Here is a 141,686-nt window from a genome sequence, read left to right on the forward strand (position 1 = left end):
AAAGGAAGCACACTCTTCTCACAAAGGGCCTGAGTCGGAGTACCCGTCGTGGCACAGTGGTTAACAAATCCGACTAGGAACCATGAGGTTGCGGGTTCGATCCCTGCCCTTGCTCAATGGTTAACGATCCGGCATTGCCGTGAGCTGTGGTGTAGGTCGCAGACTTGGCTCAGATCCCGCGTTGCTGTGGCTCTGGCGTAGGCTGGCAGCTACAGCTCTGATTGGACCCCTAGCCTGGGAATCTCCATATGCCGAGGGAGCGGCCCAAGAAATGGCAAAAAGACAAAAAAAAAAAAAAAAATTGGCCTGAGTGATGCCATACAATTGGAAGCATCCCAGCAGGTCCAGCACAGTATGAACATTTAACTTTTTTTTTGCAGATTTTATTATTATTATTTTTTTAAATAGTAATTTCCCCAATACAATTTTTTTCTACTGCACAGCATGGTGAGCCAGTTTCACATACATGTACACACTCTATTTTCGCACATTATCATGCTCCATCATAAGTGACTAGATAGAGTTCCCAGTGCTACACAGCAGGATCTCATTGCTCATCCATTCCAAAGGCAATAGTTTGTATCTGAACACTTAACTTGCAAACTTAATTCATGAATAGGTAATACATTTAGATATATTTACACAGTTCAACGCTTTAAGGGTATAAAAACACATGGAGTGGACATGCCCTCTGGTAATCTTGAACCCAACTCTTTCTCTTCCTACGAGGCAAGCCAAGTTACCATTTTCTAATGGATCCCTCCAGAAATATTCCAAATAAAGAAAGACCTATGCAGATTTTTTTCTCCCCATTCTATTGCTTTTTTCAAAAGGGGAGCCTCTGGGTACTTAAAGAAGATCCTTAATTGTTTTTATGGCTCTGATTTTGGTGCACCGAAATGTACTTGTCCAGTTTCCTATGAATGAACATTTAGGTTGTTTTCGATCTCTCCCAGGGCTGCAATGAAGAGCCTTGTAAATAAGCATGCAGACATACGGTCCCACTGCTCCTTGTAGGTATCCCTCAGGAATTCTTAATCAGGGGTGGGGGGACCCCTTAGAAGTCAGCAGTCAGGGGGACAAACTCCGGGACCCTAGAAAGTTGGAAGGGAAAAAAGTCTCCTTCTTCATGTGCACTAACATCTAACTGAAATTTAACTTTTCTTTCCATTATGAATGTGGGCAATGAACTCACGGTATTTAGCATATCTGTGACTTTCTCATCTTAGATGATTGCGGGTATTTTGAAATATTGATACTCATCCTTCCTTTGTAAGCATAGTAGTAAAGGAAAACTGTTCCTTGGGAGTTCCTGATGTGGCTCAACGAGTTAAGAACCCAGCTGGTATCCAGGAGGACTTAAGTTCAATCCCTGGCCTCACTCAATGGGTTAAGGATCCAGTGTTGCCGCAAGCTTTGGCATAGTTCAAAGATGCGACTTGGATCTAGCATTGCTGTGGCTGTGGTGTAGGCCCTCGGCTATAGCTCTGACTTGACCCCTAGTCTGGGAACTTTCATATGCCGCAAATATGGCCCTAAAAAGACCAGGAACAAGAGAATGGCATGGGGAAAATCTAAGCGGCAAGAGGAAAAAAGAAGATGATGGTGGCTATGTTATTTTCAATTGCAAATAAAAGAGGACGAAATCAGCATGCCCAAAGAGAATGTGGACATCAGCTAAATTATTGTACTTCCACTTGAGAGAATATTATGCTGCCATTAAAAATTATAAGTACAAAGATTTTTATAGCAACATGGAAATACTTATGACTTTATGTTAAATAAAAAATAAGATGCAGAATTTTATTCATATTTTGCTTATGAACAATATAAATATATGTGGACATATATATGCAGGTTGAAATAAAACCTTAAAGCCATAGTTTAAAAAAAAATAAAAAAATAAAAAGACCAGAAACAAAGACAAAAGCAAACAAACAAACAAACAAAACCCTGTTTCTTTACTTATTACACTCCTGACACCAAATATGTGGGGATTTCTCACACATCAATCAATTTTCCAACTCTCCGGACACCAATTGGGTGTCTGATAATTTTATTCAGTTCTGAGACTATCTACCTGGAGTTGTTACAAGACTCCAAAGCCTTAAGAGCCTAGTCCCACAAAACTGCCTTCAGTTCAGATTCCAGTCACAGTCATGGGTTCCCATGGTGCCCACACTTCTCTTTGACTTGGCTACAAAATTAGGGGGTTCCCACTTGTCCTCCATCAGATTCAATAATTTGTTACAATGGCTCTCCAGACTAGGAAACATTTACTTACGCTTACCAGTTTATCACAAAAGATATTATTTTTTATTATTATTTTATATTTATATTCTTCTGATTTATTTATTATAGTATTATATTAAATTTCAGTTAGACGTTCGTATAAAGGAATAGGGAGGTTTTTTTCCCTTCCAACTTTCTAGGGTCTCTTTGTCTCCCTGACTGCTGACAGAAAGGACAGAGATAAACAGCCAGATGAAGAGGCGGAGTCTGGAAGGGTTGAACCTGGGAGCGTCTGTCCCTGGGGAGCTGGTGTGTACAACCCTCTCATCACATGGATATATTCCCAATCTGGAAGATCTCTTCCAGAACCCTATAGTTTAGAGATTTTTATGAAGGCTTCCTCATGATTATTAACTCAATCTCCAGCCCCTCTCCCCTCCCTGGAAGATGGGGTGTGGGACTGAATGTTCCAAGCATCTAATCATGGTTTGGTCTTTCTGGCGACCAGCCCCCATCCTGAAGCTATCCCGCAGCTCACCAAGAGTTGCCTCATTAGAACGAAAGATGCTCCTGTCACCCAGGAAATTGCAAGGTACTTAGAAACTCAGTGTCAGGAACTGGGGGCAGAGACCTTATATATATATATATATATATACTTTTGTTTTTAGGGCCACACCCATGGCAACCTATGCCACACATAGGTGGCGACACCAGATCCTTAACCCACATAGGTGGCAACACCAGATCCTTAACCCACTGAACGAAGCCAGGGATCGAAGCTGCACCCACATAGATACTAGTCAAGTTCTTTTTTTTTTTTTTTTTTTTTTTTTTTTGGCCTCACCCATGGCACATGGGTTCCAATCGGAGCTGTAGCTGCTGGCCACAGCAACACAGGATTTGAGCTGCGCACCTACACCACAGCTCACGGCAATGCCAGGTCCTTAACCCACTGAGCAAAGCCAGGGATTGAACCTGTGTCCTCATGGATACTAGTCAGATTCGTTTCTGCTGAGCCGCGACGGGCACTCTAGTCAGATTCTTAACATACTGAGCCACAATGGGAACGCCTATATATTTCTTATTATGTCACTCTTAGGTAGTCATCAGACTTTCTGTTAGATCTGGTTATGTGTTAATAAAGAAGTGTATATATTATTATACTGCACAGTTTTCTAAAAAATATTTTGATGTCTATATTTCAATATAATTACTTTGTAATCTTATGCATTTTTTAGTCATGATAAATTATACATAACACAAAATTTACCATTTTAAACCATTTTTTTTTCTTTCTATGGCCTCACCTGCAGCATATGGAAGTTCCCTGGCTAGGGATCAAATCGGAGCCACAGGCCTATGCCCCAGCCACAGCAACACCGGATCTGAGCAGCATCTGTGACCTATGCTGCAACTTGTGGCAACTTGGGATCCTTAACCCCCAGATCAAGGCCAGGGATGAAACCCACATCCTCAGATACAGTGTCAAGTTCTTAACCTGCTGAGCCACTATGGGAACTCCCATTTTAACCATTTTAAGTGTACAGAAGAGTGGCATTAAATGCATTCACAGTGTTGTGTAACCATCACTACCATCCATCTCCAGAACGTTTTTAGACCCAAACTAAAGCTTTGTACCCATTAGACAATAACTCCCTATCACCAGCTGTCCCTCCCCTACCCCAACCATGATTCTACTTTCAGGCTCTATGAATTTGACTACCTCAGAGGAGTGGAATCATACAATATTTGTCCTTTTGTGCCTGGCTTATTTCATTTAGCCCAATGTCTTCAAGGTACATCCATGCCATAGCATGTGTCAGAATTTTATGTCTTTTTTAAACCAAATAATATTCTGTTGTCTGTATACACCATTTTGTTTATCCATTCAGCTGCAGATGGACATTTGAGTTGTTTCCACCTTTTGACTATTGTGAATAAGTCTGCTATGAACAAGTGTGCAAATATCTCTTTGAATCCCTGATTTTAATATTTTGGGGTATAGACCCAGGAGTGGAATATCTCGATAATACGCTAATTCTATGTTTAATTTTTTGAGGAATATATATTTCTTTTTATGCATGAAAACTAAGACAAACATACCAAACACCCATTACACATACTTTATTTTTGCATGCCTTTCTCTGCCATTAGGTGGGGGACTTCTTGACAAAGACTGCCCAGCTCCTTGTGACCCCTCAGTTCTTCAGAGATGTAGTAAATGCATTCCGCCTTCGTAAGATAACTCAACAGAGAGGGAGAGTTGGGCTTGAGGATGACTAATCAAAAGCTCCCCAGTTCCTACCAGTGCCGCTTCCTAGATGTATAACCTGAGGCAAAGTAACCTTCTTTCCCCATCCATAAAATTTTCTACATCATCGGATTAATTTCCATCGCGAACCTACAGCCTAGCCTTTAGCACAGTGCCTGGCACACGTCAGGCGCTCAACAATTTTGTCCCTCTATCTGCGATAGCAAGAGAAAGCCCTGGGCAATCTGCCTGGACGCTTCTAACCCCAGATTGATGGGGAGGGGTCGGACGGCCCTCCCAGGCTCTGGACAGCTCTCTAGGCTGGCGCGGGAGTGCATAGGAAGCGGCCGGGAGCTACCTCCCGAGCTCCGGTACTAGCCGCGTCCCTGAACTTCAAGACGGTCTGGCCCCCCCCTCCCCCCCCGCCACACACACACACACACACACACACACACACACACACACGGTGCGGGGGCGGTTGCAGCGACGACTGTCCGGTCTAGGCAGCCTCCGGAGCCTTGAGGTCCCCTGGCGCACGCCACTAGCGACAGCAGCTGTTGACCCTCCGCGCCGGGGGGCGGCGCTCGTCCAGTCCCGGCCGGGAGCGGCGCTCAAGCCGGGCTGCTCTCGGCGGCGGCGGCGCACGGCGATCCGCTGGGCGGGGACGCGGCAGCGGTGGCGGCGGCTCCGTGTCGCCGGAGCCGGAGCGCGCAGGCCCGTCCCGGCGGTCGGGGGGCAGGCGGGGGCGCCATGTGGTTCATGTACGTGCTGAGCTGGCTGTCGCTCTTCATCCAGGTGGCCTTCATCACGCTGGCGGTCGGTGAGAGTGCGCGACCCCGGCCCGCGCGGGCTTCCGCCCCGGCATCTGTGCTCGCCGGGGGTCGCATCGCGAGGGCACCGGAGCGCCTCGGGAGACCGCTGCCCGGTCCTCCCAGCCTTCGCTCCTGTCCCTCCTGGCCCTGCCCCCTCCTGATCCCAGCATCCTAGTCTGACCGCGGGTCCTTCCAGGAGTCACAAAGTCCGCCCCAGCGGTGCCCGGGAGAGGCTGACTCAAGTGCCCCTTGGCCGCGCACCGCCAACCGCTGACGCGTCCACCCTCTCAGGGGCAGACCGCACCGAACTTTCCCCTGACGCCTACCGCCACCCTTTCGCCTGGGGGCCGTTCGTGCTTCCTATTCTCACTTTGACACTCTTTCTTTCCCCTTGTGGCTAGTTCCTACTCTTGATCACAGCTGAGATCTCACCTCCTTCGGGAAGTCCTCTGTCTGGGGTTTGATGATCCAGCAGTGCCCTGTGCTTTCCCTACAGGGATCCCTACTGGGATCGTCTGACACCCCCCCCCAACCCCCTCACCCCTCAGCCTGGCACCTGACGCATACTAAGTGTCAACAGATGTTTATTGAATGAGTGAATGAAATTCCCCTTTGTGGGCCAGAGTTTCCGTTTGTGCCTAGGCATCAAATGCAGGTTTCCATTCACTTTTAGAAAATCTCTCTTAGTGGCCCTGACAAAGTGTTAGTTCAGACTGAGAGAGTAGCACATGGGTTGTTTGGTTTGTTCCTTACCTGGTAGAGTCCTTGAAAGATTGATGGGGACCCAGCTGCAGAGAGAGGGGTGACCAGGATGGTGGGAGTGACCCTGGCTAATGTGCTCCCTGCTTGCCCTTTTCCCCAGCGGCTGGACTCTACTACCTGGCAGAACTGATAGAAGAATACACAGTGGCCACCAGCAGGATCATAAAATACATGATCTGGGTAAGTGGTAGCTTTCCCCAGGATTCCCCCCTCTTTTGTGGGGCTTCAAAAAGAGGAAGTGGGAAAAGTTTGGCCTGGATGATAAGACCTCTGTCCTTGGTGTTTCCTGAGGGTTCCACCCCCACCTTCCTGCCCTGTACCTTGTCTCCTGGTCCTGCTCTCCTGGGCCCAGGTCTTCCCTGGCTTCCTTCCCCAAGTGGCATCGCTTCACTGCAGGCCTTGTTCTTGGTTCCTTGTGGTGAGAGCTGAGTGCCCATTCTCTGTTGGCAGGACTGTGGCATTCTTTACCCTTGGTTAGTGGCCTCAGTGTTCTTAGCCCCTTGCTCTGCTCACAGCATTCGGAATTGAGAGGAACCTTAAGGACAGGTTTTCTTTTTTTTTTTTTTTTCTGTTTTTGTTTTTGGTCTTTCTAGGGCCGCACCCGCAGCATATGGAGGTTCTCAGGTCAAGGGTCAAATCGGAGCTACAGCTGCTGGCCTACACCAAAGCCACAGCAACGTTGGGTCTCAGCCATGTTTGCCGCTGACACAGCTCACAGCAACACCGGATCCCTGATCCACTGAGCGAGGCCAGGGATCGAATTGGAGTCCTCATGGATATTACTCGGGTTTGTTACTGCCACAATGGGAACTCCTCAGGACAGTTTTGAGTACTTGTTCACTGCCCTCTTGTTTATTGGGTCAAGTAACTTGTTCTAAGAGGGAGACCCCTTCCCTGGCCAGGCCCTGCGTCCCCTGCTCAGGCCTCTTCCTGAAGACACCATCCTTGCCATTGATGGCAAAGCCACAGGAGTGACTGCTGGTGGATAGATTTCTGCAGCTGTAGGAGAGGCTGGGAGGGGCAGGCGGCACACTTGGACAGGAATCCAGTGCTTCTCACGTCCCTCGGTGTCATGGCACGCTGGGCATGGCCTGGGGAGGATGCTGGTGGTGGAGGCCAAACCTCTTTGCTCTTGGTTCAGGGGCCCAGTTCATGGATGTTGGTAGGAATTATCTCCATTCAACCAACTGCCTGCCATTCATTAAGCATTGACAACTGTAAGTCCTTCAGAACAATGTTTTTCAAACTGGTATGATTCACTTTTGGGTTGTGCAGCCAATTTGATAGGTCATTATCAGCATTTTAAAAGGGGAGGGGGGAGTTCCCATTGTGGCTCAGTGGAAACGAACCTGACTAGGAATCTTGAGGATACAGGCTCAATCTCTGGCCTTGCTCAGTGGGTTAAGGATTTGGCGTTGCCATGAGCTGTGGTGTAGGTTGCAGATGTGGCTCGGATCCTGCGTTGCTGTGGTTGTGGCGTAGGCTGGCAGCTGCAGCTCCCATTCAAACCCTAGTCTGGGAACTGCCATATGTTGTAGATGTGGCCCTTAAAAAAAAAAAAAGGAATGTAAAAGACTAGAATTGAAATCTGAGCTTTGATTATATAAACAAATGTGTATGTTGGGGGCACAGTGTAAACTGTTCCCCTTCGTGGGTTGCTGTCAAACCAGCTTTGAGAATGGCATTAAAAGATGCTGCCCTCTGGCACCTGAGAGCCTTGTTGGGGAGGTCAGGATGGTGACTTTGAAACAGGGAGAGACAGAAGTTCATCAGATGAACAAGGTCTGACTAACCCGGGAACGAGCTGGGGGTTAGTGAGTCCAGGAAGGCTGCCTGGCAGAGGCTCCCTCCCCGCTGTGGTGCTGGTTGTTCCCGTTCACAGTGTGCTCTGGTCGTTTCAGTTCTCCACAGCCGTGCTGATCGGCCTCTACGTTTTTGAGCACTTCCCGACCAGCATGATTGGCGTGGGCCTCTTCACCAACCTTGTCTACTTTGGCCTCCTCCAGACCTTCCCCTTCATCATGCTGACCTCGCCTAACTTCATCCTGTCGTGCGGTGAGAGGGGACAGGGTTGGGGAGGCGGCTGAGGTGGTTGGATGTGCGCAGCTCAGTCTAGAGCACTGAGGGCCGTGAGAGGAAAAGAGGCAAACCACTGAGGTCCTCCAGGAGGCCGGAGAATGGGCTTCTCACACGTGCGGACCCTAGAGCCCACCCTGGCTCTAGAGACTAGAATTTGGGGGCCGGGGATTCTCAGAGGGAGGGCTTTCCCAGGCTTTGAGAAGGAAAGAGAGGTGGGTTGGCTGTCGGTAAGCCCCTAAGAAACCACTTGGCCAGGAAGAGCCCAAATCCCTTGCCTGGCCTGCAAGCAGCTGCCCATCCAGTCCTCCTCTGGCCCAAAGTCGAGAATAAACGGAGCCTCACGGGCTTGGGGCTCCCTGCAGACAGTTGCCTTGGGGTTGACAAGCGTGTTTGGAGGACCCCACCTTCCTGCCTTTGCTCTGCCACCAGTTTCTGACCCCGGGGAGCCATTTCCCCTTCTCAGCCTTAGCGTCTTCCTCTGTCTGTGATGTTTTGGAGACTCATTTGGCACCCTAGGTGCTTATAGATATTTATAGTTTTTCCTGGAAACGGCTCTAGACAGTGTCTAGTTACCAGGATGGCCTTCTTTTCCGTTAATCGTTACTGGTCCTCTTAGCCTTTGATCAGGCTGTCAGATGGAATTGGGGTTTCCTAGAGCTGCTTTTCTATTTCTGTGAGAGAACCTGGAAAGAGACCGTTATTCACAAGGATGGCACGGTGTTAATACCAGGACTTCATGCCTTGGTGTGATTCCACCAGAGGATTTGTTCAGTGGGGGTTGGTGGGAGGAGGCCTTCCCTGGAGACCAGGCCCCTTTGGCGTCTTCCCCCGGTGGGGCAGGGTGCTCCCCGCCCCCACCCCTTCTAGCAGCCGGCTCCCCTGGCTTCCCTTTGTCCCTCCCTGACCTGCCCTCTGGATGCCTGAGAGAGTTGTCCTGAGGATGTCTTCCAGGATGCTCTGGCCCAGAGCGTGGCTGGGCATCGCAGCAGCCTCTGCCTTAGAAGGGGAGAGGCAAGGAGGAGCAAAGACGAAGGAGACGAGGCAGCTGGCTGGGAGGCGTCTCTGAGGGGGCCTGGGTGTGAGGGGAAGCCTCTCTGTGCAGTGGGTCCCCAGGAGGTGTGTGGGGATCCAGAACTTACCAGTTCAGACCAGTGAACTTTACTCTGGGGCAGGATGAGGAAGGACTGTCTCCCCAAGAACTTTGAGGAACCCTAAGGCTACACCCTAGAGCATCTAGCAAACTGGGCAGCCCTTTTATTCCCGAGGAGTGAGAGCCTCCGTGTGTGTGGAGGCCTCCTCCCCGTTGCCCTCAGAGCCGGCACGCTGCACGCCCGTGACTTCTTCCCCCACTGCCTGGAGAGCGCTCTTCAGGGCTCACGGTCACACAGGCCCGGCCACTTGGCCTTGTGCTTTGGACTCTGTAGCACTCGCATGTAGTCTCATTTCTATGACATTCAAAGAGCTTTTTAAGGAGTTCCTGTTGTGGCTCAGGGGAAATGAATCTGACTAGTATCTTTGAGGATGCCCATTCAATCTCAGGCCTCACTCATTGGGTTAAGGATCTGGCGTTGCTGTGAGCTGTGGTGTAGGTCACAGATGTGGCTCGGATTCTGCGTTGCTATGGCTGTGATGTAGGCTGGCAGCTGTAGCTCAGATTCGACCCCTGGCCTGGGAACCTCCTCCATATGCTGCTGGTACGGCCCTAAAAAGACCAAAGAAAGAATTTCTTAACCTACTCCTAATTAGACTCAAAAACATCCTCTGCAGTGGGCAGCTGGGGGCTAATCCTTCCCTCCCCTCCCCTCCCTCCCTTCCCCTCGTCCTGGAGAGGAGTGTGCCTGGCCCCAAGCTATACGCTGAATGGGGAGTAAAGTCAGGACTCAGACTCGGGGCCTTGTGAAGGTTGAAAGTCCAGCCTCCTGTTATCCCCCAAACGAACTGACTCTTCATTCCCTCAACAGGGCTAGTGGTGGTGAATCATTACCTGGCCTTTCAGTTTTTTGCAGAGGAATATTATCCTTTCTCAGAGGTAAGGAGTATCCAGTACATCAGACTACTCGCAGGGATAGAGGGAGTCAAGGGGACTTGCCTGATTTGCGAACCTGGCTGTGAGTGGAAACTGAGTCTATTCAGGGATAACACATTTTCACAAACAGAGCCTAGATGACTTTAGAAAGCCATGAGGATGGGGAGCAGGGATCCCTTTGGCCGAAGTGGGGCTGATGCTGCTCTCTGCCAGTGAGTCCTTTGGGCCCCTCAGGATCCCAGTCTAACATCCTGGGGTCAGAAGAGTCATGGGGTGGCCTGGTCTGACGCAGACCTCACAGGGCAGGGGTGGCCGCAGCCCTGAACCCGGCTGCTCCAGATGGAAGCTCTGGGAAGAACAAGGTCACTTCTTTAGGGAACAAGGCTCAGTCAAGGTTTGGCCCTCCGGATCCGCCTCCTTCTGGTCTGAGGAGTTGCTTGTCCTGGTGACTGAGATTTGGGGATTGTGGTCATCTTTGGCCTCCCCCTTTCCCTACTGGGTTTTCTCCCTATCTGGGGATGGCCTGTCTCTGCTTCCTGGGCCCTGGGTCCCTCCAGACATCCAGTGTGGGTCCTTGGTGCACGCCTGAACCCGAGCTATGCGGCAGCCACTCCCGGCCCACCCTTGGCACCTCCGGGGGCACCCTCTTCTCAGTGTCTCTGTTGCCAGGTCCTGGCCTATTTCACTTTCTGTCTGTGGATAATCCCGTTTGCCTTCTTTGTGTCCCTGTCGGCTGGGGAGAACGTCCTGCCCTCCACCATGCAGCCAGGAGGTGAGAAGGGGTTCATGAGGGGTCCGGGTGGGAGGACGCCAGCAAGGCCTGAGTGGCCAGAGCCCCGCCCTGTGAGGGAGGTGCTTGGACTCTGCGTGGCAGAGCCATGTTCCTGTTCAGACACACTCTCGTCTCCCTGCCCGTGTCTCCACAGATGATGTGGTCTCCAATTACTTCACCAAAGGCAAGCGGGGCAAGCGCTTAGGGATCCTGGTTGTCTTCTCCTTCATCAAAGAGGCCATTCTACCCAGTCGGCAGAAGATATACTGACCCCCTGGGGAGGGGATGCTGGGCGGGATCAGGAGGGTCAGGCCCCCGGGCCTCTGCACTAGGTGGCGGCCGGGAGCCGGAAGGCACGTCCCCCCAACCCTGGCCCCCCTTCCCTCGACACCCCCAGAAGCCCCTGACCCCACCCTCCTGGGGAGGCTCAGCTTGGCACAGATATGATGCCGCCAGAGGCCGAGACCTCAGAGGGCGCCGGGGGAGGGGAGGTGTGGTGCCTGCTTTGCAGGAGGCCGAGTCCACCTGGGGGTGCAGAAGCTGAGCTCCAGTGGCCCTCCTGCCCCTTCCTGGACTGGGAGTTCCGGCTTGGCCAGGGCATGCAGGGCCGGGGCCATGACGCTGGAGAGCAGACAGTGCTGGGTTCTCTGGGCAGATGGCCGTGGGGAGGGGCCACAGCTTGGCCCTTGCAAGAGAAAGTTTTTGCTGTTGAACTGTGATTTCTGCCCAAGTGCTGATTCCCATTTGAATAAAGATTCTAGGTGGCACTGTTTGCCTTAATACCCTGAAAGTTCATCTTCCTTTCTGCCTGCTGACCTTCCACCTTGGACAGACTTTTCTGCGCCAGGGACTCCTTTTCTGGGTTTGAGTCTTGCCCTTCAAGGGACTGTTCCTGTGGCCCTTAGTGGAAGGAGGCAGAGATGAGGAGCTGGGCCTGCTCAGGGGGTGGGGAGTGTTGGGCCCCCCTTCTTCCATCTTTTCTTCCCCCGAGGCTCTGTGACTGGCAGGCTGGGGACAGAGAGGGGACAGGGTGGGACTGGGTTAGATTTTCAGAGGAGAATCTACAATATCCTATTTATAAGTCTTCCCCTAGAGAAGAGTGGTTTCTGGCTGAGTTCTGTCTCAGGCTCAAGGAGAAACAGGATTAAAAATAGGCTTTCAGACAGCCTGGGCTACAGCTTGTTTTGTAAGAAATGGGACTGGTGGGAGAAGCTGTTTGTCACTCTAAGAGCACACATGGGCCAGCCCTCTTCTGAGTGCTCCTGGCTCCTGGGGAGGTGACCTCCGTCTTCTAAGAAGGCAGGCCAGTCCTGGGCACGGACCAGCATTGGTTGACCTTGTACTCCAACTACAGTGCCTTGCAAGTACTCAGCAGTGTATATGGGAATGAACTCCCCACAAGAGCCATTACTGGCCACGTCCTATACCTCACAGCAAGGCTGGCAGGTGCAGAGATGGACTGCACACATGTGGTACCTTTAAACCACTGGAAAAATCTCTGTGCTTGGAAATCTTTACCACCTGCCTCGGGTCCCACCATAGCCCTTCATTTCCTTGGCTTTTGCACTCCTAGTCTCTTAAAAACACCAGCCTTCCCCTTTCCCTGGGAGGAGAAGCACCTTTTGGCCCTGTCTCGGTGGCACTGAGATTGCCAGCTCTTCTGTCCTGTGCAGATAAGGATGGACAAGGTAGAGGACACTGGTGGGCTGGGGTCCTCCTGGCCGCTGGGCCAGCAGCTGGCCTTGCTGTCCGTGTCTTTATTTCTCTCCCCAGTGGTGTGCCAGTGGCCTTGTGCTAAATGCAGCCCCTCTTCATATCTCCTCTTGCTGGATCTCTGCAGCATCTGGCAGGCTGATGGCGCCCAGTTCCTGGCTGGCGCTTCCTTAACACTCTGCAGTTCCCGGCAGGTCCTGTGCTGGCTCCTCCACTCACCCCATGCACAGTGCGGTTTCTCAGGGTTCTGTCGTGGGTTCCCTGGAGGAGCCCATCCATGGCTATGGCTTCAAGTATTTGAGAGCTGACCTCCAGCCCCAGCATCCCTCTCGGTCTTCTGAAGCACAGTGTGCTGCCTTTGTGCACACAGACAATTCTCGTGGCTCAGAAAGCACTTGTCCTCCACGAACCTGCCTCGTGTGGGTCCCTGCCTTGGCCCCAAGATCACTCAGGAGCCCGACCAGAAGCCTGCTTTCTCTTTCTGCCCCCACATCCAATCTCTAACAACTGTCAAGTTTACCATCTGAACATCTCTTGTTAGGAGCCGCTCCCACTGTCACTGGCTTTCCCCTGGATTATTGTGACAGCCTCCTGCTTCTCTGTCCCCCAGCCAGAGTAGTCTTTCTCATGCAGAGCTGACCCAGTCACTCCCTGGCCTACAACCTTCCATGGCTCCGCACTGCCCTCAGGTAAAACCCAGACTCTTGAGCATGGCTTCTGAGACTCACGGTGTCATGGTTCTCGCCCGCCTCTCTGGCCTCATCAATTGCCCCTCGCACTCTGATCCTCAGCCTCCTGTATCCAGAGAAGCCACTTTGATTCCCCTTTCTCCTATCCTCTCACTCTCCTTCTCTGTCAATTCTCAGCTTAGATTTCACTTCTTCCAGGAAGGCTGAATGCCCCTTCTCCCTCCAGCACCCACACATCACTCTGGGCTTACTTGCCTGCTTCCTGGTCTCTCTCCCTCACTAGACTGTAAGCTCCTTGAGGGCAGGGATTGGCCTTCAATTTTTGTATCAACAGTGCCTAGCTTGGCGCCTGGCACATAGAAAGTACTTAATAAACGTTTGATTAATGAATGATTTGTAATGCTATGTATCAGGGGGTGGCAGGGGATCCAGGATAGCTTCCTGGAGGAAGTACAGGTGCTTCCTTAGTTTCTACCTGAAGCCAAAGGTCCTCCCTCCTGCCTCCAGAGAGGCTGCCTGTGCCCTCCCTGAACCGCAGAAACCCCAGTGGCAGCGGGGAATGAAGGATGGCAGCCTGTGGTGACTGGGAAGCCCATGCCCTGGTGACCTCTTAGCTGTTTTCTTCCCCGTTCTGGCTCTGAGATGCAGTGAGGCTTAGCACCTGCAGCAGGAAGGACTTAATATGAACAAGAGCCAGAATTTCCCAGTGGTCTCTTATCCTGGAATCTATGTCCCTGGTGAGCTGTTGGGGGTGGGGGTGGGAATGGGGACACTGAGGTGTCACTTTTACAGTGCTAGGGCCCAGGATAGAGAGGGATCCCACTCTGAGCCTTGGGCTACTGTCCTAACTTGGATCTCCTGGGGGGACTAAGAGGTTCCTTCTGGGAGAGAAGGGAGACCTGGGATCTGGGATTTGTGGAGGAGGGGGCTCCGATTCTTGAACTTGGGGGTGGGCAGCCTGTGGCCACTCCCCCTTCTCCCCCATCCACATAGAATCACACCTCAGCTGTCACTGGGTGGCCTCTGGTGGAGAGGCTACCAAAATATGTTTAAGGGGGGGATGCTTTGGGGGAGGACAGAGCAGGGAGCCCTTGATGGGCTCGCACAGCTGCCAGGAAGGCTTCGTCAAATGTCTCTCTCAGGTTCATGTTCAGAGTGTCTGTCCAGAAGATGCTGTCACCCAGGTGCCGCTTCCGGGGCACATGGCTCATGGTGACAGAGTAAAAGCCCTGGGGCACCTTCATCCTGTACGGCCTCTCCGAAGGATACAGCTCACGGATTATTACCTCAAAAGGCAGCCGGGGCACAGGTGCCACCTGTTTGCCGGCCACCGTGCACAGACGTGCGCCACCATGCCCGTCAGGCCTGACCTCGAGGAAGCAGCGGAAGTCGTGTTCCAGCTTGGAGTCGGGATGCACGCCCAGGCGGATGCCCTGCGGGTAGCCGATCTGGGCAGTGGGGGACCTGGCAGGGTTGTTGCTAAGATTCCACACCTTGGGCCGCCTGAGCCTGGGCTGCTTGTAGGTGGGACTACGCATCACCAGAGGCAGCTTGGGCTCCAGTGTCTGTTGCAGGCGTGCTTCCGGGGAGGGGTGCAAGCTCTTGGGAGGCCAGAGTCCTCGCTGCTTAGGAGTCTTGGAGATGGCGGTGGCCTGGGGCTCTTGCTGAGTGCTGTGGATCAGGGATTGGCCTCGGGGCAGCAGCTTGCGATGGAGCCACTTCTTGACCTCAGCATCTCTCAGAATTTGGTGCTTTCTCTGCAATAGCAGAAGACACAAGATAGCTCTGGAGGGCTGCTCTCCCTGTGCTCCTGTGGAAGGAGGCCCTGTGGCTGTCGCCCCGGAAACCCCAGGTCTGACTGATTAGATACCTTCCTGCCCACAGAGGAGCTGCGCTCTAATAAGAGAAACCCCTGCCTTGGGGGAGCCCTTGTTCTGATGGGGGGCCTGGGTTCGTGGGACAGACAGAGCCTCTCCCATAGGGGACACTTCCAATCTGATGGACACACAGCCTCTGTGCTAGGTGAGGTCTCCAACTTGAGGGAGGGAGGCACAGTCCCTGCTTATGGAAAACCTTGAGCCTTAATAAGGGAGTCCAGCCTCCACCCCCCAGCAGGATTTCTCAGTCTGATGGTGGAGACATGTCCTGCCTTAAGATTCTGTTTGATGGGGGGAAAGGCGAATGAGAGGTGCAAACTTAGCCTTAACCATAGAAGGAGAAAGCAAGAAAAGTCTGGAAGGCCAGGAACTGGGTGGAAGTAATCTGGGCAGGCTTCTTGGAAGTGGAGGGTCTTGTGAGACACAGTTGGCTGGCTCTCTGGTTTGGGTGGTGATGCTCTCTGTCCCTGCCACCACTACTAGAGCTGAACCTTCAACTGGTCACAGATGCACCCCCTCCCTCCCTATCTCAGTGCTTCACTTCCCAGACTGTCGCTAAGCAGTCAGGTGGTTTGCAGATTGACGCAGCTCCAGGGGTAGGCTCTGATTAGGCTAAGCCCATCATGATAATTCCATCAGCCTTGCCCCAGACCTAAGTCAGTCAGCACATGGCTTTCCTTGAGCTCTAGGGAGTGGAACAAGAACGGACACCTGATCCAAGAGGCCAATAGGAGATAACGGGAGAGCTGCAAGGGGCTTCTGGGAAATTTTAGAGCCAAAGGAACAGATGGATACAACAGAGGGTAGGACAGGGAAAACTGGAGAGGAATGCAGCTGGAACAGCTGGAGTACCAGATTTTGCCAGCTCCGAAGCCCTCCCCACTCCTGAATCCACTTAGGAGTACCAGCATTTTCTTTGGGAGTTTTCTAGTTCTTGCATCCTGAATCTGCATTTCTTGGCATAGCACCATGCTCTTGTGTGCTCCTGTGCCTCTCAGCAGGGCTGTCTGTTCCTTCCACTTGGTCAGCCCTTCCCTGCTTCTTTACATGGCCAACTGCTGCCCAACTTCAAAGACTCCCCTTTTTTTTTTTTTTTTTTTTTTTTTGGTCTTTTTGCTATTTCTTGGGCCGCTCCCGCGGCATATGGAGATTCCCAGGCTAGGGGTCTAATCGGAGCTGTAGCCACCGGCCTACACCAGAGCCACAGCAACGCGGGATCCGAGCCGCGTCTGCAACCTACACCACAGCTCACGGCAACGCCGGATCCTTAACCCACTGAGCAAGGGCAGGGACCGAACCTGCAACCTTATGGTTCCTAGTTGGATTCGTTAACCACCGCGCCACGACGGGAACTCCCAAAGACTCCCTTTTAACCATTATCCTTCTGACATCCTCCTAGACCCCCCCTCCTTCCTAGAGGAGCAGGCGAGGTTGGGCTCTTTCTGGGTGGGACCACTTCTAGCTGCTCCTCTAACTACACGCGTGAGCCACTGACTCCTCTGCTCACACCCTGGAACCTCGGTGGCAGCTGATACCCAGCACCCCTGCCCACCCTCCCCTTACTTGATACTCAGTCAGGTGGTCCTGCTCCATGAGGGCCAGCTGGTCCTTAAGCCTCTTCAGATTCCTCATCTCACAGGCAAAGTCCTTCTTGTCCTGTTTCCACATGGCATCCTTCAAGAACCTGGCACCAGGGTGGGGGCTTGTCATCCCCCAGTGACAGACCCTCGCCCTGGCCAGGGGAGACTGGCATTCCTGAGGTCCTGCGTGCGGGTGAGCGGAGCTGCCAGATGTGAGATGAGCAAGATGACCCGGCCCTGCTGCCTGAGGCCCCTCTGGCTAACTACTCGGTGGTGAGACAGGAAAGTGCTTGGTTGGATCACCAGCCTCCAGCTGAGGAGCCATGGGCCTCAGAGCAATGCTAACCTCCAGGCTGAGGCCCTGTGGAGAACCCTGGGAATAGCATCCTGGGGAGGGGCCCCTTCACGGACTCATCTGCAGAGCCTGCTCTGATATGCTCAGCCCTGCGTGAGGGCCCTGGGGGAGGGGGCAGGCAGGGGTGGTTCTCCCACCCTCACCGGGCACAGATGCGGTGGTTCCATATTTTGCAGTAGTCGATGGGCTTACAGCCCATGGCATCTTGGGCATGGACGTTGGCACCATTCTGCACCAGGGCCTTCACACAGCTCAGCAGACCCTCTCGGGCTGCCAGGTGCAGGGGTGTGGAGCCGTTGCATGTCTGGCTATAGAGGGCCGGGGAGAGAGAGGGGGGAAGTAAGGCAAACGGCATCTTGCCACCAGCCCACTAGGTGACCCTGGCATGTCCCTTCTCTCTCCACCTCAGTTTCTTCGACTGTGGAAGGAGGGTTCGGACTAAGTGAACAGTAAAGGTCTCATTACGGGAGATGTGCTGGAGCGCAGAGACCCCTAACCTCGTCTCCTCCTCAGCCACCCAGCCCTGCTGCCCCTTCCCCACGCCTGGCCATGGCCCACAAGGCCTGCCCCCTGCCCCCTGGGCCCTGCTTCTGCTCAACTTCATCCTCTGACTTTGCCCCACTCTCTCCAACACACAGCCTTTTCACCTCTGCCAGGAACCTTTTCCCTGGCTCTTTGCCTGACTAGCTCACTCTCAGTCCTCTCCTTGGGGGCGGGTGGTAACTGCCTCTTCCAAAACAGATCCTCTCCCTACCTGCTATTTTTTTTCCCCCTAGGGCTACACCCATGGCATATGGAAGTTCCCAGGCTAGGGGCTGAATCGGAGCTACAGCTGCCAGCCTACACACAGCCACAGCAATGCAGATCCTTAACCCACTGAGCAAGGCCAGGGATCAAACATGCATCTTCATGGATACTAGAAGGTTTCTTAAGCTGCTGAACCACCATGGGAACTCCGGAAGTGAGGTTCTTATCTGCCCAGCCTCCAAGCCACTCTCCCCACACAGGCTGGACTCACGTGTTGAGGGCCGCCCCTTGCTGAATCAAATAGCGAATGCAGGGGAGGGCCATGGTCTTGTTGTCACTGTGGATGACAAGGTGCAGGGGTGTCTGGCCATTTTTGGTGGGCAGGTTCACAGGAAAATTGTACTCCTCTACCAAGACCTGCAGGCATGCCAGCTTGCCTCTCTGGGCTGCAAAGTGGATGGCGGTGAAACCCTGTGGGGGCCAGAGGAGGCAGGAAGAGGCTGAGCAGGACCAGTGCTCCAAGGTCCACAACCTAACCTAGAAAGCAATTCCTCCGGTTACCCTTCCCCTCTTCTCTGTGCCCCAAGCCCGGAATCACACACACCTCTTTCCCACTCCCATACCTGCTCACCTTCCACACTCCCCCAAACAGCCTTCCAGCAGTCACAAGGTGAGTTAGGACCCTCTCCCCAGAAAAGGGTATCTCCCAATGCCCCTTGATCAGCTCTGGCCAAGCAACCACGATGTGCGGAGCTATTCGTGGAGTGGAGAGGACCTCGGTTCTAGCTCTTGCCCTCCAAGTCCTTACCTTGTCATCAGCCGGGATTACCTCACCGTGCCGATCTAGACAGAACCGCAACCATTCCAGGTTGCCCAACGAGGCGGCGAACAGCTCATAGTAGTTCCCGATCGCCTTCTGGTTCCACTTCTCTTCTAGGTTGTTCACTAAGCTGGAGGTGGCGCGGGGAGGAAGGCGGGAGTCAGAGGCGGCGGCGGCCTGCCGGGGCAGCGCCGGCGAGGCCCACACGGGCGGCAAGGCTTTTTTGGAGGCCGAGCCAGGGCGAGCTGGTCAGCAGGGTCCTGGGGAAGCGATCACCGTCGAGGGCCGGGCACCGGCCGCATCCCCGCACCCTCGCCCCGCCCGCTCCAGGGCCGGGCCCTCCCGGAGGGCCGAGAGGTTTCGCGCGGCCCGACCCCCGCGTACCCGCTCCCCGGCGCACCTGGGCCGCTCGGCAGCCGAGTCGCTGCAGGTGGCCCTCAGAGAGACTTTCTCCGCCAGCTGCATGCGGACGTCCCCAGAGAGGCGCCGCCGCCCCCAGGGTCCTCGCCGCTGAAGTTCCAACCCTCTCTCCAGGGCACCTGGCGGGCGCTCGAAGGCGAGGGGCTCGGCGCCCGCCTCCCTCGAGGGGCGGAGCCCGCGCGCTTCCAAGGCTCCTGCCGCCGCCGCCGATCTGCCACCCGACCTCCGGGGGCCGCTAGTCCTGGAGACTCAGCATCGCATATACCCCACACTGAAGGACGCGTAGCTTTTGTTTCTGACTATAAAATTAGCAAAAGCTGATTGTAAGCAAACAGAGAAAGGGACAACGAAGATAGTAAGAACCACAATCCCACCACCCAGAGAAACCACCGGCTATTACCATATATACTTTTGTGTCTCTTTTCATTCATCGTTATGTTATGTGCTAGCTTCCATTGTCAGCCCACATACTAAAGGGATATTATGATGCAGCCATAGCCAGCATCACAATGGATGCCCTGTCATTTCGCATGCACTGCAGAAAACAAAATGGCTCATTTCTGGTTGTTTTCCCAGGACAGATTCTTGCAAGTAGAATTACTAGGTGAAAAGGAATGCCCAGCTGCCCTCCCTTCCACTTCCCCCTGGCACTGGCTTTGGACAAGTAGCCAAGCAATGAAATGTTGCTTGCATCAGTGTTGAGTGTTATTCAATCATCCACATTCTCACCCTTTCTTAGGGGAAATAGACCCCAAGCTTAGCAGAGGGCTCCTGAGGTCCCAGGGTCAATGCTAGGCATACCTGACCACACCGCCCACTTCTCTCTGCCCCCGACTTTCCAGGTATTTCCCTTGGGAAAGTCTATGAATGGGAGGAGGGGTCTCCTGAGACAATGACCTTCCCAGAGAGACAAAAATGCAGGTTCTCCACCCAGAAGCACCTCTCCCCTTTTCCAGGGAAACTTCCTTTGGGGGCCTTCTTGCCTTCCAATCCTATTGGTCAGGAGTTAGTACCCCTCCTGAGCACTGTAAAAACCAGCAAATCTGACTGGATATTTGCCCCAGGTGGGACCTTAGCAACTGCCTTCAAATCAAGATAAGGTGACAATGTTGTGAAGGGACAAGTTTTGAAGACTTCCTGGAAGTCGAGGGATTCTTTGGGCTGTCGCTTCTGGGGTATTTGGATCCTAACAATGGCAGCAAGACCCTATGTCTCTGTTGATGTTGGAGGGTGTATCTGAGGATCTCTTCAAGTAAACACGTTATCTTCACCTGGGGCACCTTGCAGTTTCTACAGCAGTTGTTGCAACTCTGGCTGTACATTAGAATGACCTGAGGGAGAGGTTCCCTTCCTCGCACAGTGGGTTAAGCATTGCCACAGCTGTGGCTCAGATTCAATCCCTGGCCGAGGAACTTCCATTTAAAAAAAAAAAAAAAAAAAGGAGTTCCCGTCGTGGCGCAGTGGTTAACGAATCCGACTAGGAACCATAAGGTTGCGGGTTCGGTCCCTGCCCTTGCTCAGTGGGTTAACGGTCCGGCGTTGCCGTGAGCTGTGGTGTAGCTCGCAGACGCGGCTCGGATCCCTCGTTGCTGTGGGTCTGGCGTAGGCCGGTGGCTACAGCTCCGATTCGACCCCTAGCCTGGGAACCTCCATATGCCTTGGGAGCGGCCCAAGAAATAGCAAAAAAAAAAAAGACAAAAAAAAAAAATTGCCTGAGAGAAAAATACCAGTGAAGGGACTTAGGACTATGGATTCAAATGACAAGGCTTTTTTGTTTATTTGTTTTTGTTTTTGTTTTCGTCTTTTTGCCTTTTCTAGGGCCGCTTCCTTCGGCATATGGAGGTTCCCAGGCTAGAGGTTGAATCGGAGATGCAGCTGCCGGCCTACTCCAGAGCCGAAGCAACGCGGAATCCGAACCTCATCTGCAACCCACACCAGAGCAATGCTGGATCCTTAACCTGCTGAGCGAGGCCAGGGATCGAACCTGCAGCCTCATGGTTCCTAGTCATATTCATTAACCACTGCGCCATGACGGGAGCTCCTCAGTGACAAATTGACCCTTGAACAGTGCGAGTTTGAACAGAGCAGATTCACTTACACGGACATATTTTTCAATAATAAGTACTACTTACTACATGGCCCTTGGTTGGTTGAATCCCGCAATGTGGAGGAACTGGGTGTGCAGAGCGCTGACTATGAATAGCATGAAGATTGTCCCCTGCGTTGTTCAAGGGTCAACTGATTGATTTGGTTTAGGGCCTGAGCAGTTGCTCTTTTGTAAAGTTCTTTAGGTGATGGTCATGTGCAGCCAGGGTTGAGAATGACTTGGAGGCACTTCTGCCTCAGTCCTCTTCCTGGGGAAGCAAGAGGTGACAGGTGACCCTAAGGAGGGAACTTTCAAAGAGGGAAGCCAAGGAGGTGGGAGGAGAAGAGCCTTTCCCGCTAAAGACCCCTTGGTTAGAGCTAGAGCCAGGTGGGCTGGGCAGACAGTGCCTAGTGGAACAACAGAAGCCAGACCCTGGGGCAGCTGGATAGCAGAAAATGCCCAGAGACTGTTGATTTCCTCTCTGGAAAGGGATGATAAGAGTATGGCCAAGGAGTTCCCTTTGTGGCGCAGTGGTTAACGAATCTGACTAGGAACCATGAGGTTGCAGGTTTGATCCCTGGCCTTGCTCAGCGGGTGAAGGATCCGGCATTACCATGAGCTGTGGTGTGGGTCACAGATGAGGCTTGGATTCCGCGTTGCTGTGGCTCTGGTGTAGGCCGGCAGCTGCATCTTTGATTAGACCCCTAGCTTGGGACCCTCCATATGCCGCGGGTGCAGCCCTAGAAAAGGCAAAAAAAAAAAAAAAAAAAAAGGAGTGTGGCCAATATATACAGTGGTATTGTTGGTCCTAGAACATGGAGAATTATATTCACAATAACAACACAGAAGGAGGTGGATGGGAGCAAAGCTGTATGGAGTAAGGAAATAACGCCAGATTTTAACTTGAATCCACAGGAACAAACGAAGAGAAAACCAGAAATAGTAAATTAGAAGATTAGTATAGCAAGTATAACAAAATCTGTAAATACATACTGTTCTTCCTAGCTTCTTTAAAGGGCATAAGATTACATAAAGCAATACTTGGAACAATGTACTTTTGCATATGTAATATATATACAGATTGTAATACGTATACTAATATCACAAAAATGGAAGAGAAAATAGATATATGAGACATACAGGCTATATGGGATATTTGTATCTCCTCGGAATTAGGTTCATATAAGTCTAAAATAGTCTACTAAGGTGAGATGTATATCCCTAAGCCCTAGAGAAAACACTAATAAAATAAATAAAAATGAGAGTGAAAAACATTATTAACAGAATTAGGACAAAAACTCATGATCATCTCAATAGACACGGAAAGAGTGTTTAACAAAATTCTATTCTATATCCTGGATAAAGCACTCAGCAAACTTGGAATAGAAGGAAGTTCCTCAACCTGATAAAACTGTTTATGTAAAATCCCCAGCTAACATCATACTTAATGGTGAAAGACTGAATAATTTCCCTTTAAATCAGGAACATGACAATAATGTCCACTTTTGCCACTTTTTTTTTTCTTCTTCTTTTTAGGGCTGCACTTGGGGCATATGGAGGTTCCTAGGCTAGGGGTCAAATCAGAGCTGCAGCTACTGGCCTACACCACAGCCACAGCAACTCTGGGCCTAGCTGCATCTGTGGCCTATGCTGCATCTTGTGGCAACATGGGATCATTAACCCATGGAGCGAGGTCAGGGATTGAACCCGCTTCCTCATGGATACTAGTCGGGCTCTTAACCCACTGAGCCACAGCAGGAACTCCCACTCTCACCACTTCTATTTGGGGAAATGAGGCAAGAAAGTGAAATGAAAGGCATCCGCATTAGCAAGAAAAGAAGTAAAACTATCTCTACAGAAGATATGATCTTGTAGATTGAAATTTTTAAGGAACCCAGGACTGACACAAGGCTAGACTGTAGATCCATGGGATAGATTTGGAATCCAGGGGACAAAACCCTCACTTAATGGTGAACTGATTTTTGACAAGAGATCAAAGATAATTCAATAGGTGTAAGTACTAGGAATTCCCGCTGTGGTGCAATGGGATCAGCAGCATCTTGGGAGCCCTGGGATGTGGGTTCAATCCCCGGCCTGGCACAGTGGGTTAAAGATCTGACATTGCCACAGCTGCATCTTAGTTTGAGGCTGTGATCTGATCCCTGGCCTGGGAACTCCATATGCCACGGGGTGGCAAAAAAAAAAAAAAAAAAAAAAAAAGAAAATAGGGGCAAGACTAGTCTTTTCAACCTGTGGTGCCAGGACAACTGAATAGCCACATGCAAAAGAGTGAAGCTGGATTCCACTTTGTACCATGACAAAAATTAACTCAAGGAAGTTCCCTGATGGTACAGTGGTTAGGATTCAGTGCTTTCACCGATGCAGGCCAGGTTCAATCCCTGGTCCAGAAACTGAGATCCCACTTCAAGTTGCTTCATGCTGCACTCAAAAAACCAACCAAACAACCACACTCACACACACACACACACACACACACACACCTCTCAAAATGAAGGAAGATCTATATGTAAGAGCTAAAACCATAAAACACTTAGAAACAACCATAAATTTAAAGCTTTGTGACCTTAGATCAGGCAATAATTCTTAGGTATGACATCAAAAGAAACAAGCTGGATATTTTCAAAATTAAAATCCTTTGTATGAGAAAAGATGCTATCAAAAAAGTGAAAAGACAGCCGACAGAATGAGTGGAAATATTTACGGATTATTAAGGACTTGTGTCTAGAAAATATTAAGAACTCCTACTATTTAACAATTAAAAAATACCCTAATTTTAAAATGGCCAATGATCTGTACAGGTCCCTCTCCAAAGAAGATATATAAATGGCCAATAGGCATAGGAAAAGATGAGATTCTCAGGATCATTTGTCATCAGGGAAATGTCAATCAAAACCATGGCGAGGGAATTCCCGTTGTGGCTCAGTGTGTTAAGAACCTGAAGTTGTCTCCCTAAGGATGCGGGTTCCACCCCTGGCATTGCTCAGTGGGTTAAGCATTTGGTGTTGCCTCCAGCTTGGACATGGGTCGCACATGCAGCTCAGATCCAGTGTTGCTGTGGCATAGTCCAGTATCTTTCATATGCCGCAGGAGCAGCCCTAAAAAGAAAAAAGAAAAAAAACCCACAATAAGCTATCTACCATTTCACTATAATTTCACCACTAGGATGGCTATTAATCAAAAAGACACAATAGGAGTTCCCATTGTGGATCAGCAGTAACAAACCCAACAAGTATCCATGAGGACTTGGGTTTGATTCCTGGCCCCACTCGGTGGGTTAAGGATCCAGCATTGCCATGAGCTGTGGTGCAGGTTGAAGATGCGGCTCGGCTCTGGTGTTCTGTGGGTGTGATGTAGGCTGGCAGCTACAGCTACAATTTGACCCCTAGCCTGGGAACCTCCATTTGCCGTGGGTACGGCCCTAAAAAGGGGGGGGGGAGCATCCACATATCCATAAATTGATGAACAAAAGATGTTGTATCCATACTCTGAAGTATTATTTAGCACTTAAAGAGAATGAAGTACTGACACAGGCTACAACATGGATGAACACAAAAATATGCTAAATGAAAGAAACCAGACACAAAAGACCACACACTGTATGATTCCATTTATATGAGTTGATCAGCATAAGCAAAGCTACAGAGATAGAAAGGTTAATGATTGCCTCAGGCTGGGGAAGGGGCAGAAGAGGGGTTTGAGGGGTAATAACTTGGGGTGCAAGTTTCTTTTTAAGATAATGAAAATGTTCTAAAATCGATTGTGGTGATGGTTGCACAACTCTGTGAATATACTAAAAGTTGTTGAATTGTAAATTATAAATAGGTAAATTGTATGGTATATGAATTATATCTTGGTAAAGCTGTTATTAAGTGGAAACAACCCTATGTCCTGTGGGCACCCAGAAGCTTTCCCTAGGGAGTTCCCATTGTGGCTTGGTAGTAACGAACCCAGCCAGTATCCATGAGGACAAAAGTTCAATCCCTGGCATCACTTAGTGGGTCAAGGATCAGGCATTGCTCTGAGCTGTGGTGTAGGTTGAAGATGCGGCCCCAATTTGGTGCTGCTGTAGCTGTGGTGTAGCAGGCAGCTACAGCTCTGATTCTGCCCCTAGCCTGGGAACATCCATATATGGGTTCCGCCCTAAAAGGAAAAGAAAAAGAAAAAAAAAAGCTTTCCCTACAGTGGCTGTAAATTGTCTTAGGAATGGAAATTTTATTCTCAGGACCTCCTTTGGTGTCAGCTGTCGATCTAAGAATTCTGGCCCGGTTCCACAACACGGACAGAGAAATTGAACACAGTCTTTTGCTGAAGTTCTATCTCCCAACCTGCCCTGCCTCTTAGGAAGCACTGAAGCACTGGCGACTTCAATGTAGTTGGGGCAGAGAGAGCAGGCAGCTTTCAAAGGAACATCAGGTGTCCTGCTTGTTAGGATGCCCTTTACCCTCCGCCTTGCACACACAGCCCCCATGTTCCCCAGGCTTTCTCCCCAGCAACTCCCCTTGCTGCTCCCTGTCCGAAGCAAACCAAATTCCTTCCTAGCATCTCCTAGGCAGAGCTGTTTAAAGTCAGACATGTCTTTTGTGGCCTTGAGATTGTCCTTTCTGTGGCCCCTGAGCTCACATTCCACTCAGGAAATGTATCAAGATATTTTTAAAGCAAAGATAAATATCCTCCTAAGAAGAATTCTCTTGTCAGCTGCTCAGACACTATTGTGGCTCTTTTTTTTCCCCCAAGGTGGAGAGAATATTTTAATGGACCTCATGTATCCATCACCCTCAGCTCCAACAAATGTCAGTGTTTTGCCAATTCAGTCTTCACCTAAGATAAATTCTGATTGGGGGGTGGGGGTGGATGGTTAAAAGTCAAATTTTCCTAACAGAACATGACAGAGAATACAGGCTTAACCGTCTGTTTCCCAGTTCAGGGAATCCAGGGAGAGGACAGGAGCGTGGGAGCACCCCCCCCCATAGCCGGCGGGGGGCTAAGAGTGGGCACAGAGCGATTGATTAAGGGGTGTGGATCACGAGAATAGCGCAAGGAGTGTGGAGAAGGGAGCACGCCAAGGGCGGTCCCAGGACTGTGCTCCTGGGCCAGGATGCCCGCCGCGCTAAAGCGCAGTGTCGGGCTCCGGCTCGGGGTCCTGGGGCGCCCCCTCGCGGGAGTAGAATTCGTCAATCATGCTCTGCGGGATGCGCTTCAGCATCTCCTTGGGGAAGATGCGCAACAGCTTCCAGCCCAGGTCCAAAGACTCGAACACCGAGCGTTTTTCATAGGGACCTAGGGACAGAGCAGGAGCGTTAAGGGTGTGTGTGTGTGTGTGTGTGTGTGTGTGTGTGTGTGTGTGTAAGGGGGTTATTGCTTGAACTCCCCCAGACACATCTCACCCTGGTTGATGAAGTTCCTCTCAAACTTCTGCAGGAATTCCAGGTAGAGCAGGTCCTCGGAAGTAAGCGCCTCCTCCCCGACCACTGCCTTCATGGCCTGCACGTCCTTCCCGATGGCGTAGCAGGCGTACTGAGTGAGGCGGGGAGCGGGCCGGCGGTCACGGCAGGCTTATCACAGGAGTCCCGCGTTCCCCCATCTGACTGTGCTGGGACCCCCAAAGGGGAGGGATTTTTGCCAAGAGAAAGGCTTGGGGTCCAGATAGGGCTCCAACCCCCAGCTTCGGAAACTAGCTTCCCCACCAGCCCTTGGGCTCTCTCCTTCTTACCAGCTGGTTGGAGACATCTCCGTGGTCCTTTCTGGTCATGCCCTCCCCAATGGCAGACTTCATCAGCCGCGACAGAGAAGGGAGCACGTTGATGGGGGGGTAGATCTGAGGGTGGGGGGAGCCGAAGAAGGAAGTGGCAGAAGGCAGGGTCCAAACTTTTCCTTCCTTCTCATCTCCTCTTGCCTTCCCTCCCCCTGTGGTTCTCAGGAGACGGGTCCTTATTCATCCGGCATAAAATTTGGCTGGTTACACCGCACCCTCTTTCATCCCTCAAATTCTAGGGCTTAAGTATGCAGATGTCTACATGTGTGCGCCCAGACCGGGGCGGGGCGGGGCGGGAAGAATGACATCAATTAATCAAAGGCTGGCTATTTCAAAACTTTTGGTTATTTCGACAAAAATCCGGTTGAAGTTTAATAGTTCACAGCTGCAAAGAAAGAAGCTGTCAAGCAAAGAGGCAAACGTCATATGGGACCAAAGTGTTTTTTAATCCTCTGGCACATTATTCACCACCTGCTTTTGTCAGTCGCCTATTGTTTTTGTTCACCGAGGCAAATTACTGGAACGCACAGAGAAAAGGTATTTATTTAGCATCTAGAATCTGCTAGATGCTGTCTACAGCTAACTTATTGTGTTCTCCATAATTCAATGGTATGATAAGTACTACTGCGACCATCGTGTAGATGAGAAAACCTAGGATCAGAGAGATGAAATGATTTTCTCAAGGTCCCACAGCCAGCTCGGCTGGATTCCACCCAGACTTGTCTTCTGTCTGTGAAACGAACAGTCTTCTTGGGGGGTTATCTCTTGTTGAGGGTTAACCAGGTCCGGCCCCTCCTAATTCCCAGGGAGAGGAAGCACAGGAGGTGGCGGGAGGTCTGTTAGTGTCTTTGGGGAGGGTGGGGAGAGCAGCAAGTGGGCAGGGAGGGAACCGTACCTGTCTGTTATGAAGCTGTCGGTCCACGTAGATCTGTCCCTCTGTGATGAAGCCTGTCAGGTCTGGGATGGGGTGGGTGATATCTACAAGGACGTGAGCGGGGGTCAAGGTAGCTGGCGCCCAGGTCTCCGCCCACTCACGGCCGTGTAGGTTCTGTTCCCTCCCCAGAGTGGGAGATGAGGGGGGAAGCGAGGGAAGGACATTATCTGCCCGGATGGAGGAAGAGAGCTACCGCACATCTATGTGCAAAAGCACAGGCCCCTTTAAGTGTCGGGGCGGGGAGTTCCCGTCGTGGCACAGTGGTTAACGAATCCGACTAGGAACCATGAGGTTGCGGGTTCGGTCCCTGCCCTTGCTCAGTGGGTTAACGATCCAGCGTTGCCGTGAGCTGTGGTGTAGGTCGCAGACGCGGCTCGGATCCCGCGTTGCTGTGGCTCTGGCGTAGGCCGGTGACTACAGCTCCGATTGGACCCCTAGCCTGGGAACCTCCATATGCCGCGGGAGCGGCCCAAGAAATAGCAAAAGACAAAAAAAAAAAAAAAAGTGTCGGGGCGGAACGGGGGCTGCGGAGAGCAATGGGCGGTGAGGCGGCTCACCGTCGTTGGGCATGGTGAGGATGGGGATCTGAGTGATGGACCCGCCCCGGCCCTCCACTCGGCCTGCCCGCTCGTAGATGGTGGCCAGGTCTGTGTACATGTACCCGGGGAAGCCTCTGCGCCCGGGCACCTCCTCTCTGGCAGCTGAGACCTGCAATATCCGTGGGGCATTGGGAGTAAGAATCGGGCCAAGAGGCTGATTCCGGGAAGGGGGAACGGCGGGTTCGGGGTCTTGGAGGAGGGGGCTGGGGACCGGCCTGGGCGGGGCCAGCTCTAGGGGGAGGCGGGGCTGAACCCGACACCCCTCCCCCGCCTCACCTCCCGCAGGGCCTCTGCGTAGGAGCTCATGTCTGTCAGTATGACCAGCACGTGCTTCTCACACTGGTAGGCGAGGAATTCAGCCGTGGTTAGTGCCAGGCGCGGGGTGATGATCCGCTCGATCCTGGAGGTGCGGCCCCTGTTTAGAGAGGCTGGAGGCCCAGGCCTGGGCTCCTTTAGCCTCAGTGCTGAGTGGAGAGCGAACTGGGAAGCTGGCACAGGGCACAGCAGCAGAGGAGTGGGTACAGGGAGCCCAGCCCGAGCCCCAGGTCAGGGCAGTGGTTCCTAGAGGGGGGCCCTCAGCCACATCCTGCCACTCAAGGTGGGAACAGGGACTGAGGCTGGGGCAGGCAAGGAGTCAGGTGAGAGAGGGACAGGCAGGGCCAGGAGTATTTGATGAGGATGAGAGTGGCCCTGTCTCCATGGCAAAGGGCAGGTCAGAGCTGCATGGGGTTGGCGCTCTGCTGGTGCCTCCTTCCCCCCCACCCAGGGCACCCACACTCTCTGAGCCCTTAGGGGTCTTTCCTTACTGTTCCCCCCTCACTCCCCCTGAGCACATTTGCTGGGCACCAGCCATGTGCTGGCTGCCCTGGCAACCCCTTTCCCTGATGCCCTCTTGGGTCTCTTCTGTCTCTCTGTGAGCTGCCCCTACCTCTTACCCAGCTTCAGTTTCCCCATCTGCACAAGGGGCTGTCCTCTCAGTTCTGGCTTATGGCTGTAGTTCTGGGCTACCTGAGACCTGGTGCTCTGGGTCTGGGGGAGGGGGGGGGCTGCTGCCCAAGGGCAGTATAGATGGCTCGGGAAACTGCTCACGTGGGGTCGTTGGCCAAATTCAGGAAGAGGCAGACATTGCCCATGGTACCGTTCTCCTCGAAGTCGGACTTGAAGAACCTGGCTGTCTCCATATTCACCTGGACACACAGTAGAGAGGGCTGGAGGTGGTCTAGCCACCTGAGGACAGGGGTCCATGCCCCTCGCATCTCTTCTCAGTAGCTCCTGACCAGCTCACAGTCCCTGGGGTGAGCCTGGGGCTGGAGAGCGTAGGGTCTCAACAGACCCCCAGGGAGGTTCAGACTCCCGGCTGAGCTCTGCTCAGTGCCAACCCTGCCCCTCACCTGACCAGCTGCTTCACTGCTAAACTCCTCATTCCCATTTTGGGTGCTAAACCCCCAGCATCCCCTCCCTGAAGCTGTCTTGTCTCCCCATAGTCCCTCCTCTCCCAGCTGCCCTGGGCTCATCTCAGAGCTGTCTTGACTCTGGATTGCCCTGAGCGACACGGCCAGGCCCTCCGCTCACGTTCTTGCCACCCCCACCAGACAGGCCCCAACTCTGATGGCTTGTCGAGGAGAAGGAGAAGGGTGTTCCAGGGGCCAAGGGGCCAAGGGGCCAAGCCTGCCTCCCCACTTGCGAATGGGCCCAGCCCTCTTACCCCCATGGCTGCAAAGACGATGGCAAAGTTGTCATCATCATAGTCCAGCACAGCCTTGGACTTCTTCACCAGCCCAGCCTGGCGGCAGATCTGGGCGGCGATCTGGGGATGGGAGGAAGGACATGAGAGCCAGAGTCCAAGGCTGCCCCTCTGAGCAGCCCTGAGAGCGTGGATGGGGCTATTCCCAGTCCAGCCTGCTGCCGAGGTCTTCGGTGGGAGATGGCAGGGCTGCCCCGGCTCCTAATGCTGTTCTTGGGGGAGGGGCTGCCCTATTTGGTGGCACCTGAGGGCCCAGGGTGCCTGTCACAAGGAGCAGGCAGAAAAAATAGTTCCAAAGAGTAACTTCCCACCCTGGCTTTGGGGCAACTTGGCCCTTCAGACCCCCCTGGGCCCCTCAGCCTGCTGGGGGTTTATCTGGGGTTTGCTGCAGGCTTGCAGGGTGTGGATAGAGTTACCAGTCACCACATCCAGACCCAGGGTGTGTGTGTGTGTGTGTGTGTGTGTGAAGGTGGAGATGCTGATGCTGTCTAGTCATTCAGACCATTTTGAGGGCCACATCCAGGAGCAGTTGGGTGGTGGGTGGTCCGGGGGTGGGGGGAGCATCTAGAGAGTTTGTCACATCAGTGCTCTGAAAAGAACTGGGCTGTTCACGCTTGGTGGGTAGGGGGGGCTGGGGAGGAGGGCTTAGGAACCTGCACAGATAGGCTCCAGACCACCGCCTGCAGGGTGGGGTGGGGTGGGGTGGGGGAGGGGAGCGCTCAGTGCAGGGAGTAAAGACGATTCATTACAAGGACCCATGGGTAGAGCTGTCAGCTGAGCAGGCTTTCAACATGGGCTACCCATGGGCTCTCTTGTGAGCCAGGGAATGCCCCACTCGCTCAGGGAAGAGGCTTGGAGATTTGCTTGGGGACACAGAGGAGGTCTTGCGCACCCTGAATTCCTGAGGGGCCAGAAGACAGCTGCCAGTCCGGATGCCGGTGGCCCCAGCGCGGCTAGCCCCTCCCTGCTGGCCTACCACCCAGCCTCTGCTCTATCCCTCCCCCTTGGTCTTGCCCAGCAGGGCCCCGCAGTCCTCACCTCGTTGTGGGGCAGCCCAGCTGCTGAGAAGATGGGGATCTTCTGACCACGGGCGATGCTGTTCATGACGTCGATGGGCGAGATGCCCGTCTGAATCATCTCCTCTGGGTAGATGCGGTCGTGGGGGTTGATGGGCTGGCCTGGGAGAGGGTGATCATGGACCCTGCTCAAGGGCTCAGGTTTGTCCCCACCCTTCCCCAACCCTGCCCTAGACTCTGGAGCAGCACCGTTGAACAGACTTTTCTTTGATGATGAGATGGGCTCTCACTGCCCAGCCCTGGCCACATGTGGCCACTGAGCATGTGCAATGTGGTTTCAAAATGCAATTTTCACTTGAATTAACCTGCATTTAAGTAGCCACAGTTGGGAGCTCTCTAGGACAGCATGGCCCTGGCACATTGGAAGCAGCAAGTGGGAGTGGCAGCCACAAGGCTGGAGAGTGAGGGACCCGGGCACTTGGGGGAGATTTGCACAATGATGGTGGCATTTTACACAAACAGGACCTAAAGTGCTGCTGACCCCAGACAGAGGGGGCTTTACTGCTCTCATGTCTCACTTGATCTGACCAACCCTGGTGGTAAGCACTGGGCAATGGCCCTAGCTTGTGTCTGGGGTGGGGAAGGTGGTTGGGGGGCTGGCTCCCAAGAGCTGTCCAGAGCCTCGGGTCACTCACCATTGATGTCCAGGAAGTCCTCCGCCATGACCACTGGCCCGTTGTCAATGGGTTTGCCTGAGCCATTGAAGACCCGGCCTTCGGGAGAGAGGGGGTTGGGGGATGCTCAGGACCCATCCTGGGTCTCTCACTGCCGCTCAGCCTCCACAACACCAGCAGCTCTCACCCACCCCTCGCTTCCCAATTGCCACATCCCCCTCCATCCCCTCATTCCTCAGTCACCCCCAGAGAGCTAGTACAGTGACTGTCTCCTTAAGGGTCTTCCCTCTCCTCCTGAAAACCTTTACAGTCAAGACCTTGGCTGGGGACAGTGACTCTAATGGGGAGCTTTGGGGCTGGAAGGAGGACAGGGCTGGGTAGGGCAGATCTTGGGAGAAAATGAGGGGCTGTGCAGTCCAAAGAGGTGGCTACCTACTGTGCCTCTGGCTGATTGAACTTGCCTTCCTCGAGTATTGAACACCTGCTGTATGTCAGGCCCTGAGCTGGGGTTGGGGGTCAAAGAGAAGACACACCCTCTGACCATAAAGGGCTCACAGGGAGGCAGAGAGGTGAAGAGGCAGTGGCAGTGCGGTCTGCCAAGCACTTGGTCCAGGAAGCTGGGCTGGCAGGAGAGAGGGGCGACCCCACCCTGCCCACCCCCACCCCTCACCCAGCATGTCCTCTGACACTGGAGTCCGTAGGATGTCCCCTGTGAATTCGCAGGTGGTCTTCTGGGCATCGATCCCAGAAGTCCCTTCAAACACCTATGGGAAGACATGGAAGCAGCCTAAATGTCCATCAACAGAGGATTAGATAAAGAAGATGTGGTACATATACCTAATGGAATATTACTTGGTCATAAAAAAAGAATGAAACAATACCATTTGCAGCAACATGGATTGACCTAGAGATTATCGTACTAAGTGAAGTGGATCAGAGAAAGCCACACATCATATGAGATCACTAATATGTGGAACCTAATTAAAAAATGATACCAAAAACATAGTCACAAAACAGAAAAAGACTCAAAGATTTGAAAACCAAATTTACGGTTACCAAAGGGGAGATGTTGGGAGGAGGGATGGATTGAGAGGTTGGGATTGGCAATATACACACCACTATATACAAAATTGATAGACAACAAGGACCTACTGTGTAGCTTGGGAAAATCTACTCAGTACTTTGTGATGGCCTATATGGAGAAAGAATCTGAAAAAGAATATATGTGTGTGTATATATATATATATACATATATATGTATATATATGGCTGATTCACTTTGCTGTACACCTGAAACTAACACAACACTGTGAATCACCTATACTCCAATAAAATTTATTTTATGAAAAACCCAAAATAAAAAACACCTATGGGATCAGCTTCCCATTCTGGACTCTCTCTGAGCCCAGCTCTGGGCAAGGCAGTCTTGGGGGGCAGGGTGAGAGGGACACTTTCTGCCTTTGGAGCTTATAAGATGGTGTGGAAACTTCGTGGACTCGTTCATTTATTCAACCAGCCAACATCTTACAGACACCACTTACCTGAACAATGGCTTTGGTCCCAGACACCTCAAGCACCTGCCCGCTCCTCTGAGTCCCATTGGGGAGGGTGAAGTTAACAATCTCAGCGTACTGGGCAAACTGGCAGGAGGGGAGAGCAGCTCAGAGTGACAATGAGACCAGAAGTGAAGTCCCTGTCTCCTCCCCAGCCATGCTTGACCCAGTCTCACGTTCCCATCTCCCTTCTGTGCTCAGATACTCTCAGAAGTGAGCTTGGGGGACTGGTGAGGGACAAGTGTGAATTCTCTTTGGGAAGCGGTACCGGGGTGGGTAGGAGCACTGACTTTAGAGTTGGAAGACCAGGCTTAGAATTGAAGCTCTGACACTTAGAAGCTGTGTGACCTTGGGGAAGTTACTTAATGTCTCTGAGCTTTACTTTCCTCATCTTTAAGATGGGAATAAGAGAATTCCCACTATAGCGCAATAGGTGAAGAATCTGACAGTAGAGGCGTGGGTTCAATCCCCAGCCTGGTATAGTAGGTTAAAGGACCCAGCACTGCTACGGTGGTGGTGTAGGTCGCAGCTGTGTCTGGGATTCAATCCCTGGCCTGGGAACCTCCATATGCCTCCAGTGCAGTCATTAAAAAAATAGAATAAAATAAAATTGGAGTAATACTAACACCCAGGGCTGCTGTGGGGAGGAAATATATGTAAAGTCATTAGCTGGTGCCAGGACCTTGTAACAGTGTAGCCACTATTATGGCTGTTGAGGTCTCCTGGGCGGCATAGTTGTTTCTGCCCCTGTGGACTAATGGTGAACAGAGTGCGAAGTGCTGCCCTCGGCTCCCAGGGAGTGATCCTTCCCTAGTGGGCCTGGGATCAATTCCTGTGTAGTCCTCACGGGCTTCAGGAATAAAAAGAAGCCAGGAATTCCTTCTCTTCTGGCTAGGATCAAGTGTAGTTTTCCTTCTTAATAGTATGAAAAGCACCAGGCAACTATCTGGATTATATAAAGAAATCTTACAGCAGTGCCCATTGTGGCTCAGCAGTAAAGAGACAACTAGTATCCACAAGGATTCGGATTTGATCCCTGGCCTCACTCAGTGGGCTAAGGATCTGGTGTTGCCATGAACTATGGTGTAGTTCGCAGATACAGCTTGGTTCCTGGCTGTGGCTGTAGCTGGCAGCTGTAGCTCCGATTCAGCCCCTAGCCTGGGAACTTCCATATGCTGCAGGTGTGGCCCTAAAAAATTTTTTTTGAAAATAAAAATAAAAAAGAAAGCTTACAACTCAACAATCAAAAGAAATACCCTAATTGAAAAATGGCAAAGGGTCTAAAGAAACATTTCTCTAAGGAAGAGATACACATGCCCCAGAAGCACATAGATGCTCGACTCATTAGTCATTAATGAAATGCAAATCAAAACCACAATGAGCTAGCACTTCACACTCATTAATATGGCTATAATGGAAAAGACAGGTAATGACAACTGCTAAGGTTGTGGAGAAATTAGAACCCTCAGATACTGACGGTGGGATCAGAAAATGTGTGGCCACTTTGGAAAAGTCTGGCAGTTTCTCAAAAGGTTAAACACAGTTACAATATGACCCAGCAATTCCATGCCCAGGTATACCACCAAGAGAAGTGGAAACACATGTCCACATAAAAACTTGCAGGGGTCCCCTTGTGGCTCAGTGGGTTAAGTATCTGGCCACATCACTGCAGCAGCTCAGGTCACTGCTATGGCATGGGTTTGATCCCTGGCCCAGGAAATTTCATATGCCACAGGCACAGCCAAAAAGACCACAAAACATTGGAACAACCACTCTGGAAAACAGTATGGAGGTTCCTCAGAAGACTAAATACAGAATAACAGCCATATGATTCAGCAGTCCCACTCCTGCATATATACCTGGACAAAACTACTTTTCTAAAAGATACATGAGGAGTTCCCATCGTAGCTCAGCAGATGAGACTAGCACCAGTGAGGATGCAGGCTTGATCCCTGGCCTTGCTCAGTGGGTTAAGGATCTGGCATTGCTGTGAGCTGTGGTATATGCTGTAGATGCAGCTCAGATCCCACATTGCTGTGGCTGTGGTATAGGCCAGCAGCTACAGCTCCTGTTCGGCCCTAGTTTGGGAACCTCCGTATGCCGTGGATATAGCCCTAAAAAGACAAAAACATAAACAAAGAGACACAGGCAACCTATATGTTCATAGCAGCACTATTCACAATAGTCAAGACATGGAAACAACTTAAATGTCCATTGACAGATGAATAGATTAAGAAGATGTGGTACATATACACAATAGAATACTACTCAGCCATAAAAAAGAACAAAATAATGTCATTTGCAGCAACATGGTTGCAACTAGGGATTCTCATACTAGTGAAGTAAGTCAGAAAGAGAAATACAAATACTATATGATATCATTTATATGTGGAATCTAAAATATGGCACAAATGGGGAGTTCCCGTCGTGGTGCAGTGGTTAATGAATCCGACTAGGAACCACGAGGTTTTGGGTTTGATCCCTGCCCTTGCTCAGTGGGTTAACGATCTGGCGTTGCCGTGAGCTGTGGTGTAGGTTGCAGACGTGGCTTGGCTCCCGCGTCGCTGTGGCTCTGGTGTAGGCTGGCAGCTACAGCTCCGATTGGACCCCTAGCCTGGGAACCTCCATATGCCGCGGGAGCAGCCCAAGAAATGGCAAAAAGACAAAAAATAAATAAATACATGAAATAAAATATGGCACAAATGAACCTATCTACAGAATAGAAACAGACTTGCAGACATGGAAAACAGACTCGTGGTTACCAAGGGGAAGGGAGGAAGGAGTGGAATGGACTGGGAAGCTGGGGGAATTTGGGGTTAGTAGATGCAAACTATTATATTTAGAAAGGATGAGCATTAAGGTCCTACTGTGTAGCACAGGGAACTATATCCAATCTCTTGTGTTAGACCATGATGGAAGATAATATGAGAAAAACTATATATAAGTGTGACTAGTTCACTTTGTTGTATAGCAGAAATTGACAAAACATTGTAAATCAACTACATTTTAATAAAAGATTTACCCCCTTCAACAAAACAAAAAACAAACCTTGCATATGAACGTTCATAGCAGCATTATTCATAATAGGCAAAAAGTGGAAACAACACAAATGTCCACAAATGTGACAAACAGATGAACAAGAAGTGGCATGTCCAGACAGTGGAATATTAGTCAGCTTCGAAAAGGAATGAAGTAGTGACACCTGTTACAACACAGATGACTGAAAACATGACGCTCAGTGAAAGCAGCCAGACACAACAGATCACATAGTATATGATTCCTTTGATGGGAAACATCCAGAATAGTCAAACCCATAAAACAAAAAGATCAGTGGTTGCAGGGGACTAGAGGAGGGAGGACTGGTGACAACTAACAGGTACAAACTTTCTTTTTGAGGTGACCGAAATGTTCTCGAATCAAGTAGTGGCAGTGGTTGCACAACTCTTATATAGACTAAAACCACCAAATTGTATACTTTAGAAGAATAAAGTTTAGGAGTTCCTGCTGTAGTGCAATGGGATCAGCTCTCTGCAGTGACAGGGCACAGGTTCGATCCTGGTCCGGAACAATGGGTTAAAGGATCCGGTGTTGCTGCAGCTGCGGCATAGGAGGTTAACGGCAGCTTGGATCAGAGCCCTGGCTCAGGAACTCCATGTGTCATAGGGCAGCCGAAAAAGAAAAAAAAAAAAAGTAAAAATTATAGTATAGGAATTATAACTTAATTCTAAAAAACCAACAAGCTGTCCCTCCAGGACCACAGCAGGTGGGCAGGTGGAGGTCTGTCTCAAGGGAATCCCCACGCTTTGCCATCAGTGTGTGCTCTGGGAACCAGGTTCTAGAGGAGGCTGTGAGCTGAGCCAAAGAAGCCAGGCTGAGAGAGCAGTGCCTCCCCTCTGACACTGGTGCTCAGCACTGGCCAGAGCCAGGAAGGCTACATCCTATTCCTGTCCCTCTGCCCAGGGGAGGTGATGGAGAGAACACAGAGCATCCCCCAGGCCTCTCACCCTGCTGCCCATCCATCTTGCTTTCTTGATTCACTTTAGGGAGTAAGTCATAATCTTAATCCAATAAAAACAAATAGCAAAAACAAAACAAAACAACACAAAACTGCACCTCTCCCTGCAATGTTCCTAATACTTTAGGAAATTAAATACTCCTCTAGGAGTTCCTATCGTGGCTCAGTAGTAATGAACCCGATTGTATCCATTGGGATGCAGGTTTGATCCCCGGCCTCACTCAGTGAGTTAAGGATCCAGTGTTGCCATGAGCAGTGGTGTAGGTCCCAGACACGGCTTGAATCTGGTGTTGCTGTGGCTGTAGTGTAGACCAGCAGCTGCATCTTCAATTTGACCCCCAGCCCTGGAAGCTCCATATGCTGTGGGTATGGCCCTAAAAAAACAAAACAAAACAAACAAACAAACAAACAAACAAAAACTCCTCTAAATTACTCCTTGGGATTAGAGGAAATCAAAACTGAAATGACAGATGAAATAGAAGATAATGAAAAGGATACCACTTCATGCCATGACTTGTAGAACACATCAAGCTGTACAATGCTTTCTGACCATAACCAAAGTTAGAAATCAGTAACAAAAAAACTAGAAAAACTGAATGCATTTGGAGATTTTGAAACATTCTAAATACAGAAGAACTTATTTTCAGATAAGAAAACATTTGGCACTAAACAATAATGAAAAACTATTTTCAACATATGTGTGATGCATTTAAAGTTTTAAATGCTCATACAGAAAAGAAAAACAATTAGAGTGGTTTAAAATTATGCAACATGAAAAAAGAAAACAAGTTAGGAAAGAGAACAGAATTATCATTGTACAACTACAAATGTAATAAATTCATTGAGTAACTAAAAAAAAGAACAGAATTAAAATTCCAAATAAAATAGAAGACATAATAAAAGGGCAGAAATCACTAAAACAGAAAAATGTATAACAGAGAAGATCAACAAAGCCAAACTGGTTCTTTGAAAAGCCTAATAAAATACAGAACCTCTGGCAACACTGATTAAGAAAAAAGATATGAATAAATAATTACTGGAATAATAAATCAAAACTAGCTATACTCATAATATTAAAAATAATTTAAAATTATGAATAACGTTATACAACATAATTCAGAACTTAGATGAAATGAATTAAGTTCTAGCAGAATAAAACTCAAACCAAAACCAATTAAAAACAAAATAGAAAACCAGGAGAGCCTTATAAAAATTGGATAAATAACAAAATTGTTCAATGAAGAAAACACCAGTCCCAGACAGTGACTTCTAACAATCGAGGAACACGTAACATGATACTTAAGCTCTCCAAAAGATTGGAAGAAAAATTCCAGTCTGAATTCATTTTATCAGGCAAGGATAACTTTGATATAAAATGAGGTAATAATGGGAAAATTATACACAATCCCAATCATGAACGCATAGATGCAAAAATACTAAACATATATCATTAAACTAAATCCAGCAATGTGCCAAAAAAAGACCAAGTTCAAAAAGATCAAATAATCAAAGAAAAAAATTTTAAATAAAGATAAACACACTCACATACATAAATACAAATTAAAAAGACCAAGTTGGAACTATTCCAGGAATTCAAGGTTAGTCTAATATTAGAAAATCTGTTCATATCATTTACCTTATTGGTGAATTAAAGGATTTACAAACCTGTTATGTAAAACATTTTAGAAAAAGGGAAAAAACCTAAGATTGAAAACAACAACAACAATGAAAAGAACGAAGCTCTTTGCTGAAAACAGAATAAAAGGGAAATTGCTTAACTCCAAAAAGTAACCTCAAGAAACCTACAGAAAATATTTTCAATGATATAATGTGTAAAAATTCTCTTTAAAATTAGGAGCAAGAACGACAATCCCCTTAGCATCAGTCCCAGCATTGTGCTGGAGGAATTAGCCAAAGTAATAAGATGAACCAAAAATCGAGATTAAAAGGAAACAACACTATAAAGTGGAAAAGCCCCAAACCCCAAATCTAATAAAGATCGTAGCCCCTAAAAAACTACAGACCAGTTTCTCTTATAAATATAGACAAAGAAATTACAAATAAACTATTAGCCAATCAAATCAAGTATTATATTAAATGAATAAGCAAGTATGACCAAAGAGGGTTTATTTCAAGAATGCAAGCTTAGATCAATCAGCATTGTAATTAGTCAACATTGGACAACATAATTCATGATAATAAGGAGTTTGTGAACATAAAAGCAAAACCCCACAGGCTTATGTAAATAGAAAACAAAAAGGCTTTTGATAAAATTCAGCAGCTGTTTCTAATACAATTCTATGTAAAACAAGAATGGAAGGTAACCCCTTGTGCTCTAGACTATTTACCAAAACCAACATCAATAACCTTCTAGATGGTAAAATGTTAAACTCGTTTTCATTTCCAATAAAATCAGTAACGCACACAGAGAGTTGCCTGTGTCACTGTTACTTAATATTGTTTTAGAAATTTTACTTTACATAATAACAATAGAAAAAAAAATTGAAAAGTATATCAATAAACACAGAGGATGTTCTATTTTTTAAAAAGGTAGTGAGAGAAGATTGTATTCTTCAGAAATGTGAAAGAAAGACAGTGGAAATATTCCAGATTATAGAGGCTAAGCAGACATGGTGATAACCGGCCCTGGGCTGGATCCTGTACGGAAGAGGGAAAATGCTATAAAAGACTTATGTGATCAGCTGATAAATTGGACTATAGAATGTAGATTAGATAAAAGCATCCATGTAAATTTCTAAAGTTGATACTACTCTGGTTATGTCAGAAAATAGCCTTATTCTTTGGAAATGAACAGTAGAGTTTGGGGCACAAATTACTTTTCAAAAGATCAAAAAAAAATTATGCACATAGACATGCATATACACTCAGAGAAAATGATAGAAAAAAAGGGTATATGGGTGTTCCTTGTACTATTGTTATTTTTGCAAATTTTTTTGTCTCACCAGTGGCATATGAAAGTTCCTGGGCCAGGGATAGAATATGAGCCACAGATGCAGCACTGCTAGATTCTTAATATGCCTTGCTACAGTGGGAACTCCTATTTTTGCAAATTTTTATAAACTAAAAAGTAAAATTAACAAAATGAAAAGACAACCCACAGAATGGGAGAAAATCTTTGCAAGTGAATTGACTGACAAGGGATTCATCTCCAAAATTTACAACTTCTGCAGCTCCATACCAAAAAAACAAACAACCCCATCAAAAAATGGGTAGAAGATCTAAACAGACCATTCTCCAAAGAAGACATACAGATGGCCGAGAAACACATGAAAAGATGTTCATCATTCATTATTAGAGAAATGCAAATCAAAACCACTATGAGGTACCACCTTACACCAGCCAGAATGGCCATCATCCAAAAGTCTACAAATAAGCGCAGGAGAGGGTGTGGAGAAAAAGGAACCCTAGTACACTGTTGGTGGGATTTTATATGGGTGCAACCACTGTGGAAAGCAGTATGGAGATTCCTCAGAAAACTAAAAATAGAACTACCATTTGATCCAGCAATCCTACTCCCGAGTATCTATCCAGAGAAAAACCACGACTTGCAAAGACATATGTACTCCAATGTTCATTGCAGCACTATTTACAATAGCCAAAACATGGAAACAACCTAAATGTCCATTGACAGAGGAGTGGATCAAGAAGATGTGGTACATATACACAATGGACTATTACTCAGCCATTAAAAAGAACGAAATATTGGCATTCTTAGCAACATGGATGGACCTAGAAATTATCATGCTAAGTGAAGTCAGCCACATAATGAGACACCAACATCAAATGCTTTCACTGACATGTGGAATCTGAAAACAGGACAGACTGAACTTTTTGCAGAACAGATGCTGACTCACAGACATTGAAAAACTTATGGTCTGTGGAGGAGACAGTTTGGGGGGTGGGGGGATGTGCTTGGGCTGTGGGATGGAAATCCTGTGAAATCAGATTGTTATGATCATTATACAACTACAGATGTGATAAATTCATTTGAGTAATAAAAAAAATAAAGTAAAAAAATAAAGTAAAAAAAAAAGTAAAATTGAAATATGCCAATGGAAAAAGAGACACAATTCCATTAATTTGCAGATCATATTGTATATCTTTAAAAAAAAAAACCAAGAGAATCTAGTGAAAAACAGAAACAAATAAAAACAAAACACCCCTCAGGATTAGTAAGAGAATTTGGCTGTATACAAGATGAATATATAAAAATCAATCTGAGGTTATTTTCCAATATAGGTTATTATAAGAAGTTGAATATAATTCCCTCTCTTATTAGGTAAATCCTTTTTGCTCATCTATTTATCTGTAAGTGGTTTGTATCAGTCTCATACTCCTAATTTATCCCATATCTGAAAAAATATATATATAACTGAATCAGTTCACACTTGAAACTAATTCAATATTGTAAATCATTATACTTCAATAACAAAAGTGTGTTCTCAATAAAAATTCATAGAGTAATTAAAAAAAAAGTGTGTTCCCCCAAAAGAATCACAGAATGCTAAAAGGGGTCATTAAATACAATTTATGCAGAAGTGAAAAAAAAATCAGTTTCTCTCTCTTTTTTTTTCCTATTCTAGCCAAAGATGAAGTGGAGAAAATCATTTCATTCACAATATGGCCAAAACCCATAAAATGTCTGTCAATAAATTTAACAAGAAAGGTTCAAGAAAATAATAAAATCTTACTGAATAATAAAAACAAGCCCTAAAGAAATGGAGCGCAATAGTGGTAGTGTTTTCTAAGACAGAATGACCTACTATCATAAAAATATAAATCCTTTTCAAAAATATATAAATTCAATGCATACCCCAATGGATTGTTTGTCCTGGAATTTAATAAAATGATCTTAAAATGTATATAAATGTCTAAGAATATCCAAAAACTGTTATGGAAAAGATCGAGAGTGGAGAACTTGCCTTGTCAGATTTTAAAACGTGCTCTAGAAAAAGAATGGATATATGTATATGTATAACTGAATCACTTAGCTGTACACCTGAAACTAATACAACATTGTAAGCACCTAGACTCCAATATAAAATGAAAATTAAATTAAAAAAGTAAAGGAGTTCCTGTTGTGGTGCAGTGGAAATGTATCCTAAGAAGTGGAGTTCCCGTCGTGGCTCAGTGGTTAACGAATCCGACTAGGAATCATGAGGTTGCGGATTCGATCCCTGGCCTCACTCAGTGGATTAATGATCCGGCGTTGCCGTGAGCTGTGGTGTAGGTTGCAGACACGGCTCGGATCCCGCGTGCTGTGGCTGTGGCGTAGGCCAGCGGCTACAGCTCCAATTAGACCCCTAGCCTGGGAACTTCCATATGCCGCAGGTGCCGCCCTAAAAAGCAATAGACAAACAAACAAATAAATAAATAAAACATGCGTTAAAGCTACTGAGGTCAAGTGGCCAGTGCTGGTGCGATACAGATGGGCACATGGGAAGGCTGGTGTCCAAAGACACCCCAGAGTTTAGGAGACTATTTGAGAACAAATGAGGCATATTAGTTCACAGGAAAAAAGAATCTATTGAACCAACGGTGCTAATATGACTGGGTACCTACCCACATCATTAACACAAACACATTCCAGGCATTTAAAAATGTTAAATACAAAACTAAAACAAAATACTGGAAGAGATGGTCTTCTTTCTCTTCTTATGGAATAATCCAGTTAAAAGCTGGATAAAAGAGACGTCTTTAAGCAAGATAAGAAAACCAGAAGCCACAGAGTTCCCGTCGTGGCGCAGTGGTTAATGAATCCGACTAGGAACCATGAGGTTGCGGTTTTGGTCCCTGCCCTTGCTCAGTGGGTTAACGATCCGGCGTTGCCGTGAGCTGTGGTGTAGGTTGCAGACGCGGCTCGGATCCCGTGTTGCTGTGGCTCTGGCGTAGGCCGGGGGGCTACAGCTCCGATTGGACCCCTAGCCTGGGAACCTCCATATGCCGCGGGAGTGGCCCAAAGAAAAGCAAAAAGACCAAAAAAACCCAAAAAAAACCAAAAAAAAAAGCAAACAAAAACAAAACAAAACAAAAAAACAGAAGCCATAAGCAAAAATACAGAAATCTTCGATACTATAAACATTTGAAATTTCTCTCTGGCAAAGATACAAACAAATGTGAACCATAAACAAGGCAAAATGCACGACTCAACATGTAGGAAGATTTCACAGAGGAAGAAGCAAGAGCTCAACAGGTAAGAGGATAACTCCCTCCACCATCTGGGAAAGGCAAAGAAAAGCAAGACCCGACTAATCTTCACTGATAGGCAAACGTACAGGAGAGCACATATTCAGGGCTCACAAGGACGCTGGGCAGTAGGTCCTCTCATGCATGGTCGGTCAGGATGTGAATTACCAGAACCATACAGGGCAAGCAATTTTGCGCCTAATCATCAATATCTATTGAAAAATAAACATGCCCTTTGAACCAGCAATTCCATTTGGAAGGAATCTATCCTGTGGCAACAAAGGCACCAGCATAAAAACGATATATATTGTTCTACTATTTGTAATAGCTATACCTGGGAACACGCTGGACATTCATCAATAATAGAATAAATCACAGGACATCCATACCCTAGCCTACTGTGTTGCTACCAAAAAGAGTGAGTAAAATGTGTTATCTGCTGATGTGGAGGAAATCCACCACATGTTTTAAGAGACTAACATCAGTGTAAACATCTAACATGCTTAGGTTTGTGCACACACAGCAGGATCTTTAGATTGCTTATCCTAAGGGGTTGGGAATAGAGGCTGGGGGCAAATAGTTAATTTAGTGTCTTTTGTTTCAGTAGTTACAAAAAGCATAGTGTGTGCATGTGCAATTACAATGTAATAACATTCCGGGACATGTTCAGGGACAGCGAAGTGGTTATCATTAGCATTACTATCACCATATCCTCTGCTGTCCCAAAACCAGGGACCTTAGGGGTCAGAGAGGGGGAGGGGTGGCTCAGTTCCCCAAAGTGTATGAATAGGACGGGGTCGTCTCCCCCAGGGCGCCCCTGTTGGGATTGCACCTGAGACAGGATTCACAGTCCAAGCTCTGATTTGGGCCTCTCCTCGTTCTGTGAAGATGCCAGGAGGCAATCTTCTTCTCCCCTAAACCATTCCTGCAGAGTGGGGACCCTAGGGGAGGGGGCTCTTCCCAAGAGGAATGCTCTGCAGTCCACGGAGCCCCTGATGCCCGGCCGTCTTTTTGCTTCACAACCACAAGAGGGAGCCCTAGAGCAAGGACTGCGAGGCCTTGGGAAACAAGCTAAGTAAGTCCTGCCAACATCTCTTCTGCTCTCTGTGGACCTGAGTCTACCTGAAATGGCCCCGGCCTCATTGTCTGTGGTGCTGATGGTGGGCTGCCAACCTCAGAAGGAATATTGCTGGATAGAGCACAGGCCAGAGTGGGCCCCAAAGCAATCAGGCAGTGGGGCCCAATAAAAAAACCGGCAGGAGTTCCCGTGGTGGTGCAGTGGAAAGAAATCCAACTAGGAACCAGGAGGTTGCGGGTTCCATCCCTGGCCTTGTTCAGTGGGATAAGGATCCCGTGTTTCTGTGACCTGTGGTGTAGATTGCAGATGACTCTTGGATCTGGTGTTGCTGTGGCTGTGGTGTAGGCCAGCAGCTGTAGCTCCAATTCGACTCCTAGCCTGGGAGCCTCCATGTGCCACAGGTGCAGCCCTAAAAAGACAAAACAAAGAAACAAACAAAAAAAACAGGCAGCAGTTTGATAAAAAGCGATCGTGTTTTATGTGGATTTATGGTGGTGAGGGAGAGTGGAGAGGAGGTGGCACTGTGTGTCCCTGAAAGATGGGACATCAGAGGAAATGAACTTCAGAGAGCAGAGAGGTTACAGTCAGACAGGAGGAAGAACTGTCAGAACCCTGGCACTAACATGGATGGAGGGTGATGTCTGGAATCCTTTAGGAAGAGATGCCAGATTTTGTTTTTGTTTTTGCTTTTTAGGGCCACGCCTGCAGCATGTGGAGATTTCCAGCCTAGCGGTGGAATCAGAGCTGCAGCTGCCAGCCTGCACCACAACTCACTGCAATGCCGGATCCTTAACACACTGAGTGGGGCCAGAGATCACACACGCATCCTCATGAATACTAGTTGGGTTTGTTACCGCTGAGCCACAACGGGAACTCCAACACCAGTTATTTTTGTGGGGGAGGGGTGAGCACAGCCAGTTAGAGCCCTGTGGGCAGGGGCAGAATTCCAATGTGGAGCAATGAGCTTATATTTACACCCTGTTTCCAGGCACAGACCTGATTCTCTCTGCTTTCACTGTTGGTGACTACGAGGATGGCAGGAAGCGTGGATGGTTCAGTGCAACCCATCTCCCTGGCTGGAGATTAAGCTGAGTTGTTAACCAGCAAGGGGGCAGGCACCTGGGAGCTGCTGCAGACTCTCAGGGGCCTGGGAGTTTCTTAGCAAGCCTGACAGGGCTTGTACAGGGCATCCTGCCTCCAAGGCCGCTGGCTCTGACAATGCCCAGGGTGGTTTGGGAACTCCTCTCTGAAAATGGCTCTCAGAGCCGATACATACACTTTGGAAAGCCTTTTTTCCCTGAAGAGTTTTCGAGCAGCCATAGACATTGCAAACCAATGTGGATAAGGTGAGTCTCCAATAAGGGTGGGTGTGGGTCACAGAGCATAGGTGTCGGAAGACCCTCTAGAGCAGTGGTTCTAAGTGTGGTCTGTCCCACATCGGTAGCAACTGGGAACTTGTCAGGAATGCACATTCTCGGGCCTCAATCCAGGCGGCTAACTCGGAACTTCCGACTGGGGCCCAAATATCCCTCCAGAGGATTCTGAGGCATGCTCCAGTTTGAAAACCACCTCTTGAGTGAAATCTCCCTAGAGTATCCTTAGCAGGTAGATGTCAGATACCCAGATTCCTCTTTAATGCCCGTACAACCTGTGTGATTGTGTGTGAGTGTCCCTGAGTGTGCAGGCGTATGAGTGTACTTTTGTGAGATCAGGTTTTGAGATGTGGATATGTAATGATCTAGGAGGGTCAATTTTACACCTGACAAATCAGGCTGTAGCCTTTTCTGGGTCAGACTCTAGAAAATCAGATTAAAACTGTGGAAACTACCCGCCCCCCAGAAAAATGCACAGGCACATGAATAATACCTTAAAATATTTCCCTATACTTTCGAGATCCTTATGACCTAGCTAAGAACTTCCGACCTATACAAAACTCCCCCCCCACCAGTGTCTTTCCATTTGAGAAGGATGGAAGCAGGAAGCGTAATTGCCTGTGTGATTCAATTTGGGCAGAAGGTGGCGCTGTAGAGACAGAATTGTGGAAGTTTGCACAAGCAACTCTGGAAAAGGGGGTGTGGGGTGGTGGAGAGGGGGATATAAAAGTGCCTTCTCCATCTCCTGCACCTATGAGACTATCACCTACTGGCTCCTTTCCTTCTCTCTGCCAGCCTAGGGTTCTCTGGGTGTCTCCATCATCCAGTAATTCTGCTCTGCGAGAGTTCCCATAATCACAGAGAACCATAGCCCCGGAAACTCTCTCCAGTTTCCTAGTCCAGCCCCACTTTACAACTGAAAAATGGATATCTGCATAGGTACTGGCTCTCTGTACCTTGTGAGGTCCTATATAGACTGACCGGTAAGGAGTGCAGTGGAGGTGGGCAAGGGGCAAGAGATTCTCCATTTGTTTAATCAGGCAGATTAGCACTTCTGGTTTCCAGGCAGAGGTATGGGAGCTGTTCTCCAGGAGGACCCTCACAACAACCCTGAGATCATTTAATGGGTGAGGAAGAGGGTTTACAATCCTAAATAGAGGGTTCTCAAACCTCGGGGAACATCAGGTCACCTGAGGGCTGGGAGAACAGACACCCCTCCACCTGCCCGCAGAGTTTCGATTCTTTCAGTCTGGGGTAGAGGCCAAGAATTTGGGTTTTTGTTTTTTGGGTTTTTTTTTGCTTTCTTTTTTGGTTTTTTAAGGACACACCCATGCATGTGGTAATTCCCAGGCTGGGGGCAAATAGGAGCTACAGCTGCTGGCATAAGCCACAGCCACAGCCATAGCAATGCAGCATCCGAGCTGTGTCTGCAATGAGGCCAGGGATCAAACCCGCATCATCTTGGATCCTAGTCGAGTTCCTTACTGCTGAGCCACAGCAGGAACTCCAAGAATCTGTCTAACAGGATGCCAGGTGGTGCTGATGCTGCTGATCTAGGCTTGACAGGTGGCTAGTAGAAAGGGCGGGATGGATCTGGGATTAAAATTCACTACGTCTGAGTTGGATAGTCCAACTCCAGTGCTCATATGCAGAAATTCCCCGCCACTGATTTCCAAGGGCCTCCCTGACACTAATGCATCCAATGTGATGTCCATACCTTATGAGCTCGGAATCCGTTTTCCAGAAATGACTGGGTCTGATTTCTTTAATATAGTTGGCTCAGCTCTTGACAGATCCATACGCTGGCACTTATTCATTCATTTACTCACCCTTCCTTTGAACAAACTGAGCACCGTATGGGCTGGGTGTTCAGTTCAAGTGCAGTGTGGGGTTCAGGGAGCTTGGGATTAATAGACCCCATCACGTCAGAGAGGAGGGCACGGCATGTGGGGGAGGGGCAGGGAGAAGACACATGGCCAGGTGGTGACCAAATATCTTGATGGATGCTGCCAGGGAGACAGGACACAAAGCCAAGAGCAGAGACAGACTCACTGCCCAGGAGGCTGCGGGAGGCTTCCCGGAGAAGATGAGTTGGAAGAAGGGAATGAATGGGGAAAGGCAGTCGAGAAGGCAGCCGAGAAGGCAGCGTATGTGCAAAAGCCCGGAGACATAAATGGCAGCTCCACAGAGAAGCATCGCGGGTTCCTAAGTGGGGAGATGTGGAGAGGTAGGCAGGACCCATAGAGAACAAAGGGCCTGTAAGGTGAAGGCATGCGGAGCCCTAGAGTGGGGAGAGGAGGGGTCAGGGCTGCAGGTAGAGAGGTAGAGGATGGGGCCAAGGCCAACGCTGTGATGAGGGATTGCAGCTGTGGGTGAGAGATTGCTGACAGGACAGAACCACTGGCAGACTGGGGTCCAGGCAGGTTAGAGCCAGATTTCCAGTTTGGGGGTGGGCAGGGGTGGGCTGGGAGACAGGGTGGACCTAGTTAGTGAGGGGTGGGCAGCGATCTGGAGCCCTTTGTGCTTCAGGAATCCCCAACCCCGGGACTCAGAGTACAGCCCCGTGTCGTGTCTGGGGACACGAGGCAGCTCACATCCCGCCTCCTCAGCGAGGCCAGCTCATTTCCCACTCAAGCTGCCGGTTGCCAGGCTGAGATGGTCCAAAGTCCTCTGAAAACCTCAGCTCTGGGCAAAAGTTAGCGACACAGTGTTCATTCTACCAAGGAAGAGGCACAATAGCCGGATGCCCCAGTTCATCATTGGTGGCAGCAGGCCTCTTAAGGCGGGGGTGGGAGGGGGTTCTCTGAAAAGGCAGGAAGGGGAAACCTGGGGTGGCTAAGGAGGGTGAATGTTACGGGTGGATGACAACGGATTGAAAATGGGCTTGGCACAGGGAGGCCACTTAGGGGGAGGGCAATTTAGAAGAAATCCACGCAGGGGCTGGGAGGGCTGGGGTTTAGTCATGGGGCCTGGAGAGACAGAAGCCTTACCTTGACGTGGTCCAGCACCACCAGGGGCCCATTGACGCTGCACACGGTCCTGTAGGCTGAGGGAGGGGTGGGTGGGTGAGGGTCTCACACCAGTACACACGTACACACACACACACACACACACACACACACACACACACACACACACACAGAGGCATCCTCCGCCTTCTCTCCCTCTAAGCACCACCCCCATCCCCCTCCAGAGCCTGGGCCGTCAGGGTCATTAGCTGTGACAGGGCCAGCCACCATTGCTGTAAGGGTCATGCCCCTGCCCGCAGGGCCCCCGCTGCCTCGGACACCTGCAGGAGGCTGGGGGAGGGCCAGGGCAAGGGCAGAGGCCCCCGGAGTCCTCCCCTCCGCCCCCCCCCCCCCCCCCGCCAGCCACGCAGAGGCCTTTCTCATCCCTGAGGCCTCTTCCCCTCCGGCCTCAGCCCCCACTTCCCCACTCCCTCCTCCCCGGCCCACAACATTTTCCAAAAGCTGGAGATGCGATGAGGGCCGCCCTCCCTGCCCCTCACCTGGGCCACACTTCTCTCCATCACCCCACGCTGACTGGGCACTGTGTGTGCAGTGGGGTGTGTGTGGTGGGGTGCAGGCACCCGGGAGAAAAGCCAGCCAGGCCCTGCTCTGCCACCAGGCTGGGCTCCCTGGCCGCCTGTGGGGGAGGGGAGAGAGCAGTGCGACAAGAAAGCGGGAAGCAGATTGTCCCCGTCCTAGTGGCTGAAGGGACCCACAAATAGGGATGTGAGCTCAGTTCCCAGGGAGGGTTAGACCTCAGGAAATACTTGCCAGCCAGGGACTCCAGAGGAGAAGCATGGACATTCCGACAAGAAACCTACTTGGGTTCTGCCAGAGGCTAACTCAGCAGGTCCCTCCCTCACCCAAGACCCTGGGATGTGGTGGCCCTTCCCAGGGTCCTTGTGAAGAGACAATGGGGATGAAGGAAGCTAGCAGGGCAGGACAGTCAGGGCTGTCTGCAAGGTGTCACTCACAGGCTGGAAGGGCCTCCGATGGGTCCAACCTTCCTCTCAACAGGCCAGGAGAATGGGGCCCATGTGTGTGGAAAGCCGAGCAGGGGCTGGGGTGCCTTGTACTTCCCGACAGACCACGGGGGCTCCAGCCACCCACCCTCGTGCTTCTGGTCAGCCTGGTGCTAACACTCCCCCCACCCCCAACCTCCCATGGGAAGCGAACGAAATGCCCCAGCCTACACCCTCCATGGTCTAGGGCTGTGGTCAAGCCCTTCTTTTTGGCTGATCTAAGTTCCTTCCCCGGAGTCTTGGGTTAAGAAGACCAATTTGCATGGACGTTCGCCGGGGTCTTCTGAGCGGAAGGGCTGTTAGGAGAGCTTGAGAAAGCGAGGTTCTCCTTGGCCTTGGGCCCAGAGCCAAGGAACCCTCTCACCTTCCTGCCCTCAGACTACCAACCTGAGACTCCCTCATGTCTTTTTCCCATGGAGATGGGAGCCAGTATCCATCTTCATCTTAGCCAGACCCTGTCCCCATCCAGGCACCAGGAACCTGGTCCTGGAGGGGCTCTGTGCTGGGGTGACTGGATGATGTGCCAGCATTCCCACCACCCCCCCTCAGCCGCCCTGTGGATTTCCCATCAAGCTTTGATATCTACCATCTTTTTTTTTTTTTTTTTCTTTTTAGAGCCACACCTGTGGCATATGGATGTTCCCAGGCTAAGGGTCGAATCGGAACAGTAGCTGCCAGCCTATACCACAGCTCATGGCAATGCCGGATCCTTAACCCACTGAGTGAGGCCAGGGATGGAACCCCCAGCCTCATGGTTACTAGACTGGTTCGTTAACTGCTGAGCCACCACGGGATCTCTGATATCAACCACTTTAAAACTATGCTGTCTGCCCTAGTCTGTGTCCAGCGGTGGTGATCACAGCCCAGCCTCCCACAAACCCAGCCCCACTGCCTTCTCTCTCCTCCTGAGCCCGGCTGTGTCTCCCCTCTCCTAGGCCCCACCCTCTCCCGCACCCCTCTGGCTACTCCTCGGCCTATTTTCAGGACCTTTGGATGCTGGGGCCTCCAGGCGCAGGCCTGGCTCTGGACATCTCACTCCTGCCCTCCCAGCTCTGCTTCCCCTCCCTCTCTTCCCATCCCATCTTCAAGCCCATGCATCGGAGGCCTTCTCATCCCTGGGCTAGGCAAATTAAACATGAAGCCTACGATTTAAAAGGGGATAAAGATGAAATAATTGCAAATGTCTATGAAGGAAAGAGCAGGGAGGCCCTGCCCAAGAAGGGCCATTTGAGCGGAAGCTCTAAGGTCAAGTGGAACCAGCCAGCCAGCCCCCAGAGAGCTGGACAAAGGGCCTCTGGCAGAGGTGAGGAGGCCTGGGGATTCAGAGAAAGAACTCGTGGCCTTCGGGGAACAGAAAGAAGGGCAGTGTGGCCGGCATGTGCAGACTTACTTCCCCTGCGTTGGAGGACACATCAGCTCCATGGCACGTGAGGGCAGGGTGTCTGAGGAGCTCACTGCTGAATCCCTCCTCTCGAAAGAGTGTGAGTACAGGATGGCTGCTCCGTAAATATGTGTCAGAAGGGTCACCTGTTCCCCAAGCTCATTCCTGTATTTCCATGTCAGGACAGATGTCCCCTGCTCCCCCTGCCACACATACGCCTTCCCAGCCCCAAACCAAATGAGGGTTTGCTCTCCTGCCACTCCTGCGAAGACAGAATGGAAGGCCCGAGAAAGGGGATGCACTGGGCTAAGAGAGTGGTAGGCTCAGGGAGACCCCAGCCTCAAAGGGTTAAGGCAGAGGCTGGAGTATCGCCCTCTCCACCAAGAAGAAAAATCACTCATGCGCCCTTCCTGCCCATATGGCATTTTGAGCAAAGCCTCTGGATGACAAGGACCGTGTCAGGCAGAGCAGGTGAGGCCGGCAGTGGAGGATGGAGGACCGCCAGAGCAGGGGGGAGGACCCCAGCTAAGAGACCTTGCTTTTCAAAGAGCCCCCAGAAGAGCTGGCAAACTTCCTGGCCCTATAGAGAAAATGCCAGACCAGCCAGCTGGCTGAGGTGGCAGAACACGAAGAGTGGGTGGGCTGTGTAGGGAGGGAGAGGGGAGGGGGCCCAGGGAACCCCTTCCAGTTTCACCTGGGGAGGAAAGTCTCTCAGTTCCTCCCTTTGTTCACTGCTGGCTTCCCCATGTCACAGCTTCTGCCTCTGTTGACCCTGATGGCCAGCAACTCTACCTTGGGTGGGGGGCGCCTGCAGGGGAGGAGGAGGAGGCTTGTTATGGGCACAAAGAGGGGAGCATCTGGATGCAGGTGGCCCTTTGGGGGGAGCCTAGGGTCCGAGTGCTTGCTTACAGCAGAGCTGGGTCTTTGAGCTGCCAGTTTCTCAAGTCTATGCAGCATGAGGTCTCTAAGACCCCCTCTCATCACGCCAGCCTCATCCATAAGCCACCTTCCCAGGCTTCTGGAAGGCACAGTCCTTGGTTCTAACAGCTGGATGAAAACATCACCCCATAGCTTGAACCTTTTATTGCAGATAATCCACTTATGTGGCCATTTCGGTTCAGCATTTGGCTATTAGCATCCTAGCTCACTGGGTCCTTTCCCCTCTGAAGGCTCACAGCTTATACCCCAGAGGGTATCCTGTTTTCCAGCTTATCAGTTAATAAGACAGACAGTGTCTCTCCCCTCAGGCTGAAGTGTCTCATCTGTCCGACCGGATGGTATCTTTTCTTAGAGGTTGTCCGATTTGGACACAGCCAACAAAAGTGTCCTTTTTTTTCTTTCTCTTTTTAGGGTGGCATCTGCCACTTTTGTAAGTTCCAGGTTAGGGCTTGAATCAGAGCTACAGCTGCCTGCCTACACCACAGCCACAGCAACACAGGATCTGAGTCGCATCTGTGACCTACACCACAGCTCACGGCAACGACCTATCCTTAACCCACAGAGTGAGGCCAGGAATTGAAGCCAGATCCTCAGGGATCCTAGTTGGATTTATTACCGCTGAGCCAAGATGGCAACTCCACAAAGGTATCCTTGACTGGAAGCCAGGCTTTTTGTCTGTACCCACCTCCAACTCTGTGTCCATTGTATGGAGTGGCAAACTGAGGCCCAGGAGGTCAGCTGATTCCTCCTGGAGCCCAGCACAAATCAGGACACTCTCCCGTGGCCCTCAAGGCTTACTGCTGGCCCTGCCCCAGCCCCGAGGCACGCCCCTGACCCTGGAGGTAGGGCTGGAGGCAGGGGCTGAACCAGAAGACCCCCGAGGGGCACAGGCCTCCGGAGACTTTGCAGACACTCCCTCCAGCTGCTCCGCCCGCCCCCTCTCCATTGTCCTCGCTGACACTGGGGGTTGCTCCCCGGGCTGCGGGCGGCGGAGCCCCTCCCCGCCCCCACCTCTCCACCGCCGTCCGCGTCAAAGGCTCAGCGGGGCTCCGCTAATTAGGGCCGGCCCCGCCACACCTGCAGCGTCCTGGGAGGGGCCTGAGGCGGGCGCCCATGCGTGAGGCCAGGGTGGGGGCAAGCCCGGGCCAGCAGGTCCTGCACCTCCTCCCTGATCCCCGCCGGAGGGATTAGGGGAGGGAGGGCAGAGGGGTCTTAGCATCAGCCCGAGACCCTGACGGGCCGATCGCTCCTCCGCTCTGCTATCTTCTGCCCCGTGCAGCTCCGGGCCACCTCCGTGGGGAACCGCTCCAGCTCCGAGGAGGGCAAAGGCGCACCTTCCTTCCCAGGGCGGGGACTGCTGGGGTATCCACCCCACCTTACTTTCTGGCCCATCCCCTCCCTCAGCCGCCGCAGAGAAATCACCTCCGGAGGTTTAGTCTGCCTCCTCCTCCAGGAAGTCTTCTCAGCCACGGCCAAGAGATTGCTGGGGCGGGGAGCCCAGCTGCCCCTTCCCCTGGCCCTCTGGTGCTCCAGCTTTCCTCCTAGGCCCTTTCTGCCGCTAAGCCACGTTCTCCTGCTTGGAAGTGCTTAGAGTCCAGGGCCGAGAGGCTAGAGAGGGCCGCAGGAGTCTGAACCCCTAGGGAGAGACCCCAAAGGCCCCTGAGCAGGAAAGAAGGAACTGGAGAGGAGTTCCCGTCGTGGCGCAGTGGTTAACGAATCCGACTAGGAACCATGAGGTTGCGGGTTCGGTCCCTGCCCTTGCTCAGTGGGTTAACGATTCGGCGTTGCCGTGAGCTGTGGTGTAGGTTGCAGACGTGGCTCGGATCCCGCGTTGCTGTGCTCTGGCGTAGGCCGGTGGCTACAGCTCCGATTGGAGCCCTAGCCTGGGAACCTCCATATGCCGCGGGAGCGGCCCAAGAAATAGCAACAACAACAACAACAAAAAGACAAAAGACAAAAAAAAAAAAAGAAGGAACTGGAGCAAGCGGCAGGTGCACGGCCCACTCAGGAAACCAGCCTCTCTCGGTGGGGGTGGGGGTGTCTGCCTGCACAGGCCCCTGGGGGGGACCCTGTAAAGACTTTGGTGTGCAGCAAAAGCACAGGCAGTGGCCTTTGTCATCGCAATAACATCTTGAATGCAGGCCTGGAGCGAGGGGCTCGCCCTGCCCTGACCCGTGTCTCTGGGTCGGCTGTGGGGTGTGAACACCATCGCCTGGGTGGGGGCTGCATGGTGTGTGTGGAGGGGCACTGCTGTTCCGGGCAAGCGCCCGGGTCAAACCTCCTGGCTGTTTCTCCTTGTGCCAGGGCTGGTTGACTATAAATAAGAGGCTGGCTGGGAGGGAACTGGTGGGAGGGGATCCTGGAGTAAGGTTGCACCCTGGGAGGGCACATTCCACGGAGAAGGAAAGCCGAGCTGGAAGATCCAGACCTCAGACCCCACCCCCCACTCAGCACCCAGGTGGCTCTCATTTTGCACAGTGGGGGGTGGGGTGGGGGTGGCCGCCACAGGGCCTGGACAAAGGGCAGCCACCTCCTACTCAGGACTCCAGGTCCCGGTTCTGGACCCGAGAGGGGCCCAGTCACCCTAGCTGGGCCCTGGTGACCCCAGCTTTGCCCTAGGGGAGAGTCTGTGTCTTCATCCTCAGATGGCCACAGGGCAGGGCCCACGGGGCCTCCACTCCTTGTGAAATTGCCCCCCCCCCCCCCCCCCGCCTCAGTTTCTCCCCTCAGGGCCTGCCTGGGGCCTCAGGTGGTGCCCCCACCCCTGAGGGCTGCTCCCACGCACCCTGTGCCTGCCCATTCTGCTCTTTGTGGCATGGGCCCCACTGCAGACCCAGCCCTCAACTGCGTCTCCCCCTGCAGAGGGAAGGGTGGCAGTGCTAGGCCAGCTTCTCCCCACACACACCCTGTTAGGAGGCTCTGGCTCAGCTTAGCTGGTGCTGGCGTGGCCGGTTTACTCCAGTGAGCTGGGCTGTGTGAGAATGTGAGAATTCGCCCCACCAGGGAATGTGACCTTGGACAAGGAAAGATGGCAGAAGCAGGGTGCTTGCTTTGGTCCTGGGGCTTTACTGGGTTCTCTGCCCCAGACACCTGGACTTGGCCCACCCCTGCAGGACATGCACTGGAGCCACCCCTGAGCTCCCCTGGAGCCCACAAGTGTCCACACCAGCACTCTTGGCCCCCATCCCCCCTACACCCGGATGCCAGGCATGTGCCGACCTCCTAGCTGCTCACACCCAGACCTGTGACATCACCTCATCACACTCATCCGGAGTGTACAAGCGGGTGCACACACACCATCACACATTTCCTTTCTGATCACACACACACACACTCAAGCTGTCACACACTCAAGGGAAGGTGGGAGTGCATGCCCACCCAGGTACACGCCTTCCGGGTTCATACCAGCACCGTCCCCCACAACGCTCCCGTGAAATGACATGACACACACAGTGTCAGGTAGTTCCCACCCTGGGAGTGCACACGCACTCTGCACTGCCACACTCATCCCTTAGAGTCACTTGATTATACAGTTTCTCCTGCTGAGCATTGTGGTGTACACATGCGCACCACCTCAACACACACATTCATGCAGAGGTCTACACACACACACACACACACACACTTGGGAGCTGTCTATGGACTTGGGGTCTCAGGGCAGGATCCCCAGCAACAAGGTTTCTAGAGCTACTCCCCTGCCCTTTCCTCTGGGGTACCCTGGGTTGGGGATCCCCATCCCTCCACTTGCATCCCTCTGAGGGGCCCAAAGCCCCCTATGTCTCCCTAAACCTCGGGTCCTCCTCTTTCCCTGAGGTGAAGAGACTTGGTCCCCAGGCCACCCGACCTGACCCGCTGGGGACCATACTCACTGACACGGGGGTGGGTGATGTAGTTTCGGGTGACCGCCTGCACGTGCTCTCGGGCGGTGCCCAGGTGGGAGCCACTGCTGGGGAGCCCCCGGGCCTACTGTCTACCTTCATGGCCATGGCGAGGTGGCTGAGCCGAGTGCCAGCGCCTCCAACCCTTCTGCCAAGCTGGAGCTGGAGAGAGCCGGCTAGCCTCCCCCTGTAGCCACCCCTCCCTTCCGCCCTCCTCTCCTCCCCTGGGGTTGACTGTAAACACGGAAACCTGGTGCTGGGGCTGGAGCGCTTCCAGGTCTGGGAGGTGCCCTAGGCCCTAGGCCACAGGATGGGGTGATGGGGGAGGGGCAGGGGGTAAGGCAGGCTTCTCTGACCTCTGTCCTCCGCTGTTCTCTGCCCCTGCAACACCTCCCCCCCCCGCCCCCCTGCAGCCTGTGTGAACTCAGTTCCTCCCTCTGGAACCTCAGGTGCTCCTTCAGCTCCCTCCCAGGCCTTGTTTCTGGCAGGCTGCCATCTCCCCAGGACGTCTCACTGCCCCTCCCAACCTATCTTGGCCCTGCACCCCTTAGCCTGACTATACGTGGGTATCTCCTCCCCCGCACAATTCCACCATCATCATTTTTTTTTTAACATCTATTGAAGTTCATTCTTGGGCCAGCTTCAGTGCCACCTCCTACACGAGGCCTCCCCTGGATCCTCTGGCACTCTGGATGCACCATACATCTGACCTCTGTCCTATGTCATTCCTACCATTTGGCTGTGAGCCCCCACGAGCACGGTCTAGGTTGCTCCATCAGACATGGGTCTCCTTAAGCCTTTTGGTCTCATAATATTGAGGACTCCCTGAAACCAGGGCAGGTGTCTCATCTCTCTCTGTCTACAGGACCCCATCTTACCTTGTATTTCACCTCCAAGGTCCCAGGCAGGAGGTCTGCCCTGACATTTTCAGCCCAAGGCAGAAAGTACAGATGGAGAATCTGCCTTCATGCTGGGTGGCTACAGAAGTTGTCCCCTGGGCAGTGGAGTGTGGCACAGGTTTGCCAGGCACTGGGGGTGGGGGAGAGGTGCCTGCTCTGGTGACCGCCATGTCTCCTCCCGGACCCAGAATTTCCCAGCTTCTCTAAGCACTTCCCCAAACTATACCCCTGCACCGAGGAGGGAAGGGGAAGCGCAGCGGTCTGGGGTTCCCTGTCTCCCAGCACCCACTCTGGGTGACTCAGAACAGCCAATTCAATACCCAGTACATTTTGCAGAGCAGACTGGAACCAACTGTGCCTGCCTTCTTCTCCCCACAGAGTCACAATCTCACCCTGCATCCTCCAACCTGAGAACCCAATTCAGGTTCCTGGTTCCTCTTACAATTTCTAGTCTTTCAAAGTAGTGTACTGGAGTGGGGGCCAGTGTGACAATGAAAGGCAGCTTGGGTGAGATCTTTGTGGTGATCCACAGTTCTGTATCTTGTTTGTGGTGCTGGTTCCATGAATCTTAACACAGGTGATAAAGTGACATGCAACCACACACGCTCGCACACACACACATTCAATCACAGTATCAATGTCAATATCCCGGTTTTGAGATTATACTGTAGTTATGGAAGATGCAACCACTGGGGGGAACTGGGTGAAGGGTAAACAAATTTCTCTGGACTCTCTTAGCAACTCCCTATAAATCCACAATTATTGCAAAATAAAAAGTTAAATGAAAGCGCCTTATTTGAAACGGAGGAAAAAAAATGTTTACAGTGCTTCAAGTGGGGAGGTTTGTGAGGGGTGGGTGCTCTAAAGCGTGGGGGTGGGTGGGGTCTGGCCTGGGAGGGACTCTCTCTCCCCGGTCCTCTGGACCCCTGTCTCACTTTCTCCAAGGTCTTGGTCTTCCCCTTGGAATACACGTTTGAAAGAGGAGCTGGTAAAGGGCAATGCTTACATATGAAAGCACCAATGGTGCCACCTTGGGCCTTGTAACACCCTGGTGGGAGCGCTGATTGGCAGCGGACATCAAGTGGGTACCCCATCCCCCCAGCTGTGAACTTGGCTGCATTTCCGCCTCTCCCATCAGAGGTCCCCCTGACCACAGCCCGCTTTCCTTGGTAGCGGAGAGCAGGAGAGGGGATTGAGGGCCAGTCGTGGTGCGGGGGCAACTCCGTTTCCCTTCTTGTCATTGTTTTCCTTTTATTTCAGTGAGAGGCACACGCGCGCGCACACTGCACTCACGCACACAAGCTGCGGGACGGACGCCGTCCCTCGGAGAGTCTCTGAGCTGGGGGGAGGTGGGGCCGGGAGTGTGGCTGCCCTGCCTGTTCTCCGGCCCGGGAGGCAGGGGTGATGCTGTGCTCGGGGACTCAGTGTCACACAGGGGTGGAGGCCTAGGCGTTAGCCTTCTTGCCGCCGCCGCCGGGGCTACCGACTCTCCGATCCAGCCGGCTGTAGGGCTCGAAGGCCGAGGAGCCCAGTTCGTAGACGGCAGGCAGGTCCAGGAGCGGGGCCGAGGAAAAGCAGAGGGCCGGCGGGGGGGGCGGCAGCGGAGGCGACGCCGAGGCCGAGGTCAGCGGGTTGAGGTGCGGGGAGGAGTTCCTGGGGTCACCCAAGGAGGTGCCCCTGTGGCCGGCAGGCAGGCCCGGGGGGCCGGGGGTCAGCGCCAGGAGGCTGGGGGCCCTGGGCACGGACAGCAGCCGGCCCTGCTCCAGCAGCCGCAGGATGTTGGAGGTGGCGAAGGCCTTGGAGGCGGAGGAGGACGCCCGCTTCTCCAGGTCTCTGCTCTGGTCTTTCTTCTGCTTGGTGCGGCGGTTCTGGAACCAGACCTTCACCTTGGGGCGGAGCGTGGAGAGGGGTGTCAGCCCGGGAGACGGGACAGGCAAAGCAAAGTGTGGGCAGGTGGGGGAGAGAAAAGGAAGGACAGGCGGGCGGCGGGGTGGGGAGCAGGAAGAGACGAAGAAGAGCGAGCAATCAGACCGTCATTGTGATCTTCAAATCGGCCCGCTGAGGGGGAGCCTGAGAGGAGACCCTCGCCCCTAAATCATAGGCACCCCTCCACTGCTGAGCTGACACTAGGACAGAGGGATAGATTGGCAGTTGGAGGGTGGGGGCCAGAGGGCCCACACCCCCTCCACTCTTAGCACCTCCACCCTTCATGTGTCCTGCCCGAGCTGCCTCTGGAGGGAGTCACTAGCCCAGTCTGGCCCTGCCCCATTTGAATCTCTCAGCAGCCCCTCCTACCCCGTCACCCATCAAGGCTGTGCTTCTCAACATGATAGCAAGTGTAAGAGGATTTGCCAGGACGCCGAGGGAGTCTTCAAAGGCTGGAAACCACGGGATGCCAAGTACCCCACATCCTAAATGGAGCCACCAACCAAAAGGTGGTGACTGTTTTTTATTCCTTTTAAGGTCTGCGCCAGAGGCATATGGAGATTCCCAGGCTAGGGGTCGAATCAGAGCTACAGCTGCCAGCCCAGACCTCAGCCACAGCAACGAGGGATCCGAGCCTCATCTGGGACCCACACCACAGCTCACAGCAACACCAGACGCTTTAACCCACTGAGTGAGGCCAGGGATTATATCCACATCCTCATGGGTACTAGTTGGGTTCTTAACCCGTTGAGCCACAACAGGAACTCCTGAGACCTATTTTATTTTAATTTATTTTATTTTATTTCTAGGGGTAGAGATCTTTTTTTAAGGCCAATGAAAGGAGAAGAATTTGCCCTCTGCACCTGACACCCAGCATGCCAACCCCGTAGAAGGAAAGGCAGGCTGGGAGGAAGGAAGCCCAGGAGTCAGTTCTGCGGGTCCCCTGATGGTGATGGGGTTTTCTCCCCTCTCTGGGAAGGACAGGGTGCTCCCCCATGAGTAGGCAATTTAAGGGTGCTGAATCCCTTGCAGGGAAGGAGAGACTGACATTTGCTCCCCAGCTGAAGAACTTGTCGATCACTGTGGCAGCCAGACCTGTGTCCCTAGGAGCACAGAGGCTGGCCCTGCTTCCAGGTTGGAGGTCTGGGGAAGCTGCCAGCAGGATGAGCAGGAACCATCAAGTGAAGGGCCAGGAAGGAAAAGGAAGAGGAGACCTGTGGGTTCCCTCCAGCCTCAGAGCACATAAGAGAAGCCCCGTGGCTCCCGGGGAAGCAGAGGTGAGGAGGAGGCGGCAGAGGCCAGAAGCTTGCCTGGATGGGGACGAGGGAAAAGCTAAGGCAGCCTGGAGCAATGCCTAGCAGGCCACCTGGAGGCACCATCCCTCCAGCAAAGGCCTCCAGCCAGGAGGCTCCAAATGCCAGAGGGTGCTACCCTCCCTGCCCTCCGACCCTGGGGGAGGTCGCTGGGGGGGGGGGCCCGCTGGGGGGAGCAGGTGGTGATAGAGGCTATGAGGGGAGGGGCTTTTGCCATGTAGGTCTCTGCAGCAGTGAGTCAGTCCTGTTCTGAGTGGGGGAAGAGAACAAAAGATTTGAAACAGGTATGAGCTTGGTATTTTGTGAGGGATTGGATTAAGTTTCAATAACCGCAAGGGGCCTGGGGTTAACGGGATCTGCTTGAGGTGGGTTGCTTCATTCGTTCACACACTCATTGCATTCCACAGACAGGTATCGAGTGCCTACTATGTGCCAGGGGTTGTTCTAGGCTGGGAGAACCAGCAGTGCGCAAAGCAGAGCAAACCCTTGCCCTGCGGAGTGGACAGCATAGAGGGAGAGACAGGGGAAACGACAAATAAAAACAAAGAGGCGTGGCTGTCGATGACTCTAAGTGCTTTGAGCAGTGTCTAATGATTTGGGGTGAGGAGCCACTATTTAAAATTTCCATTCTATTGTGGGTCAATACTTTAACAAAATACAGTTAAAATGATTTAGAAAAATCCCTATAGCATTTCTAAACACTCTCCATTTCTGTGACTTAACTTGTCACACATGCATAACTGTGGGTTGGTATCAGCCCAAGGACCGCACTTTGGGGACACTGCTTTAGAGAAAGGGGGCACAATAATTAGGGGAGAGGCAGGGAGGTGACTATCTTATTACTGGGGTGACAAACACAGCTCTCTGAAGAGGTGACATTTGAAGGTGATATCAATAAGGCATGGTCAAGGAAGAATTGACTAAATCTAAGAGTTCTCTTGTGATGCAGTGGGTTAAAGATCCGGGCTTGTCTCTGCTGTGGTGTGGGTTCGATCCTTGGCCCAGGAACTTCCACATGCTGTGGGCGTGGCTGAAAAAAAAATTAGTTTGACCAAGTCTGGCCGAGGGAAGTGAATTGTTGTCACTCTGGAATTTGATTGCTCCAGGAAGTGATCCCACCAGATCCTTGGGGACCACGGCTCTGGGTGTCGCTGTAATCCTTTCCCCTGCTGGAAGCCTCCTGGCTTCTTGGCCAGGCTAGCGCCTACCAGCTTAGGACCTCAGACCAGATGCCACCCCTGAGAACCCTGAGTCTCTGTTTCTCATCTTTAAAATAAGGACAAAACTACCTGGGCTGTAGCAGGGATCAAATAAGGGAATCCCTGTAGAGGGCATGGCCTGGCCCACACTCGGGGGTGGGGAGGGGGTTGTTATTGTTCCCTTACTCTGTTCCTACCTCTGAACAAGAGGGAGAGGACAGACCCCGAAGTCATGGCTCTTTTGCTCAGGAAACTGACTATAGTGGGAGAGTGGCACCAACATGCTCCCAGCAAAGGAGGGCAATTGGATACAAAGGGAGTGGCAGTCACAGGGCTGCGAACAATGAGGAGGGAAGCGTCCCCAGGTGCTCTCCTACCTGTCCAGTCCTGCAGCGGCTCTGGGTGTCACCAGGAGAGGTGGGCCTGCCTAGAAAAACACTTGGTACATAGCGGGCATTCCATAATATTTTTGAACAAAAGTATGGGTGAATATACTGCGAATTCCACAAAATTCTAGCCATCTAATCTTGGGGAAATTAATTACCCTCTCTGAGGCTCAAGCTTTCTGAAATGGGGATCATAGTACCTATAAAGTCATCTTTTTCTATCTTTTTTTGTCTTTTTAGGCTGCACCTGTGGCACATGGAGTTTCCCGGGCTAGGGGTCTAATTGGAGCTACAGCCACCTGCCTACACCACAGCCATAGCAACATTAGATCCGAGCCGTGTCTGTAACCTACACCACAGCTCATGGCAACGATCCCAGCAAGGCTGGGGATGGAACCCACACCTCATGGCTCCTAGTCAGATTCATTTCCACTGCGTCACGACAGGAACTCCCTTTTTATTTTTTAATTAAAAAAAAAAAATTTTTTTTGGCAGCCCCTGTGGCATCCGGAAGTTCCTGGGCCAAAGCAGCAGCCGCTGCAGTGACACCACCAGATACTTAACCCACAAGGGAACTCCCTATCTTTTTATAAAAATTAGATGAGCTAATGAATGTGCCTGTTTCACATGTTGAGCTTGTTATTTAATGTCTGTGTGTCTCCGTTTCCTTCTCTTTAAAGTAAAAATTCTAAAGAGCCATTCTGATATACTGAAAAGCATACGGGGTCTTTGTCCCTGGTTCTGGGCACAGAGCTTTTTGTTATCCATAATCAGCCCCTTTCGAGCACACCTGAGTTTGTGCTCATGAGAGGCCTCAGGGTGGACCCCTAGTTTCAGGATGGGGGTTGGTCCCAGAAAGACCAGACCTGTGATTAAAGGGTGGAATTTTCAGCACCACCCCCTGACCTCCTGGGAGAGAGCGGAAGGGGCCTGGAGACTGGGTTAGAGAGACCCTTGAACAATGGGATTCAGAGAGCTTCTGGGTTGGTGAACTCAAGGAAGGGCTGAGAGAGTGATGCACCCAAAAAGGGTGTGGAGGCTCCAGGAACTCTCCCCACTATACCTTCCTCTGCGCCTCTCTTCCATCTGCCTATTTCTTTCTTCATTTCTTTTTTGTATTTTCTAGGGCCGCACCCCACGGCATATGGAGGTTCCCAGGCTAGGGGTCTAATCGGAGCTGTAGCTGCCGGCCTACACCACAGCCACAGCAACTCGGGATCTGAGCCACATCTATGACCTATACCACAGCTCACGGCAACGCCAGATCCCTAACCCACTGAGCAAGGACAGGGATCGAACCCACAACCTCATTGTTCCTAGTTGGATTTGTTAACCACTGAGCCATGATGGGAACGCCTTAATTTCTTAATTTCTTTCTTTCTTCTCTTTTAGGGCCGCACCTGCAACATATGGAAGTTCCCGGGCTAGGGGTTGAATCAGAGCTGCAGCTGCTGGCCTACACCACAGCTACAGCAATGTGGGATCCAAGCCACGTCTGCAACCTACACCACAGTATGCAGCAATGCTGGATCCTTAACCCACTGGGTGAGGCCAGGGATTGAACCCACATCCCCATGGATACTAGTCAGGTTCATTACCGCTGAGCCACAGGGGGAATTCCATCCATCCGCCTATTTCTGAGTTGCATCCTTTATAATAAATCTGTAAAAGTGAAGACAGTGTAAGGTGTTTTCCTGAGTTCTGTGTCATTCTAGCAAATTATCAAACCTAAGGAGGCGGATGTAGGAACCCCTCCCATTTATAGTTGGTCCGCACTACAGCGGCCTCTGGGGCTTGCTACTGGCATCTGACATGGGACTGTCCTGTGAGGCTGTGTCCTCAACTCGTAGTGTTTGTGTTAACTCCAGGAGTTAGTGTCAGAATTGAGTGGAATTGAACAGAATTGTTGGGCATGCAGTTGGAACTGGGGAATTGGTTGCTGTCGGTGTGGGAAAACGCCACGTGTGTAGGGTCACGAGTGGTGTCAGAAGAAAATCCTCATGCAAATCCCACAAGGTTGTGGTGAGGACGGAACCAGTTAGAACACGTTAAGCACTTAGTGCCTGCTGCACAGGAAGCTCTCGGTGAGTGTCAGCTATTCCGTATATTTTCTGCAAAGCCCCCAGCGGTGGGCAGAGAGGAAGGAGGGCGGGAATGATCAACTGAGGGCTCACTAGGTGCCCAGCTGTGAGCCGGGGTCCCCGAGGAGGCCTTCAGTGCCCTCTCGTCCTTGGGAAGGAGAGACTGGTTGGCACCGCCACACACACACACACCATACACATCACACCACACCACACAGACATCCACTTATCACACGGGTGCTACCCCACACCCACACCACACCATATACACACACCACACAACAAGCACACATGCTATACCACACACATCACACCACACAGACATACACATACCACACATGCACTACCCCATGCCCACACCACATCATATACACACACCATCCCACAGACACACACACTCCACCACACACACACACCTTACACACCACACCCATACACTACACACCACACTCACCACACCACACAGACATACACATACCACACATGCACTACCCCACACCCACACCACATCATATGCACACACTATACCCCCCCCACCACACCACACACACGTCACACCACACCATACACACACACCATACCACACACACACACACACACACACACACACATGCATATACTACACCACACACACACACACGCCTTACACACCACGCCCATACACTACACACCACATACCATACCACACCCATCACATCACACACTTTACAGGTCAAGCCACGTGGGAAAGGTCTTGGACTGAGGTCATGAAGACTTAGGGAAAAAAACAAAGAAGACTTGGAGATGACCTCCTGGAAGAAGAGGGGCTTGGCCTTGACCTTCAAAGGTAGAAAAATGTAGCCTGTACTGGAGGCAGGACAGGGGAGGGATGAGGCCTGAGAAGGAGCTGGGAGCCAGGGCATCTGAGATTGAAAAAAGATTGTCCAGTAAGAGTTTGGGGGCGAAACTAGGGGAGTGAGATGGAGGGAAATCAGGATGGGGGTGGGGGGGTGGGGGAGGCAGATGTTGAAGGGTGACTCTGTGCCTAGACCTCAGGGTTTGAGGGTGTCTCCCTGACTCCTCCAGGAGCTTTGGTCTGGCCTGGCCACTGTAGGCCCCCTGAACAGAGCCCCACTTTCCAGCCCCACTGAGCTCAGCTGGAGGGAGGGCCCAGCCACCCCAGGCCATCTGCTGGGTTGTTTGGGGTGCTACAGGGGCAGCTGGAGGAAGACAGTCCAGGTGGAGCTGACCCAAGCCTGCAGGACAGCAGCTGCTCCCAGCAGGCCTCGCGGTCCTGACCTCAGGCAGGGGTGGCAGGCGGAGAGCTCCTCCCATCCTCCCACAGCCTTTCCCAGGAAGCACCTCCCTACCCCCCCCCCAGTCTATCGGCTTCCCTACTCCTCTCCTTCCTCTCCTCTTCCCTCTCTGCTCCTGTTTGGCCCTTTCAATACATTTATTTATTTATTTTTGTCTTTTCAGGGCTGCACCCTCAGCATATGGAAGTTCCCAGGCCAGGGGTTGAATCAAACCTACACCACAGCCATAGCAACACGGGATCTGAGCTGCATCTGTGACCTACACCATGGCTCATGGCAACGCCAGATCCTTCACCCACTGAGCGAGGCCAGGGATGGAACCTGCGTCCTCATGGATGCTAGTCAGGTTTGTTAACCACCGGGCCATGATGGGAACTCCTCGATGCATTTATTGACCGACCTCCCTCACCAAGAGTCCCTGAGGCTTTCTTTGACAAGCTCCAAAGTGGTTGCCCTGTTTACAGGCAGCATAGACATGCTGGACGGCTTGTCCGAATCCTAGCTCTGGAACTTATTCATTGGTGACCTTGGGCACAACCTCTCCTCATCTGTAAAATGGGATAATACTGGTAGCTGCATCATAAGGTTGTTGACAAGGATTAGTGAACTAAACTAACATATGCAAAGCATTTAGAACAGTGCCTTGTCACCGTAGGTGCTGGGTAAGTATCATCATCATCATTATCATTTTTAAATTGTGACTTTTTTTAGGGCTGCACCCGCGGCATGTGGAGGTTCCCAGGCTAGGGCTCCAATCGGAGCTGTAGCCGCCGGCCTACACCACAGCCACAGCAACTCGGGATCTGAGCTGTGTCTGCAACCTACACCACAGCTCACGGCAATGCCAGATCCTTCACCTACTGAGCAAGGCCAGGGATCAAACCTGCGTTCTTTCTCATGGATGCCAGTCAGATTCGTTTCCGGTGAGCCAGGGCGGGAACTCCATCATTATTATTATTTAGCTCTATTACCAGCTTGAAGTGCCTCCATTCATACAGAGTAGGTGCTCAGTTTACAAAAGTTTTCCCATTGGGTTAAGGATACTGTGGTTTAAGTGCTAAGCCCTTCCTGGGTGGAGGACGTGTTCAGAGCCCTCCTCTCCAGCTGGAGGTTCCCAGGCAGGCTGAGATGAAGGGAAGGTGAGGGAGGATGGGAAAAGGTCCAGAGTGGGGGAATGACAGGTCCCCTCCAATTTTGCAATGCCTCATCTCTCCCCTGAATCTTTGTTCCCGGCAAACCAAGCCCTCACCTTCCCTTCCTGCAGGCTCCCTCCTGCACCAACAGACACCCCTTAAGCTACTCCCTGCATCTTGAACGTCCCTCCCTCCTATTCCCATATTCTACCCAGAGTGCCCGATACATCCCGAAGCCACCCCACCACCACCTCCTGCCCTGGGCATACACCAACTTTGTCTGGTCATCAGTGTATTTATTTGCTCTGGTTTACCTGTCTCTTTAAGCCTTTCCTTAATGTCTGTCTGAACTTCAAAGCTGGGTCTCCCTGCAGCAGCCTACAAGCCTCATACCCAGAGGAGTTCCCAGGCTTCCAGGGCAGCAGTGGTGTGGCCTGGCCCTGCCCTTTTACCTGGGTCTCGGAGAGGTTCAGCTGACGGGCCAGCTCAGTGCGCTCACGGCCCACCACGTACTGGCAGCGCTGGAACTCCATCTCCAGGCGGTACAGCTGCTCGGCCGTGAAGGATGTGCGGGTCCGCTTGGGCCGGTCCAGGTCCAGACCCTTGGGCAGGACAATTTCCCGGATGGTTCCTTTGGCGTCTGCAGGGATCATGAAAGAAGGTAGGTTGGTTCACTAGTTAAGGATTTAAGCCACCAACGAGCATCTTAACAGGCAGTGTGGTTTGATGGGAAGCTCCTTAGGTCTGGACCTGGCTGTGTGATCTCTGACAAGTTGCTCACCCTCTCTGGGCCTAGCCTCTTTAACTACCCAGTGCCGTCTTATATCTATTGGGTATATGTATGTGAATGGGCCTCAGTACCAGTTTCAGGTTTGTCATCACAGTCTGTACAGAAAGGACTCACTCTAATGCAGCCAGGATTTTGTTCCTTCAGCAGAGTAAGAAACAAATGGAAAGAGAAATACTAAGTCTTCAAGTGCAAAGGAAAAGACCAGTTAGGGAGTTCCTGTCATGGCTCAGTGGTAACGAACCTGACTAGTATCCATGAGGACGCAGGTTCCATCCATGGCCTGGATCACTGGCTTTAAGGATTCAGTGTTGCCGTGAGCTGTGGTGTAGGTTCCGATCCCGTGTTGCTGTTGCTGTAGCAAAGGCCACAGCTGCAGCCCCTATTCGACCTCTAGCCTGGAAGTACCATGTTAGAATTGGATACGATCAATCAGGTAAGTCTTACTGAAGGAGATGTCCAGAGCCAGGTTTAAGCCCTGTGTGTGTGTGTGTGTGTGTGTGTGTGTGTGTGTGTGTGCGCGCGCGCACGTGCATGGGTGCAGTCTATCTACAGACCTTCTGGGGTTCCACGAAGAGGCTTGCTGGGCTGGGAGGGTACTGGGATCCCTGGGAGGAGCCAGAGGACCACTGCCACTGCATCCAGCTGCAGAAGTGCCTTAAAGAAGGGGAACTTCTGGCACTTCCCATATGCCTAATCCTGAACAGCAGGGCCATCCTCCTGTGCTCTGGACTGATGCTCTCCATGCATGGGCTCTCCAATATTTTGAAGCAAACTTAAAAGAGGTTGAAAAATCTGCAGCCCACACTCACCAGACAGTCCCACTTAAAGAACTCAGTAACAGTGACACAGCGTTCAGGAAAAGCAAAATTTCTTGAGAGGGGATTAGATATAGAATATCTATATCCTCTCTCAAGAAATTTTATTTTTTTATTTTTTTGCTTTTTTAGGTCCGCACCTGTGGCATATGGAAGTTCCCAGCCTAGGGGTCGAATTGGGGTTATAGCTGCTGCCCTACACCACGGCCACAGCAACATGGGATCCTTAAGCCACTGAACAAGGCCAGGGATCGAACCTACATCCTCAAGGAGACTAGGCGGACTCGTTTCCACTGAGCCATGATGGGAACGCCCAGGAAAAAAAAATATATATATATATATGTAATCTGCTATATATATATATATAATCTGCTTTAACTAAAGGGGCAAAGGTGATCTATGTTTGATCACACACTGATGGCTCGAAATCTAGATATTAGAAAATTTTAGGTAAAAAATTAGTGTAGAAATACTGCAGCATCATATTCTGTAGGATTTACCAAACCACTCCCAACACACGTTATTGATAATAAAAAGCTAATCGAATAGTCATTTGCGTGCACGTAAGAAGGCTGGTGTCAATGGAAAACTTACAACCAGGCAAACCTGATCAAGCACAGGAAACAAAGCAAACCTCCGAACTGCAGGAACTCTGTCCCTCTCCAGGGGGCGTGCTCAGCCAGAATTTGCAACGCCCTGGAAACAGCCCTGGCTGCTTCTGTTTTAGTCATACTAATAGCTGACACCTCTGCAATGACACCAGACCCTCTTGGTCTGGCCAGGCACTGCCTTAAGCACTAAACCCTCCCAATGTCTCATTGAAGTTGGAACTAATATTATCTCCATTTTACAGATGGGGAAATGGAGGAATAAATTTTAAATCCCTTACCTGAGGTCATACTGACAGTTTTCAATAAGCTCTAGAAACACTCTGAATTTACTTGAGGAGTACTCTCAGGAATCTTTAGTGATTCAATCGACAGGTTATAATGAAGAGAACTTGGTTCATTCGTAGAAAATGGAATCTTCTTTTTTTTTTTTTTTTTCTTTCTTTTGCTTTTTAGGGCTGCACCGTGGCATTTGGGAGGTTCCCAGGCTAGGGGTGGAATTGGAGCTGCAGTTGGGGTGGAATCGGAGTGGCAGTTGCCGCCTACACCACAGTCACAGCAACACAGGATCCAAACCGCATCTGCAACCTCCACCACAGCTCACAGCAGCACTGGATCCTTAACCCACTGAGCGAGGCTAGGGATGGAACCCACATCCTCACGGATCTTGGTGGGGGTGTTAACTGCTGAGCCATGAAGGGAACTCCCGAAAATGGAATCTTCTAGATGGGGTCATCATTGCCCTGGAAGACGTAGGAAAGGATTTGCATTTGGGGTGTGCCATCTGTCCTTGTGAGCCACATGACTGCAGAGCCTACTTTTACATTCTCTGCTCTAGATGGTGAACCTGAGAAATATTGCAGCATCATATTCTGTAGGATTTACCAAACCACTCCCAACACATGTTATTGATAATAAAAAGCTAACACCCCCTCCAAGCCTCCGGGGTGTTTTAGGAGACTGGATCTCCCTGCCTCCTTCAAGGCCAGTTAATGTTCATTCCTCCAGGGTGCACTTAAGATTTTCCCAGGCTCCTGGCACCGCTCCCCTCCCTTCTCAGAGGTTTGACCACCTTCGAGTTCTCAGTCACCCCTTCAGAGAAGGTGGGTCTGGGTAGGGGGCTGGTCTTGCAAGGGTGCTGGGCAGAGCACTTCCCACGGAGAGGGGCCTTACTCCTGGAGGTTTAGTAGAATCCCAGACTTTTAGGGACAACCCAGACTCCCCCACTCCAATATTTTCTACATTCCAAAAGGTGGGGTAATATTTGTGACCCCATTGTGACTGGGTCCGCTTTGCTCAGGTTCCACTGTTTTCAGCTGTGAGGCCAGTCTCAGAACACCCTCACCACAGAGTCCATCTCCAAAGGCACTGATTGTATTAAAACTGTCTTGGGAGTTCCCGTGATGGTGCAGCGGAAACGAATCTGACTAGGAACCATGAGGTTGAGGGTTCGATCTCTGGCCTCACTCAGTGGGTTAAGGATCCGGCGTTGCCATGAGCTATGATGTGGGTCACAGACGCGGCTCAGATCTGGCGTTGCTGTGGCTGTGGCATAGCCTGGCAGCTACAGCTCCAATTTGACCCCTTGCCTGGGAACCTCCATATGCTGCAGGTATGGCCCTATAAAGACAAAAGACAAAAAAAAAAAAAAAAGTGTCTTGGAGGGTGTGAATAGGAGCAAGGGCGATGGGTGTCATACGAGGTGCAAGAAGCTTCACATCCTCTTCTGGACAGGCCTCCTGGAGCCCATGGGAAGCTCTGAAGAGGCTGTGCTCCCGACCAGAGGTCAAACTGTATACCCAGCCCCCCAGCCCCACTTTCTTCTTTGCTAAGAGGAGCATTCCTGCCTCAGGACCAGCCAAGGGCAACCCTCCTCCTCAGAGCCAGGAGAGGTGGGAACTTGTAAGAAAGACACCTCAGACTTGCCCCAGATATTTAAATGATTCGTACAAACCAGCACATGGAAAGACATTCAACATCACTAGCCATTAGGGCAAGGCAAATAAAAACCATCAGAAATACCTATCAGAATAGCTAAAATTAAAAATGGGAGTTCCAGGTGTGGTGCAGCAAAAACGAATCCCACTAGTATCCACGAGGATGCAGGTTGGATCCCTGGCCTTGCTCAGTGGGTGGGGGATCCAGCATGGCCGTGAGCTGTAGTGTAGTTCGAAGACTTGGTTCAGACCCCGAGTTGATGTGGCTGTGACTGTGGCCCAGCAGCTATAGCATCAATTCAATTCCTCGCCTGGGGACTTCCATATGACACGGGTGCAGCCCTAAAAAGCAGAAAAACAAACAAAACAAAACATACTGAGAGTCCCCAAGGCTGGTGAGGGTGCCAAGAAACTAGATCTGTCAATAGGGGGATGGAGAATGGTGCAGCCACTCTGGAAAATGACCTGGAAGTTTCTTAAAGAGTTAGACCTCTGTTTACCATAGACCCTAGTGACCTAATTCCTGGACATTTATTCCAGAGAAACGAAATCTTAGGTTCACATCAAAATGCAGATGTTCGTAGCCAATTTATTTGTGATAGCCCCCAAATGGAAACAATCCAGATGTCCGTCAGTAGGTGAATGGACAAACAAACCATGGTACAACTGTACGCGGCAATAAAAAGGAGAGACTATTGATAGCACCACAATTTTTTTTTTTTGCCTTTTCTTGAGCCGCTCCATCAGCACATGGAGGGTCCCAGGCTAGGGCTTGAATCGGAGCTGTAGCCACAGCCACAGCAACACAGGACCCGAGCCGTGTCTGCAACCTACACCACAGCTCACGGCAACACCGGATTCTTAACCTACTGAGCAAGGCCAGGGATCGAACCCTCAACCTCATGGTTCCTAGTTAGATTCGTAACCACTGAGCCACGACGGGAATTCCTAGCACCACAATTTGAATACATTTCCAGAGAAATTCTGAGTGAAAAAACGAAGCCAGTCCTTGAAGTGATGGACTGTATGATTCCATGTATGTTTCATTAGCAACATGACAGAGTTAAAAGGAACTGAACTGTGTTTGCCAGCAGTTAGGGAAGGGAGGCTGTGACTGTAAAGGTGTTTCTTGGCAGTGATGGAACAGTTCTGTATCTTCATTGGGGTGGTGGTTTCAGGGATTCACAAATGTGATAAAATGTCGAGGTGCTATTACAAAGAAAAACAGTCCATGAAAAAGATGGGTGAAATCCAAGAAAGGCGGAGTTCCCATTGTGGCACAGCAGAAACGAACCTGACTGGCTTCCATGAGGACACGGGTTCGATCCCTGATCGCACTCAGTGGGTCAAGGATCCGGTGTTGTCGTGAGCTGTGGTGGAGGCCGAAGATGCAGCTTGGAACTGATGTGGCTGTGGCTCTGGCGTAGGCCGGTGGCTATAGCTCCAATTCGACCCCTCGCCTGGGAACCACCATATGCCGAAAGTGTGGCCCTAAAAAGACAAAAAGAAAAAAGGAAAAAAAAAAAAGAAAGAAATCCAAGAAAGGTCAATAGTCTAGCTAATAATACCATAGCAATGTTAACGTCCAGTTTTGACAGGGCAAGATGTCATCATGAGAAGCTGGGTTATAGACACATGGAAATACTCTACCATTTTTACAACTTCTTGGCCATTTATAACTATTTCAAAGTAAGACAATAACAACAACAACATGCCAGGAAGCTAAAATAATATTTTGTTACAGAAAGTGATCAATCCTTAGTGGAAAGAACACAACTGTGTTTCCCCAGATGCCTCTGCATTTCATCAGCAGTTTGCGAGATGATTTAAAATGATACATAGGAGTTCCCATCATGGTGCAGCGGAAATGAATCCCACTAGGAACCACGAGGATAAGAGTTCGATCCCTGGCCTTGCTCAGTGGGTTAAGGATCTGGCTGTGGCTGTGGTATAGGCCTGCGGCTATAGCTCCGATTTGACCCCTAGCCTGGAAACCTCCATATGCTGAGGGTGTGGCCCTAAAAAGATAAAAAAAAAAGAGAGAGAGAGAGAAATGAAAATGATACATAAATAAAACTTTGCCATTTCAAAAGTTACGCACATATTTTAGTGTTTACTAGAAAAAATTTAAACCTGTGAGTTACATGCTTAGAATAAAGCTAAAGTAGGTTTTTTGTTTTAAAATATATCATGCTGGAAGTTCCCTTGTGGTGCAGCAGGTCAAGTATGTGGTATCACCACAGCTGTGGCACAGAGATTGGGTTGATTTCTAGACCAGGAACTTCCACATGCTGCTGGTGTGTCCAAAAAAAAAAAAAAAAAAAAAAAAAATACCGTTATGCTAAAATATTAAGTAAATGAAACATGGATACAATAGAAATAGTAAAGGTGATATTTAAATAACTGAATATTGAGAAACAATGGAACAAGATTACACAATTAGAGCCATGTATTTATAGTGACAGAGTTTATAATAAAGGAATATTCTAAGTGGGGACAGGTTGGTCTAGTCTATAAGTGGAGTTAGGTAGACTGGTGACCATAAGTTATCTGTTTGGAATAAAATTTAGTTAAATTCATATCTCACACCATAAAGAACAATGTTTCAAATGGATTAGAGAGCAAATCATAGACTATAAAATGATAATGATATTTAAAGAAAATATAGGAGGATATTTTTATAATCCTAAGCTTGGGAAGAGCTTTCCAAGCAAGATATACACCTGAGCTGTAAAGGAAAAACAACGGATGTATTTAACTACATTAAAGCTGAAAACTCCTGTAAGTCAAAAGCACCGAGAGGAAGACAAAATACAAAAGACAGAATTGAAGAAAATCTTTTTTAAAATGACAAAGAAATAATATCTAGAATACATAAGATGCAATTATGAATAAATAATTTTTATTTTTTGTCTTTTTAGGGCTGCACCTGCAGCATATGGAGGTTCCCAGGCTAGGGGTCGAATCAGAGCTGCAGCTGCTGGCCTACACCACAGCCACAGCAATGCCAGATCCGAGTCACATCTGTGACCCACACCACAGATCATGGCAACACTGGATCCTTAACCCACTGAGCGAGGCCAGGGAGCGAACTCTTAACCTCATGGTTCCTAGTTGGATTTGTTTCCACTGTGCCACAAGGGACATTCCTAAACAATTTTTAAATGGGAAAATAGTCTAGTAGAAAAAATGGTCAAGTAATTTATCTGAGCCATTCACAGAAAAAAATATCCAAATAGCCAAATAAGTATATGAAAATATGAGCACGGCTTCACAGTAATCAGGATAATCCAAGTTCAAGCAGCAATAGGTAACCATTTATCTCCCATAAGATTGGAGAGATATGAGTAGCTAATTAATAAAGCAGTGATGCACTGTTTGGGAATCCACACTCTGCTGCCGATTGGACTATAAATTCTCACAACCTTTTAAGGCTTCATTTGTCAAGTTAAAGATGCATACAACTTTTGCCCCAATAATTTTATTTAAGTAGATATTTATAAAGAAAAGCACAGGTTCATGTCCTCCAAGATATATAGAAGGATGTTTACTGCAGCATTGTTGAAAATGTTCAAAAACTGAAAGCATCTCGAGGGTTCCCCATAACGGAAATAGCTGAACAAATTATGGTACATTCATACCATGTGTGGAAGTTCCTGGGCTGGGGAATCAAACCCTAGCCACAGCAGTGACTGTGCTGACTCCCTAACCTCTAGGCCACCAGGGAACTTCCATAACATTCATATTTTATAAAATATCATGTAGCAATTAAAAGGAATGAGGCCTGTCTATGCCACAGCCATAGCAACGGGATTCAAGCTTCATCTGCGACCTAGACCAAAGCTCATAGAATGCCAGATCTTTAACCCACTGAGCAAGGCCAGGGATTGAACCCACATCCTCATAGATGCTAGTCGGGTTTGTTACCACTGAGCCACAATGGGAACTCCAATGTGCTGATTTTTAAATGTGATGAGGTCTCTCCAATTTTTGTCTTTTTTTTTTTGCCATTTCTTGGGCTGCTCCCAAGGCATATGGAGGTTCCCAGGCTAGGGGTCTACTCGGAGCCGTAGCCACCAGCCTACGCCAGAGCCACAGCAACGCAGGATCCGAGCTGCGTCTGCAAACTACACCACAGCTCATGGCTCCAATTTAATCTATAAATATAATATGATCACTATAAATATTCCTGATTAAAAATTCTTGGAATTCCCTTGTGGTTAGCAAGTTAAGGATCCAGCATTGTCACTGCAGTGGCTTGGGCCACTGCTGTAGTGCAGATTCAATCTCTTGCCTGGGAACTTGGAACTGGCCCACCCCCATCCCCAATAAAATTCATTCTCAAGGTTACTGAGAAAATTGAAAATGTAAGAATAGTTGAGAAAAAATATTAAAAAGTGAGGAGAGAATACTTGCATTACCATTGCAGCGAGATGTATTACAACTCTATGGCAATTAAAATGGTATGATGCTGGTGCAAGAGTTGGGAAGCAAATCCACACCTTTGTGAGGATTTGGTATAGTATAAAGATGACATTTTTAAAAATTATTTTTATTATTATTATTTTTGGTTGATTTTCATTTTTAAAAGTTTTATTGAAGTATAGTTGATTTACAATGTTCTGAAAATGTTGGCTGTATAACAGCGATTCAGTTGACATATCAAATTAGTTGAAGAAAAGACAAGATTATTAGAGACCTGCCCATTGGACAGTTGGCTCATCTGGAATGAAGTAATTTATTCCACGCTGCATGCAAAAATATACACAAGGTGGAATAAAACTTGATTGATTGATTGATCGATTGATTGTGTTTTTAGGGCCACACCCACAGCAAATGGAGGTTGCCAGGCCAGGGGTTGAATCAGAGCCACAGCTGCTGGCCACAGCCACAGCAACACCAGATCTGAGCCGTGTCTGTGACCTACACCACAGCTCATGGCAACTCCGAATCGTTAACCCACTGAGCGAGGCCAGGGATTGAACCTTCACCCTCATGATTCTAGTCGGGTTCGTTATCGCTGAGCCACGAAGGGAACTCCCTGGGATAAAACTTTAGATGTAAAAAATAGAGCTCTAAAAATGGAACAAAAATACTGAATACTTTTAAAAAATAAATGACAGCTTTGACTATCTAGAAATAAAAGCTTCTACAGGATGAGAGACAGTTAAATGACAAATGACAGATTGGGAGGAAATGTTAATAATACATGCTTCACAGAGTCTTAATGTCTAGTGCACACACAGTCTCTATAGACTAATGCATAAAGTCCAACGGTCCAGTGGGAAACTGAACAAATGATATGAAAGAGTTATTCAGAGAAGAAGAAATACTAGCGGCTGATAAATATGAAAAAGTACTCAAGCTCAGAGGGACCTAAATGAAAGAGCATCAATGAGCTAAATTTTTTCAGACATCACATTTTATAGAGCAGACTAGGACAATTGTGCTGGCAAAGGTGAGAGAAAATAGGTTTTCTCAAGCTCTGCTGGTGAGAATAAAAATTAATACAAAATAAGTTGTCTTGGAGGGCAATTTCACAATGCTGAGCTAAATTATAAAATGTTCAGGTCCTTTGTTTCAGAAATTACATAGAGGTTTCTATCCTAGAGAAGTATTGATATACTTTGATAAAGACAGAGCCACTCTTTGTAGTGCAGGTTTTAAGAGGGGGGAAGAAAAGGCTGAACGTTTATCAGCAAGAATGCTGCTGGTGAGGTCACAGTATTGTCATGCCTTTGGCTGTTTGTTATATAGACATTAACAAGAACGAAGTGCACCTTCATGCACTAATCTGGACAGAGGTCTACTGCTATGTGCAAATGGCAAGTACATATGTACTCACTAATTTCCATAAAGAACAAAAGGTAAAACTAAATTGTGCGTGTGTGTGTGTGTGTGTGTGTGTGTGTGTGTGTGTGTGTATGCTTGTACTTACACAGAATGAAGCCTGGCAGGATGAACACCTCTCTCTTCTGTTTGCTCTGCGGAGTGGAAACTGGTTAGGGAGGGAAGATGTCTCCCATCTTACTTTACACACTTCTTTATTATTTGGTTTGTTGCAAACACTGTTCCAGTCTGTGAACAGACTGTTTTAGCAGTTTGCAAAAACATCTCACCTCTGTGATCTATAACTTGCATATTTACGTTTTTCAATTACTGGGGAAAGTTGGGGAGGTTACATCTTGTGAGTAGAAGGTCTTATGTGGGGGAAATGAAGAATTATTATTTTTTTAATTAGAGTATAGTTAATTTACAAAAAATGAAGAATTTTTAACTTTCACATGATTTCAGTATGGATTGGTTTGTAATTAAAAGAATATTTTACACTTCATAAATGATAAGACATTAGAAACAAAAAAGGCAATTATAAACTCAAAAAACTGCAACACATACTGAAGTTTTATAACAAAAATTTGAGTAATATAACTATATATATAGCATGTACATCATATATAATATATATGATATTATTACCTTTGGTTGGAGAAGAACTTTCTAGTTGAGAACTAACATGTAGATACCCAAAAGGAAATGACCACTAGATGTGATTACTGTTCAAATCTGAGTCCATATAAAAAAATACCAACCCAAAGTAAAGTTAAAAAGAAAAAGATCTGGGGACGTTTGCAACACATGTCACAGAAAAGGGGATCATTACACTTCTATATAAATACACATGATATGTTTATATATTTACATATGTTACACATATATTTATATAAATGTAATATATAAATACATATAAATATTTTTAGAACTATAAGAAAACATGAGCAAACCAAAAGAGAAATGGCTAAGTACATGAATGGAAAATTCACAGAAGAAAAAATAAAAATAAAAAATAAGTGTATGAAAACATGCTTAATCTCACTAGTAATTAAAAACACTAAAAAATAAGATTTTTTTCACTTGAAATTATTTTACTCTAAAAGGTTGAGTATATCCTGGGTTGGGAGGATGAGAAATGGCACAGTTATACACAATTTCTGGGAGGACAAGTCTGTACACTTTTTGGCATTTTGGAAATATCAATCACAATTTTAAGCCTATGTACTTGGATTTCAAATTTTCACTTCTAGGAATTTATCCTGTAATTATAGGCATACCAGATATATGTGAAATGATATTTTATTATTTTAAAACTTTTATCATGAGAAATTTCAAATACAAACAAACCAAGAGAGAATATTATACTGGATTCTGATATATCTACCTCTCACCCTCAATAATTATAAACTCAGGAACAATTCTATTTCTTCTATTTCCTCTATAGCCCCATAATTTAAACAAATCCCAAACATCACATCATTTCATCCAAAAATATTTTATAAGTATTTCTAAGACTCCTTTAAAAAACAATCATGATACTGTTGTCACAAGTAGAAACATTAATAACCATTCCTTAATATAAAAAAGTCTCACCTGTTTACATATCTTTCACGTCTCATAAATGAAACTTTCAAAAAATCTGTTCAAGTTAGGATACAAAGAATCACTGAAGCATTTGGAATGGTGAAATAGCAGAACCAACCTAAAGATTCATCAACAAGAGATTGATTCATTATGTCTGCATAATTTAGTACTACGCAGCTGCTAAAAATAATAGGTGGTTTTAGAGAGGAAGATACCTATTAAATGAATGTTAAATGAAAAAAAGCAGTTTGTAAAAAAACCCCTCACTTTTGCAATATGTAACTCATATATTTATATTTTTTAATTACTAGAGAAAGTTTAGGAGATTACATCTTGGGAGTAGAAGCATATTACATGGGAGAAATGAAGAACTTTCAACTTACCAATATAGCAAAACAGCAGGGATTGGTTTTGTAATTAGAAAGATATTTTATACTTCAGAAACCAAAAGACATAAGAAAAATTAGAGGACAATTAATAAAGTAAAAAAAGCAATATATATTGAAAGCAATGAGCTACTATCTATAATAGAGTTTCTACAAATCAATAAGGAAAGATATTTGAGAATTTAAATGGTCAAGTGGAATGAATAAATAGATAGCAGAAGAAATACATCTGGCCAATAAACATGGAAAGATGCTCAATTCCACTAGTAAACAAAGAGTAAAAATTAAAATGCCAGTGAAGTATTTCTTAGCAAAGGTATGTGAGCAATATAATGCCCATATGGGGAGAGGGCAAAGATGGGGTATAAATTGCTAAACATATTTCCTCTGGAAGAACAATTAGACATCTATCAAGATATAAAGTGTGAACTGTGATAGCAAAATTTGGGGATACAAGTACTTTCAAGCATTGCTGGGGGTCTGGGGTATCATCTTATGTAGGGCCCTTGGCATTATCTTCCAAATTACAAACACAGATGCTCTTTGACCCAGTAGCCTACTTTTGGGAACTTCTCTGACAGATAAACCCACACCTAAGAAAGTGACCAAGGAACAAGTTGATGCATTGCCACATTGTATACAATGACAAAGATAAGAAAAAAGCTAAATATCTACCATTAGGGTATGGGTTATATAACATATTATGGCCCACCCAGTCTCTATAAATGGAATACTACACATCTGTAAAAAATTAACAAGGAGTTCTTTCAATCCCAAGATTCACAGGTAAGTGAAAATAATAAGGCGAAGGAAAAAATAGAGATTTCACCATATGAATAAAAAAACGAAAGCAAAAATAATCCAGCTGCACCGACTTGCATAAGCCTAGACGTTATTTGGAAGAACCTATGAGAAAGCAGTAAATAATGGCTGGAGGATGGAGGTGGAGGGGACAGGGATAGGAGAGAGATTTTTCGATGTGTATTTAAAACAACTTTTTGATGTTCGAATCACAGGAATTAATTACTATTTAAAATTTTTTAAAAATTAGTGAATGTAAACTTTTGGAAGCAGCAATTCCACTGCTAGGAATTTATCCTTTGCAAACACTCAAAGGACAAAAGAAGACCCGCGCCTTGGGAGTTCATTTTGCCATGTCTGTACCAGGGAAAAACCACCGGATCAACCTTCCTGAGGTTTGGAGAATCTGGCTTTCCCCAATCCAAGGAATACTGTCCTGTCGGGGAGCAGTGTAAATGGCTGGGCAGAAAAGATGACACCCCGCCCCACCCCACCCCGTCCCCTGCGGACTGAGTTTTTTAAATGGTTAAGTCTCAAGATGGCTTGCATAATACGATTCCGCTATCGCTAACTTTTGTATAAAAGAGAGGGGAAATTTTCTGAAGCACCCCTGAACCTGCGAACGGCGGCTATTTCTAGGAGGCTTCTACCGCCTCTTGTTTTGTTTTTGTTTTTGTTTTACACCTAAAGCTTGTATTGCTTTTTGAATTTAAATTCTCTACCTACTCGTCTACACTGGCTCCTCGCAGGGTGTCCTCCACGCGCCCCGCCCAGGCTGCCTGAAGCTCCGCGGGTGGCCGTGGTGGGTGGTGGAACAAGCAAAATACCGAACAAACGGTGGCTTTAATTTCCCGGTTATTTCAAGCTCCATCGGAGGATTGGAGGCGTGTGAATTGGGCGGGGAGGAGGGGCACGGGTTTATCCAGTTATTTTCCTGGTTGGCTTTGCACTAAGCAGTGGCAGAGAGCCGGGAGACTCACTACCGCCCTTCTGGCCGTGCCCTTCGCACGACCTTCTGCTCCAGACGCGGCCGTCCTCTAGGAGGCTTCGCAGGCCCAGTAAGAGAACCATATCTGAGCTTTTTCAGGTTATATATTTCAGCGGTTTCCAAAGTTGAGAATTGCACAAAATTCCGAAAATATGGCGCCAACTTTATATTTTAACAATTATTCTGTGCTCTGGCATCATCATCGTTCCACATAAGCAACGACTTTGCAACGTCAAAAAATAAGGTCATTTCGGAACAGATGTTCTTCCAGGGACGGGCCACTATCCGGCCTTTTACCTAGTGAAATTCCTCGCGATGCGATGGTTTTGCCTGCTTTCATTCATTCGGCAAATATTTACTGAGTGCCTACTGTATGCGTACAGAACACATTTGGGGAGATCACGTGGGTTTGGCGGGAGCGGGGACAGTCTCCTAAGAGGTCCCTGTTCAGCATCAAGGGAATCCGGCTCCCGGCTCCCGGCTCCCGGCCCCCGCCTCTCTTGAATTTAGTGCCGACGCCCTTTGACACCCTGGCAGGGCCTCCATGGCAGCTCAGGAGCCCCACAGTCCCTGCATGCAAAATGGACTCTCAGTTGGTAATTTTAGCAACAGCAGCCCCATTGGGTCGGTCTGGCACCTACTAGGTACTCAAAATGTTTGTGGAATGAATCAACTAGCAAGCGAAGGGCAAGATCATGGGGAGAACATGGGAGAGTTTGTTTCCAGGTCTTTGCCGGTTTGGGGGTGGGGGGTGAATGGGGGCACAACCAGCATCTCAACAGCCTCCACCTGCCCCACCCACCCAGCAGGCACTCTGAGCCCTGGCTTTTCTGGGTCCACCACCTCCTCGGTTTTGTAGGCCAGATCCCATCCTGATGCTGCCACCCCTTTCCGCGGTCCATTGCCAACTGGCATTCGCAGCGGAGAACCTCCAACCTTCCTCCAGGATGGGTGATGGACGGGGTGCAAACCAGGCGCCTGATCACCACCGGTCCTGGGGATTTCCTCGGAAGGCCCACTGTGCCTGGGTGTCCTCCATCAGAGCTTCTTAATTTGGGGTACAGACCTGCCAGGATGCATTGCGGGTAACCAGCCACCCACTTTCCCAGAAGGGTCAGGCTAATTTAGTTTATGTAAAACAAACAGGACATAGAGGCAAAATTCATTTGCTTCATAGACTCCATTGCCTGCCCCCAACTCCTGCCCATTTAAAATGCAAATCAAAGAAAAAGTGAACTGAGAGGGAGCTTACTACACCCCAGTGGGGGGGGGGGTAATTGAGGAACTGGCATAGAGCCAACAGGACCCGTTTTTGAAACCCTCTCTCCCTACATGCTGCGCAGTGGGTGAAGCCTCAAATGGGTGGTGCCAGGGTACAGAAGCCCAGGGACGCATGCTGCCGCTGTGTGCTCCCTCCCCTTGTCCCTGACTACCTACACGCTGTCCTAGCCTCCCTGCCCAGCCACGTCACCTGGGAGCTCAGACCCCTCAGGGTGTGTGCACTGCATGCTCATGCATGCTGGGAGTGATTATCAGCAGAGGATCTACTGGCACCGGAGTCCAAGAGATCACCCAGGGTGGCAGAAACAGCTGAGAACACAAGGAGCCACCAAAGGTGTCATACAGTTCCCTGAAAATGAAAGTGGTGCCCGCAAGACACCAGCAAGAGGACACATTTGGCTGAAGGTCTGCTTCTGTGGGGGGAGATGGGGTATGGATTTAGGGAAAAACAAAGACCAAAATGAAGGGGCCTGGCATAGACCCACTGTGAGAATGTGAGCCTTTCTCGCAAAAACAAAGCAAAAGGAAAAACATTACAGACGGAAAACAAAAACAACCTCAGGAAAAAAAAAAAAATCGAATACTCTTATAAACCCCCAAGCTAAAATTAAAAACAAAACACCCAAAGTGCAATCCCGTACATGAATTATTTAAACCTTTTAAGACTGCTTGTGTGTGTGAGGGGGTGGGGGCTGGTCCTGGATTTCCGCATCCCTTAACAGGTTTATATTGAGGCTACAGGCTCTGTGTCTCACAATCCAGTGCACCTTCCAATACAACACTCTGCCTCCTGCCTTCTCCATGGTCAAAACACTTCCTTGGGAAGGTGGGCATCTGGGCATGTGTGCCCCCATGAAGCTGCCATGACTTGACTGCTGGGGTGAGGCCTGCTAGGTCCAGAGTCCACTGGGTCCAGTGGCTGCTATAAATCCAGGTAGAAATTGAGAGGTTGCCAGTCAACGCTGAGCCCAGACCTGTCTGTTCCCACAGGCCCCTCCTAGCTCCAGCCCCTGAAGACTTGGCCCTTTCCGGGTGTCCTCAGATGTGTCTGCTTTAGCCAGGACCCTGCCTGGTGTAGGCCATTGTGCTGTCGGTGCTTCCACCAATGCATCTCGGCAGCGCAGGTCCAGCGCAGGTCCAACACAGGCCCCAGATCCTCAGGAGGGGGCCAGACCTCCTAAATACGATGGCTCCCTGCTCTACATCCACATCCATAGTAGAGGGAACTCTTTGGCTGCAGCCAGAGGCTCTGGCCATCCTGCAGCCTCCCACTGAGCCAGCTGAAAGCATTTCCGCAAGTGGGTGGTAGTGCTCCAGCAGGAAGAGGTAGGCATTCAGTCAAAATCTCCCGCACTCTTCCTGTCCCTCTGCTCCCAGACAGAGGGGTGCAGAGGGGTTTGGAGCCAGGCCAGGTGTGCTGCAGGCCTCAAGGTGCTGGAGTGTCCCTCGGGCAGCCTCTGAATCCTGCTCCTGCTCAGGCCAGAGCCGGGGCAGAAGGTGAGGCCCCCGTGGGGTTTGGAGACCCGAAGGTGTGAGGGACCGCCTTGGGTGAGCTGGGGCGAGCACTAGGCATTGTTCATAACATTCGCTGGGTCGGGTGATGCTGGCAGACAGCCATTCCCGGCTTTATCCAGAGGGGTTGTTGAAGTGGACTCTGGATTAATTTGGGAATCACATTGGTGCCTCTGAGAGTGTGGGTGTGGGCGCAGATTGTGAGGTTTGGGAGTCAAGGCTGAGAGTGGTCTCACCTCTTCTGACTGCAAGGATCCCGGCTCCACCGAAAAAGGCCCTTGCACTGCCGCTGCCGAGGCTGCAGCGAACTTAAAGCCAGGCGGTTCTCCTTCCATCTGCTTCCTGCCCTAGGCTGGCTCGCCCTTTCCAAATAGGAAACAAAAGGATTCCCCAGTATGTCCCCTCACCCATGGGCAGTGCTTGCAGAGGTGTGAGATGGCCCAGGCGGCTGTTTGGTCCCCAAGGAAGCTTAGCTGCATCCTCGGTGGGGGGTGTGCAGTGCCTGTTGTGTGTACCCGTCTGTCATCCTGGTGGCCTTGTTTGTGCCCCAGGAGCATAAGGAAGCCTCCATTTTGAGGCAGGGGATGCAGCAAGGTCGGCCTCCCTGGCTCCCTGACCCACATTTTGCAGAAGCAGGGAAACTTGAGCGATTGGTGGAGCGAGGGTTCCTCGAAGGGGACTGGGGAAGGCCGCACTGTGTGGTCTGCAAGGTGACGCTGGACCTCCTTTCATCAGCCGATTCTTGACTCCTTGGCTGCTCACCTCCCAACATAGCCTCTGGGCCTAGGGGGTGTGCAGAAGGGGAGGCCTCTGGGGAAGGAGGCCCACTGCCTGAGGCAGCTTGTAGGTCTCCTCGGAACTCCCTTCCCTTTCCTTCAACGGGCTATTTATGGAGACCTTGCTGGTGGTTTGCAGTTTCATAGACAGTATCTCTGACCCTTAGCACAGCCTTTCTTTGTACAGATGAGGAAACAGAGGCACAGAGAGGCAAAGAAACTGGTTCGAGTTCAAAAGGCTGTGAGGCCTGGATTCCAAACCAACTTTGCTTAATTCCAGCGGCAGGCTCTGCTCTTACTCCCCTGCACCTTGGGACTCCCTCAACAGATCAGATCTGCTACCCCAGAGCAGAGCCCTCAGGGGAGCATGTGCTGAGTGGAAAAGAGGCAGAAAGAAGGGCAAAGACCCAGATGGAGTAGGCCTTTTTTCCAGAATCTTCACCCCACCAGCATCCTGACTGTGATGGCAACCGTCTACCTTCCCCCTTTTTATGATTTCCTCCATGAGTACTTTGGGAAGATGTGTCCTCAGAGGTCAAAGGCAAAATGTCCTCTCCCCTTAGAGCATACTGGAGGGACATTCAGCCAGGGGCCAAGGTGCTGCAGACTCCCCCTCGCTATTGTGGGAGCAGGCGGCCTTCATAGGTCAGAGCCTCTGCCCTGGGCCCAGTGGGGCTGGGTGACACAGGTGACCCTGGCTAGGAGGGATTAGCAGTAAATGACGTCCCTGGTATCTCAGGCCCATAATAACCTCCTGTCACTAAATGGAAAGGGGCAGAGGGATTTATGAGGGCCCTGTTTACCTTTTGTTTCTTTCAGATGTGTAAATACCTCTTTTGTGCTCTATCTCTATTATATTGTACAAGTGTAACGGCATTGTTATATTGCCAACATGCATTTGTAAAAGTACACCTGACAAAAAACACACACAAGCTGCCCCCACACACCAGGGGTGGGGTTGGGGTGTCCATCTCTTCCTGGCTGTGGATTGCTCCACAGGGTGGAGGGTCATTTTTGACTCCAAGCTTCTGTGAGTCTACACCTGGGAGTTCACTGATATCTATACACAAAATCCATTCGATCCACGTGCAGAATTAGTAGAGCAGAAGGGGTGGCGGACGGGCAAAGAACTCACAATAGTCCAGGCAGGAGAAAATGACTACTCATAGATGGAGTGCGATGTGGTGAGTGTCAGGCAGAGGGATCTGGAGTCCTTAATTTGGGAGTTTGGGCTTAGGGGGCTCATTCCTCTGTTTCTGGAAGCCCTGGGGATTATGGAACTCAAGCTGGCTGCTAGTGCCTCGTATCCAGGACACTCCACAATCTATTGAATGGGATCTACTTTAATCCCAGGTGCCCAACAAGTCCACACACCTGTTGGAATCCGTGCTGTGTGGACCTGTTGGGCATCTGGGATTAAATTAGATCCCCGTGCCCTGTCCTCTGCTATGACCCAAGACTGACCCAGAGCAGTGCTGGGCACTCACCTCTAGGTGACCATACCTGGCACCAGGAGTGTTTCCTAAAGACCAGGGTCCCTGAGTCTGTGTCAAAGGTGGTTATCCGTCAACTTCACATTGGGCTGCCTCCTTGCTTGATATAAGCCCCCATTCCCAGAGCCACCCAAAGCCAGTGGCTGTGGGGAAGCTGTGTGCGACCACATCACAGTATCCTAGTCTGTGTGTGGGTAACTCAAACACAGCCCGGCTCAGATCAGACAAACTCCAGGGCCTGGCGCTGGAGCGACCTCAGGCCAGCATCCGTCAGGCTAGTTCCCCTTTCCCAGGCAGAGGCCAAGGAAATCAGCTCTGGCCGTTTTCTCTTGAGGCCCTTAGGCTCGCAGGAGCGGCGCTCAGAAAGATGGGACAAGAAAAAGACAGCGGGAGGAAGCCGAGCGAGGAAGTTGGAGGAGGCCGAGGCAGTCGTTACCCTCCAAAGGCCTCTTCTAGGCGCTGGGTCGCCTGGTCCCGGGACTCGGGGATGGTGAGGGAAACAGACCTCCGGCTCTGGCCGCGGCCTAGGACGGGCTGAAGGCAAGACCTCAGAATCCCCTTTCTTCTTCCAGCTCGCTAGGCGAGGCCCGGATCCGGCAAAAACCGAGACTGGAGCTTCGCGACAGGCTGGCTTTGGGGGCCAGGGGAGCCTCCGCCTCGCGGCGAGGAAGGCAGGCGGAGCTGGGCTTTCGGACGCAGTCCACAGGCGCTTGCAGGGAGAGAATGCTGAGAAGACGAGCTCGGCGGAAAGAGTCAGGAAAGACGAGAGGAGCACGATGAGAGAGGGAGAGCCGGGGAGACGCGAAAGGCCAGGCTGGGAGAAGGCCGCATCGAGAGCCGGCTGGGCCCAGGCGCCGCAAGGAAGTGGGAACCGAGAGAGCGAAGCCCAGCGGGCGAGCTCCGCGCACGCCGCCCTCCGCGTCCCGGTGCCCTCTCCCGGGAGCAGCCGGTGGCGTCTGCGTGGCTGGGATTGGGAAATAAGGCTGGGCGGGGGCCGGGGAAGCACCCCGGCCGCTCAGCGGAGCCCCGGCCTTTTCCTCGCGCGGTTCCCGACGCTGGTCCCTCCTCATCCTGACCCCGCGGAACGCTCGTGACGCTTTTCTCCGCACCCGCCGCGAGGGCCGCGGGGCGGGGACTCGGCTCTCCGCATCCCGCACTCCCATCTCGGCCCCCGCCACAGTCACCCGCCCGGATGGGCCTGGAGTGAGGCACTGGCCCGAGAAGCTGAGAATTATAAGGCAGTGAAATGGGAATCTCTTCGTCACCGGTCGCCGCTTTGTCCCCTGCACTCGGCTAAACGTCCAGCACACAATAGACGCTAAAAATAATGTTTGCTGAATGAATGACTGAATGATAACTGACTGAATGAAATACGAAGTGGGAGTTGGAGGCTGCTGGAAGGTCGGAAGCCACATAGGGGAAGGGAGGGGGCGTCCAGGGGACCTGGGCTTCTAGCTGTCCTCTTACCTCGTACCAGGATGCGGCGGCAGTGGTCTGCCTCGCCGAGCCCAGGCTGTCCGTCGCTGTCGGCGCCGCTCTCCCTGGAGCCCGCGGGGCTGGAGGCGGAGGTCCCAGCAATTTCTCTGGGGCTGCGGCGGCCGGCATCAGTGCTCGAGTCCTCCGCTCCTCCGCGGTCCCCGCCTCGCCCGCCGCGTGACTCCCGGCGTGCGGGGCCGCGGTCGCGCTCGGCGCCCCCATCGCCCATGCCTACCGCCACCGCCTCCTTTGCCACCGCCCGGCCAGCTTGGGCTGGCGGAGCCAGCGCCTCCCCGCCCCTCGCACCCCCCGCCCGACTCCTCCTCCTCCGGCCCCGCCCCCGCACGGCGGCTCCACCCCTCCCTGCTGATTGGGCGTGAGTCGGGGTTCTATGACTCCCAGCGGCTCGCAAGGAAGCTGCGCCACCCGGTTGGAGTGGGGGTCGTTGGTCCCACTCCTCCGCCCCTAGTCTAGCTCTACACCCGGCCCGGCAGAGGGAGGCCCGGGCGTCCCTGGGGTACAGAGGATTGCCCCACGTCCTCTCCTAAAGTTTATCAACTCCCTCCCCCAACCACCAGCCGACCCCTTCTCCCCACTCCCTTCGTCCCCAAGGAAGCGCAGTCTCCTCACTCCGGCTCTTTCAGCAGGATCAATAACCAAAGTGTTCCAGGAAGGCGACCCCAGAGAGACCGAGCAGAAAAAAAGGAGGTTGGCCTTGCTGGGGCGCTTGGCGGGGTGGGGGGCTGGAAATGGGGGTTCATGCCTGGGATTCAGGGGCCTCCCGCCCCTAGATTCATACTCAGGAACACAGACTGAAGGTCCTTCCCGGCGCTCCTTGAGAGCAAGGCCGAGAATGTGGTAAAAGAACCCGAGACCGCGAGGCCAGGGGACTGAAGAAATGACGCGCACTAGCTGAGAGAGAAACAGATTTGCTGACAGATAGCTGGGTCGAGGAGCGGAGAGGGTCGAGTGAGGCCGAGGCTGTGGTAGGCTGCAAATGCCGGGGTCCTCTGCTGCTCTGAGTTCTTCACACGGGGGATCGCACCCCCAGACTGGGATAGAAGGTGAAAAACCTCTTTTTGCTCCACATCCCGGCCCCGTGGAGCTCTCCCCACCTCAGCCCTGGATCCCTGGCCGCTTCTCCCAGCTGGGGAGAGGAGAAGGGCGGGGGTGAGCGAGGCTGGAAGCCGGGCAGAGCTTTGGAGATGAGCAGTGGGGTGTCCCTGGGCCTTCTGAGTCCCAAGCACTTTCTGAGGATCCCAGTGTTCGCTCGAGTTGAGCTTCTCCTTTGAGATCGCCAGGAAAGGCCGGGCCTGGATTTCCCTTCCTTTCACTTAGAAGTGGGTTGGAAGAAAGATTGAGAGACCCCATCGGAGATGGGTGTGCAGCCGCGCGCGCGCGTAGGAGGGCTCATGACCCCGCTTCCCTAAAAAGCTATAATCACAGACTTGGCTTCCCTTTTCTGCGCCAAATGCTATTGTGAGCTAGGATGCTTCGGTGTTTTCCAGGGACCACTAGAGATTGCCTGTGGGGTCAGGAGCCATGGATGTACCAGGTGCCAGTGGCTTCGGTGTGGTGGAGTGCGCGGCTGGTGCAGCCTCCATGACTCCCTGAGCGGGAGGAGCGGGTTAAAAGAGTAAGCGTGTGAGTGAGTGCTTTAGTGGGTGTCCAGTGTGCATGTGAGCGGTTGAGTGCGTATCTGTGTCCGATCTCAAATGTCCCCAACGGAAGGCGAAGTGGGCGGGGCTCACCAATTATTTAATTGGGTGACTAATGGCGCTTCCGCGCAGGGTTTGGGACTCGGGGGAAAAAGGGAGGGTAAAAGGAGCAGGGGAGGAAGCCGGCTGGTCCGTACTAACGGAAAGGAGAAAAGGAAGGAAGGAAGGGAGGGAGGAAAGGAAGGAAGGAAGGGAGGGAGGAAGGAAAGTGCCGCAAGGTAATTTGGATGGGGAAGGAGAGAGGCGGGATCGTGCGGAGGGTGCAGGGCAGAGTGCTCAGGCAGAAGGAGAGCAGCGCGCACCAGCTATACGGGCTAAGAGTGTGTGTAGCCCGAACTATCAGAGGTAGAAAAGAGATTTTTAGTTGCAGAAGGGCTCTGGGGAGTGTAACTCAGCAGGACAAAGCTCTGCTGGAAGGACTCACGCCACGTGGCACTGTGAGCTCTGCACTTGCCCTTGGTGCGTCTGAGCCTGACTCCTGGAGGGGCTGTGGAAATCCTAAGTGACGCCTCCCACCCACCCACCCACGGAGCAGGGCGCCATCCACTCTAGCCCAGTAGGATGCTGGTCGCTTGATCCATCCCATCCTCTTTGCTCTGCACTTCTGTCTTTCTTCTCTCTGGCTCTCAAAAATTTATTTTTATTATTCAAGTAAGCTATGTCTGGTATAGAAAAATTCTAAGCAGAAAGCAACCAACCTGCAACTTTCCTGGCTTTCAAGCTTTCGCTGTGCCGACCGCCACGGGGGAGGCCCGGATTCCTGCTTAAAAAAAAAAAAAAAAAGAAAGAAGGAAAGAAAAAAGAAAAAAGAATAGCACCTACTGAATCCTACTGGGTTTTGTTTTTACCCTTTTACATGTTCTTTTCATGAATGATGGCTTTCCGTGCCAGAAACTCAGGTCTCCATCCTGGCATCCTCTTTGAAGTCCTCAGATGGGCTTGGGGGAGCGCACACATTTCTGGGGAGCCAGGCGGTTCGCCGAGAAAGGCGGGTGGCCTCCAGTAGAGTCCCCGTGGAACCGTGGAGGTTGGGGCCGCCTCCCCTTTCCAGGCTGCTTGGGAGGGCGGTCAGAGAAAGAGAGAGCGGGGCTGCAGGCCAGTCCCGGATTGATTCTTGGGGGTTCCCAGTCTTCCTCCCTTTCTTTTCTCTCCTTCTCTGTGGGCGGTATGGGGTTTGGCATCCCGCAGAAGTCCTAGCTCTCTCCACTCTGCAGGCCTGGGAAGTGGGGCCCTGGTCTCCGTGATTGCGTGCGTGGGGCTCTAGAGTGGAACTCAGGGCTTCTGAAAGTTGAGGCGAAGGGTTGGGGGCGGCAGGTGGGTGGGGGGAGGTGGATCGCCCCCTCAAGCGCCAGCTCTGGCCCAGCAGAGACCTTGGCCAAGCCGGTCTTGGAGCCTGGGCAGCCCTTAAAGCCAGGTATTGGAACAGTGAGTGTCCTATGCCTGCCGCCGTCATCCTCACGTCCGGTGTCCCACCGCCATCTCCTACATCTCAACCCTGCCAAGACGCTAGAATCCCAGAGAATTTCCTCGGCCTCGCTATGCTACCCGATATCCCAGCCGATAGGGGGCAGGGGAATGGCTTAAACTGATTTTTTAGCGGCTCAGCGTCGACAAACCCCAAGTACTGGTCCGGCCCTTCCTGGGTTCCGAAGGGCCGAGAAAGCCGGAGGCCCAGCTGGATCCGTGCTATCAGGGTCCCTTGCAGACTCATCAGGTCCCGGGGAATTCGTGGGCTTGGGCGTTAGGGGATGAGCACGTCTGGTCACAGGGAACTGCTTCCGGCTGGGCCGGAGTCAGGGGACACTGCCACTAGGAGTTCCCCAGATACATGGTGGTCGAGGTTCTCCACTCACAGAGGAAGGGGTTGGGAGAGGGTGATCAGGGAGGGGCCACCAACCCCTGCTTGCCTCAGATGCCCCTTAGGACTAGGTTTCCGGAGGGTTTCTTCAAGGAACTGCCTGAGTTGGGGAAAGACCCCCCACCCCCCTCCACCTGGCTCAGCGCCATGAGTCCCCAGTTCCCTCCTCTTTTCCAAGGAGTGAGCCTACTCCACTTTCTTCAGTCCTTCCCCCACCTATCTTCTCCATGAATCTGGCATCTCAGGTGGGTGAGACTGACCTCTCGAGCTTCTGTGCTGCTGAGAGCTGAGTCCCAGCTGCTGTGGGTAAAGAGTGCCTTCCTTCCACACTTGGCATCAGGGCTTTCTAGGACCAGAAGTGGGATCTAGGGGAGCCAAATTTTGTATGTGTATGAGTGGGAGTCAGAGCCTAGGTTTTCCCAGAAGCTGCCTGTACCTAACTGCCCAGCCCTCTGTCCTCCACTGCTGGTTGTTCAGGAGCTCTGGCCTCTGGCAGGAGCCTTCACCATCCCTTTCAGGTGCTCAGAACCTGGAACCTTGAAGGTCTGGTCTGTGTCTGGCTGTTCTTCCACCTTCTGTATCTCTTGGGTGCTCTGGCAGGTGCACTAGACCAGGTCTTCAGGCTGGGCCTCTGGTCCTAGCTCAGCCCGCTCCTTATGCCTCTCCCTCTTGCTAAGGATGGGACCAGACCACAGCCCCAGGACTGCTCTTCTCCCCCAGAGCCTGGGTAGAGCTTGCAGTCAACTCAGGTGCCTTCCCTGGCTTGCTTCTTTTTCCTTCCTGTCCTCCTCCTTGGCCTCTGTCTCTAGTATGCCACTCCCACTCTCAGCTCCATGCCTCTCTCCTGCCCATTTCCCTGTGCCTACAGACTCAAGAGGTCTGGCTTCCTCTGCCCTGATTCACCCCCTGTCTGGATCTCCACCTGTCTTTCCATTGGTTTGGGGACCGCACCCAAAGCTCCTATTGCTTGGTTCCTGGGGAATCCAGTCCCCTAGGTGACTGAATCTGCTCAGCCATGGCTGCTGGGATGGGGGGGTTCCCCTGTAGCTGAAGGGCACTGGGTATTTGACATGAACAAGGAAGGACACCCCTCACACACTCAGCTGGGGAGTACAAGACCCAGCTTGTTGAAACAATCCATTTCTCACTTTCTTCCCTGAACCAACTTGTGTCCCACCCTACATGCCTGGGAGCCAGACCTCTGCACAGGCTCATTAGGGAAGGACCCACTGTCCCACCCCCCAGGTAGGGAGGGGTTGGATTTTTAAAGGGGATGGGATGCTGCTGTTGGGGTTTTTAGGATGCACGTGAATATTTTTGTAAAACACAGCAAATACATTTCTGAGAAGATCCGCAGTGCTGAAACTCAAAAAAGGGCAGCTCTAATAATGGGAAGGTGGGAGATGTGCTGGGTGGGGGGACAGGGTGAGGCTCTTCAAATTCCAGTGTTTGGCCCCTCCTAGATTTGATGGCTGCCTGCAGGCTCAGTCACCACAATCAGTCACTGACTCATTTCAGCGATGGGTACCAGAGTTGCACTCAGGGAATTCTGCAGGGAGGAGGACCCTCTAGGTGCTAGGGGTGCCCATCATAAGAGTGGAGGTCATTCCCGTTGGGAGAGCAGGGAGCCCAGTGGCTGGACAGGGATGGGGGGTCATGGTGCAGGTGAGATGGGGGAGTCCCCTACTCCCACTGCTGCTGTGCTCTCACCTGCAGCTGCCTGATCTGCTACCTGGCCTTTCCTTCTCTGGCACCTGGTTGCTTTCAGTTCCAGGTAGCTTGGGTTGCTGCTGAGTCCTTTCCCCTACAGCCACCTCTTCCAGTTCAGAGTCCTGGGTATGGCACTGTCCCCTCCTATGCTTAGACAGGGATCCCAGCCAGGCAGTCTTGAGCTCTGGGGCTGTCAAGGTCTGCCAGCCACCCCAGTTCTGAGATGTGCTGCTGGTATCTTTCCTGTGCCTGTGAGTCCAGGATTCTCTCTGGGAGGGCTGCTCAGAGGATGCTGTGGGTTGGGCCAGAATGTAAGGAGGTCCCCCTGGCATAACTCTCATCCGGTCTGATTAGACTCTCCAGGTATCTACCACCCGGTGGGTACCAGCAGGCAACTCCTTCTTTGACCCTGGCCTTGGCTCAGGGCTAAAAAGGCTTAAAGAGGGAGGCAAAGAGTTCTCCACACCTGCCATGTATTAAATGACCTGGAGAACTTAGAGAAAAAAGCCTGAGCTTGGCCACAGACCAAATGGCTTCCAATCTGATTCCCAGAGGACCCCGTATATTTAAAAGTCTTCCAGATGAAGCCTAGTTGGAAGCCACTGAACCAAGAGTGGGGCAAGTAGGCATTGCCAGATGAGAGAAAGGCTGGGGCAAAAGCCTGGAGGTGGTTCAGGGAATGAAAAATGGTTTTTTAGGCCAGGACTTTGGGTGGAGTGGGAAAGGGGAAGCCGGCAGTGCTGACATCTGGAAGGAGGGGACAGTTTCGTGGAGGGCGATCAGAGAGGGTGAACAGGCCTGGCCAGGACCCAGGTGGACCTTACTTGATCCGAAAACTTGTGTCCAACTTGATCTGAAAACTTCCCCACCAGTAGGACTCAGGATTCTCTTGGGTAGAGACCACCCAAGGGTGAGGGAGGAGGTGGCTGGTGAGGGGTAGGGGTGGATGGGTGTCCCCTGGTTCTAGGAGAGGTGCTTGGGGATCACTCAGGACTTGGTGAGCTTTGCTTCCCATCTGCTTTCCTCCAGACAGATTCCATGATTTCTTGGCTTCCGGCTCCTCTTCCCAAGTAGTTCTCTAAGAATCTTCCTCGCTCCTGATCCTCTGAAGAGTTTGCTACCTCTTCCCTCTTTATTTGCCTTCTTTCTCCGCAGGTTCTCCAGCTTCCCTTCCTCCTCTGGGCCATCCCCTCCCTGCACTGTTGTCCTCCCCACCTGGCCAGCCCCAGCCCTGGACCGGGGCAGTTTCCCTCCAGCCCTGACTCCCCATCCTCTCTCCCTCCTCCTCTCCCTCTCTCAAGCTCTTATTTTTTGCCTCTTCTCTTCAGCACTCTCCCCACTGGAGCCAGAGCTGGAGTGCCCTTTTCTACTGTCTGTCTTTGGAAATTACAATCCTGACAACGTGCTCGGAGTTAAAATCAATGAAAAGACACCAGAGACTTGAGAATCTTCTAAATTTTTTTTTCTTTCTTTTGTAACAAAAGCCCTTCATTCCTACCACTGTCTGATTTGATCTGGATCATCCTTAAAACAATTGCATCTTCATTTGTTTTCTAGCAGGGGATACAGGGCTAACTGTCCAAAGCTGTGCCAGGCTCATTATTACCTGCGATAGTCACAACGACTCTTACTGGTAGTGAGTGATTCAGTTGCTCCATTTTGGTGAAACAGTGGATTCAAACCCGGGCTCTGAATCCTGGGGCTCTGCTCTTTCCCCCCTTCTTCACTCTGAAAACCCGACTCCCAAACATAGGAGCTACAGCTGCCAGCCTATGCCACAGCCACAGGAACTCAGGATCCCAGCCGAATCTGCGACCTACACCCCAGCTCATGGCAATGCCAGATGGATCCTTTAACCCACTGAGCAAGGCCAGGGAACAAACCCGCATCCCCATAGTTCCTAGTCGGGTTCGTTAACCACTGAGCCACGAAAGGAACTCCCAATATGTGTTACTTGGTGTTTGCTGTTTTGGTAATAGCTTTATTGAGATAGGATTCATATATCATACAATTCACATATTTACAGTGTACAATTCAATGATTTTTTAAAAGTATATTCACAGCTGTACTAAAATATATAGCACGTGCACAAATATGCAGTGTGGCCATCACCATAGTAAATTTTAGAACATTTTCACCACCTCAAAAAGAAATCCTCTGGTGACTGTGGTTAATGACACTGTATTGTATATTTGAAAGTTGCTAAGAGAGTAGATCTTACAAGTTCTCATCACGAGAAAAAAATTGTAACCATGTGTGATGGTGGATGTTAACTGCACTTATTGTGGTGATCATTTTGCAATATATATGAAGATGAAATCATGTCTTGTACACCTGAAACAAATATAATGTTATATGGCAACCATATTTCAATTTTAAAATGGAATAAAAGAAACTTGCGCCTTTAGCTATCACTCACAACTTCCCATCCTCCCCTCAGCCCTAAGCAACCACAAGTCTACTCTTTGGTTTCTATGGATTTGCCTCTTCTGGATATTTCATATAAATGGAATCGTATTAAAATGGACCATGTAATAAAATATAATATTATCATATTATCATATAATAATGTTTTGAGGCTCATTCATGTTATGTGTATCAATACTTTGTTCCTTTTTATGGTCAAATAGTGTTTGATTGTATGGTTATATTACATTTCCTTCTCCATTCATTATTGATAGACATCTGGATTGTTTCCACTTTATCTGTGTGAGAATGTGGGTGCTCCTGGGCTCAGGGTGCCCTGTTTGGCTGGAAGAGGGAGGAAGGTTTCTGGGAGAAGCTGGAAGAGACTAGTGAATCTCAGGAAAGAGCCATCCACTGGCTGTGTGTCCCCAGCGAACCGGCCACCTTCCAGAAGTGATCTTTCTTTCCACTTCTGTCTAAAGAGGAGGGCCAGGTCATATTGGGAGACTTGTAGGAATTACAGGCTCTGCAGTAAAGATTCAGAGTCTTGGCTCTCTGCTAGGTAGGGATGGAATCCTGGCTCTACTGAGAACCAGTTCTTAATGGGTTGTTTAACCTTGCTGTGCCTCAGTGTCCTCATCCATTAAATGGGAATAATATTAGTACCAACCTCCTGAGGTTGTTCTGAGGAGGAAGTTAATCCGTGTAAAGCACTTTATCCAGTACCTGGCACTCTGTGGGTGCCCAAGAAACTAACATTGATGCTTATATCATTTAAGGCTTAAAGCCCAGTGCTCACTCCTGCTAGTGGGTAGCTGTCCTTCTCCCACCCCCCGCTGCCCAGGGGGCAGGGGGAGCTTGTCTGGCCTGTAGGTTGTGAGCCTAGATTCTCAGCCCTCAAACCCAGCTTCCGTGCTTGAAATCAGGTTGGGATGCGAGGGACTGGGAAGCTCTTGCTGCCCTCCCCAACCTTTGTTCAAAAACGGACAATGAGCTCAGTGAGGACTGTGAGCAGTGAGGCCAGGACTCAGCCCGGCCTCAGCCCTCCAGTTCAGGGTCCTGATGCTGACATGGGTGAACTTGCGAATTTATAGTGCCACTCGTTGTACCTCAGCCCCCAAGCCAGATTCTTCCAGAATGCCAGCCTCCTGGCAGCCCTTCCCCGACGCCCAGGGAAGAATGACTCTCGGATGCGGTGAGGAACAGCAGTGCGTGCCAGCCCAAGGTTCGCCTAGAGTTCTGCCCAGCGGCAGGGGGTTTCACGGTGGGCAGAGTCCTGCCCCTGCCCCTTTCCTGGGTATTACCCTCAGGACGTGCCCAGGAGAGAGCTCGAGAGGCCCTGGCTTTGCCTTATATATGCTTTGATATCTTTTGAATTTGTGGGATGTCGCAGTTCAAACGAATCTGGCAAAACAACTTCTTCAGTGTTAGGAAAGATTTGAAGAAGTGTTTTGTTTGCATGCTTCCATCAGGGGCAGCTGCTCATCTTCCCTCCAACTTCGTGCCTCAGAAAGCTGGCTGGCAGCAACTTACCATGTAGACAGGGCTCTTTTTGCCTTGGCCATGCCCTCCAGAATGCTGCACAGTCAAGTTCACCAACCACCCCCACCCCAGTCCCTGGCACAGGGGAACGCGTGAGCTTTGGCCCCTGGTGTCCCAAGAAATGGTAATTTGCGATCAACATCACCTACAGGTGGTTCCGGGCTGACTTTGGCAGAGGGAAGCCAGGAAGCGCAGCGTTTCCAGCACCCTTTCCATAGCCACCCTGGTTCTGGGGTCTCCTCTACATGGAGGGCTGGCCTGAGGTATCTTTGCTCTCTGGGTCAGGTTGGACCCAGTTAGGAGTGCAGCAAAAGACGGGATTGCCTAGGGATGGGGTAGGGGTGGGGCTGGAGGAATTTTCCATCACCTGTCCTAGGGAAAGAACTTCTAAAGGGAAGGCCCAGGAGCCTCCTGGCGGGAGGTGTTGGGTGACTGACTGTTGGGCCTCGGTGGGAATGCTGGGAAGCCCTGGCCACTAGGCATGACCCTCCTTGAGACCTGGTGATCGTCCCTTAGGGAGCCTGTCCCCTTACTTTGACATGTTGCCAGTTCTGGGAACAGTTCTCCAAGAGCTGCTGCCACACTCTTTGGAATATCTTTCATTCAGTAAATATTTATTGAGCTACTACTATACGCCAAGTATGGCGCGGGACAGTAGGGGACAGCTGTAAGCCAAAAAGACCCAAATCCCTGCCATCATGGAGCCTATGTAGTGCTGGAGATGCTAAGCTTCTGTTGGATGGTCAAACCCTTTGTGAGGTCAAGGTGGGGGACCTCAGATGTTGATCTTGCCTTGCTGCTTCACCTGGTGGTACCCAAAGTTGTGTGAGCCAGCTGGTGACTAAATGCCGATCTGTTTTTCTGGTTAGAGATCCAGCTCTGAAAAAAACTCTCCTTAAGAAGATGCTTTTGCACAGCCTCAGCGTCTCTATAATAAACGAAGGGCCAAGAAAGAGAACACAGTGCTTTGTTTTCCATTCAGTTGGCTGACAAAACAAGTATATAAACAAACAAACAAACAAACAAAAAAACCCAAACAAGAGGACCCCCTGCTTTGGGTGTACCTATGAGCCCGGATTTATAAGTGCCTAGGTTGTGTACTAATTTCATTAACTCTTTAAACAATCAGTTTTAAGTTTTTCAAAATGCGTCTGAAGGGAAAACATTCTAAACACCACAAAGGATTATAAAGCGACAAGTAGGCATCTTCCAGACCCTCAGCCCCATCCCTGGAAGTCCCAAGTTGCTGTTCCATATCTGACAAATATCTACCCTCCCCCTTTAAAACAGGAATAATGTCACACTGTCTTCTGTTCTCCGTCCTGCCTTTTTCGCCTTCTCCCGCGCCCTGGTGCTTGCTCCTGCCAGCCGATCTCTGCCTTACTCTTTCTGCGTCCTCACTGCTTGCCAGCCTCATGTGAAAGTGTCAGCTTCCTCTCAGTGTCGCCAGTTTAGGGAGTTACCTAAGATTTTGATCTTTGTGGATAGATTTCTAAAAGAAACGAATTAAACTAAGAGGAAACAAGGGAAAGCCAAAGAAGGAAAGAATGCTTGCAACACCGGGCTCTTGCGTCCGGAGAGCGCGTAAGCGCGGATCGCGGCAATGCCGGGCGGTGGTGGCCAGCGCAGCAGACCGCCCCGCGTTCGGAGGCCCGCAGCCCTCGCCGCGCTTCAAAGCCCGGCGAGGGGAGAGAGGCCGTGGGGCGGCGGGGTCAGCGGGAATTAGCGCGCCGGGGCCAGGGCGAGGGATCGCCGCGGGGCGAGAGTTCGGGACAGGATTAGTGGGTTCAAAAGCAGGTCAGGGAGAGCTAAACGAGGCGACGAGGTCCGTGTGAGGTCAAGGTCCTCGGTAGAGGCGGGCTTCGGGGCCAGGCGCGGGAACCGCAGCAGGGGGACTACGATCGCGGGGAAGCTGGACCGGGAAATCTCGAGGTCCGAGCGCGTGGAGGGGCTCGGCGGGCTCTCCAGGGCAGGCCTCGTCCTCCAGCTGCCGCGGGACTAGCACCCCGCCGTGTGCGCGGCTTGGCCCCGGGGAAAGAGCGCGCGACTAGGTGAGGCTGGAGACCCGCAGGAGACAATTTGAAAGAATAAAGGGCCAAAGTATTTGAGTTCCGGCTGCGCGCACCTGTAGATTTCCTATCTGGTAGATTTTAGTCCCATTCCTTTGTTTTCATTTTAAATAAATATTTGGTTTTTCTCTCTGGCAAGACAAGAACATCTCTTATGCAATCAAATAGTTCCAACAAAAGGCATGGAACTGTGCTAAAGAATTTTTTGCGGCGCTCTCTGCTTTCTGGCTGCGGATTTCTGCGGGCTCTGCCGTGGAAAAACTGCAGGGTGTCACACCATATGTGTAAAGATAAGAACGATTAACACCCCACACTGCTGTGGGTCCTTAAAGTGTATGAAGGGAGAACTGGAAGGACAGCCTGAGCGAGACAGCGCTTCCTCGCAAGAAATGAATGTTGGGGGTGCGTGCGTCATTCTGAAGCCTCTGATTTGAAGGGTTTTTTTTGTTGTTGTTTTTGCTTTTTTTTTTTTTTTTTTTGGTTTGTTTTTCAGGAGAAAGAGAATGTATTCACGTATGAGTTCTTTCTCCTGAAAGAGCTCCTGGATACTGATGGAGAACAAACTTGGGGATATTGCGCGATGCAAAGTGGGAGCTCTACTCTGAGATCCTGGCGTTGGCAGATTAAAACAAACAAACAAACAAACCCCCCAATAAATGTAAGGATAGACGACGGATAGCGCTCAGTGTCACTTGGTGGAGGTGGCCCCGCCCCGGTCGCCATCTCCAGTGTCCTTACACTCGGTCATCCCGTCCCCAGGGACCTGCTTCTCCCTTCCCTGCCCGGCCTTTCGCCTACCCTCCCTCAAGGGAGAGGGCAGAACCGTCGGGAGAGAGGGAGCTGGGATGCTCAGGCTTGCGTCTTGGATCTCCACCGATGCTGGAGTCTCTGGATTGGGTCCTGCTGATTTTCCGCGGAGAACTCTCCAAAAGAGTCCTCTCCTCGGGACAAAATTTGCCTAATCCTTGAGGTGACGGTGATGGTGAAGGCGGTGCGGGAGATCCTGGTGATGGGGGGGAGGTGCGGGGGAGGCGTGTGTGAAGATCGCAGAAAGGGAAAGAGAGCGGGAAGATGCCGGCGGGAACCAGAGTGAAGCTGAGAAAACTGGGTCCCAGGAGCCCAGGGGCGAGAGCCGGGGTCGCAGAGAGGGGGAAGGGGCGGGGCCGGAAACCGGGAGGCCGCGCGAGACCCGAACAAAGCGCCGCGGGGTCTCCATCGACAGTGATCTGCCTTTTTCCCAATTTCTCTGAAATCTTTCGATTTGGTCTGCAGATCGACTGGTCTTGGTGGGGACGTGCAGGTTCTTAACGGGGAAGCCAGTCTAAAGGACTGATCGCAGAGAAATCCCGCTCATTCAGCCAACCGGCCTTCCGCTCCACCCAATCCAGCTCTGGTCGATGGTGCAGGTGGGTGGGTAGTGGGCCAGGGGCCCCTTTCCTACCGCTCTGTGCAGGTGCACTCGGTGGCTCTGGTTTTGTTCTGAAAGACTCTGGGAATCTCATTTCTGGCCCCCGGCGTGCAAAGACCGATCAAGAAGCAAAATGCGTTCCTCCGGCTGAAAATACCTCTTTCTCTGGTTTTAAATCGTATAAACAATGTTGAGACTCTTCCTAACGCCTCTTTCAACCTCTGCGCATTGTTCAGAAGGTTAGAGCAAAGATAGTGGAGTTGAAAGGAGGGGAAAAAAAAAGTCCCGGTGCCCAAACTTAAAATCATCATCCTCGTTCCTTAAAAAAAGGAGAAAAAAAAAGTCTTTTTTTCACTGCATACTTAATTGACATCATTTTAGTCGTGGAGAATGTGGTGTAGTTTTGTATTCAGCCTACTTGTCAGATACTGTGGTCCATATAATATACGTTTCAACAGTCGAGGAGTATTATATATTTTGTGATTGTGTAAAGTAACCATTCAGTTGTTAGATAGTCCAGCGTGTCTGGTTTTTCAGCATTGAAATATATAATGCTCAAACCAAAACAGTCAACTATATATAGCTCTCTCTTTGGGGGAGGATTATTTCTTTAGGTTCCTTATTGGACCAACAGGATAAGGACTGTTCCATTGCTCTTAATATAGTACCAAACTGCTTTCCAAAGCAATTTGTGTAGACATTTATTTTCGAGTCATTATAGGCTGGGGGTGGTGCTGGCGGTCAGGCCTTAAAGCATTTTCCCTGTGCCTCAAGCCGCTGCTGAGACAGGCCCTCGCAAGCAGGAATGACTGCGCAAAGTGGGAAGTCCTCCAGGAGAGGGAAGGTGAGGCAATGGGAGTACTGGGGTAGGGAGAAGCCAGGGTTTCTTCCTCCGCCTGGAGAGAGCCAGGTCAGGCTTCACGGTGGAGGTGATTGCGGACAGTCTTAGGCAGGATTTGCCAGGTAGAAATTGAGGGAAGGACAAAGCGACCTTCGCGTGCACCGACTGGGCAGTGGGAAAGTTTTGTGGGCTTGGAGAGGCACGTAGTGGCTTCTATTTTGCAGAAGTGGCATTGGAAACCGACCTTACCATCGGGCACTCGCACTGTTTTAAACTGTTCCTGTTTTAATAGAGGCATAGTTACATAGGCATTACTTTTTTAATTGTTGAAAGGAGCTCACATTTCCTTATTTAAAAGAACCATTTGTTTTTTAAGAACCAATGCTTTCTCTTAGCCACAGTAATATGTATTTTAAAAGCAATGTATATTACTTGCTTTTTTCCATAATAAGAATATATTCATGTATTACATGGTTAATTAAAAATCATAAATTAACATGAACGTATTGTAAAATAATCAGACTGAAGTGTATACAAGTTCCTCCCATTAATCCTCCCTCCAGAAGGAGCATGGCTGATAGTTACAGTGTTACATATGCAAAATATATATTTTTGCAACAATGATTCATGTTATCCCTGCTATTATACAGACTTCCCTTACAAAATATTAACAATTGGCCATGACATTCTTACATGTTAGTGGATATAGCTCTTGTCTCATTTTTAACAGCTGTCTAGATACCATTGTATGAATGTTTTGCCATTTTTTCCTGTTTAAAAATTTATATCTAGTCACTTGTGATGGAATATGATGGAGGATAATGTGAGAAAAGTTATGTATATATATAACTATGTATGTATATATATATAAAACTATATAACTATAACCATATATATATATGTACACACATAAAACTGGGTCCCTTTGCTGTACAGCAGAAATTGACAGAACATTGAAAATCAACTATAATAGAAAAAAATAAAAATCTTTTAAAAAGAAAATGCTTTACACAAATAATACACAAATATCTTCTACATCATAAAACAATTCAAAATATAGAGGCAAAACATGAAACAGTGTGGCTTTGTCTCTTTCTGCTCTTCATGTTTGCCTTCACTCCTACCCCGCCCCATTCTTCAGAAGTGTGAGATGAGAAATTTGGCCTTTGTTTCTTCCCGCCTTCAGTCTTAAAAAAAAAAAACTAAGAAAAGTTTTATTTCTTCTCTTTAGCCTGCACACTTACATTCTCTTCCCTAACCCAATAAGGAACCATTGGGTTGTGTTTACTGTGCATATCCTAGATATTATATATTCTCACAAAATGTGCATTGTGGGGTTTGTGTGTGTGTGTGTGTGTGTTGTTCCATTCATGTACATTTATATTTATTACATTATATTTCATTTATTACATTATCTTTAAGCATTTTATTTTAAAATAATTTCTAATTTATGGTAAAGTTGCAAGCATAGTGCAGAAACTCCAGTATACTCATTTTTAGCTGCACTTGCTTTATCATTCGTTCTCCCTATGTATTTATAAAATTACTGCCGTTGAAGCATTTGAGAGTAAGTGACAGGCACCATATCTCCTTATTCCTAAATGCTTCAGTCTTTCCTAAGAGAGGAGGCCTTTATCTCCATGACCTCAGTACAATGATCACAATCAGGAAACTTAACATCGATACAATGCTATTACACAACTTTCAGATCTTATTCCAAAATTGCCAGTTCTATATGTTTCCAAATTTGCCAGTTCGGTCCAGGACCGAATTCAATGTTAGTCATTGCATGTAATTTTCAAGTTCTTTCTCCTTTAGCTGGAAACGATTCATTAACTTTTTTTTTTCTTTTTGTAAGAATGTAAGACATTTTTGAAGACTGCAGACCAGTTATTTTATACACACTATGGTTTCTTGTTTTATTTTAAGCAATCTGACACTTACACAGAAATGGTCAAATATAAATATCTCACCCCATCCTAGACCCATTTGAGCATGAATTGCTGACATATGTTTTATTTTGTGTTTTCACCAAACAAGGGCATTCTCTGCAATAATCATGATATTTACATCAAAATTATAAAATTAACAGTATTGTCATCAACGACTGAGACCTATTAAGCTTTACCAATCAGCCTGACACTCTCTCTATAGCAAAAGAACCCAATGTATGTTGCATTTAGTTGTCATCGTCTCTTCAGTCTCCTGTGTGTAACAGTTCAATCTTGTCTTGACTTCCATGGCTGGGTATCATGTTGTAGAATGTCTGTCCTTGTGGGTTTGTCTGATTTCCTCATGATTCAATTCAGATTATGCATCTTTGGCAGGAATATCAGTGAACTGATGCTGAATTCTCCTCATTGTATCTTAACCAGGTGGGGTATAATTTTGATTCATTTCATTACTGGTTATATGAGTAAGGTGGTATCTGCTAAGTTTCTCTCTGTAAAATTATTTTTCCTTTTGTAATTAATACCAGTTTTTTTTTTTTTTTAGGGAGGAACTTTGAAACTATGTATATATCCCACTACTTATCAAATTCTCTACTCATTGTTTATATCAAGAAGTTCAATGGGGATTTCTATCATATTCAATGGGTTATAAACTTGATACTATCATTTTTTTTTGTCTTTTTTGTCTTTTTAAGGCCGCACCCATGGCATATGGAGAGTCCCAGGCTAGGGGTCTTATCAAAGCTACAGCTGCCACAGCAACGAGGGATCCGAGCTGCGTCTGCGACCTACACCACAGCTCATGGCAACGCTGGATCAATACTATCATTATTTACTTTATTATTTACTTACTTTGCAAATTGCCCCAAAGTGAGACAGTGGGAGTCCCTTCAAGCAGGCCTCTATGTCTTTTTTTCTTTTTAAACAGTTTTATTGGTATATAATTCATAAATCATATAAGCCACCTATTTAGACTATACAATTCAGGGGTTTTTAGTATACTCACAGAGTTGTGTAACCATTCCTACAATCAATTTTACAACATTTTCATCACTCCCCAAAGAAATCTCATACCCTTTAGCTAGCTACTCCTAATCCTCCCCTGTCGCCAGGCTCTAGGCAACTGCGTATTAATCGACTTTCTATCTTTATAACTTTGCCTATTCTGGAATTTTGTATAAATGGAATTGTACAATATGTACAGTGTTTTGTGACTGGCCTCTTTCATTTAGCAAAGTGTGTTCAAGGTTTATCCCCATTGTAGCACTATTTCATTCATTTAATTCTTTTTTCTTTTTCATTTTCTTTTGTAAAGAAGTCTCTCGCAAGTGGGAGTCCCATAGTTTTTATTTTACTATTGTATTTTATTTATTTTATTTTATTTTATTTTATTTTATTTCATTGTATTGTCGTTTTAGGGCCACACTCACGTCATATGGAGGTTCCCAGGCTTTGGGTCAAACTGGAGCTATAGCCATTGGCCTGCGCCACAGCCACAGCAACGCCAAATATGAGCCACATCTGAGACCTAAACCACAGCTTGCAGCAACGCTGGATCCTTAAACCACTGAGTGAGGCCAGGGATTGAACCTGGGTCCTCATGGATTCTAGTCAGATTCATTTCCACTGAGCCATGATGGGAACTCCTTTATTTTTCAGTATAGTTGACTTATAATATTGTGTTAGCTTCAGGGGAAAAGTATAGTGATTCTTTTTCCCCCGCAGATTTTATTCCATTATTGGTCATTACAAGGTTTTGGGTGAAAACTTCTTCTTCTTTTTTTTGGCTGTACCCATGGTGCATGGAAGCTCCTGGGCTAGGGATCCAACCCGCACCACAGCAGTGACCTAAGCCACAGCATGACAAATTGCCAGATCCTTAACTGCTAGGCCACCAGGGAACTCCAAACTTCCTTCATTTTTCATGCTGAATAGCATTCCATCATATGGACATTTCAGTTTGTTTAGCCATTATCAGATGATGGACATTCAGGCTGTTTCCACTTTTTGGCTACTATGAATAATGCTGTTATGACTATTCTTATAAAATTTTCTATGTGGGTGGACACTTCCATTTCTCTTGAGTATATACTTAGGGATGGAATTGCTGGGTCAAACAGTTAACTCTATGTTTAACTTTCTGAGGAAGTGTCACCCTGTTTTCCAAAGTTGTACCATTTTACATTTTCGCCAGCAATGGATGAGGGTTCCAGTTTTTCCACATCCTGGCCAATGCTTGTATTACTTGTATTTTTGATTCTAGCCATCCTAGTGGGTTTGTACTGCTTATTGGCCGTTCATATATATTTGGAGAAATGTCTATTCAGATTCTTTGCCCATTTTTAAATTGGGTTGTCTTTATATTATTATATTATAAATGTTGTTTATATAGTCTAGATATAAGTCCTTTATCAGATATATGATTTGCAGTTATTTTCTCCAATTCTGTGGGTTGTCCTTTCACTTTTCTGATAGCGTTCTTCAAAGCACAAAAATGTTCACCTTTGTTGAAGTCCAATTTATCTGTTTTCTCATTTGTTGCTTATACTTTTGGGATTATATCTTAGAAACTATTGCCAAATCAAAAATCATGATGATTTAGACCTGTGTGTTCTTCTGAGAGGTTTATAATTTTAGCTCTTATTTAGATCTCTGATTCATTTTGAGTTAATTTTTGTATGTGGTGTTAGGGAAGAGTTCATTATTTTGCTAGTGGATATCCAGTTATTCCAGCACCATTTTTGGAAAAGAGACAATCCTTTCCCCATTGAATTGTCTTGACATCCTTGTCAAAAGATTCTTGTTTCTTTTTGACATGTCCTTATTATTCTTTGAGTGTTTCCTTACTTTCTGGCATAAAATGGTTCAACTTCACCTTGTATTTTTCCATGCTCTAGCTCTTGAGTCAGACATTTTCCCCAAGGAGTTCTGGTTCTTTGAGTGGAGAACGTTTTTAGAGGCCAAGAGCTGGGTCCTAGCCATAGCCATTGTTCTTGAGGGTAGTGACCCTTTCAGTGGACAGACCAGGGAATATGTCAATGTACTCATAACACATTTGCACTTACATTTACTGAGACCCATAAGTTCACACCAGTAGCTCCAATTCCAACCCAACATCATGGGGCTCTTTTTAGCTTTCTTTTCTGTTTTTTAGGGCCACACCTATGGCATATGGAGGTTCCCAGGCTAGGGGTCTAATCGGAGCCACAGCCACAGCAACACGGGATCCAAGCCGAGTCTGTGACCTACACTACAGCTCACGGCAACACCGGATCCCCAGCCCACTTAGAGAGGCCAGGGATTGAATCTGCATCCTCGTGGATACTGTCAGATTCATTTCCCCTGTGCCACAACAGGAAATCCTGGCTCTCCCTACTTGGATCCCAGCACCTCCCACTGGGACACTGTGGCACACACCCTCCCTGTGTGGATCTTTGCCTTTCTGGGCCCCACCTAATGGCTTTTGGGCATAATATTCAGGAAGAGCAAGCTCATGGTATTGGAAATCCATCCCTGTGGCTCTGTGCATACCTAATCAGCTGCTTGGCACGGCTGTAAATGCTCCACGGTGTGTGACCATCTCCTTTTACTTAGCTGCTCCTCTGGGGAAAGATACCCAGGTGGCTCCAACTCCTCTGCCACCTCAAATAAGGCCACAGCGCACATCTCTGTACACATTTAAGCACCTCTAGGAAATGCCTTTGGGATCTATAGCCATGAGTGGAATTTCTGAATCACGTGGTGTGAAAATGTCTAATTTGCTGAAATGATGGCAGCTCTCTGTTCAGGCCGCTGCTCCAGTCTATCCTCTCCAGCAGGGCACGCAAGTTTCTGTATCCACATATTCCCTCTGTCTAGGCTTGTCTGACTCTCTGGTTGCCAGTCTATGAGGCAGAGGGGATATTTTGCTTCAATTTTCATGTTTCTTATTATGAATAATCTTGAGCATCTCTCCAAGTGTTTGCTGGCCTTTTGGCTTTCTGTCTGTCCCTAAACATTTAGCTATACTGGTCCTGTCTTTCCTTAAAACCAAAACAGATCTGACTGTTCATAATGTTCTCCAACTTTCCTCTCTCACTTAAACTGTTTTGAAAATCTTAACCAGCTGAATGAAAGTCCACAGCTTTATGAGTAACCCATAAAGTAGTGAGTCATTTCCCTATTAATGGGCAACTGGGTTTCTTCAGGGGTTTCTGCAAACAAAATGCTCCCAGAACCATCCTTGAACACACATCTCTGCACTGTGGCAGAATGTCTTCAGATGAATCTGTAGACGTGTGTTCTTTAATTTAGAATGCGTGTTTGGAACACTGTATTGAGTCACATGTAATAGCATCCTCAAGTCTGTAGTGGAGACTTGGGACTTAGTCAGATGCAAGAGTTTGGGAAGAAAGTATACAGCACTTCACTGAGAAGTCCTCCTGGTTTTGGAAATGTGAAGAGGCGTTGAGAAATTAAGTAGTGAGGAGACAGAGCAGAGAGAGCAGAGCAGTCAGCCGTCTTGGCCAGGATATGCCAGGCAGTGGGGGAGGAGGCCCCCTGGCAACTTTCCTGAAACTGTAGACTCCATCAGGTCCAGAGTCAGAGGCTGGGGAGGCAGCCACAGGGAGTCAGAAGTGTTATATTTTCCTAGGAGCAGTGACTGTCCTCCCCTCCCTCTCCATGGCCTGGGAGTGTGGAGGTGGACGAGCAGACATCTGCCTGATCGTGGACAGCCTGTTTCTCCTCTCCAAGGGGGCTGACAGGATGCAGGTTTCTGCCATGTAGTGGGGCAGTCTGTCTACGGTACAAGGTCACCTGGCCTACAAGGTAAATGGAGACTGAGAACCAGCCTGAGCTCCTTTTCACAGAAGTGCCGCACCAGTTAGAGGCGGACCTGCTTGGGAGCCAAGGCAGCCAGTGCCCAGGGCTCCCTGGCCTCAGACTGGCCGCATGAAACTATCCAGGGGAGGGTTCCCAGGACCTCTCCCCAGCCACCTCCTCCTGAAGAGGACATGTTTCCCTTCCCCGCAGTCCCTCAGGGAGGGCAGCCCAGGCTCTCACAGAGCTTCTACCCTGCACCCCTTTCAGCAGGGCCTGAGTGGGGTTGTGCCATGAAGAGTGGAATTTTTCCAGGCTGCTGGCTGAGGCAACTGGGTGGAGCTCTTAACTTGCTTTCTGGGAAAGAGCTGAGGAGGGCTGATCATATATACCAACTCCTGGCAGTTGAGTAAGAAATTAGAGATGATGCACCTTCTTTCTCCGTTTAGAATCCACAGCCTGTGACAGACACAAGCACAGCTAGAGTCAGAGCCAGAGATGGAAGAGGGTGGAGACCAGGCCTAGGCAAAGCACTTTCAGGTGGACTAGGCAGCAGGGTGGACTAGATGGACCAGGGCGCGCTGGGGGAGAGACAGCCCATCTTTTCATGCAACAGGGAGGCCAGGCTGCCTGGATAGAGAAAAGCTCTATGTGGCTGGAGTCTGAGGGTCTGGGGGTCTGATTTGGACACAGATCTGGGCAGGAACTCTGTAGGGCCCTGCGTGGAACCCCCACAACCTCATCCCAAGTCAGCTCCTCGATTTTCCTGGGCTCCCCGAGCAGATATTTTCATCGGGGCTGGTGCTGGGCTCGGTAATGCCAAAATGACGGCCTTGCGTTATCCTCCGGGTGGAGCTTACAATGTGAGCCCCTGGGGTGGGTCTGGGGCGGGGGTGAGGTTGAGGGAGGAGACAGATACACAGTCCGGCAGTTTTGATGCAATAAGAAAAGTGATGATAAGGGTTAATAGTTATTAAGCAATTGTCATGTGCCTGTGAGCTCCACAGTGACCCAACCAATGAACAGGGCCCTACAACCCTTATTTAATACATGGGGAAGACAAGTCTCAGGCAGGTTGGATAATTAGCCCAAAGTCACACAGTTAACAGTGAAATATGAAATTCTTTCGGCCTCAGGGCGAAGCCTGTTTCCTTCACCCCTGCACCACAGGACCCCTCGTCAACCGGTAGTGACACAATGGGGCGAGTTTGTAACTAATTACTCGGTCCTTGGTGCCAGGCATGCGCACTAATGCCCCGACCCGTCTCTCTGCTAATTATACCGTGAGATGGGGCCCCCTTTCCTTCTCCAGCCGCTGCAGTCGGGTGCCAGCCTGCAGCAGGTCGCTGCTAGCTTGCCGGCCACCTTCAGGGGAACGGCCTTGTGTCGCCCTCTGCTGATCGCTTTTTTGCAGCGCCCGTTTCCCTGCGCATGCGCCCTAGCTCTGTGGGGGCCACGACAACTCGCCTCCCAGCGCAGGGTCCCAGGGTAGCGAAGCGGGACGGGAATGTCTCCGACAGGGCCAGGCCCGAGCAGCTGGTTGCGTGTCTCATTTCTCTGGTTTACCTGTCTGCGCCCGGTTCAGGTGGCCACACGCCCAACCCCGGCTCCTCCCAAGGGGTGGGAAGGGGGCAGGACTGAGGGTTCCCTTAAGATGGGGAGCCCAGTGAGCTCGGGTGGGGCAAGGGGCGTCTTGTGTTCGTTCCTAGGCAGGTCCTGAGTACTGAGGGTCCAATGATGATGAAAACACCCACTTTGAGGTGGTGAACAATGGCAGGCCCCACCCTAGGCTGCTCCCCGTGGGCTGACGTCACCCCCTCCTCCTCTTAGTGATCAGAGGCCACATTGAGTGTCTAGTAGGGGAGACAGACAAGGAGCAAAGGATACAGAAAGACACTGATGACTGAAAAAAAAGCATAACCTAAAAGTTGAGAATTATGTTTTACTCGGTGGACTTTCTGAGGACTTCAAGTCTGGGACACAGCCTATCAGATGACACCGAGAAAACTGCTCCGAAGAGGAAGAGGGGTATATAAGAGCTTTTGCAACAAAACCAGGTGATTGGAACATCAAAACATTACTGTTAGTGAAAGAGAACCAGATATCTCAAGCTAAGGAATTGAGTGCTTTTTCTTTTTCTTTTTTTTTTGGCTGTGCCTGCACAAGAGAATGTTCCAGGCTAGGAATCGAACCCGCGCTATAGCAGTGATCTGAGCCACAGCAGTGACAACACTGAGTCTTTACCACTAGTCCACCAGGGAACTCCCATAGTGCTTTTCTATGTATGGGAAGGTGCAAGAGCCTGGGCTCACTGAGATCATTCCTTTGATATGCACCTCAGCTATCTGAGGCTAGTATCCTGTGCTTTCTTATCCTGAGTTTCTTCATGTGGAGGTGGCTGCAGAGTGATGATTCCATGGTGGGTATTATTAGTTTCTATCCTGAGTTCCTTCAGGGCTTATGGGGAGTGGTGGTGTGTGGGGGTAGGGGTGGCTGCAGTTGCTGATGGCTGTGATATCTTTTGTTTACTGGTAGGGCAGGTGGCATTTTTAGTTCATGCACACAGGAGAATAACTATGGGTATAAAGTACAAGCCTAGTGCCAGGAGGCTCATCAAGAGTTTTCACCTGATCCAGGCTGGTAGACTGTGTAGGAGCCCTCCAAGTGCACCTTTCCTATGCAGAAGGGTTCTGGGGAGAGAGATGGCAGGGAGCAGGTCTGATGTGTGCATCTGGGGCTGCTCTGTTCCAGGCACACCTATCTCTTTTATGAGCTTCCTGTTTTACATATTGGCACACAGGGTGAGTAGTTCCTTCAAGACCATGGGGTGACAGTTCTTTACTTAAGAGGATAATCATTATCTTTAACGGAACAGAAAAATACCAGTATGTTAGGGGGAGGTGGGTCCCCCCAGCGATCAGGAGGATTGGCCTTTCCCAGACCCTTCTGTGTCATGGGAAGGACTTCCCTGGCTAAGGACTGTTGTCCAGAAGAACAATCACAGAGGGGAGTCAGAGGCTGCTGCTCCCATCCCTAAATCTGGTCGCCTTAGACTATTTCTGTGGCTCAGGTTTGTTGTATGTGCAAAATGAGAGGAAATGGCCTGTGACTGTTCATTCATTCATGTATGTGATCATGGGACCCTGGCGCCCCTCAGGTTATGGCCTGGAATGTGGTAGACCTCTGACGGGGAGAGTAGCTACCAGGGGATGTTGATATGGGCAAATGTATGGCTTGTAGGAGAGAGAACCATCATACCTGGGCCTGGAGGATGCCACTGAGCCTTTGTGGTGTTCTGGATACTCTGCCCATTTCAGTGTAAAAATGGAAGCCTGAGGCCAAATGAAGGACTGAGCAAGGGCAGGGCAGATATGCAGGTAACTAACATGCCATAGAAAATGATAAGGAAATTAAAACATTTGCCCTCAAATGGAGCTGAGACTTCAGAGGGAAAAAACAATCTTGCTGTGGCATTGAGAGAAGGCTTAATGAATGATGTGGTGTTTTTGGTGGCTTGTGAAAAATGGGGAAGGTTTCAACAGGCTGAGGTGACATGGACAGTGTTATGCTCATCAAAACGTTAGTCACAAGGAGCTCCCGTTGTGGCACAGTGGTTAATGAATCCAACTAGGAACCATGAGGTTGCGGGTTTGATCCCTGGCCTTGCTCAGTGGGTTAAGGATTCTGCGCTGCAGTGAGCAGTGGAGTAGGTTACAGACACGGCTCGGATCCTGCGTTGCTGTGGCTGTGGTGTGGGCTGGTGGCTACAGCTCTGATTAGACCCCTAGCCTGGGAACCTCCATATGCTGCGGGAGCAGCCCTAGAAAAGGCAAAAAGACAAAAAAAAAAGAAAAAAAAGAAAAGAAAAAAGACATTAGTCACAAGCTGGGAGAGGTCCCTGGAACTTGAAGGTAAGACACTGTGTGTGTGTTTGATGTTTATCAATTCAAAAATCATGTTTACAAATCAAGAGTTACAGGAGTTCCCATCATGGCACAGCGGAAACGAATCCAACTAAGAGCCATGAGGTTTCGGGTTAGATCACTGGCCTTGCTCAGTGGGTTAAGGATCTAGCATTGCCATGAGCTGTGGTGTAGGTTGCAGACGCAGCACAGATCTGGGGTTGCTGTGGCTCTGGTGCAGGCCAGCAGCTGTAGCTCCAATTAGACCCCTAGCCTGGGAACCTCCATATGCCACGGATGTGGCCCTAAAAAAACAAAAGTAAATAAATAAAAAATAAAAAATAAGAGTTACAAAAAAGTGTAACAGCCTAAATTTCCTACCCCAACCCTTAGTCACTCAGGCACCCTAACATCCTCGGAGTTGTTCAATATTAGCTTCTTGCGTAAACTTCCAGGGGTGTCCTATGCATATACAGATGAGTACACACCCACCCACACATCTACTCTCTTTACACAAATGGCAGCATACTCACTGTTCTGTACCTTGCTCATTCACTTATCATATTTTGAGGATGGGTCCATACTGGTGTGGGGAGAGCTGCTTTGAACTTATTGGAGGAACACTGGAAACGTTCCCACTGAAGCCAAGAATAGGACCCTGTGATTTTTGAACTGAACCTGGAACTACACCCCCAGACCCTACCATTAAAAACCTGCAAAGAGTTCCCATCGTGGCGCAGCGGAAATGAATCCAACTAGGAACCATGAGTTTGCGGCTTCGATCCCTGGCTTCGCTTAGTGGGTCAATGCTCCGGTGTTGCTGTGAGCTGTGGTGTAGGTCACAGATGTTGCTCAGATCTTGCACTGCTGTGGCTGTGGCATAGGCTGGCAGCTATAGCTCTGGTTGGACCCCTAGCCTGGGAACCTCCATATGCTGCATGTGCAGCCCTAAAAACAAAACAAAACCAAAAAAACCAACCTGCAAAGAGGTGGAGGTGTTCGTTTCTCTTTGGGCAGACTATTATTTTAATTTCCATTTGCTCTGCCCCCTCCTGTTGCTTCGGGACACCACTGTGTGCTGCCACAGTCTGTGAAAATGGCCCCTAGGTCCTGGGTGGGTATCCATGGGGGTGCTATTAAAACAGAACACAGGCCTTGATGGGGCCCTCAGGAAAATCACTGGCAACTAACGGGCCTCCAGCCTTTATCTTCTACTTCTCCTCCTTCACACTCCCAGGGCTGGTGGGTCTCTGTCCAGGGAGACCACCTCTGCCCTCTGCTGCTTCTTCATGGAGTCCGAAGTTGAAGACTTTTGCCCAGAGAGCAAACAGCTGTGATTGCCTGTAGCTCTGGTGCTCGAACTCAGAGCTCAGCTGTCCCTCCTTTTTGTGCTCAGTAGGAATGACAAAGACAAGGGTCCGAGCATCTCCCCCACACTCACTATCAGATGGAGTAGTTGGAATTCTTGAGAGAAGATGAGCTCACAGACCAAAATAACTAGACACCCGAGGAGAACACCTGTCTCCAAAGAAAGCAACAAATGAGACAGTGCATCTTTTGAAGAATTAGAATAGATGGACAACCAATAATTTACCAGAGGCTTGATAAATATACTTAAGGAGACAAAGGAAGATATTAGTAATATGAAGTAAGAAGAAGGAATCATTTAAAAAGCAAGAGGAGGAGTTCGCATTCGTGGCTCAGTGGTTAAGGGGATTAAGATGTACAAACTGGAGTTCCCATCGTGGCGCAATGGTTAACAAATCTGACTAAGAACCATGAGGTTGCGGGTTCGGTCCCTGGCCTCTCTCAGTGGGTTAAAGGATCCGGCGTTGCCGAGAGCTGTGGTGTAGGTTGCAGACGCGGCTCGGATCCCGAGTTGCTGTGGCTCTGGCGTAGGCTGGTGGCTACAGCTCCGATTAGACCCCTAGCCTGGGAAACTCCATATGCCGCAGGAGTGGCCCAAGAAATGGCAAAAAGACAAAAAAAAAAAAAAAAAAGATATACAAACTGTTATGTGTAAAATAAATAAAATACAAGGCCATATTGTACAACAGGGGGAATAAAGCCAGCATTTGTAGTAACTACTAATGGAATATAACATTTAAAAATTGTGAATCACTATGTTGTACACCTGTAACATGTAATATTGTATATCAACCGTACTTCAATAAAAAAGAAAAAAAACAGATATACTTAAAGCATAAAGATACAGATAAACTGAAAGTAAAGAGATGGAAAATAACATATCAGGTAAACAGCAAAGAAACAGCTGGTGTGGCCATATTAATATCCCACCAAAAGGACTTGAAGAGAAAAGGTATTGTTAGGGATAGAGAGGGACATTGGAAAATGCCAAAACATTCACTAAGAAGGTATAACAGTTCTAAACACCTATGTACTTGGTAACGTAGCTTCTGGTGATAAAGCTGATGGAATTACAGGGAGAAATGTACAATTTCGTGATCCCCTAGTAGGGGATTTCAGCACACTTAATAGGCCAGAAATGAAAAATCATATCTCTGTGGCAGATCTAAATTATAGGCATATCTAAGGAAGTCACCCAGACAGTAAGTGGCTCCTGGTATTGAAACTGATAGCACGAATGGCCTGAACCTAGCCAAAACCCAGACTGGGACTGGAACCAGGGTGCCAGCAGGGTTGGCTTGTGCAGAGGTCCTCTTCTTGGCTTCGGACAGCTATCGTTTCTTTGTACCCTCATATAGTGAAGTGGGAAATCATGGCTCATGTTTCTTCTAAGGGCACTAATTCCATTCATGAGGGCTCCACCCTCATGACCATTAGGCAGTTATGCTTCCTAAAGGCCCCACCTGCTAATTCTGTAACACTGAGGGTTAGGATTTAACATATGAATTTTGGGGGACATAAACATTCAGCCATGACAGAAACAAAAAGGTCATTTCACCATGACCTTGGCAAAAACAGCTTTGGTGGCGCAGGGATGGATGGGGTCCTATTGCTGCCTGATTCCTGTTTTCCAGGGCCTCCTCATAATAGGTAGTCCTGGTGTTTCTAGAGATTCTAGACTCTCAGGACTGAACTTGTCAGGGCTTGGTGTATTTATTTTTTATTTTTGTTTTTTGTCTATTTTTTAGGGCTGGCATAGGGAAATTCCCAGGCTAGGTGTCGAATTGGAGCTACGGCTGCAGGCCTACGCCATAGCCGCAGCAATGCCAGATCCTAACTGCGTAGGCGACCTACACCACAGCTCATGGCAACACTGGATCCTTAACCCACTGAGCTAGGCCAGGGATCGAACCTGTGTCCTCATGGATTCTAGTTGGGGCCATTACTGCTGAGCTACCGTGGGAACACCTGGGCTTGGTGATTAAATAATTACCAGCTGGTGGTACAGAGGCCATCTCCACTCTGGCCAGTTCCTGAAGAACACCACTGATCCTCTGTGTCTTCTCCTTGGGGACAATGCCTGTAGCTCTCTGTCTTTCATGAAGCCATCCTCTGTCTCTCTGTTCAAATGGTCTGGCTACTTTTTCCATTTACTAAAGTCTCAAGTCCTGGCCTAGGGAGTGAGGGGTAGGGATTATATTACTAGCATTACTAGCCACATTTATTGAGGGGGTCTTGAATCCCTGGAAAGACAGGATCCCATCATATCCATCACCGAGTCCAACAATTGCAAGGAGACCAGGTTCACACACATAGTGAAAATCCTACCTAAGCAGCGGAGTCCTCCTGTGCCTAGCCAATGGTAACAGCGCCATCTATGGGTGACTGGAGGAGAGCACATGGGTGGAATTACAAAAAGGGAGTAGCAGTGGCAAGGTCTTCAGGAATGGTATTCAACTTCTTCCTGTTGACTAATGAGGAGTGAACTTGACAGTGACCTGATCTTTGCTTAATGACGAGATGTTTGAAAGCAACGCAAGAGATGGATGGCCCTATATGTGAATCTCATTGTGAACTGAGGAGGGGGAAAGATCAAGATTGTGGAGGTCTGCGTCCTGCAACAGCAGAGTGAAAGGCTTCTTTTACAGAATATGACCAAAAAAATAAAAATAGAAAAGGGATAGGAATAAAGAACGTTCTCGTGTCGGCAGAGGCAGTGGATCATGGCTTGGGAAGTTCCCAGGCTGTATTTGATTGCATTAGGGCTGGACACAATCAAATACATCCTGGGAAGGCAAGTCTGTGTGTCTCAGTCCCTTAATAATACCCAACACTTCTTACCAAGTGCCAAACATTCTCCCAAGCATTTCAAAAGCGTATTAACTCTCCTAACAATCCTGTGAGGTAGATGGTATATAAGTTCCTATTTTTATCTATAAGGGAACTGAGGCACAGGAAGGTTAGCTAACTTGCCCAAAGACACACAGCAAGGGGACACCAAGACTACGGTACTCAAAGGCTGTCCTGCCTCCCTAACATCTGCACCAGCATCGGCTGTACATCCTTCTAAATGCATTATGTGTTCCCTGCCTTTCAAAATGGAGCACAAGGAGCATAACATAAGCATTTATTGGTGGGTTTTTTTCTTTTTGGGGCTGCTCATGGCAATGCCGGATCCTTAACCCACTGAGCAAGGCCAGGGATCATACCTGCATCCTCATGGATACTAATTGGGTTTGCTACCACTGAGCCACCACAGGAAATCTGGAAATAGTTTTTTTGCAGGCTTTCTTGAAAGGTCAGTCCTTCTCCCATCCAGGTTGCAGAGCCCCAGCTGGGGGTAGGTGGGAAGCTCTGATCTGAGCTCTATAGTCTCCTGGCAGATGTGCAGTCCCCACAGCTAGGTCTGTCCTGCCCCCTGCATAACCAGAGTGCCGGCCTGCAGGGACCTCGCAGGCAGAGGGCGAGATGGCCCTCACAGGTCCTTTCTGAAATGGTTGCTTCTTTCTCTTTCTCATTTTCTTTTTTTCTTTTTGCCTTTTGTGGGGCCGCTCCCACAGCATATGGAGGTTCCCAGGCTAGGGGTCTAATCGGAGCTGTAGCTGCTGGCCTACACCAGAGCCACAGCAACATAGGATCTGCAACCTACACCACAGCTCACGGTAATGCCTACAGCAGAGCCACAGCAACGTGGGATCTGAGCTGTGTCTGTGATCTATACCACAGCTCACGGCAACACCGGATCCTTAACCCACTGAACGAGGCCAGGGATCGAACCCGCAACCTCATGGTTCCTAGTCAGATTCGTTAACCACTATGCCATGACGGGAACTCCTCTTCCTCATTTTCTTTTGTGCAGCTTGAATTAGAAACAGAGGAGTCTCCAAGAGCGAGGAGGAGGCGTCCTGATTTGGTAGAAAGGTTTGAGTCATCAGCCTGGGGAAGAGCTCACAGCAACCTTCAAAGAAATTTCATGCCCTTGAGGTTTTCTAACAAGAACCCCTTTACCCATATCTCGTCCTTAACCTCTGCTCTGCTAGACCCTCCTCCCCTCGGCCATCAGGACAATGAACCGGTCAGATCCCCCAGTTCCGGGAGTGTAATTGACGAGGCCCTTACCTGCTCCATTCTGAAATCCATGGCCTCCTTGGTGTTAAGGCCATGTTCCCACGGTGGCTCCCAGCCACAGGCAGAGCGCAGTGGGGACACTAGGACAGGATACCATGGGGATGCCTGGGAGATGTGAGATTCCTTTGGTGGTTCACTGGCTCCAAGATCACCCACTGGCCTTGCCAAACCCTCCTTGGATGACCAGCAGTCTGGGATGCTTCCACCCAACCTCCCCCCCTCTCCGGTTCACTGGGGTCAGACTTGTTTCGCCATCTGACAGCTCCGCAGCCACTTCTGGCTCCCTCTAGATTTCTGCTTACAGGCACCTTCCTTGACAAATTTATTGCATGTTTCATTGTTTCGACATATACCTCTTGGAGGATACAGACTAACACACTCCCCTTGCTCAAAATGGGGAGCCCCTTTTGGACTCTTCCTTTCTGGGGTGCCAGTCCAGATCCCCACCTTCTCTGAGCTGCAGGCAGTGAGGGATGCTGGGGATCAGGGGAGGCCTTTGAGGTGCTTGGTACCCCAGAGCAGGGGCCCGCCCTCCTGCCTCCTTCAATGGGACCTCCAAGGCCAGGAGAGCCTCTGTTCAGTGAGGCAGCTGGTCTGTGGTGGCCATGGCCCTGGATGGCCTCAGCGGTGCATGACATGGATGTCTGTGTGCACACACTGCCCACCTCCCTCCCCTCATTTGCTACTCTTCGATGTCGGTCATTCTCCCAAATGGCCTCATGTTTTTTTGTTTTTGTTTTTGTTTTTGTCTTTTTTGGGCCATACCTGCAGCATATGGAGGTTCCCAGGCTAGGGGTTGAATCAGAGCTGCAGCTGCCAGCCTATGCCACAGCCACAGCAATGCCATATCTGAGCCAAGTCTGTGACCTACACCACAGCTCATGGCAATGCTGGATCCTTAACCCACTGAGCGAGGCCAGGGATTGAACTTGCATCCTCACGGCCACTATATTGGGTCCTTAATTTGCTGAGCCACAATGGGAACTCTCCAAATGTCCTCCTTTGGGTGGTAGGTAAGTACGGGACAGGGAGAGCTGCCAGTGGTGTCTGCACCCCTTCCCCAGGCCCTCCTCCCCCCTCTTAGAGGCCTCACAGGAAAAATAGGCCTCATGCAGCCTGGAATTTTAGGAAAACAGAGAACTATGAAGGTCAAAGTCTCCCACAAGAATAAAGCCAAGAGAGTTGGCAGGGAGCCTATACTAGGCCCCTTTGTTGACTTTAATTCTTCTCACCTTTATTGAATATTTATGGTGATAGATACTGCTAATCATCTTTATGCACCTCCACAGTCAAGCTTCCCAAGTCCGAGAGCTTGGTACTGTTGGTTCGTAACCCCACCCGGCTGAGATGACTTTGCACTGAGGTCATAAATCTGGGGAACAGTGGAGCTTAGATCTGAATGAAAGCTGTCTGACCTCAGAGCAGCTTATTCACTAACAGGTTTATTTGAATGACTTACAGGTGATGATCCTTGACCTCATGAAGCTTATACTTGAAGCCTTATTGTGCTTCACCAACTGTCTTTGCCAGGAAAATCATTGATCTCAGACTCAGGCTGCATTTGAACCCTTGCTCTGTCCCCTGTTGTCTGTTATCCCAGGAAACCTCTGTGGCTCTGTCCTCAGTTTCCTCACCTGTTCAAGGTGGGCTAAACTGGTCCAGCTTAGAGAGGTTGTTTTGGATGGGATGAGGCCACGTGATCATGTGTGATAGGCTCTAGATGCAAAACAGGACACGGCCTAAGCAGTACAAAGGACAGAGCCCTGAAAATAAAAACAAACATATACAAATGGGAACTAATTAAGCATAAAAGTTTTTTGCACAGTAAAGGAAACCATAAGCAAAATGAAAAGCCAACCCACAGAAAGGGAGAAAATCTTTCCAAATGAAGTGACTGACAAGGATTAATCTCCAAAATATAAATACACCTCCTACAGCTCAATATCAACAACCCGGAATTCCCGTCATGGCTCAGTGGTTAACAAATCCAACTAGGAACCATGAGGTTGCGGGTTCGATCCCTGGCCTTGCTCAGTGGGTTAAGGATCCAGTGTTGCCATGGGCTGTGTTGTAGGTTGCAGACGCAGCTCGGATCCCACATTGCTGTGGCTCTGGTGTAGGCCAGCAGCTACAGCTCTGATTAGACCCCTAGCCTGGGAACCTCCATATGCTGTGGAAGTGGCCCTAGAAATGGCAAAAAGACAAAAAAACAAAACAAAACAAAAACCCCATACAACCCCATAAGAATGTTGGCAGAAGATCTAAATAGACATTTCTCCAAAGAAGACATACAGATGGCCAAAAAACACACGAAAAGATGCTCAACTTCGTTAATTATTAGAGAAATGCAAATAAAAACTACTATGTAGTATCACCTTACACCAGCCAGACTGACCATCATCAAAAAGTCTACAAACAATAAATGCTGGAGAGGGTGCAGAGAAAAGGTAATGCTCTTACACTGTTGGGAAGTAAGTTGGTACAGCCACTATGGAAAACTGTATAGAGGTTCCTCAAAAAACTAAAAATAAAGTTACCATATGATCCAGCTATCCCACTCCTGCGAATCTATCCAGGGAAAACCATAATTCAAAAAGATACATGCACCCCAATATTCATAGCAACATTATTTACAGTATTCAAGATATGGAAGTAACTTCTACAAGATATGGAAGTCCATCTACAGAGGAATGGGTAAAGAAGATGTGGTACATACATACAATGGAATATTACTCAGCCATAAAGAGGAATGAAATATTTCCATGTGCAGCAACATGGCTGGAACTCGAGATTATCATGCTAAGTAAAGTTAGTGAGACAGTGAAAGACAGACCTCACATGATATCACTTATATGTGGAATCTAGAAAAAGGATACACGAACTTATTTGCAGAACAGAAACAGACTCACAGACTTTGAAAAACTTGTGGTTGCCAAAAGGGACAGTGGCCAGGGAGGGGTGGATGGGTAGGGGAGGGATGGACTGGAGGTTTGGGATTGGCATATGCACACTGAGGTATGTGGAATGACTGGCCAACGGGAATGTGCTGTATAGCTCAAGGAACTCTACCCGATGATCTGTGATGACCTATGCGGGAAAAGAATCTGAAAGAGAGTGGATGGGTGTATATGTATAACTGAATCACTTTGCTGTACAGCAGAAATTGTCACAATGTTGTAAATCAACCATATTTCAATAAAACTTTAAAAAATGAAAAAAAAAAAAGACAAAAAGAGTACACCAGGGGCACAGGACTGGGAGTGGGGGTGGGACTCATGTCATACTGTCCTGTGGTAGCAGTAGCGGTGAGGGCCCCGGCCATGCCAGGGGCTGGACTGGACGCACGCAATACTGACTGTCACTGCTTCCTGGTGGTGACCTGGCTAGTGTGTCTCCATGGATGCTGGTATTGTCTCTTTCACTTCTCCCCATGGCTTCCTCTGCTGTGCTGACAATATCTTGGAAGGATCTTCTCTTTTTGACTTCACTAAGATATATTTAAAACCTTTAATGATATTGACCATGTTAATTTGAGTCTGATATTCCTTGGTGTAGCTTTCTTCATATTTTTTATGCTTGGGGTTTGTAGAACTTCTCAGATCTGTGGGCTATTGTTTTCTTTAAGTTTGGAAAGGTCTCAGGTATTTCTCTTCAAAAGTTTTTCTGTCTCCTCTCACCTCAAGAAATCCAGTTGTCTGCTTAAAAGTGTCTAAAAGCTACTGAGGCTTTTTTCGTTTCTTAGATTCTTTTGTCTTTTTATTTCATTTGAGATTCTATTGCTGTGCCTTCAAATTTACCCATCTTTTCTTCTGCAATGTCTAATTTGTTGTTAATCTCATCCTGTTTTTGTTCATATGTTTAAGTCTCAGACATCAGACTTTTCATCTTTAGAAGTTTGATTTGGGTCTTTTTTAAAAAATGCCCATGCTTCTGCTTCACTTTTTTAACATGTGGGATATAGTCGTATGTCTATTTTAATGTCTGTCTCTGCTAACTTTAAGGGCTATATCAATTCTTGGTTGATTCCATGGATTGATTATTCTTCTCATTATGGATCTGGTGTTTCTGCCTCTCTGCCTGCCAGGTAATTTTTGATTAGATTCCAGATATCATGAATTTTTCCTTTTTGAACACTGGATATTTTTGCATATTTGTGAGTCTTCTCTGCTTTATTCTGGGGTGCAGGGAGGTTACTAGGTAATGAATCTTTTTGGATTTAGCTGTTGTGCTTTGTCAGGCAGGTCCAGAGGAGTGCCCACTGCAGGGCTATATGTCCTCTACAGCTGAGACCATGCCTTCCTGAGAATTCTACTCAGTGCCCCATGAATTATACATTTTTCAGCCCGGCTGGTGGAAACAGTCACTGTTTCAGGCTTTGTGTGAATGCTACCCATTTTTCCTTGTAATCCTTTTGTGTGGTCCTCTTCCCAGTCTTGTGTGCTCCCCTCACACACAGGCATGATTAGTACCCTGCTGGGTGCTGTAGGGGATCCTTGGGCTCTGTATCTGATCAATTCCCTCCTCTTGGGTGCTCTGTCCTCTGTCCTCTGGCTGCCTCCATCTCCCTGGACTCTTGGCTTTGTCTCTTCAACCCGGGAAATTGTCCGGCTCTGCCTGTGCTTTCTGCCTGTGCTGTGGAAACTCCAGAGAGTAAGCTGGGCCATCTCACTTGTTTCCTTCATCTCACAGATCACATCCTTCATGGCCTGATGCCCAGCGTCTTAAAGACCATTGTTTCCTGAATGTTCTCTTCTCCCCCTCCAGGCAGGAGAGTAAATATCATCTCTGTTGCTCTGTCTTGGCCATTAGTTTCATTCAACCCCTTTAGTTCTGAACTAGGCCAATAAAAATTCCTGGATGACTAAAGATACCACTGGAGGATCCCAGGCCATCCCAATGGATTTGAGCCCAGCCCTGTTCTCAGGGGTCACCCAGTAATGGCATCATCTTTCCCAACCAGCTGGGGGGTGATTGGAATCAGGTGTGGGACTGGTCCGGTTCTGTGGCCCCACAATGGAGACCTCAGGGAGGTACACCCAAGGCCAACACTGGCAGGAAACAGTCTCTCTGTCTAATAATGGGGCATCTTCTTGGTCTTGGCGAGGGGTCCCCAGAACACAGGCTTCTGGATGGAATTGCTTCCTAGTTTCTGTGTCTTCCATCAAGACATGTTTGCCCCAGGACTCAGATATCACTCTCAGAGAGCAGTAAATACTTGTTTCAGGAGCTCCAGAGCACATCTTTGGCCCAGAAAATTCTTTGGTTCTAGCCAGGAGGGTTCAGGGCATGAGCAGCCTCAGGGCTATGGAACCCAGGGGAGAGACACCTGGAGGCCAGGCTGGGCCATGGCTTGTGCACACGTGCTGGGTTCCTGGCTCAGTCATCACTCAACAACCCGCCCATGAGGGGCTGTCAAGCAGCACTAACAATTCTTTGTGTTTTTCTTTTTAGGGCCACACCTGCGGCATATGGAAGTTCACAGACTCGGGGTCTAATCGGAACTTCAGCTGCCGGCCTACACCACAGCCACAGCAGTGCAAGATCGAGCCATGTCTGTGACCTATACTGCAGCTCAAAGCAAAGCTGGATCCTTAACCCAGCTTTGCTTTGAGGGATTGAATCTGCATCGTCAGGGGTTCCTAACCCCTGAGCCACAATGGGAACTCCGACAGTTTTTTTGTTTTTGTTTTTAAAGGAAACCATAACTTGAATCTAATCATGTGGAGACAGCCTGACACATCCAGAATTGGGGGCTTTCTATAAGCAACAGGTCTGGACTTTCTATAATGTCAGTGTCAATAGCATGAAAAATGAAAGAGGTGTGTGTGTGTGTGTGATTGACAGTGGAGATGGTGAGGCTGATGTAGGTTATAGGAAACTATAGAGCCATGACCATCAAACACAGTGTACCAACTTTAACTGGGTCCTAGAGTCAGGAAAATCCTCTAGCAACAGGGACTTTTTTCTTAAACATTTATGTACAGCTTAGATATTGCAGCCATGTTAAATTCTTTGGGTGTGGCAATAGTATTATGATTATGGAGAGAATATCCTGTTTTTAGGAGATAAATGCTGATTTTTTTTTTTTTTTTTTTTTTTTTTTTTTTTTTTTTTTTTTGTGGCTGCACCCATGGTATATGGAAGTTCCCGGGCCAGAGATGAACTCTGAGCTGCAGCTGCAAACTACACCACAGCTGCGGCAACACAGGAACCTTTAACCCAATGCTCTGGGCTGGGGATCAAACCTGCACCTCCACAGTGACCTGAGCGGCTGCAGTTGGATTCTTTTTTTTTTTTTTGTCTTTTTGCCTTTTCTAGGGCTGCTCCCATGGCATATGGAGGTTCCCAGGCTAGGGGTCCAATTGGAGCTGCAGCCACTGGCCTACGCCACAGCCACAGCCACAGCAACACGGGATCCAAGCCGCGTCTTCCACCTACAACACAGCTCATGGCAACGCTGGATCCTTAACCCACTGAGCAAGGCCAGGGATCAAACCAGCATCCTCATGGTTCCTAGTCAGATTCGTTAACCACTGAGCCATGACGGGAACTCCTGCAGTTGGATTCTTAACCCGGGGCACCATGGTGGGAACTTCAATGCGGAAATATTAAATAATGCAATGCTGCAATTTACTTTCAAATAGTTCATCAAAAAAAAATGCGTATGTACATACATACATACATATACGCAATTTCAAGTGCGAAGGGCCTGAGGAAGAGTCAGGCTTGGCATATTTCCAAAGGTAAAGAAAATGGTGAGAGATAGGAATGTGGAGATAGACAGGTGCCAGATCTTGAATGGTTTTGTTAAAGATGACAAAGATTTTAAAATTTTCTTTTAAGGGTAATGAGAATCCTTTGAAGCAAGGGACATGGTTGTGTTTATTCTTTAAAATCCCATTATGCATCTCATTTCTTCCCATACACCTGGAAAATGTCCCCAGGCCCTTGGAGTTGCCACACCCTTGAAAGGATTTTTGTTCCTTGTAGCATGTAGCTAGCTGTCCCCTCACCCATCACTCTGGTGGCCATACAAAGGGCCTTTGTGGTCCTTATGGTTCTTGCCCCTGGGAAAGTACCCAGGAACCAGGGGGCTTCCCTGTATGGCCCCCTCTCCTGAGAAGGTGACCATATGTGACACCACGGAAAGGGAGCCCTGCCCAGACAGGGAGTTGTGGTTGTGGGAGGCGGTCAGTCTTCCTGTGGCCACAGAAGAGGAATGACTCATTCTGGAATTTGCAGAGAGAACTTAAGCAATAGTACTTTGTTGGTGGAAATTGGTATAAATGGACAGATAAGTTCTTGGAATAGAGCATCTTCAAGAGGAATGGGGGACCCATGTCTTCCATTTTATACTGAATCTCTGCATCTTCCCCTTCCCCCAGGTCTCCCTGAATGGCATCTGACAGTACCCCCGACTTTTCATCCCAAACTACAACTGAATCCCCTCCTCTCCGTCCTGGAGAGCAAGATTGGGAAAAACCACATAATTGGATAAATTGGGGCCATAGGAGGAAAATACTACTTCTCCCTTTGTGATGTGCTGGCTTTGGACCTTATAGATTCTCAAGAACCTATCCTGTGCATAACTTCTTAACTCTCTCAGTGACATCATGACAGCAACTTGAAATTGGCTATGGTAGGGATATTTATACAATGGGAACTGGCAAATATTGGAAAAGATGCTTTCTTCTCTAGAACCCTAGGGCCAGTTGTTAATCATCCGTGAGCACACCGCTGCATATTTTCTTTAAAATTCTCTTCTACTCTTTCCCCCACCCCCGCCCCGTACTGAAGTTTCTCAGGACCCTTCTTTTCTCCTGGACTAATGGACTTAAGCTTGAGAATAGGTTTAAACTTGAGCATGGCACTCATTTAAAAAAATCTTAGCAACTTAGGGAGAAAACGTTCTCTCCCACCAAACTGTAGGAGGGCAGAGCTACTTAAAGTGAGTTCTGGATTCCCACTGCAGCTCAGCAGTAACAAACCCAACTAGTATCCATGAGGATGCAGGTCCGATCCCTTGCCTTATTCAGTGCGTTAAGCATCTGGTGTTGCTTCAAGCTGAGGTGTAGGTCACAGATGTGTCTCGGATCTGGTGTTGCTGTGGCTGTGGTGTAAGCAGGTAGCTATAGCTCCGACTCGACCCCTGGCCTGAGAAATTTCATATACTGCAGGTGCAGCCCTAAAAAGACAAAATAAATAATGTGAGTTCTGGTGTGTGTTTTTGGTATGGTGGTGAGCATAGCTGCCTTCTATAAAGGGAGTTCTGATAAAGAGGTATATTGAGAATATTCACAAAGAGAATCAGTTTTACTTTCTTGCCAGTGGGAAGAGTTGATGAAAGTGTAAAATCCTGTTCTGTTTTTATGTAACAAAAGAGCCTTTTAATGGATTCCCGTTGTGGCTCAGTGGTTAACGAATCCGACTAGGAACCATGAGGTTGAGGGTTTGATCTCCGGCCTTGCTCCAGGGGGTTAAGGATGTGGCATTGCCATGAGCTGTGGTGTAGGTCACAGACGCCGCTCAGATCTTGAGTTGCTGTGGCTCTGGTGTAGACTGGAGGCTACAGCTCTGATTCAACCCCTAGCCTGGGAACCTCCATTTGCTGCGGGAGTGGACCTAGAAAAGGCAAAGAAACTATATATATAATATAAACATATAATTATATACATTTACATTGATATATTTTAATAATATATTTACATTGATGCATTTTTAATAATGTAATAATTATATTTATAATTATAAATAATATTTACATTGATATATATTTTTTCTGAGTGCATAACTTGCAAGGTTATTTTATAGCTTTCCTAAAATTACTGAATTTACTAATATTGAGCTTTACTTAAAATCTCAGTAGGACTTTGTTTTTGTAACTTGCCAAAAGGTAATTTGAAAGAACATGTTAAGAATGGCTAAGAAAATTTTAATTAATAAAAAGGTTAAAAAAGGGGGAACTGTCGTATTTTAAGATGTGTGCAATGATTAGTTTGGTAATATTGAAAGAATTCAATAAATAATTCAATAAATAATTGAAATAATTCAACAAATGAAACGGAGTAGAGAGGCCCTTAACAGAATCCAGAATGATGGAGTTCCCATCGTGGCGCAGTGGTTAACGAATCTGACTAGGAACCATGAGGTTGCGGGTTCGGTCCCTGCCCTTGCTCAGTGGGTTAACGGTCCAGCGTTGCTGTGAGCTGTGGTGTAGGTTGCAGACGCGGCTCGGATCCCGAGTTGCTGTGGCTCTGGCGTAGGCCGGTGGCTACAGCTCCGATTCAACCCCTAGCCTGGGAACCTCCATATGCCACGGGAGCGGCCCAAAGAAATAGCAAAAAGACAAAACAAAACAAAAACCTGGGGATTGCAAATTGTCAAAGAACTGTGGTGGAAACTAATTAGAAAAAAAAAAAAAAAAGAACCCAGAATGAAATGCTTTATTAAAGGAAGCATCTGAAATTGATGGGGGGGAGGTTCCAGATGTTCAACAGAATGGTGAGGCTAATCTCTGCTGAGCATAAATGCTCTTGAAGGGGGTGATGAATCTTTGTGTGATTAAACCAGGGAGGTGCCAAGACCTCAGAGCAAACTAGAACTTGAAATCTGAGGAAACTGTAGTCTTTCTGAATCTTCCTTTCTTGGTCTCAAGCCAATGTTTCTCAGAATGAGTCTTCTCCATCAAGAAAACACACAAGAAAAGTGGTAATTGGAATCCCTATTGTGGCTCAGAGGTATCAAACCCCAGTAGTATCCTTGAGGATGTGGGTTCAATCCCTGGCCCCATTCAGTGGGTTAAGTGGGATTCGACCCCTAGCCTGGGAACTTCCATATGCTGCACGTGCAACCCTAGGGGGGAAAAAAAAGAAAAAAAAAAAAAGAAAAAAAAAGAGATAATGGCAACCATGGTATAAACTATTGTTAAACAGATTTTCTTAACCCAGGAAGTCTCAGAATCTTTACTATGCTCACAATTACGAATCTTTAAGAAAGGCACACAGAGTGGAATATTTACCAAACTATTTAAATTTTTGGAACCCTTTTTGGGCAGAGCATATGTCTGTGCCCCATGCAACACACTCTGGGAAGAATGAATCAGTCTCAGGAGGAAAGAGTTATTTTGGTGTGTTATGTCCCTCAGCATTTTTTAAAGTTTATTTTTTATTGACGTGAGGTTGATTTACAGCATTGCATTAATTTCTGCTGTACAGCAAAATGATTCAGCTGTGCATGTATATGTATATATATGTATGTATACATAACACATTCTTTTTGTTGATATTCTTTTCCATTATGGTTTATCACAGAATATTGACTGTGGTTCCCTGTATATAGGTAGGTCTTTGTTGTTTATCCATCCTATAGGTGACAGTCTGTGTCTACTAACCGCAAATTCCCAGTCCATCCCCCCACCACCACCCAGCCCCCTGCAACCACAAGTCTCTTCTCTACATCTGTGAGTCTCTTTCTGTTTTGTAGGTAAGATCTTTTGTGCCATATCACTTAGTCTTCTTGGCTGGAAACACAAGCCCTTGTCTGGATAGTTTAAGCATGAAAAGAATTTATTGGGAAGGTAACTCCTTGTTCTTAGACTCAATGGGAAGACTTGGAAAATGGGGCGGGATCAAGGAAGACTGACCATCAGAAAAGACTCTCAGGAGGTCTCTTGAAGGACCTCTGATGACCGCACATTTCTGTCTCCATTATGCAGTGGTGGCATCTGACTCTGGTGAGAGGTGCTGGGTGTGTTTTTGATTCCCTGGCCATGTGTTCTGGGTTCTATGTGTGTGACTGACAGGCGGTGGGTGGCTCTTTCCCAGGCCCTGGGCACACACACTTGCAGCCCTGGAGCAATTAAGCTATGGGGTCTTGAGGTTTTTTTTTTTTGTGGCCAAAAGATGGCTCACCTCTCTTTTTCCATTTTTGGTTCAAGACCCTTGACCCTGGACAAATGCTGTTAGATGTTTTCATTCAACAATCATCCAGACTGAGGGCAACTTTTTTTTTCTTTTAATTTTAATTTTTTTAAAGGCTCTATTTTCCTTATTTCTTTCTTTTTGGGCTGCACCCATGGCATATGGAGGTTCCCAGCTAGGGGTCCAACTGGAGCTGTTGCTGCTGGCCTACACCACAGCTCACAGCAATGCTGGATCCTAAACCCATTGAGTGAGGTTAGGGATCGAAACTGCATCCTCCTGGATGCTAGTCAGATTCATTTCCGCTGAGCCACAACAGGAACTCCAGAAGTCTATTTTCTTTATCTAGCTATCTATCTTATTGAATATGGTTGCTTACAATATTATATGTTACATGTGTACAATACAGTGGTTCACAATATTTAAAGACTATACTCCATTTATAGCTATTACATAATATTCCCAGTATTGTATGATAAATATATCCTTGTGGCTTATTTTATGCATAATAATGTTCACTTCTTCTTCTTCTTTTTTTTTTTTTGGTTTTTAGGGCCACACCCGAGGTACATGGAGGTTCCCAGACTAGGGGTCGAATTGGAGCTGTAGCTACCAACCTATATCACAGCTCATGGCAATGCTGGATCCTTAACCCACTGAGCACGGCCAGGAATCGAACCCACAACCTCATGGTTACAAAAACAGGAGTTCCTGTGGTAGCGCAGCAGAAACGAATCCATCTAGTAACCATGAATACTGATGTATATGTAGATACATATACATGTAGATAGCTGCTGTTTTTTTCCTGTATGGTAGATAATTTTTTTTTCACTCACTTGGATTTTTTTCTGTAATGAAATTATTAATGAAGAAATAGGAGTTCCCATTGTGGTGCAGCAGAAACGAATCTGACTAGGAGCCATGAGGCTGAGGGTTTGATCCCTGGCCTCCCTCAGTGGGTTAAGGATCTGGTGTTGCCGTGAGCTGTGGTGTAGTTCATAGACGTGGCTCGGATCCTGTGTGGCTGTGGCTCTGGCATAGGCTGGCAGCAACAGCTCTGATTTGACCCCTAACCTGGGAGCCTCCATATGCTGCGGGTGCAGCCCTAAAAAGACAAAAGAGAAAAAAAAGAAAAAATACAAAAAGAGACAGTGCATACCATTCCCAAGAGCCTTTTTTGTGACTTTCCTGCCATGAATATGCCCTTCCCACTAAAGCCATAGGCCAGGGCTCTGTGACCTGGACAGTTTAGAGCAGCCTCCTCTGCCTGGAACACAGTGATCCTTCCATGCAACCAGGCCGCTCAGCCACCAGCCACATCCATACCACACTATTTAGGATGGCAACAGACATAACAGCCTATTTACTGAGGTCTAGCCCATTGTCACTGTGCCAGAGAAACACTGCCCTCATACAATGCTCTAAACAAGAGGAACTCATTCCCAAGGTCCAGGGAGAGCTGGGGAGGCCCCTGCAGGGTCCTTTTCAGTCTCGGGAGAGTCTTCAATTCTTCCTAGGGTTGCAGATGCCATGTTTCCCCAAGAGGAGCGCTATTTCTGAGGGCAGCCTTTGTGGCTGTCTTTCTCCTTGTACCTAGTGCAGAATGGGCACTCTAAAGGAAAGGATAGATGCACGGTCCCACCTACCATTCCTTTTCTCTGGGTTTCTCTGCCCTCTCCCCACTTCCCAGGGCACAGATCCAGGGGGTGGCACTGAACCCTTTGGTTCTCTGTGGTCTGCTGGTCAAATGCTGCACCACATTATATACAGGAATCGCTTATGCAGCCTGTGGGTTGGCCAGACCCACCGTAGTGACTGTCTCCTTTCTCATTTCATCCCCCCGCTCCATCCCTCCCAACTTCCCTCATCCCCTTCCGTGGCTTGCCACCCACTCTAGGTTCCTCTGTGTCTTGGATGGAGGAAATCAGATCACTACTCCTTGGAGATGATTCTCAGCACTGCTGGGGCATTTCAAACAGCTCAGGTCTCTTTTCTACTCTCATTATGTCCATGGTCCACTTCCAGGCATAAGGAGAGTCCCAGCCAGACAGGGGGAAAGTGGCCTAACTCTTTCCTTCTTCCACTCCTACCCAGAGAAGTCCTTCAAGCCCTGGGAGCCTGGGAAGTGGGGAAACAGAAAAACAAACACCAACTTCCCCTTCTGTCATCACAGCCCGGGATTTTTGGTCCCTCCAGAAGCAGACCAAAGTCCCTCCTTTGTTTGGAAGAGCTGGGATCTCCTGGGTGTCCAGGACAACTGCCCAGCCTCCCTGCTGGAAAGAGGGGAGGCACCCATATCCCTCAGCCTTTTCTCCTCCAGGGCCCTCAGGCTGGGGCCACATAGAGCCCCCGGAGGGCTGTGGGGGGCACTGCTGGGAAATACCTGCGGATGGGTGTGGCCAGAAGCACAGAGCTCGTGACTCACATCTTTCCCACAAAGTAGGAAATGAAACTCCTCATGGGTGGGACTTTCACAAAAACCATCTCTCAAACCCCAGGGGCCCAGAGGACTGTGGATGCTTCTTGCTTGGCTTTTTCATGCTTCTGTCCAGCGATCAGCAGAGTATCTGCCTGAGGCCTCCATAGTTTCCATCACTCGGCATTAATGCCCCGCCGCAAGCCCAGCCTCTTCTTAGGAGTCCCAGCTTGCTGAGGCTTCCGGATCCGTTCCCGGGGACCGCTGGGAGGGCGCATGGGTGTTCCATCAACATTTCATCCTACAAACCAGCAGAAGTTTGGAGAAAGTCAACTTTTCAACAGAGAAGGAAGGAGCTGGATCTTAGTAGCCCCCACCCCCAAATGCCAGAGACCAGGTCCTCCAGGGGCACTTTCTACCAGGGTCTTGGGATGTGGATATGGGGAGTCAGGAGCAGAAGGGCTGAGTGAGGTGACCGTGAGATTAGACCAAGCATGCGAGCTCAGAAAACAGAATATTTTCTTTTTTTTCTTTTTTCTTTTGGTCTTTTTAGGGCTGCACCTGTGGTGTATGGAGGTTCCCAGGCTAGGGGTTGAATTGGAGCTGCAGCTGCCGGCCTACGGCCTCAGCCACAACACCAGATTTGAGCTGGGTCTGTGAACTACACCACAAGTCATGGCAACGCGGGATCCTTAACCTGCTGAGCGAGGCCGGGGATCAAACCAGCATCCTCATGGATCCCGGTCGGGATCGTTAATGATGAGGCACAAGGGGAACTCCAGAACATTCTGACTCCTTCTGAGCCCTGATGCAACCAAGGCTCTTCAACTAGATGAGCAACCTGAAGAGAGTGGGTGTGGTTATAAATGTTCAGAGACAGGCAGTGGGGTAGGAGTGAGGCTTCAATTTGTGGGATTAGCTAACATCAGAGCTTAGAGCAGTTGGCAGGTCTGGCCACTATGGACAAAAAGTGCGTAGGGAGGAAACGAGACAGGATGAATGGGATGCCATCCTTGTGACCCTCTTCCTTCCCAGCACTTGGGAAGCATGGAGTGATGTCCTGTCTGGTTCCCTCAACCAGTCAGAGAAAGCTCCAGACTGAGGCCTAGTCAGCCTGGAGAGGGAGCAGCAAGGGGCCTATAAGTACAGTGGGCTGGTCAGGCAGGGAGATGGGATCCCCTCAAATATCAAAGGCAGCAGAAGCCCCTGCAGGTAAAGGTAGCTATTTCTTTGGCCTTCATCCCTTAGCCTCAGACCCTGGTCCCTGATGTCAACTTGTCATCCAACTTCCCTGGCTCAGACCCAGTGAGGCCAGGTCAGCTTTCTAGCCCTGGGACCAGAGTTGTTATGTGCTTTTGGGTAAGGTTGGAATCACACTTCCTTTCACGCCTTTACTATGGGAATGAATGGGAACTGCTGGAGGCAATGGAAAGAAGCAGTAGCTTCTAGAAGACAGGTTCTAATCCACAGATTATAAGTTTCAGAGTTTTCATAATCAGCCATCATTCCATTCATTTCTCTCTCATCCATCCATCCATCCATCCACCTATCCATCATCCATCCATCCACCCATCCAGAATTCTTTTCTTTTCTCCTTCCCTCTCTTTCCCTCCATCTCTTTCTTCCTCTCTTCCCTCCTCTCTTTCCTACCTTCCAAGAAGAATTTGTTTAGAATCTGTTATATGCTAGGTTTCTCAGATTTTGCAGACTTCTTCAAAGTATGAGAAGAAGCCCAGGAGAAAACTCAATCCTTCGTTGAGCCCCAGATCAGCGCCTTTCTGTCTTGAGCCTCTCCCATGAATGGAAGAACAGCTCCTGGTCTGATGTTGCTGAGCTTCCCACTTTGAGAGACTCACGAGTTCGGAAAGCAGAGAGGAGTACTCAAACCTTAGATTTACATTTTGACTCTCCAAGCCCCATTTTATAAAGGGATATTGTATCATCTAAGATGCCTTAACGCAAAGTATTTTATTTGTGGTGGTCCCCTTACTGGGCTCCCTGCTTCCAGTCTCTCCACACCCCGATCTCTGCTCCCCACCATAATCAGAGAAATCTTTCTTCAAGTTCCTGTCCTTGTCTTTCTCCTGCCTGAAGTCCTTCACTGGCTCCACATCACCTATAAGCCAGAGGTCAAGCTCCTTAATACTACCCAAAGGATCTTTATGCTCTGACTCCAGGTGCCTCCTTAGCCCATGACCTCCTTATTCCTGTCATATAATTCATACTCCAGCAGCATCAAACTACTCACAATGCACCAGGCATTTAGGGCATCTTCTGCACCCATACTTTTGAATGTGCTGATCCCTCTACCTGGAACTCTTTGCCATTATGCCACTCTCTAAACTGTGCATGTTCTTTCATTGTTACACTCATCCCTGTATCATAATTTATTTGCTCAGATCTTTGAGTGCAAAGACTGGGAGTTGCCTCCGTGGCTCAGTGCCTGGTCTCTGGAAGGCGCTCGATATATATTTGTGGGATGAATGGCTGGCTGACTGATAGATGAGGCTCATCTTTTTTTTTTGGGGGGGGAATTCCTAGGCTAGGGGTCAAATTGAAGCTGTAGCTGCCAGCCTATGCCACAGCCACAGCAACGCGGGATCTGAGCTGCGTCTGCCACCTACACCACAGCTCATGGCAACGCCGGATCCTTAACCCACAGAGCGAGGCCAGGGATCGAACCTGCATCCTCAAGGCTATTAGTTGGATTTGTTACTGCTGAGCCCCGACAGGAACTCTGAGGGTCATCTTATAAGAGAAAAATCTTCTCCTGAGGACAGGATGTTAAGGTGTCCATGTAACAGGCCCCCAGAGATGATGACAAATGGCCTTTTCCTGAGAACTCAGACCTTGGAGGAGAAGATTGAGCTGTGGCTTAGGGCAGGCAAGGTGCCTAAACTAGGAATGGGGAACTTTGAGATGACACAATGACCTCTGGTGGGACTCACTTCCCTTTTCCTCTGGATAAAAGTCCTTGGGGAGACAGCCAGCTGGGAGCACCTGTGCCTTGAGTTGGAGCGTGCAGGATGAAGGCTGTGGAGAGCGAGGTCCATGATGCGCACTTCACTGTAGACAAACAGAACATCTCCCTATGGCCCCGAGGCAAGCAGCAGCTACCATACCGAGCCTGCCCAGGGCGCTGCACCCAAACCCAATCTTTGCTGGTCCTGCAACAAACCTTCTCTTCTTCTTCCTGCAGAGCCTCCTCCCAAGACGGGTCCGTATCTGGTTCTGGGGCGGTGTCTCACAGTCCGAGCTGCCGTGGTCTTGCTGACGCTGGTCCTGGTCGCCTCCATCCTGCTGCAGGCCATTCTCTGTAAGTCCTCAGCCCTGAATGCCCTCGGCCCTTCCCCTCGGCCAGCCGGCTCCCTCGACATCCAGACCCTCTCTCCCCTGCTCGCTGGTGCCCCTCCCCAATGGCTTTCTCATTTGTCTTATTCGCCCTCTTGTCACGTGCAGTCAGAGAGTCCCCCATTCCCAGTAAGATCAGCTGCTGCTCCTTCCTCTGCAATTCCAGGGAGGTTTTCCTGACTGGGATCAGCACGCTCGGGCTCAAGGATATGCTGTTTTGACCCCAGGAAATGTTCACCCATCTTCATCCCCTGTCATTTTCTCCTCCCTCTCTGAGCTCTGTGTCCCTTCCATTCAGAGGTTTAGGGACAGACTCAAAAGTGAGCAAAACGTTTACTGACCCCACAAGGGATGGAGTCCTCACTGTATCATCAGCCCCACCTGAACCTGGCCGACAGGACAATACATCTCCCTGGTTTGCCCCCTCATCAGGACCCTGTTGCGCTCTCTCCATTCTCCCATTCCCAAGAAGGTCGTTCAAGGGAGACCTCCTGCTCTTCATTGGCTGTGTGACTTATTTTCCTCTCTGGCTTTGCTAAGCTCCATGGCCTCTGCTGCTTGTAGAAGCTTCTTCCTCACCCTGGGTCTCCAGAGGGAGGGAGTGTTTGTCTTCTCCCTTCTAGGTCCCAGGGCACATTTGGTCTTGAACTTGGAGGTTTTTTTTTGTTTGTTTGTTTTTGTCTTTTTGCCATTTCTTGGGCCGCTCCCGCGGCATATAGAGGTTCCCAGGCTAGGGGTCTAATTGGAGCTGCAGCTGCCAGCCTACGCCAGAGCCACAGCAACACGGGATCCCAGCCGCGTCTGCGACCTACACCACAGCTCACGGCAACGCCGGATCCTTAACCCACTGAGCAAGGGCAGGGACTGAACCCGAAACCTCATGGTTCCTAGTTGGATTCGTTAACCACTACGCCACGACTGGAACTCCCGACCTCCTCTTTTTTTTTTTTTTTTTTCAAGGGCTGCACCTGCAGCACATGGAAGTTCCCAGGCTAGGGGTCAAATTGGAGCTGCAGCTGCTGGCCTATGCCACAGCCACAACAACCCCAGATCTGAGCCGTGTCTGTGAACTACACCACAGCTCATGGCAATGCCAAATCCTTAACCCACTGAGGGGGGCCAGGGATTGAACCCAAATCCTCATGGATACTAGTTGGGTTTGTTTCTGCTGAGCCACAATGGGAACTCTGGACTTGGAGGTTCTGAGCAGAGTCTGCTCTGCTTCAAGCCCACTTGGTTTACTTTTGGTTTCCTCTATGACACCTGAGCCTGTGACCTGAGCAGAGTGTGACAGGGACTGGGATCAGGGAGAAATGATTTCTTAACTCTCCCTCTTTGGAGAAGTCACTTCCACATGAGAAGTCTCCATGGCTGGTCCTCCCATGGCCATGTGGGACCTGTGGGCAGTCATGGGAGGGGTGGTGCTACCCTAGCTGATGGCTGATGCAGGGTCTCTGAAAGGGGCAGACTGGGAATCAAGGGATGGTTCCCAGAGTGATGTGGGAAGGGTGACAAGGGGGCGATTAATGGCATCCTTTTACCAAATGTGCCTTAAAAACTCAAAGCAAATTTAGAAGACAATCAAATTCCCACTTCTGCCTACCTGTGAGGCCCTTTACCAGAGCGCCCGTGATTTCTTAATTATTTAATAATAATAAATTTATTATTTATTAACTGCAGTATCTGCATCCCCCAGAATTCCTGGCACATGGAAGGTGCCCATCGCATGTTTGTTGAGTGAATAAATTATGAATGAATGGAGGGTAGGCAACCACTCCTTGGGTTGGGTCCTTGGGAAACTTGGGCCTGTCACTTCCCTTCCTTCCCTTTTCTCACCCTGGCAACCCCCTCTCCAGTCCCTGGGGATCCCCTTGGCTGACCGACCTCCTGACTTTCTCAAATCCAGATCCTTGGTTTATGGGCACAATGTCAGATGTCAAGACCAGTGCCCAGTTGCTGCAAGGTCGTGTGGACAACATCAGCACCCTGAGTTCCGAAATCAAGAGGAACAGCGGTGGTGTGGAGGCGGCTGGCGTTCAGGTCCGGATGGTGAATGCCAGCCTGGATCATGTGCGTTCTCAGATCCAGAGGTTGGAAATCAGTGTGAAGGAAGCTGATGCACGGCTGCAGAAGCTAACAAGTAGTTGGGAAGAAGTCGATAAGTTAAATGCCCAAATCCCAGAGTTAAAAAGAGATTTGGATAAAGCCAGTGCTTTAAATGCAAAGGTCTGGGACCTCCAGAGTGGCTTGGGAAATATCAGCAAGATGCTCAAACAGCAAAGTAAGTGACTCAGAAAGGACCGCTCCAAGCTGACCAGTTGGACCTGGCTGGTCTCAGGCATAAAGCCACTGGGATGGTGTGTGGAGGGAGGGGGAGGGCAACAGAGTAGACGTGGCTGGAAAGTTAAGAAGAGAGGACTCAGTGTTGGGGTTGGGGAGGACGTAGGGGCTGTTCAGGAGAGAAGGAACCAGGGGCCAGCCTGGGCTCCCACACCAAGGCACAGATTACGAAGGCATTAGGGAGTCTCTCTGTCTGGGTCCAAACCTCACCATTTCCATTAGATCCTTACCTGGGGCCAGGGTCTCAGCCACTTGTGATAGCTATAGGAGAATTATTCCTCCCTCATGGGAGAAACAGATTCTTTCTTTTTTTCTTTCTCAGCCATGCCCGTGGCATGCAAAAGTTCCCTGGCCAGGGACTGAGCCCACCTCAACGTCAGATCCTTAATCCACTGAGCCACCAGGGAACTCCATGAGAGACAGATTCTTGATCTACTCTCTCTTGCTCTCTTCTCTCTGAGCCCAGAGATTCTACCAATCTCAGCTGGACTTTCAGGTCCAAGAAGTGTCCCCAAGAAGCGTACCCAAGGACCCCAGAGCCCAGCCCCATCCACTTGTCTCTGAGATCCCACTCAAGTCCCCCACCTAGTCAGCCCCAGAGGAAACAGGAGCACCCATGTTCATGTGTCACCCTTGTTCTCCAGATGACATTCTCCAGATGATGTCTCAAGGCTGGAAGTACTTCCGGGGGAACGTCTATTACTTTTCTGTGATGAAAAAGACCTGGTACAGTGCCCAGCAGTTCTGTGTGTCCAGGGAATCTCATCTGACCTCAGTGACCTCAGAGAGTGAGCAGGTGAGTGCTGTCCTGTGGGCTGGCAAGATGGCAAGGGTTATTCTGCGGTGACAAAACCCCCCAAATATCAGTAATTCTTCAGAAATTTTTCTCACTTATACACTGCATGGCCAATAAGGGCTGCTAAGGGGTTTGGCTCATTGTGGTTCCTCGAGGACCCAGACCAAAGGAGACTTCATCTTAACATTTGTTTCCTTAACTGCTGAGGTAAGAACAGAGAACATGGGAAATTGTGTGTTGGCTCTTTTAAAGTTCTGTCTAGAAACAACATACTCACCTTTCACTGGCCAAACGATGCAGTATTTTTAGCTCCAAAGAGGGCAGGATAATTGTCTTTCCATGTGCCCAGAAAATGGAAGTATTTGTGAATAGCGTTAATGACACTATCTAACCTGAGAAGTCCCTTACCTGGTGAGGCAGAATTTTTTTTTTTTTTGGTTAAAGTTTAATTGATTTATAGTGTTCTGTCAATTTCTACTGTATGGCAAAGTGACCGGTTATATATATCGATACCCCTTTCTTCTATTATCTTCAATCATGGTCTATCCCAAGAGGCTGGATTTAGCTCCCTGTGCTATACAGCAGGACCTCTTTGCTTATCCATTATTGTTTTTAAAATTTTTATTAGAGTTGATTCACAGTGTTATGTCAATTTCTTCTGTATAGCATAGTTACTCAGTCATACACAGACACACACACACACATTCTTTTTCTAATATATCTTCCATTATTTTCTATCCCAAGAGACTGGATATAGTTCCCTGCACTATACAGTAGTAGGACCTCATTGCTTATCCATTCTAAATGTAACAGTTTGTATCTCCTCACCCCAAACTCCCAGTCCATCCTCCCCCTGCCCCCTGGCAACCACAAGTCTGTTCTCTATGGCTGAGAGTCTGTTTCTATTTTGTGGATAGGTTCATTTGTGCCATTATTTTAGATTCCACATACAAGAGATATCATATGGTGTTTGTCTTTCTCTTTCTGACTTTCTTCACTTAGTATGAGCATCTCTAGCTGCATCCATGTTGCTGCAAAATGGCATTATTTCATTCTTTTTTTATGTCTGAATAGAATCTATTGTATATACGTACTACATCTTCTGAATCCATTCATCTGTCAATGGACATTGAGGTTGCTTTCCCTGTCTTGGCTATTGGGCATAGTGCTGCTATGAACATATGGGTGCATATGTCTTTTAGAATTGTAGTTTTGTCTGGATATATGCCCAGGGGTGGGATTGCTGGATCATATGGCAGTTCTATAGTCAGTTTTGTGAGGAACCTCCATACTGTTTTCCACCAACAGTGTAGGAGTGTGGAAAACCCTGGTTGTACCAATTTACATTCCCACTAACAGTGTAGGAGGGTTCCCTTTTCTCCACACCCTCTCCAGCATGTGTTATTTGTAGACTTATTAATGATAGCCATTCTGACCAGTGTGAGGTGGTACTTCATTGTAGTTTTGATTTGCACTTCTCTGAAAATTAGTGATGTTGAGCATTTTTTCATGTGCCCACTGGCCATCGGTATGTCTTCTTTGGAGAAATGTCTATTTAGGTCTTCTGGTGAGGCAGACCATTGAACCAGCTCCTTTTATCTGGGAGGTGGGCTCCTACCTCAGGTAAGAGCATGGGCTCTAGAGTCAGAGTCTAGAATCCCAGCCCAGCCTCTTGCCCTAGACCATAGTCCTGGGTAGATCATTTGACTTCGTTAGGCCTCAGTCTATTAATTGCTGAAACACATGATAAAGTACCTGCCTTAGAGAATAAATGAGTAACATGCATGTGAATGCGCAGTGCCTCGCACATATTAAGTGGTTGCTAAATTTAGCTGTTACTGTCTGGTCCATTCTCCTGGGATCCCTGTTCTAGGGTTCAGCTAAATCTTCCTTATGCTCCAGCCCCTGATTCCCGAGGGGCAGAAAAGCTTGAGAACTGTGTCTGTTAGTTACAGGGCAAAGACAAACAAGAATTTGGCAGAGGGATGCTGAGCTCTGGGCAGGAACAGGAAGAGGACTGAGAGCTGTGTGTCTGTGGGTTCGGGGCTGTGGCTGAGGGTGGGTGAAGGATGCCCAGAGAGCCAGGTGCTCACTCGCTCGCACTCGCGGCAGCACCTCTGCCCATTCTCATTCTGTCTCCCCTGCAGGAATTTCTCTACAAGATGACAGATGGACTTATCTACTGGATCGGCCTGACCAAAGCGGGGAGTGAGTGGGACTGGCACTGGGTGGACGACACGCCATTTGACAAGCTCCAGAGTGCGAGGTAAGCCCCAAAGCCCTCCTCCCCAGACTGACTTTCTCAGGCCAGGCTAGGGCATGAGGAGGGGGTGATACTCACCCCCCACCACCACCACAGGGGTTGGGATACCTCCCTCTCCTTGGGCGGCAGGAGCATTGAACAGAGATCTATCTGATCTCTGCCACTGACTGGATGTGGAACCGGAGACAAATCCATGGCCTCTCCATCCCCTCTGGGGTTGGGCAGCATGGCTATGGCATGGACCCTGTTTCATTTTGTTTTGTTTTTAGGGGCAGCATATGGAAGTTTCCAGGCTAGGGGTCCAATCTGGGTTGCAGCTTCAGTCTACACCACAGCTATGGCAACTGAGTGAGGCCAGGGATCAAACCTGAAACCTCAGGGACACTATGTCGGGTTCTTAACCCACTGAGCCACAGTGGGAACTCCCAGGGACCCTGTTCTAAGTCAAGATCTTTGCCCTGTGGGTTCCTGTAGGGCCTTGAGAGTTGAGGGGGGCTAGTCTGGTCCTAACTTAGGGGGTGATTACAGGCTCAGGGGCCAATGGCTCATGGACATGGGTGCCACAACTTGCAATGCTGTCACCCAGGACCAAAGCTGGGGTTGAGGTCACTCATTTATTCACTGGAAATACGTTCTTCTTTGTCTTTTCCTGTGGTAGGTTCTGGATTCCAGGTGAGCCCAACAACTCTGAGAACAATGAACACTGTGCCAATATAAAGAGGTCCTCACTTCGGTCCTGGAATGATGCCCCCTGTGACATTGAATTGCTTTTTATCTGTAAACGACCCTATGTCCCATCAGAACCGTGATAAGACTGACCCCTAAGCTTGCACTTTAAGTTCCAACGCTTGTTGAACTCAAGGAAATGGTGTTCTCTCCTTCATACTCCAGGGTATTTGAACCTTACTTTTTCTCACATCGAAATTGTCCTGATAAGCAATGAGCCCTTACTTATAACACGGGGAACTCTATCAAACCTCTTGGGATAGACCGTGATGGAAGATAATATGAGAAAAAGAATGTGTATATATGTATGATTGGGTCACTCTGCTGTACAGCAGAATTGGCACAACGTTGTCAAGCAACTCTACTTGAATAAACAACCACAAATGCTCAGGAAGCAATGATGGGTAAACACCCTCATTGAATTTAGATTTAAAGGGGTAATGGTCATGATTGTTAAGAATAAAATATGGAGTTCCCATCGTGGTTCAGTGGTTAACAAACCCGACTAGGAACCATGGGGTTGCGGGTTCGATCCCTGGCTTCGCTCAGTGGGTTAAGGACCCGGCGTTTCTGTGAGCTGTGGTGTAGGTCACAGACTCAGCTCGGATCTGGCATTGCTGTGGCTCTGGCGTAGGCCGGCAGCTGCAGCTCCATCCAACCCCTGGAAACTTCATATGCCAAGAGTTAGGACCTAAAAAAAAAAAAAAAAAAGAATAAAAATATTCTGAAATGGTAAAAACAAAATTGTCCTAAAGGCATCCTGGAGTCCATCTGTCTTGGCTGGGAATTCTTGGACCACACAGAGGCAGCTGAAATGAGGTCTTGGGTTAAAATGGAACAGGTGAACAGGATTAGGAGGGCAAACTGCCCCAGTGAAGTAGATCGGGACACGCCACCTGGGGCATCCCCCATCCCTTCAGAGAGGCCTCAGCTTCATTGCATGAAAGTTGCTTCAGACCACTCAAGCAGTCTCCTGAGACCGGGACTCAGGGCTTTTCTGGTTGACCCCCTAGAACTCCCAGTTGCCTGCTTAGGTGGCTGTGTTCTCAGTGGGACAAGCTCTGCTCTTGGTGACCTTGTTCATGCCATGTCCCCATGGGCCCCTTCATCCACGTCTTCCAAGATCTGAGCTCCATTCTCCCTGAGGTGGGCTTGATTGGTTCAGATCAGGGGCTGACATGGAAACATGTCTCCTTAGAGCTGGACCAGCATTCACCTGCTTCTTTGCTCCCATCACTCTCTAAACTCTGGGGTCCAGCCCCTCTGCCTCACCTCCATGCGCCTTGTCTTTCTTCTGCATCTCCTCTCTTCCCAGAGCACAGGGGACGTGGCCTTCTGTCAAGAGAGCATCTCCAAGCTTCACTAGAATAAAATGCTGCTTCCCTTGGAAAAGGCCAGTCTCTCTTGTGGTTTTGTTCCTGAGGGTACAGGTGAATGTTTGGGGAAGGGCATCTGCTCTGCTGGACATGGAGTTCTGGGGTGTCCTCAGGACACAGCTGGGAGTTCAAAAGAACAAAGAGTAGGAAAGTTCTAGCCCCAGAAATGCCATAAAATATGCATGGCACTTATCCCTGGTTTTTTTTTTTTTTTTTTTCTTTTTTTTTTTGTCTTTTTGCCTTTTCTAGGGCTGCTCCCACGGCATATGGAGATTCCCGGGCTTGGGGTCTAATGGGAGCTGTAGCCGCCAGCCTATTCCAGAGCCACAGTAATGCGGGATATGAGCCGTGTCTGCAACCTACACCACAGCTCACGGCAATGCCAGATCCTTAACCCACTGAGCAAGGCCAGGGATCGAACTCGCAATCTCATGGTTCCTAGTCGGATTCATTAACCACTGAGCCACGACGGGAACTCCCCTTACCTCTGGTTTTTATTGTAATGCGGCAGAGTGAGGCCTGCAGTGTCTGCAGTGTCACGACCCTCTTGGTGGTCTTTCCTCGTGGATGTTCATGGACCGTCTCCTGCTCTCTGCCTTTGCTCCCAAAGGGGAGGCTCGTCGGGTTTCCTACTCTTCACAGAGACCCTGATCACAGACATGGGGTCCAAACCTCCTGTCCAGGGGCTGAGGCAGGAATCCTGGCTGTGGCAGAGAGGAAGGGGGAATCAGAGCGGATGCAGAAAGGGACCCGGTCCTCCCCTCCTTGGGGTCCTCATTAGGGCCCTCAGAAGGGTCCTTCAATGACTGTGACCAGCAGTATGGCGGTCTGGGTGCAAAGGGCTCAGGGCTGAGGACAGGGGCATTAGGAA

General features: G+C 49.3%; 5 protein-coding genes across 6 annotated transcripts; 2 read left to right on the forward strand and 3 right to left on the reverse strand.

Annotated features, from left to right (window-relative positions):
* TEX261 (testis expressed 261) lies at nt 5,116-13,726 on the forward strand. The gene is made up of 6 exons (XM_003125039.6): nt 5,116-5,303; nt 6,158-6,237; nt 7,959-8,112; nt 10,098-10,165; nt 10,832-10,934; nt 11,089-13,726. Exons 1-6 carry the CDS (start codon nt 5,234-5,236, stop codon nt 11,202-11,204), a joined length of 591 nt encoding a protein of 196 aa, XP_003125087.4. The 5' UTR covers nt 5,116-5,233; the 3' UTR covers nt 11,205-13,726.
* ANKRD53 (ankyrin repeat domain 53) lies at nt 14,344-21,795 on the reverse strand. Of its 2 annotated transcripts, none has more exons than XM_021087391.1 (7): nt 21,268-21,795; nt 19,116-19,434; nt 18,704-18,845; nt 18,167-18,366; nt 17,292-17,456; nt 16,777-16,897; nt 14,344-15,093 (listed from the first exon to the last, which is right to left on the reverse strand). In XM_021087391.1, the coding sequence occupies exons 2-7, from the start codon at nt 19,178-19,180 to the stop codon at nt 14,386-14,388; spliced, it is 1,401 nt and encodes a 466-aa protein (XP_020943050.1). In that variant the 5' UTR covers nt 19,181-19,434; nt 21,268-21,795; the 3' UTR covers nt 14,344-14,385. The 2 variants fall into 2 exon arrangements, with proteins under 2 accessions (XP_020943050.1, XP_005662540.2); XM_005662483.3 differs by lacking the exon at nt 21,268-21,795 and adding an exon at nt 19,536-20,547.
* On the reverse strand, nt 24,835-56,618 carry ATP6V1B1 (ATPase H+ transporting V1 subunit B1). The gene is given in 15 exon segments (XM_021087392.1): nt 24,835-26,519; nt 26,627-26,756; nt 26,953-27,057; nt 27,890-27,972; nt 28,486-28,636; nt 28,804-28,927; nt 29,617-29,714; nt 30,233-30,334; nt 31,310-31,449; nt 31,983-32,060; nt 32,632-32,725; nt 33,503-33,601; nt 49,178-49,233; nt 56,407-56,490; nt 56,493-56,618. Coding segments are annotated over 15 exon segments (1,545 nt in total). The 5' UTR covers nt 56,524-56,618; the 3' UTR covers nt 24,835-26,349.
* On the reverse strand, nt 58,540-87,220 carry VAX2 (ventral anterior homeobox 2). Its single transcript, XM_021087393.1, has 3 exons — nt 86,918-87,220; nt 67,100-67,287; nt 58,540-59,200 (listed from the first exon to the last, which is right to left on the reverse strand). Exons 1-3 carry the CDS (start codon nt 87,153-87,155, stop codon nt 58,760-58,762), a joined length of 867 nt encoding a protein of 288 aa, XP_020943052.1. The 5' UTR covers nt 87,156-87,220; the 3' UTR covers nt 58,540-58,759.
* Nucleotides 132,966-139,604, forward strand: CD207 (CD207 molecule, langerin). Its single transcript, NM_001129957.1, has 6 exons — nt 132,966-133,065; nt 133,163-133,279; nt 135,221-135,595; nt 136,299-136,450; nt 138,598-138,716; nt 139,372-139,604. Exons 1-6 carry the CDS (start codon nt 132,990-132,992, stop codon nt 139,520-139,522), a joined length of 990 nt encoding a protein of 329 aa, NP_001123429.1. The 5' UTR covers nt 132,966-132,989; the 3' UTR covers nt 139,523-139,604.

The sequence above is a fragment of the Sus scrofa genome, chromosome 3 (genome assembly GCF_000003025.6).
Source record: "Sus scrofa isolate TJ Tabasco breed Duroc chromosome 3, Sscrofa11.1, whole genome shotgun sequence".
Classification (NCBI taxonomy): domain Eukaryota; kingdom Metazoa; phylum Chordata; class Mammalia; order Artiodactyla; family Suidae; genus Sus; species Sus scrofa.

Excerpts from the sequence above, each read along its gene's own strand:
- ANKRD53 (XM_021087391.1), bottom strand. The coding sequence starts at position 19,180 with ATGCAGCTGGCGGAGAAAGTCTCTCTGAGGGCCACCTGCAGCGACTCG. Across the intron at positions 18,846-19,115 it reads TCGGCTGCCGAGCGGCCCAG|CTTAGTGAACAACCTAGAAG; the intron begins GTGCGCCGGGGA and ends CGCCACCTCCAG. Across the intron at positions 16,898-17,291 it reads AACCACCGCATCTGTGCCCG|GTTCTTGAAGGATGCCATGT; the intron begins GTGAGGGTGGGA and ends CCCTGGTGCCAG.
- TEX261 (XM_003125039.6), top strand. The coding sequence starts at position 5,234 with ATGTGGTTCATGTACGTGCTGAGCTGGCTGTCGCTCTTCATCCAGGTG. Across the intron at positions 6,238-7,958 it reads TCATAAAATACATGATCTGG|TTCTCCACAGCCGTGCTGAT; the intron begins GTAAGTGGTAGC and ends TGGTCGTTTCAG. Across the intron at positions 8,113-10,097 it reads TAACTTCATCCTGTCGTGCG|GGCTAGTGGTGGTGAATCAT; the intron begins GTGAGAGGGGAC and ends TTCCCTCAACAG.
- CD207 (NM_001129957.1), top strand. The coding sequence starts at position 132,990 with ATGAAGGCTGTGGAGAGCGAGGTCCATGATGCGCACTTCACTGTAGAC. Across the intron at positions 133,280-135,220 it reads CCTGCTGCAGGCCATTCTCT|ATCCTTGGTTTATGGGCACA; the intron begins GTAAGTCCTCAG and ends TCTCAAATCCAG. Across the intron at positions 138,717-139,371 it reads GACAAGCTCCAGAGTGCGAG|GTTCTGGATTCCAGGTGAGC; the intron begins GTAAGCCCCAAA and ends TTCCTGTGGTAG.
- VAX2 (XM_021087393.1), bottom strand. The coding sequence starts at position 87,155 with ATGGGCGATGGGGGCGCCGAGCGCGACCGCGGCCCCGCACGCCGGGAG. Across the intron at positions 67,288-86,917 it reads CCGCCGCATCCTGGTACGAG|ACGCCAAAGGAACCATCCGG; the intron begins GTAAGAGGACAG and ends TGATCCCTGCAG. Across the intron at positions 59,201-67,099 it reads TGAACCTCTCCGAGACCCAG|GTGAAGGTCTGGTTCCAGAA; the intron begins GTAAAAGGGCAG and ends CTCCGCCCCAAG.